General features: G+C 40.2%; 3 protein-coding genes across 16 annotated transcripts; 1 reads left to right on the top strand and 2 right to left on the bottom strand.

The window, feature by feature from the left end:
• Nucleotides 1-40,738: 40,738 nt before the first annotated feature.
• C4H4orf33 (chromosome 4 C4orf33 homolog) lies at nt 40,739-49,195 on the bottom strand. Of its 3 annotated transcripts, none has more exons than XM_058838613.1 (6): nt 48,909-49,195; nt 47,903-48,092; nt 46,516-46,576; nt 46,275-46,326; nt 45,946-46,145; nt 40,739-44,927 (listed from the first exon to the last, which is right to left on the bottom strand). In XM_058838613.1, the coding sequence occupies exons 2-6, from the start codon at nt 48,081-48,083 to the stop codon at nt 44,828-44,830; spliced, it is 594 nt and encodes a 197-aa protein (XP_058694596.1). In that variant the 5' UTR covers nt 48,084-48,092; nt 48,909-49,195; the 3' UTR covers nt 40,739-44,827. The 3 variants fall into 3 exon arrangements, with proteins under 3 accessions (XP_058694596.1, XP_058694594.1, XP_058694595.1); XM_058838611.1 differs by having other exon boundaries at nt 48,666-48,989; XM_058838612.1 differs by having other exon boundaries at nt 48,705-48,989.
• SCLT1 (sodium channel and clathrin linker 1) lies at nt 49,179-78,968 on the top strand. Of its 2 annotated transcripts, XM_058838609.1 has the most exons (21): nt 49,179-49,320; nt 51,079-51,146; nt 51,798-51,850; nt 52,708-52,777; nt 53,632-53,687; nt 54,061-54,193; nt 54,904-55,026; nt 56,802-56,867; nt 58,649-58,719; nt 61,204-61,294; nt 61,465-61,556; nt 62,160-62,337; nt 63,304-63,402; nt 63,937-64,008; nt 64,689-64,763; nt 65,241-65,386; nt 65,667-65,859; nt 67,231-67,427; nt 75,557-75,635; nt 76,721-76,816; nt 78,712-78,968. In XM_058838609.1, the coding sequence occupies exons 2-21, from the start codon at nt 51,093-51,095 to the stop codon at nt 78,772-78,774; spliced, it is 2,007 nt and encodes a 668-aa protein (XP_058694592.1). In that variant the 5' UTR covers nt 49,179-49,320; nt 51,079-51,092; the 3' UTR covers nt 78,775-78,968. The 2 variants fall into 2 exon arrangements, with proteins under 2 accessions (XP_058694592.1, XP_058694593.1); XM_058838610.1 differs by lacking the exons at nt 75,557-75,635; nt 76,721-76,816; nt 78,712-78,968 and adding an exon at nt 68,606-68,705.
• A 2,291-nt stretch (nt 78,969-81,259) lies between these two features.
• JADE1 (jade family PHD finger 1) lies at nt 81,260-124,411 on the bottom strand. 11 transcript variants are annotated; one of them, XM_058838606.1, is made up of 11 exons: nt 124,202-124,411; nt 114,582-114,659; nt 101,529-101,611; nt 97,950-98,107; nt 94,604-94,791; nt 91,285-91,496; nt 90,437-90,604; nt 89,791-89,907; nt 86,981-87,511; nt 85,321-85,438; nt 81,260-84,812 (listed from the first exon to the last, which is right to left on the bottom strand). In XM_058838606.1, exons 2-11 carry the CDS (start codon nt 114,631-114,633, stop codon nt 83,911-83,913), a joined length of 2,529 nt encoding a protein of 842 aa, XP_058694589.1. In that variant the 5' UTR covers nt 114,634-114,659; nt 124,202-124,411; the 3' UTR covers nt 81,260-83,910. The 11 variants fall into 11 exon arrangements, with proteins under 11 accessions (XP_058694589.1, XP_058694583.1, XP_058694579.1 ...); XM_058838600.1 differs by lacking the exon at nt 124,202-124,411 and adding an exon at nt 124,070-124,169; XM_058838596.1 differs by lacking the exon at nt 124,202-124,411 and adding an exon at nt 124,032-124,071.
• Nucleotides 124,412-144,179: the final 19,768 nt, after the last annotated feature.

Below are 144,179 nucleotides of genomic sequence, written 5' to 3'. Positions count from 1 at the left end.
ATTAAGTAGGCTTCTTATTAAATGCCATGTAAAACATGATTACATTGCTGCAATGCAATATTTTATGATTTGTATGATGTTTATTTTTGTACTGCTTTTAAATATTTTGAAGAATAGGCTGGGTCTGCTCTGTAGAAAACAAAAGCAGCAATTTGATGCTGTGAGCCTAATTTCTTCAGTGATCAATGCAAGGACTAACCACAAATCTGTATCTTACTTGAAGTTAAAAGTTGCCGTTTTCGCACAAACGTCAGGAACCTGCCGCCTTAGTACAGAGTGTCTGGAGCTTGACCTTGACAGAATATATATATATATATAAATATATAAATATATATATATATATATATATATATGTGTGTGTGTGTGTGTGTGTGTATATATATATATATATGTGCATGGATATATATATGTGCTATACAGAAGAGCCTCGTAATATGGAGGCAGGAATAAATAAACAGGGAACAGGTATGCTCTTCTGTTCTTTACAACTAAACTCTAGGGATAACCTCTCTAAATTTCTCTGCTTTTTAAAGGGCTGCCACAACCTTTTGTTCAGCCTTTTTTTGGAGACCTGACTCTAAGCAGCTTCCAACTTCTCATGATTGCTGCAAATTATTGCCCTGTATTCACTTTAATATGTGAGACAATAAGAGATGAGGTGCTTGGGAGCATAAAATCCAGCGAGCACACAAGAGCCAGAATGTATTTATTGACTACAGGCAGACCCAAGTGGAAGAAGCTGACTTGTGGAGTACTGTAATATCAGTATTGATTTTGTTTACTTTATCAGCATGAAAGGGGGAAAATGCAGCAAAGCAATGAAATGTGCTGATCACATGGAATGGGTGATTCAACAAATACACAATAGGGAAGCAATAAAATTCTCATGGATTTGGCTAAACTAAAATCATGGGCAGATAAGTGGCTTACGAAATTCAATTTGAAAAAAGGTAAGATACTGAATCTATGGATAAAATAACAGGAAAAGGGAACTCGATTTTCAATGGACAGGGAAGTGACTGCTGAAAAGCTCTGCTTTTTAACATTTCAATGGAGACAACTGTGTGCAATAAACTCAGGTTTCTCTAAAAAAAGCTGCCTTCCTGACAGCACTTCTTTTTCAGCAGTTGCTGCTGTATGGTAGGACACTAGACATAAGAAAGAACTAAAAAGAATATGCGAATTTCTTCAACTTTTGTCCAATTGGGTCTTTTTCATATTAAAAAAGAGGGGAAAAAAATATTTAAGAACATAAAAATTAAAGGAGATTATGTTAATACCACACTAGATTAGGTACTATAAAAGCGACATTCATAATACATGTATCACTGTGATTACAAAAATTAAGCAGAGTTGGGAAAGTAGGATGCAAAGAAGACAACAAGGAGATGTATATTGGTTAATACCAAATACTTACTTAGGCAGTCTGAGGAACAGGGCACACATTTGGAACACAGTGAAGAAGATTAACCACATCACTCTTACCAGCTTTACAAGAAGAACAAATCCTAAGATATTGTTGTGAATCCTGTAAACATACTGTTAAGAGGAATAGGGAAAAATAAAATCCAATCCCTGACATCTGAGACAGGATTTATTAAGGAATGCAAAATCCCAGAGCTGCCAGGATTATATCAGCAACTTTTGTACTACTGAGAGCTTCCAAGCACTGGTAATGGTACTTTGACCCCAAACTTTATGTGCCATGCCAGTAAAAGTGAGAATTTTCTGGTTTTGAATATTTTACTCATCAGTAGTACAGTTATAACTGTCACAAGATTGATTTCTGATTAACTTTCCATTGTAGCCTGTCTGCCTCCCCCCGTCTTCCCCTCCTTCATCTAATTCAGAAAGGTTAAAAAGAAAAAAGATCTTGCAGAATTCACTAAGAAAAAGAGAACAAACATTTCTCTGGCTGTCAAACCAATAGCAGTGGCCAGAGTACCCACAGAATACAGCAATACTTGAACACATTTCCTCTCTGATACACCCCTCTCCCACTGGAAGAGGCACCAGACAAGAGCACATCCTGAAATCTCAACAGTGCAACTAAACTGACTTTTAATAGTAATAAGAAAATTATTAACAAATAAAAGGCCCCAGTAAAGCACCAAACACAGAAATGTTTGGGGAAGAAAGAGCTAATGAAGGCCTTGCTCTGCTCTTATTTGGGGAAAAAACAGAGCATTTTGTTCTTCAATGATTTCTAAGTCACACACACACTTTTCATGCAAAGACAGGTTCTGTTTTTACTTCAAACAATGTAAATTTTGTTTGGACCAAAAATACTCTATGAGAACTTTCCATTTAATAGCTAAATATTACTAGTAATGGTTTGTTGTGGTTTTTTGGTTTTTTTCTTTCACAAATCAGTACAGTCAAACTGATCCTACATTCTACAGTGCCTTTGTAATGTCTTCAGCATCATCTGACAGAAAGAACCAGTGAAACTTAGCCAAAAAGGCTGCTCATTTTCTGGCAAGATCTTCTTGCCAGAAGATCTTGGCAGCACATACATATGGAATATTGCAAATTTCATTAAAATTTTGTGGATAATAAGACTATTGTTATTATATACTATTAGTATTAGTATATAATACTACATATATATATATATATACTACTAGTATTGAATATTAATTGCCTGAAATCAAAGAAAAATAAAAAGCAACCCTCATCACTGTTAATTTAACAGCTGGTCATTTCCTCAAACCTGAGGAAGAATCCTTGGGCCGAGACACCTTTTAGAAACACAAAAAAATCACATTCCTATAGAAGGCAAAAAAGCAGCAAGGCTTTGAGAATGGAACCTGGTTTTTATTTAATAGACTGGCAGCTATAGCAGAGAAATCCAGCACATGTGCAAATGTGCCTGCAGCTAATGAGTGCATGCACAGCTCAGAAGGGTTACAGATCTCCACATAAAACTGACCCAAAGCTAACACTCGATTTAGAATTTAACTGGGATGGGGGGAATTCATAAGAATCTTAATTGGTATTTCTTTTGCTTGGCAAGAGCCCATTATCATTATGGGTGGTCACCTGGTTTTTAATACATCACCCTTTGTGTTACAGTTGTGCATTTCCTCCAGTTACACCAGTAAAGGCATCTTACCAGCAAGAATACATTGCACAATGCCTTCATTTTGAGCTAAAACATTCCCGTGTTTTTGTACTCTGAAGTTCATTTGGTTTCCAAACCACTAATTATAGGGCTAGTTATGATATAATTCAGGGGCAGTTGATCTTACTGCTTTTCCAGATTAAGATGCTTTCACAGCAGCAGTGAAGGAGCAGTACAGCAGAGTACATCTATGCACATTCTCATCCACCCCAACATTAAACAGAGAATTTACTGGTGTTACAAAGCCTACTCTCTCAGCATCATTCTGCGCATGTATTATAACCTGTCAGTGTCTTTTTTAAGCCTGTATTTAGCTTTTTCTTAACCTTTCAGAAAACACAGAAGTGATAGTTTAATGCCAACTAAAGTTTCAATGTTAAAACAGCTCAGAGAGGTAAAGCCAAAAAAGCAGACAAACCTGGACCTTGATTATATCAGTCCATCAGGTCTATTCACTGGTCTCTGCTGTTGACCATCTGGTTTCAGAAGCAGCACTTCCATGTAAATAAAATTTCACTCAGAGTGAATAACTAATACACATCACCAGCTTTGCCTCCAGTCTAAAGTCACACCTAGACAGAATGGGAAGTGGTATTAGAAAAATATTTAAGATATCAATATATTCTTCCCCCAGATGCAGTCATATGTGTTAATACATTAACTCAGCGTTTCCACAGTGCGGATGTGCACATCCCAAGTGTGCTGAAGGGTTCTACAGACCAATTTACAAACAGTGCCCCAATCCTGCTCAAAGACCCGGTAAAACTACAGATTGCTTAATCCATGAGTATCTCCAACTCACTTGCCTGAAGTTGTGCGTGTGCCTAACAGCTTGTAAGAGTTGGGCCTGAACAACAAATTGCATTCCTTATGCTTCTGTGATTGAGCATGGAACTGTTTCACCCTCAGCCATCAACACAAGGCAGCCCCTCAGGCGAGAGAGTGCCTGACCTCATGATGCTACAGGGACAATTGCAGGTAGGGTGATTAAAATTACTCAGACAGAATGAGTTTTAAAATACGAAGCTTATAAATTATGAAGTATTGCCGGTGCCACGGGGACAGGCTACACGGCAACTTCCATACACCTGCTCTCAGTTGCACACAGACGTGGTTGGAAGGTAAAAGTTGGAATCTTGGCATCAGGCAGAGGAGAAAACAGAGGGGTGGAACTTCCTGCCGGCACCTTGATAATGAGGGCACAGAAGGAAACAAAACTGTGGGAATTATCAAGCTAAGAGCATTTCTTTTAGCTACAGTATTCACTGCATCAAAATTAAAAGGATAATTTTGTCATCTGACTGCGGGTGGACGAGCAGCAAAGTACCGGACTGCCATCTACTGGCACCGCTCGAATCTCAGCCGTGAGGAAGCAGCAATGAAATGTATTTCTGGTAGCTCCTGCAGGACTTGGCTCTTGGCATACCTGCCGGTGGGACCCTGCCAAAAATCCCGCACTGAGCTGCACCACCAAGGCACGTTCTGCCTACAGCAACGATATTAAAATGCATCAAGAAGTACAAAGACTCTGATCCTTCCTGACATGTACTGCAAACATAGCAGGGACGAGCTTAAGACCTGAGAGAAAACCAAAAGCAGAGGCAAACTGCAGACCAAACGTCCGCTCGCATCTGCAAAACTTGAGGCAGGTTCTACCCAGCCAGCACGCAAACCCAGCAAAACAAAAATGCATTAATCAGCCTGAAGACTGCTTTTCTCTCAGGAAAACCAGCACCTTTTAATATACACCCAAGCTGTGTGTTCTTATGGCGTGCATCGCCACATTAGTCGGTGAAGCCTTCAACTCACTGTTTTCTTCTGAAATTATGAATAAATTCTAAGGCACATTAGCTTAAGGATACTATAAATTCACTGGCTATTTCAGCCACAGAAAAAATTTAATGCCAAGAAAATCAAGTGCATATATTTTTCTTCTGGTATTCCCTAGGTCTTCCCTTAACTATAAAATCATTTATGGCTAAAATTGGGCTGTCCAACTATTCTATTAATTCCTCATCCTCATTATGTCCTAAAACATCCATTCAGCATTTTTTTTCCTCTACTAATGTAACAGAAAGTCATCTGCTCAAAGGAATTTACCACTTGTTTTTTTTTTACCCTGTGTATACAAGAAATTGTTGTGCATTTTGTATTAGGTCTTTATTATCTAGTAATGATGGCTTGCTAATTAAATTGGGGTTTAATAGCATAGTTAAATTCTAATTTATGTTTTTGGAGCTTTGTTTAATTCATTTAGTTAAAATGTAATCACTTTCTCACTATTATCTGATATTATGTAGGAATAAAAAAAGAATTTCAACTCCTCATATTCCGCTGATTTTCTTTTATTAAATCTTGTTAATTATTGCATTTCCCTGAGCAACCATTTTAACCACTCTAAGCTGATTTGAGGGGAGGAGGCAAGGGGACAAGCTGTGTAATTTCTTTGGATTCAGCTCCTTGAAGGAGTCAGAGTACATACTGCAGCTCGCTGGGATCCCACTGCACAAATTGCTTTTACACACAGCATCCTTAGAGGTGTGACTCACAACTGACTGATTTTTTTTTTCTTTTTTTTGCAACAGTTATGCATGAAAACAGACAAGTAAAGAAAACAGAACAGTTCTTTACCCTTTCCTTCTTGGGCTGTGAAAAACTGCCCCCAGGCAAGTCTGTTTCTAGCAACTTTCATAGGAGCCACTTTGGGGGACTGCAACAAGACTTTGAGAGTGATTGCACCTCCAGGCCTGCCTCAGAGTGATGCTCCTCCCTATATTCTCAGCAGAGCCAGTGTTCTGCCCTTAAATCTTTGCTTTTGTGATAACAGCTTTTTTACAGGCTATCCAGCAGGAGGTGAAAGGGAAAGTACTTATTCCATGCATTGTGTAAGATACAGTCAAACTATAAGGACTCTGGAGAAAAGCGAGTTCTACAGAAGATTTGATCCAGTAGTTCATGTAGTCCTACTGCATATTTTGAGAAAGATGTTTTATTGGGTTGGTAAGAAAAACACTGGGGCAAAAAAAAAAAAACCTTTTGAAAGCTGTGCACCAAATATCTGGTGAAAAAAAAAGATCTTACACTTCCAACATTTGAATTTTGAGTCAGTAAGGTTGTCTGTAGCCTGGTCACACCAACTTTTACTTTTCATTCTATTCAGAAAGATGTCTCTTTTTTTTTTTTTTGCAAACCAATCCCTAAATACATGTAAGTCAAATGAAAAGGCACAGATATTTAAACTACCACTACCACAAAACGAAAATAAAACAAAAACTTCTTCATTTTTAGAAGCGACCCTGGAGAGTCCATCAAAATGGATCAACCCTCTGCAATCTGCTGCTCCTCAGAAGTCAATAAAAGCTCTTTCTGGAGGCATGAGATATAAGAAAAGGCCCTGAAATTAATTACAGGCCTGTATCCAGTCTAAGGACAGCTGCAACATGTGCACTGTTTTCTGATGTTACAAGGACAGCTTCTGTGGTTTAGGACTCATAAATGTAAATTCAGTTTTGTACGACACTAAAAAAAAAGCAAAATTATAATTTTTGTTACAGACATGCAGTACAGAAGACTTAAGGTTTTTATCTTAATCTTGAGTTATTATTAAAGCTGTTAACATGGAAAGAATTTGCATTTTTTAAAACTGTATGTCATTCATCTCTAAAATTACCCAAATCCCCATCTCAGTGACTGCCTTTAACAATACTGTCAATAGATGAAAGCTTATCAATGATCCTTTGGTTTTCTATATAAAAAGTTAAAATTCTCCCAGGAGCAAGAAAATAGGATGTCATTCTGTGAATATATTTTCAATATGAGTAAAATACCTTTTCCTAATATATTTTTTATATAATTTAATTTAATTTTAAAACTTATTCAATTACATATTTTTAATTGCATATTTTTGTTATATACCAGATGCATTTTTACAATGTAGGAGACAATACTAATTTGTTTAGTTTTGACAGTTTGACTTCTAATAAGCACTGTCATTTTCTAGTTGCACACTATGTAGAGAGCATGCAACACTACAAACTTTGATTTACCTTTGTGATAAATGCCAAAATGACATGGGCCCAAATAAGCCCAAATTTCTTCTAGTGCATGGAGGAAAGTTAAACCCAGAACCACAACTGAAGTCCCTAAATGAAAGTTTTAGAAAACAAAAGGGAGAAATATTTTAAATATTTTAAATACAAGGATTTGTCTTAGATTTTCTAATAACAATCTCTTCCCTCCAAAATTCTCATGGTCTAATTATGTTACTGGAAGCAGCACAGTGTTAAGGTCTTGTGCTGCTGCATCCAAACAGAAATGCTATTAATTTATTCTTATTCACATCTACTCTGTAGCTGAAGTGGTCTTCATAGTCTGGACTTCAACCTATGCCTTTTAAACATTAAATATTTTACTCAAAAATGTAGAAACTAAACCTAAAAATGTCGATTTTCTAAATGAAGTCTCCCAGGCTTCTACACTGATGTGGGCTGAAATTATCATACCATTGATATCTGAATACCTTCACTTTCTCAGCTCTTCCTGTAAATCATTCCTTTTGAGAGAAGAGATTTATTGTCACGCAATAAATGCGCACTACACACAATAAATGTGTACTACACGCAGTAAATGTGTACTACTTTTCAACTACAAAGGCTGGATTTGTGGAGAAAAGTGGATAAAAAGGAACAAATAACTTTTCTAAATGTCAGAAAAACATGTTTAATATAACATATTATGGCTGGTATCCTGGATTCTATACTTTTGTACTTCAGAACAGAAGTTTACAGGGAGATTTCTCCACTGAGCACTGTTGAAATTCAGCCATTACACATTCCACATTCCCTAATCTAATGTAGGTATTCAATGCACTGCAGCACAGACCGCTTCAGCCATGGAGTTTGTCTGGAAAATAAGAAGCTCTCTGTCAGGGCTGAAGTGGAGCTCCACACATGGAAAAATGAGGACCATAAAAGAGAGTTTCTTCTGAGCTCTTTTTTTTTTTTTTTTTTAATGGCAGTTATTCACAATGCTTCATGAAACTGATTTATATGCCACTGTAAATCCTGGAGAGAGATTAAAGGGCAAGTGAAGCAGTCATGGCCAAAAGATAAAGATACCAAATCCATTTCAGCTCCACATGCATGGCATGGAAACAGATATGGGCTTGTATGGCATGTACGTTTACACAACAGCACTGAAAATTTAGGGGTTTATAAATTAACTGTGATTTGAAGCCAGAACAATCAGACACAACAAGGCAATGAAATCCATCAAACTGAACCCAAGTAAGCATACAAAAATAATAAAAAGTAATAACATTAGATTAAGAAGAATTAAACAGGAAAGTAACTCTTAAACGTAATTCAGAGCCATTACAAGGTAGTTCTTCTCTACAGTCACCTGTTCCTTTGAGCGATGAGGGAAAGCAAAATGCTGCATCTTCCAAATGTCTAATCGCAACTGTTCACAAAGCTGATTACAAATTACTGTCAGAAGCTCCAGTTTCCTGAAAAATAGAAAATTCATGGACTAGAATGTGATTATTACAATTTGTGGGGTTCATGGGTTATTGGCTGCACCACCAACATATCACGTCTTGCAGAAATCCTACAGAATCAGATCTGAACCAAGATAATTCCCACTACAAGCTGAGTCTTCAAGGGAAAAAAAAATACATGCTAGAGGAAACACAATATGTGAACATACAATCAGAAGCAGAAAAAAGAATAATTTGTATTGAAATCAGTCCCAGGTTCTACTTGCAATTTTTTTTTCAACTGAAAAAGGGCACATACCTTGGCTTCCATCAAAGAGCTGTAAACAGCATATGTGTTATCTCAAGCAAAAAATCACACAAACGGGACAACAGCAAATGACATAATAAAATCCAATGCAAGGTTGGTCACCTCATCATTTTCAGGTTGGCCTAGAAGAAGAATCAGAATTTTAAGATGCAAATCTTACTGAAGTTCCTCTCTCTCCATTTTCCCCTGCAAATAAAACCCAGGGGAAATCTGCTCCTGTACTAAGTTCTTTGATAGGCCCAAGCATTACAATGACATCATTATATGGTTTTAAATAATGCTGAGGATAGTTTCTAAGCCTCTGCATATAATATAATAATACATAACAAGTCACCGTCCTTTTTATTCATCCCATTCTCTGCTACAGAAACTAAAACTCTTTCCATACACAAAAAGAGCTCAAAACATATGCAATCAGACACTTAAGGATTTTTCAAAAACTGAATTGCAATAGTAAAAAAAATTTTAAAATAAGGAATGATTTTGAAAATGGATGGTACTACTCTTCTAAATCACATTAACAACTAATAAGTGTCAAGGGCCTGCTATAACTTGGTACCAAAAGATCATTATATACAATTGCCTTTGACTAATGGATATTTTATGCTAAAGGGTAACTTCTAATTCTGCTGCAAGAAGTACATACTTGCCAGACACTGCAGACATTAGGAATTTTGGTTAAGATGTATGAATGGAAACCATCCAGGGGAGAAAAAAAATCATATAAACTTAAGTGAATCCAGACTGGACACTGGAAGTAAAACTCTGAAGTTTCAGGAATAACCAGTAGAACTCAGAGATAAAGGAAAATAAATTTTGAGTATTACCAGGGTTATTTTGTGTCTCAGTAAGAGATAGTATTTATAGGGATGTATCAATTCAATCTATCACTACATAAAACGAATCCTAGGAGGGAGTCAGGAAAAATTTTCTTGAAATAGCATCCTAGTTTGTTAAACACAGTATGGCATGACCCCATTCTCATGTAGCCCAGTAAAAAACAGATTATAAGTAGCAGTGGGAGGTATATGGAGTATGAGAATCCCAGTTTTTCTATGAGACTCAATATAAAAAAAAAAATTGGCATTGGATACACTTTATAAGGGCAAAGCCCATCTTCTTTATTTCCATGCTCCCCCAGCCTTTGCAGTTTTTCAAGTCTTACAAACAATATCTAAAAAGACAGTACTTCCCTTGTGAAATATGGGAAACACAGAAGCTTTTTTCTTTACCTCAAGCACAGTCACTGGGATCCAACAGGACAAGTCTTGAAAACATGGTTTTGAATAAAACATTACAAGTAAATAAGAGTGCAGTCAGAGGCTGTGTCTATTAAAACTATATACTTAATCTCCATCCCAGCAGCACCCCAGGATAAAATGTGTCTCTTCACCACCCCTTTTGCATTCCCTATTCCTCACATTTCCATTCCCTATTCCCCCTTAAGAATTTCCTTAGGAATTTCCTCCCTTGTTGTTTGGAATTTAAACATTATTCCTTAGCATGCCTGCTTTTACCTGCTGCTTGTTGTGGCACTGTGCTTGCAGGGCTCCGAGTTCTGCAGAAGGGAATATTGAGGACTTTGCCATTGAAAGGAGGCAGCAGGATGCCCTGCACAGTGCCAAGAGGCAGATAGGGTCAGGGAGCTGGGGTAAGTGTGGGTTTCTCTTCCTGAGACTAGAAGTACGAGGAGCTCTGAAAGAGGAGCACAAATTCTATATTTAAAACAAAAAACAAACAAAAAACAAACAAACAAAAAAAAAAAACAAAAAACCAAAAAAAAACAAAAAACACCCAGGCCTTCAAAATTGCAAAAGGCTACCCCTGCATTAGGATTATCAGGCACAGGGTGGACTGGTAAATCCTTTCCCATCCTTAGCTCTGCCTTCAGCCCCATGGTCAGGCCAAAAATTGCAAGAAATCTCTGGGCGACTCTGATCCCTCTGAGCACTTAGGGAAAACATATTTCTTTCTGTCTCTTCATGCCAGGCTGCCCACCAGCCTCTGCACATAAATCCTCAATATTTTATCCACTTTCAGTAACTTGTATTCTGCTTCATATCTATCAATAATCAATCCCTCAAGGAAGGAACATTATCATTTTTCCCCATTTGTGGAACAATGGACAATAAAATTCCTGGTGTTAAAAAACAACAGTAATATCCTGATTGCATTAGTTTGCCACTGTTTGCCTGGAATAGAATCAGCCCCTCGAAAAAATGTTATTTTTTGAGGATGGAAGGAACAGAGTGAGTTTTAACTGTATTTGATATTGGCCTGCACCGCCCATAACATCATTTCAGAAAACTCTGGATTCAATCTGGGCTAAGGCAATGCTCCCACAGTTGAAGTTTCTCTTGCATAATTCAGAATTTCCTTGGTATAAGATTTACAGATAAAAAGTTTCTTCCATGCATAAATACTACAGCAATCACTGCTCCCTCAATGTCTATTTCTCCAATTTGCTTTTTTATTTCTCACTCAGGCCGTATCTTGCCTTGCTGCATCTCCAAAAATATGCTACAAAGCTAAAATACCTTTCCTCTCCTGTCTGCTGAGTTTCACATTTGCTAATGACTGATGCAGAAGCAGGCGCTGTTCCAAAGCCATGGGAAAGAACCGAGTTTGCCATATGACAATAATGCAAAGGCCATAATGCAAAGCTGTTTATGAGAGGGGAAGATGGGAAATTAAACACCTGTAATTAATTTCCTTCACAGAACATCCTCTGGCGACATCTGCACAAACCTCCCTGAGTCAGAAATCCATTTGTGATGTTTTGCAATTGGTTCAAAAGCCAGTTTTGCTCTGCAGAATGACACCAGCAACAGCGATTAAATGAAGATGGAATGCAAGCTCTCGCTGAGCATCCTCTGCTGGAGGTCAGCCCAGCCACTTTATTTGGGAACTTCAGGAAGCTTTTTTATTTTTTGTTTATTTGTTTTCCTTGCCAATTTGTAAATTGTTCTGTTTAACTTGCTTCCCCTTTCCTTAAAAGACTGATGCTATCTGTATCAAAATAATATATTCATTTATTCATTTCTGAATGCTTCTAGAGCCATATCCCAGAATGTCAAATGATGTTGTAATAGAGATGAGGACAAAACAGGGGGTGCTTGACATCTAGTACAGTAAGAGCTGCCAGCCTGAAATAAATGAAGAAATGTATCATGCATGTATTTTTCAAATATCTAATGTAACTACATAACAGAGAATTAGAATTAGGTGTTTTTCTGTATCTCTTACCTACTACACATTTACAGAGGAAGAATGCAGTTTGGAACATTCATCTCCTCTGCAGCTATTATCCTGCAGGAATTTTCCAGTAGTGGAACTAAGCACAAGTGACCAGGTAGGATCAATTAACCAAACCCATTCATGGTAAAACACTGAAATTACATTTTCAGGGTACACCTAATTAGACATCTGTTGTAATGCAGTTAGGAAAAATGGTATGACCCAAAAAATGTACCCCCGAAAATGTAGACTTGTAAGTTCTTTCCCTTATCTTGTTCTCCCCAGTTCCCCTTATTGGTTGTATAAATTCCCCCACACCCCTTTCCCCTGCCTTGAAAAAGGGCTGCATATCGATACCTCTTCCTCTTTCCCTCCTGCATCTCACCCCGAAGGATCCCAAGACATAAAGCTGTGACTGCCATCTCAGCAAAGGGAAAGAGCCTCATTTTTAGGGTCTTCTTGGCAAGCTAATCTACCTCCCCTGCCTCCCTAGCTGCTGCAGGGCAGACAGTGGTAACAGAGGGGCAGGGGACATAGTAATTATAGCAGACATCCAGATTAAAATGTAGAATAATTCAATAACTAAAAATCAAAATCAACAACATCACTGAAATCCTTATTCATACAGCTATGGCTGGAAAATAGCAACAAGCCTAATGTACTTTCCTGAAGCACAAAATCACTGGAAGAATGTTGTAGTATGTTTGTTCCGTTCTGTTAAAATTGTGTTTCATCTGTTTGGTATGTTCCTGGTTCTCCCCCATTTACTGCTTTGGTTGGTTCCATTTGTCTGTTATATAAACCCCTCCCAGTTTTCCTGAATGTTCCCTGTCAATCAGCTTTACCCTGCCCCATCTCCCCATCCATCATTGTAAACCCCACCTCTCCTTCCAGCTCCTTCCATGTATATCATCCCTTCCTTGACACGTTATTGGTTGTTATGTTGTGTTCCCGCCTTCTTTGTATTCCCATTGGTCCCTGACATTGTAACCTCCTCCCCTTACCCCTCCCTCCATGAGCTCCCACTGGACCCTGGACTGTGCCCGCCCCTGAGATAAAACCCCGTGCACAGAGGTGCTCTGGGCTCTCTTCGGTCCTGAATTCTCCCAGCCCAAACCCTTGTGCTCTTCCCCTCTCCCAAATAAACCTGTTCCTGGGAAGTACAGCCGAGTGAGTCTCCTCCTTCCTTTTGCCATCACCCACGATACCTGATTTGGCAGAGCCCAGCAGGATTCGGTGCTCTGAAGGTTCTGCAGTGGGATCGCCTTTCCCCTGCAGTTCCCCACTCCTGGCGACTGCCCGTGCCAGAGTGGCACCGTAGAGCTGGCCCGGAGCTCCGGTGTGGCCAAGAGCAGCGTCAGAAGAACAAATTTCCATTTTGGATGACAAAACAAATCAGACTGACTGACTAACCAAAGTTTTAACAGCCTGCTTGGCTACCTTATCAAATATATTTCACTGTCTCAAGGAGGTTTTATAATAAAAGTGTTCAGCAACATTGGTAGCTTATATTAAGTGGTTACAGTAACCTTCCTTGATCTTCTGCCTTCTCATTTTACTAATACAACCTAATATACAATTTCCCCATTTTACTGAAACTCAGTTCGATAAGATCATGTTTTCAACATTTTTTTTCCACAATAATCCCTAAGCCGTTTTCTTGATCAATGTGCTGGATGATTGTTCCACTTAGCAGGTATTCCCAAGATTATTTAGTTTCTTCTACTTTTAATAAGCTTACATTTCTGTACATTGAACTCTATCTCTCTGCTGTTGGCCTAGTCTCAAGAGAAACACTTCCTTCTAATATTGATTGCACCATGCATTATTTGTTTTGCCTTTAATCCTGGCACATGGAATCCTGGAGGTTTTATTTTCAATATTCTATTTCAAGTCAGCTTGACTGATGTCAAGAGAACTGGCTCATCCAGTTCAGCAAAGAAATAAATGCTTTTTGAAAAAAAAAAAAAAAAATCTTTGCTTCCATATGAATTCAAGTGTTCTTCAGCAACCAAAAAAACTGAAGTTCATGTTCATAAGAACCGTAAGTTATGTATTGCCATAAATAACCTGCATAATTATAACAGCAGCAGTCGGATAAATATTACCTTGAATCCAGCTCTCACTTAGGAGGGGAGGAACATGCTTTAGACAGACCTGCTTTGAGGTCCTTTCCTATCTGAGTTCTGAGAGGCTAAAGCCTTGGAAACACACGCACTTACACATGCCAGTAGCCCTCCTAAAAACAAGCACAAAAGAATCCTGAGGTGACTGGCACATAAGATATTTTTATGTCTGAAACATACAAGATTTATTTTCCATTAACGTAACTTCCTAAAGACACTTCAAGGACTCTAAACCACTATGAAATCCAAAGGTTTGTAAAACACATATATTACTGTGGTGGCGCATCACAGGCACCGCAGTGACTCTTTGTGTCTCTGTGCACACACGTGTGCATTTGCCACAGCAAACATGAGGGAAATGCTGCTCTCTCAGATGTTTAAGTTATTTAGATATCTAAGGAAGCTGGGCCTCTAAGTAAGTTATAAGCTGAGCTAAATGCTATTAAGTGTTGTTCCTTTATTAAATTAAGTTACAACTTAAGTACTGTTGAGTCCTGTTAAGCCTGCTGTCAGGCCATATTCTTTTTTATCCTTGCCCTTTCTCTTTCTTTGTCACATGTACCTAAACACACACACACACATACACACAGATTGTTTTCTGTTTATTTCTGCTTGGATTGACTGACTGGATTTTATTTCTTGCTTTTTCCCTCGGTGTGCCTTAACCCTCTAGTAATTAGCGGACTGAGCATTGCCAATGAGCTTTTTCGTGCTGTCACTTAATATTAAATCCCTTTTTTTGTTGAGACCCTTGCCAGTCATCCTCTAAGCGATCTGAAGCACTCCTTCTCACCAATTATATTTAAAGAAAGATTGTTAATTTAAACAGAGGAGTTTGCTTTCAAAAATCAAGTTTTTTAACAGACTCACAATTGTGAGTGACACAGCTCCATCTGGATGGTTAGGTTTTGAATGCAGCTACATATGCGGCCTAATAGAACGCTCTCTTTAAAATCACAGCCTCCTTTACCACTCATATTTCAGCAGTATTTCCTGATATGATGAAGCAGTTGCTCATCTAATTTCTGAAGGGCTTTGTTTAGCTCGGTGACAGCGATGATTATGTGCAAAATTATCAGTTATCTGGTATTATTATCAAACGGCACCATCTTCATACATATTTACAGAAAACTCTCTCCCTGGCTGTTCTACTTGTTTCCACAGAATGAGTATGTTTACTTGAACACTGCCTTTTGAAAAACATCAGAGAAATCACTTATATGCAAAATCTTTGTGATTAGGCTCTGTGAAAGCTACAGAAGGGTTTATGCTCCAGCAGCCACCTTAGCAGGGCTTGAATTTTGAACAGGAACTCTGCCCTAGTGGCACAAAGGAGCTGGCACAGAAGCATGTCAGTCTCCCACTGCTCTCCCTCATCCCGCAGCCCCCACTGGCACACTTTTCCAGGAAAGGAGAGCAAGTGAGGGCAGTCAGTGCTATTCCAAAAGCAGCTTTAGTTCTCCATTAGCTTCCTGCCAAGAAATCTGCAGGGTCAACAGGGAATGTTGTTAGGAAGGCACAATGTTGGTGCTTGGGGTTAAAGCGTTACTGCAGTGTAAACTTTGTTAAACACTTAGGATATCTGAAAAAATACACTGTAAGCTCAGAAAAGGGATGTCTGCACTGAATATTCCTCTCACTCCTTTAATAATGGACCAAATCTGTGTCTGTGTAACTTTACTTTCCTCCACAAAAAATTCCCTATCTTCTATTTCCATATTATTATCTGCTTCAATTGTGAAATTTTATTTCTTCATTGCTCTGATTCTGGTAGCAGTTCTCTACAAGCTGAGTCCTATTAGAAAAATTAGGGGGTTCTTTCCTTTTCAGTGACCTGTATGTCAGTTTATATTCATAAATGTATAAATGAAAGAAGCCTTTTTTACATTCTGAGACTGTAGGAAGCCAATTCCTTCAATAGCTTCTTCAAGGAATGTTCACTGTCTCAACTGCAAGATCCATAATGGCTTCCTGGAAATGCTTTAGGGTATAGAGTCTTTACTAGAATGGTAGGGAGCCTTTACTAGATTAACCACAAAATTAAGTCTCAAATTAAAGCTACTTTGCAAATTCTGCTAGCATCTTCATCAAGCTCCGGGAAATACTATGCATTTCCAGGGATTTTCATGTTACATTTAGAGAGAAGACTAACATTCTGTGCAAATCTTACAGTGTTTAGATTAATCACACACAACCAAGGTAGCAAAAGTAACCATAAGTTCCCTCCATAATCCTTAGGGATCAGTGACAGGAAGCAATTCAGGTCTTCAAAGGAATGGATGACTTCTGGAGTGTGCTCACCTCCCCTGAGTGACTACAGAGAGATGCTGACAAAACAACATTCTCATGTTGGGCGTATCAGCGTAGCACTGAAACTCGAGTAGCAGGAAGGCCCAGGCTCTTCCTGACTATCAAATACTGCTCCACTAGATAAAAATAACATGGGTACACACATTTCTCTCTCAGCATCAAACATACCAGGGGATCAAACAGAAGAACCTTACACAGCTAATTGAGACCATTTGCATGTAAAAGAGCTATGAACTGTAGAGCAGCCACCAACTGTTTATCCTAACTTCATTTTGAGCTCCCATTCCCTTTGCAGAGCTCATCATAACAGTTACACAATTAATATATTATACAGTTGTTCCTAACTTCATTTAAATACCTGCATATGGAGACAAAGGCCCAGCAGTAAAAAGGCCCCCTAGGTTTCCCTTAAAACGTTTGCCCATAGCACTTGCATGTAAAAGGAGGAATGACTGCCCAAGTGTTTTTCAGGAACATGCTGAACAAGATCAATTGTCATTAATTGTAATAAAATCATTACAATCATTAATGCCACTTGATGTTCATAGCGAAGTGGACTCATTAAGGAGAAAAAGCGGTGGTATGTCCACAGCCTTGTAAGGAAACAGAAGGATTATTGTAAATCAACCAAGCTTCACTAGCAAAAGAGCAGCATTAGTGGCTCAGAGCAGCACCACCAGACAACAGGCTAGCTTATTTGATCCTGTTTTAAAATCCCTTTCTTTAAAGCTTCAACTACTATTTCCAACAGTACAAGGTTTAAGCTGCTTACTGTAACAGAAAACCACCTTCCTCCATGTATAATTGAAGCAGTCAATAAATGAGGCAAGTAATGGAAAACTGGGCACTATATACAACAGTAAATATTTGACTGGGTCTTCAAAAGCAAATTGCAGCATTTCAATATTTACTTGCACTCAGAATTGCTGATGGTTTCCCTGCTGTGCAGTAAAAGAGAAAAATTATAAGTGCATTCATAATCACTTGACCTTCCTTCTAAAAAACTACATTTGCCAAAATATTCTCTGTATTCCCATTGTTTGTGAAATAGAAAATGTAAATAGCAAACACATTTGGAAGTGCTACTGGTTTGAAACAGCGTCTCAAACTTTGATTTTCCTATCTGCCTTCTGCCCTAGAGCCAACAGCAATTTCTCACTTTGACAAGACAGATCTGGTGCCCTCAAACTGTACCAGCATGAACTATCATCAGCACTCGCTGAGCATCCATCTCATGTTAGACACAGTTTGTGCTACAATGGCAATCGTAAGAGTAACACGGGCTGCCTGCAGATGGCTCTTTGATTCCTAGCAAAAATGAGTCCTCTTGTTTCTTACTTTCACTGGTGTAAAATCCATGGAAGATAGATGACAGGTATCTTATCTCTTTAACTATGTGGTCTCTTGATAGCAAACCATCACCAAACGCAGTGATAAGGACACAGCAAAATATCACTCCGTTTTTATCATTCAAAATATTGGGAAGAAATCTCATCTAAAATAGTAACAATGGCCTGCCTGCCCAAACCTTTCTTCAGAATTAAATGTCTATTTAATTCAACCAGGTGACACAAAAATTCACCTCGCTCTCTGCCCCCCACCTGTCAGGTACGCAAGTGGTACCAAATTACGAATCTCATCTTCATCTCCACCAAGGAAATAATTAAACTAGGCAATGCACTCTTCCTAGGATTGGTAGTATGATGTAGTTTATTTTCTTTTAAAGGTTCAATCTGACTCTTATTGTGAAATACTTACTGTATAAATGAGGGGCAAATCCTTGGTTATGGCTGAAAGCATCTCTTCAGCATTATCTGTATTTTTCCACATCAAACCTTGAGTTTTTCATGGTGAAAAGTGAAAGGAGAGGGCTGATTTTTCTCACTTTGACTGACAGAAGTTAGACCAAGAGACTAAGCAAGACTTCTAGGCTGTCCTTGGAGCCAGTATGGAGGAATCTCCATCTCCAGAGGCCACTCCATCCCATTCCACAACAAATGTCACGCTACACAATTGCAGCCACCTATTTGTTCACCAGTAAATAAAGGAAATAGATGCTTTTTGTCAGGAAAGTAAAGATGAGGAAATCATCTCAGAGAGTCTCTGTCCAGAGCAAACCATGTAATACATCAATAAAAGCAAACCTCAACCTGCATTTGTGGAATGGTTGCTACAGCAGAGCAGTAATTCCTGGCCCAACTGTACATCAACAGCTATAGTGTTTTAGAGAAAAATGAAGAATATGTTACGATTAAGTATAACTATGCTACATATATTTACAGTCTGCTAAAGATAAAATGCTACACAAATGTAACAGAGTATTTTTTTCTCTACAATCAAAACACTCTTTTAAAAGCTTTATGAAGGGAAATGTGTTCTTTTTCAAAAACTTGGCTGAAACCCTTGGCTGAAAAGCATTAGCCCATCACTTACCTGAGAGACTAGGTTTTATGGATGACTGTGAAAGGAAAAAAAATTTGCCAAGCCTAATTTTATATTTTCCTACCTTTGTCAGCTTGCATGAGTAACTTCTATCCTGTTTTGCACGGCTTTTAATATATTAAAAATAATGAATAAAGGAGGCTCTAATGGGACAAGTCAAATATGACAAAATAATTAAATTACTAAGCATCCAGAAATCTCTTGCTTTTCAGATCTATGAGTTAAATATATGGCAATTCAATTTCCTTAAACACTTGACAGGACCTATTTTTTATGAGATTTCTTTGCTAACAGGCTTTCAGTCACATTAAGTGTTCACAAAGTGCACAGAAGCTGTATTTTACTGCACAGCCCTAATTGAGCTGTCTGGGCTAAAGTAGCTGAATGTTACAGAAATGTTTATTATACAAATCCATTTACTCTCAAACTAGAAAAGGACATTCCTGTACATCTGAGTGTAATTTATCCTAGAAAAAAGAAAGCAAAAGGTCTTTTATCACCCTCTCAGATCACTGAATTATGCTTATGGACTTCTTTTACAACCCAAAATCTGATTTTGCTCCAAACTGCAAAAGAGCAAAGTCTCAAATGCCTCAGTTATTTTTCAATTACATTTAATATCTCTTTCTCAACAAGAAGTATAACTTATTGCAGCATTCCATAGCTACCTCAGCAGCGCTCTGTGAATGGGGAAACGATATATTTTTGTGTTCAAAAAAATCTTGCTGTCCATTTCTGCTGTTTTCCTATAACTTCATTTAATATTTGTTTATCCAATTCTTTTGAGCATCTAACCACCTAATTTAAGTTAAATGTTTAGACACAGAGAAGTTACACAGAAAACAAGTAAAAAATCCTAAAACCTGCATGTGAAACACAACTGTGGCTGAAATGTCACACATCCCCAGAATCCCCATCTATCTATCCCACAGGTTTTCCTCATGGCAGCAAAGGAGGCAGATGATGGAAATCAACTTCTCTCAAACAGGATAATAAAACTCAACTCTGTTACAGAGCAGGGACATGTTGCGGGACCCAATTCAAGCGGTAGAAGTTGGAGCAAAGGTATTCTAGACGTAAGAACCTTTAATACAAACCTGACCTGATTTCCTCATTTCCAAATACCCCTGTAATTTGTTATTAAATATATAAAGGTGCTGGGGGAGGGGGGGAGGGGGGGGGGGCGGGGGGAAGGCACAAAACAAAGCGAAACAAAACTGCAACACACAAAAATTACATTTTGGTTTAAACCCAGCTTTTGCCTCAATCTGGTCCTACTTAGGCAACCCAAGGTACTTCAAGCTGAAAAGACAAAAGGACAAAGAACACTAATGAAAAGCAGAGTTTGACAACTGTGTTCATTGTTATCCATAAGGCTTCAAAATAAAGTAATCTAAGAAATATTTTTGGCAGGCCTCCTTCCCAACACACCAACAGTGTAATTACAGGCATGGATATTAGACCAGAAGATGGAAAGGAACTTGGACACAGGACCATAAAGTAGTCTCTGCTCCCCTCTCAAATACTCTTTCCTACCTCTGCTTTTCTAACTAATTTTATTTATTTTTCTCAAGTGTCCTCTGATTACAGTTCAGTGTCCACCAGAACTGCACCTTGACTGACCAATTTTTCCCCCTATGTCCACGCTTGGCACGCATTTAATAGTAATTAAAAATGTCTCTATTTTTGGAGAGTGCGCAGATAATCAAGAGGCAGTGACTTTGATTGATAGTCACTGTCTTGGAAACTGGAGGATGAAATTTTTTGTGAGAATTTAATTTCCTTGAAGGCAGTCTGGGTAGATAATATGTTCCAAAAGATCACTGAGACATATTTTTGCCACATGCCACGTTGCTTAGAAAGATGGTACAAATACCAGTGATTGGCACAATGAAAGAGATTTGCTGCAGCCATCTGAATTAAGCATCTCATTTGCTCTGGAACATATCATCTTCTCAATATTCCTCGACCCTCTTTAGTAGCATGACACATCAACAGAATGAGCAATAAAACTGCAGTGAAGCAACTTTCATTGCCGAGAAATTAAGAGAGGAACTGAATCTGGTGGATTTCAAAATAATGATGAGCTATATCAGCAAGGAACAGTGTCACAGGATCTTCACAGTATGCAGATGCACGTGAAACAGAGCTACGTCATGGGCTGCATATCAAATTCCAGCATGGAAATTGTTAAGGTAATTCTGACACATCCTGATGCCAGAAAAAGTTTCAGAAGGGAGAAAACACAAAAGCCATCTTCCTCAAATATTAGGAGGTGTGAGTTAACTCAGTGGATCTGAAAGCATTTGAAGCTGAAATCTACCATTAAGGTCACCTTTAAACAAAAGGAAAAAAAGCCCTGAATACAAGTATAGCCTCTAGTAACAAAGAAATCCTGCACAAAAATTTCTAGTTTGTTGAACACATTTCGCAGTTCTGTTCATTAATAATGTTAAATAGCATGACTTTATATCTGAGAAAAATTTGCTAATTTTCTCCTTCCCTCTTTTCAAGTCTGGACAGGAAATATCTCTTAATCCTCAGTAAAATATTGCCTGGGATTAATTTGAATCTTACTTCCACGTGGATTTAGCAAAAGTGATTTGAACCACCTATTATAAAAGCTCTAGGTGATCTTAAACATCACATAAGCTAAACTAAATGGTAATTATAAATAAACACTTCTAAGGACTTCAGGACAGGTCTCCCTCGATGAACAATTTAGTTGAAATACATATTTCGGGAAAAATGGTAGTGTTGGTTTGGTTCTTTTAAACACAGATTAACAGTTTATTATGAAGAAAATAGCATAATCAAGATGTATTCCATGAAACAGAGTGGGGTGAGACACATCAAAACCTCTACTCAAGTGTTTCTTTTGCTGACTTTAATATATTCTTGCTTTAAGGTTATTGCTTTTATAAAGTGCCCTCTGCCATTTTATGTTATAGTGGCTTTAGTTTTTATACTGTGTAGTAAGTATGATTAAGATCTTCTGCCTGTTCACTTCTGCCATAATAAAGAATTCATCTTTTATAAGTATATCTTTATATATATATATATATATATATACTTGCTGCCACTAAAACTTGAGGAACAAAGCTGAAAACTTAAACCTCAGGCAACCTTAAACCCCTCAAGTGAAGAGGACTTCTCAGTGCCTCATGACTCAGCAGCAGGGCTTAATGAACATCCCACCTGTGACATCACCTACACAATAAAAATTCAAACCTTCTATGGAGATCTGAAGTACTTTTACCAAGGCTTTACCTTGGTATTTCAAAATACAGGGATTTCTTGCTGCTCATGCACACTAGCTACAACATTTTTACATGTTATATCATGGTAGTTATTCTACCACACCATTATATATGTAAAAACAGCATTAATAATGTTTTTGAATCCTTTATTTCACCAAGAAGCCATTTCTGGATGAAACAGCAGGTGGATAAAATAGGAAGTCATGCAAGAAGCTGTATATGGGGAAAGAGTGGCAGAGAGATGCTGCTTCAGTCACACCTGCCACAAAAGGGACAGTTTAGAACCACACTGTCACTGCTGCTGCCACACACACTGGGCAGGAAGACAAGAGAGTAGAGATACAAATCAGCTTTGCTGCACGTTCTTTAGCTCAGTAGGAAAGAAACGCTGCCTGGCAAAATCTTCCCCAACTTCTCAGCCTTTCCATTACACATTCCTAGTAACCCCAGAAAGCTGCCAGGCTTCCTGCTTCCTTCCTCTTCAAACAAGTGTTAGGAATACCTTTGGATGTGTACAGATGGACACTGGAAAAGGACACTGAATCCCTCCATTGTAGGGAACAGGCTCTGCTTTCAGGATTCCTTGCAGATTTTCAGGGCAGCTCCAGCAGAGATGTCACAGTTGTAGGGCACACCCCCTTTCCCTGTCACACACACCTGTGCTGGCTCCACTCTCACTGCTTCCATGAAGTTATTATTCCAGCATTCTGAAAAGAAAGGAGGGAAGCAAGACCTCAGAGCTTGTTTTTTCATGTTAGGCAGATGCATCCCTCTTTCCCTCTCCCAGGAAGCACTCAATAAAGTGTTTTAGTGTGCTTATTGTTTCAGAGACCAAACAGCAAATTTCTCCTCAACATGACATCTTCTGATCCCCTGAAGCCTTTCACACAAGCTAGAATTTAGACACAGAGGAGAAGTGGGAACTGAGAAGTTGCTCCATCTGTGCCTGTGTTGTCCATGCTGCCATGGCTCCATGCTGCCAGGCCTCTTTGTTAAACCAAAAATAAAAACATTAAAAAAATAAAATAAAATAAAAAAGCCAGCTGTGCACTTGCAAAAACTTACACTATATTCTTTACCAAAAAAAAACCCCTAAACATTTAGACATAACTAAAATGAATTTTCCTGCTTTGGGCTGCCACCCTGTAGAAAATTCTGGCTGCAGCTTTTATCAATTCCACAAAACAGTATTTTGACAAACAAGTTTAACATTGAAACCAACAGCTGCAATTTGGCAGCCACGGGTTTTCTGCCTTTCATTTTAATAATGTTTCTGCCCAGCACTCACAGTTCTTGTTATTCCAGCTGCAGCAGCCATAACTCATGTCTCTGGGGCGTTATTGTGTGTATGCTTTGGAGTAAAGAGGCCTCATAGGACGTCTAATATGATGTCCTTTGCAATCCATTATTAGAGTATGAATCACCTTGCCAGTTAATCACACCATTATGAATGCTGAAGGCATAAAAAACCAAGAGGGATTGAAATACCTATATTTCCAGATTAAGGAAAGCTCTTTAAAAAAAAAAAACGCAGGCAGACTAATGAATATAGGTTTTGAACTGTGCCAGATTGGCACACAAAACTGAAAAATTTTAATCAAAAGGGCTTTTTTGTCTTAGTTGCTTGTAATGATACTGGAAAAGAAAGGGAAATATATGCAAACTTCCATATCTTCTGCTAAAAATGGATATGCTGAAGTGGGAATTCAGTGAACTTGGAGTAAACCCAAAATAATTTAAAAAATAATAGATAAATACATCAACCCTCTATTTCAAACCTCTATTTACCTGCACTGTCATTTGAAGCTAGAAGAGGCTGATGCAGTTAGTCAAAGTCATCAGCAGCACTGCAGAGCAACATTAATCTCTCACTTGTTTATGCATTGAATGCATTTATGCTCCTTACTTCCCTTGCGTGTACTTTGCTGCCACCTCCAGGATACACTGGATTTCAGTCTAGATGTTTAAAAACCCTGTCACCAACCAAAACTTATTTTGCTCTGAGCTGCAATATTTCAAACTGTAAGCATGGGCTTGGTTTCAATTTAAAAGGAAACCCCCCAAAATTCTCTTTGCAGACACCATTCACAATCACAAGTGTCAGAATAGCTTACAGATGCTCCTTCCTTAGAAAAGTAACATGGTGCTTTAAAATAACAGCCTGTTTAGCATCATGCTAAATTACAGAGGAAATCCTATAAAAAATAAATTTATGGCAGACCCTCATTCCAGAGTCTTTTGTGATTATTATTGCCCCTAATTCCAGGACAAGAAAAACTAAAAAGATAGTTTTTAGCTGGAAGTATTTTATAAAGTTAGGATTCTTTTTCTTTTTTAAAGCTGTGTTAGGTGATTCAAGGCACACTCCTACACCCTCAGTAGCAGGCAATAATTGCAATTTTAAAAAGGTTCAAAATTCTCTACAATGAGAAGGTAGCAGCCCTATCTTTCTCCTCTTTTATTAATGAGAGGATCAGGTTCAAGTGGATGGAGTATCAGGCATCCTTACGAAATTCATTCTTTGAAAAGCCATAATGAGGTGTCACAGTGCAGAGCTGTACACCATGGACTATGGAAAATTCATCCTAAAATTAAGATTAACATTAGACTAGGAGAAATTCTTTTAAGACGCTATAAAATTAGTAATATCCACTTAATACAAGCAAAGTAAAAGGATTCAGAAGTTGCTAAGGCTAACAGTACAGACTGGTTCCAGAAATAATATCTGCTTTATATTTTGGTGTCATCAAAAAACATAGGATTTTGAAGTAATCATTTACAGTCCTGAAGGAAAGCTCACCAAAGTGATTAATTAATTTTTATTTAAAAATAAGATTCAGTGAAAGCTAGGTCATACCCTATTAGGACTTTCATTATTATTAAGAACCTTTCTATCTCAAAAGTACAGGATGAATTCCACTGTCTAACATCTATATTCCAGGTTTTTCTGTGCCTGATTAAAGGTAGCCAGGGGAAAATTAACATACCACACACCCTGGCAGAAATGGGCTGTGCCACTCACTGGATTATGCAGTGCCACATTCTTTCTCTTCAGAGATCAGCGCAGGTACTTTACACCACACAAGTTACAAAAACAAGTTTAGTGACATTTAAGCAGGGTCTGTAATTCATTAGACTTCTGCAGAATTTACCTTACTAGCACAAACCACATTTTGCCTGGTTCTTGCCAAAGCATCTGGAGATGGCAAGCTGCAATGCAAACACAAACATCTTTCCATGCTCAAAGCTCAAGCGCTTTGCCAAGCATCATTAAAAATTATGTATTTAGGGTAAGCTGTCTCCATTTTTATTATATTCTTACATTTATTAAATAAAGACTTCTGTTGCTTAAGGTGAGGCATGTGTTCACTGGGTTCTTCTAAAATTGCTTTGCAATAATCCTGCCAGAAAAAGTATTTAATATGACTTCCATCGATTTCCTGTACCAATCAATCATTACAAATTTATCAGAGCCATAAAAATGCATAGAAAAGTTTCTCACTGGGTTTACAACAATGCTGAACTACACTTACCTTTTGGAAGTCAAAAGGCTCAATTACTTTTCCTCTATTTTAGATAGAATTCACTAGCTTTCCAGTGTGACAAGAATTTGAAGTAGCTATTAATTTGTACACAGTAAATGTAATATTCCTTTATGGTTGAGGAGAGCAGGGTGAGAGGAAGATAAAAAATTCAGTGGAATATTTGTATATAACCTGATGAAATTTGACCCTCAATGCAGAAAACAGTCCATTCTATGTCAATATTTCAGCATATTTCAGAAAGACTACAGAAATTATAACAAAATAAAAGAACTGCACTCAGAGTAAGGACTCAGCTGCCCAGAAAATCAATCCACAGTAGCCTATATTGAAATACTGCTCAGGGACCTAGGACTGACATAATCATTTCCTGAAAAATCCCTTTAAAAAGACTGACACTTTGAAGATACTAAAATTTAACATTTATCTATTTTACTCAAAAGGAAAACCTATGATAAGTCACAGCATATCAGCTGTGATATGCGCCATCAACATGGCACATTGGGAAAAGGGTGTGTCTGCTAAATGAAATTCAAACCATGAAGTAAGAAGGATTTTTGGGATCATTTTCCTCTGGCTTTTATTTTTTTTTTATTTTTTTTTATTTTTTTCCCTTTTTCATGCTTTGTAAATGTTAGAATTTACACTGAAAAAAAAACTGTAAATCAAGAAAAGGTAGAATTTGAAACAAAAATAGTAAATAAAATGAGACTTCACAAGAAAATACAATTTTCTGTTCCTCACACCAACTTCTTTTTCCTGTATATAACAGAAATAAAAGGTTCATATAGCCTGTTGAGTTTTAAAACAGATTTCTAGAACACATTATTAACTCCATTTCTGTTACAATACTTTATCTTTTTTTTATTTAACAGCAGCAAGCTAGATCACTCTTTTCTCACTCCTGTAAACTTGCTGTAAATTTCCCATGTAAACATAATCCCAATTAGACGTTCATCACAGGCAGACTGCTGCTGTCAATATCCTCCACCAGAAACCATCAATATGACCTGCACACTCTGACTGGCAGGTCATGCATCAGCCACATGCTGTTTATTTGTTACCTTCATTGATTCCTTGTGCTTTCACTGGCACCTCTAGGAGGGAGATGATATTGTCAGAGCCCTCACAGCACAGATGCACTGAACTGCTCAAAACGGGCACACCACGAGATGAGTGTCCATGGCTGGAAGAGCAAAAGGCAATTACATTCTCTAAGGACATCAAGATGCTTCTGCCATCCTGATTAAAGGGTAACAGGCTTTCTGGAATATATATGGCCCTAACAGAGTTGATACACTCCAGTACCATGTAGTATCATCAATGTCCTCTTTTTCAGGTAAGTTGTCTCATCTGGTAAAACACAAAATGCAAACCTTTTCTTTTTATGGTTTACACTGCTGTTGTGAGGGGACTGCTAATTACACTGCTAATGTAGATAAGAGAAAGAGTTCCAGTCTCCTGTGTGGAGAATTAATCCCAGTTTCTGACACATTTAAATGTTGTCCTCATCACATGAGGTTGAGTGGAAACAGTATTGCTTTGTGCTAAAAGGACTTAATCCTTCCTTAGCCTTGCTTTATAAATAATGTTCGTAAGAGTACAGCAACTTCAAAAATCCCAAGGGGGTATAATTTATAATTTCATACCACTGCAGCAAAAGGTGGTCAGAGTCTCTGAATTCTCTGAACACAGGCATAAATTTCATGATGTCAAAGAACATGGGAAAAAAATCCAAATCAAGATAAGCCACAAAGGAAAAAATTAAATTAGTGGCCACTGTGGGCATAGTGCGACTCCTATTTCAGGCTAAATCTCTTTGAGATGAGGGTCCCAAGACAGTCCTATTTAAACCAATTTAGCATAAAACAGCGCTCAATAAATACAATGGTGGCAATATCTAGTCTCAACTGTCTCCTGCAATTTACTTTTAATCTGTAACGTTCCCCACCTTCTGTGCAATTTCACGGCAGAAAAAATAATAGTTATAAAGGCTACTTTAAAATAGCATTTCCAGTTACAGACAATTAGTTGTAAAGACATTGAGGTACCCTAGTGCTTCTATTGAAATGTAAATATTTGTGATTTTTACAGCTTACTATTCAAAGCAAGACAAGTTATTCATTTACCACACTTCCTTTATTCAGAACACTTTGAATAATACTTGCAGTAGAACACTTTGAATAATATTTATAGTCAACATTTTATTTTTTTCAAGGAAAGTAATTTTTTTTCCATTAGTTTAAAATTCATTGTCTTTCAAGTGTTCTTATCATTATTGCTACTAAATAATACAGCATCTTTTTCAGAAATTATAACTGCAAGAAAAGGAAAAATATTTCAATCTGAAAAGCACACTGTAAGCAATAAATTGGCCAATTCGTAACTGCTGTGCCTGAAATAATTGTAATAATTTCCTTGCTCTATTTTTGTCTCAAGACCTTTATCAGTAACAGGTTCTTCCTATTTGCCTCCCCTTACTCATGCCCACCCTATTCAGGATGAGTCAGAAAGGCCAGTATAGCAAAAGCTAAAATTTAAGTGCCATTACCCACTTCTCACAACTCACCTCACCCAGCAGGAGCCATAGACACAAGAGACAGCAGGAACAGGCAGCTGAGAAAAAGAGTCACACAGGAGAGTGCACTGAAGATCCCTTACTCCCTGGAATTCTGTCCCTCAGCAACTATGGAAGTCAATGCTGAATATTCCAGTAAGATCACACTGTTTGAGAAAGAGTTTTTGTAGAACCTGTACTTTAGCTGAAAGAAATTGATGCAGTATTCTATTATTTACAATGACAAGTGATTTATTGGTATGCTTTTTATTCCCCAGAACTTGTTTAGGTGTTACACTACTCCACAGCTGTACTGAGTTTCTAATTCTGTGCAATTCTGTTTGAACAGTAGTGCTAGATATCCTATTTTGTTAGTGTTATATTAGAACAGTCCATTTTCTCCCCAATATGTGCTTCTTAGGAATATTTTTACAGCTGCTCTCCAAGTCTTCACTCTCATTTTTCATAGAGGATGTTCTACTTGTCTTGTTCCCCCTTCAAGATTGCACACAATCAAATGAGACTGGAATACTTCTCTATCAATATTTTGCAGTTAGCATATAAAACAGGCCAAAACATTTCAAATGGCCTCTAGGACACTATCTAGATGAATATAAGTAAACAAGTTTAGAGATTCAAGATTATTCCAACCTATTTCCCAGTGATTTTTGAAACTACAAATCAACATTTTTTTCAAAAGTTCTTACCAATTATCCTCCCATGGTAGTCCAGAAATTCTAATGATTTGCACAGAAATAACTGGTAATAGGGCAAATGCTTGACAACCAAGTATTGTTAATGCACTGGGCAGGTTACACTGTCTGCAATAGCTCTGTTCTCACAGATATTGGAAAGGCATTTTTAGTACCTTAAGAACAAATAAATAATAATCTGATGTATAATTAAAAAAAAAATAAGCTAAATTTATTACAAAACAGAATTCAAGAACTGAACTGCTTTAATGGAGAGAAGAAAGAGGATCTAAAAATGTTCCTCAAAAGTCCCAGGTTTCATAGTTACTCCTTATGCCTCCACATTCTTTTCTGCTCTTTTTCCTTTTACTTAGAGGAAAACTACAGACTTTGGACAACCCCTTTTTCAGTCCTGCCTGCTACATGCCAGCCATTCAAGCCAGGTTGCTCCCAGAAATGGGAATGCACAGTAAACAGCATTCTGGTTTCAAACTCATTAATTATTATTTGAAGCTAAGAAGATGCTAGATAACACCAAAAAAGTTAAATAACCATCAAGTGTAAGTCCCTTTTCACTGCAAAAACCAAGGTAATCTCTGGAAAGCTTTTAAATGCAAATTGTGGGATTTCAGAGTATTTCAGCTCTTAAGGGTTGTTAATAAAGGAAATTGATGTTTCATGTTATTTAAGTTTTCAAATTTCTGAAAAATGCATCAACCTATAAAAAAGTGAAAGTTTCAAAACTCCAGTTCACCCCAAATACCAAAACACTGTGCAATTGTGAGAAGCAAGTTCTCTATGAACTAAAAATCCCATTTTGTTTTTTTATTTGTTTGGTGATTCCATATGAATTCTGTGTTACTGCACTGCAGGAAGGAGTTGATGTCACAAGCCCTGAGCCTTAGCTGACTGCAGCTGCAGGTCTCTATTTCTCCTTAAAAAACCCAAATAAAACCTGTGGAACATTTCAACACAGCTTCTGAATTTCTGAAAAAAACAGATTTTTCCTTGGCCTGGATAATTCACACAACTGCATCACGTGTAACTTTTGTGAAGAACAAGTTCTAGGTCATAAGTATGGAGTTCATAACATCATATTCTCCATTCACTCAGCTTAATTTAAGACTGCTAAACCTGTGGGAATACGTACATCCACAAACATATAACCTAACCAGAGAGCGTAAACACCTCAGAAAAGCTTTGTTTCCATTTTCTAATGCATTCTACCTTATAATACTAAAGGGACATTCATAGAATGACAAATTTTCAAAGAAGCAGCAAGATCAAAATTTGTTGCTGGTATGGTTGTGGTTATGAACCAGTTTTCGGCCCAGAAATGAGTCATGGGTGCATTCATACTTTAAAACAATGCAGCACATGAATTTTGGGTAATCATTCTCACAAGTTTCACAAAACCACATTGTCTCAAACTTAGTGGGAAGGTAATAAGGCCTCCCTTCTGTTCTAATTTAACAGAAGGGAAAGAGGTGAAATTAAGAGATGCATGATGATACCCAAAGTCTCCCTAAGGAAAAGCAAGTTATTTTGTTGCTGGAGCCACTGCAGCATGCTAAACAGCGCTTACGAACGTGGATACCCTTCCTAAAATTGCAGCAGTGCACTTAATGAGCCATACTTCGGAGGTGCATAAAATTAGGACTGAGGTAGACTGCAGACCTAATAAATCTTTCATTAGAACTTGCTCAGGTATCACTTTTCCCAATGTCACAACGAAACTAAGACTGAGGAAGAGTCACACTCCAGTCCATAGTGCCCCTACTGCTTGAGAGATGCTACCAAAGGCTTAGTCAAAGCTCTGCTTTTGACAACAGCCTGTTTAAGCACTGATATAGAATCTTTGGTTCCCCCTCCACAGCCAGGGATACAGGATGTTCCTCAGGAACCCACAGGAATTAGCAACAGACATGCTTGCCAGGTATTTTCAAGGGTATCATGTTAGCATTTTTTGCGAGCACTAAATTCAGTGAAATGGAATGGGGTTTAGTAAATGGATTGGCAATTAGGAAATTAGCAGTGTAATGTTGAAAGTACCTGAGAGTCTTGCCTTCAAGACTCTATTCAAGCAGCAACAAGGGGTTTAACTAGAATCTAGTTTAGTGTGAACTTGCAAACAAAATAAATTTATTGGTAATAGAGTAAGCCCCAAGACCACTCAAGACTCCTTCCACCTGCTGTCCTGTTGACCTTTTTCACCAGTATAGGAACAATTGGCAGAAACCTGCCAAGGAACTGTGGAGCTGGTCTAAGAGTTTAAGACATACCACCATATTTTCTCACTTGAGAATGACCATCCATGAATCAAAGTCCAATAACTTTGAGTCATTAGAAAGATATTTCATTCCATCATGATTTACTGTGACTTGACAAATATGGTGAACTGCTAAGAATAATGGCATCTATTTTCTTCTAATCTTTCTGGGAAAGAAGGAAAAAATGCACATCCCTACTAAAGAGCATGTGTCGTATCAAGGTATATGCTACACATGAAAACTCAGAAGAAGACAAATAATTTCAAAGTGAGAGTTTTGAAAGACTTTAAAGGCCTTATTTTAGTATCTTCTATGCTACTCAGGTCCAAGTCATTTAATAAATTCAACAGCTTAAAGCTTAAACGATTTAAGTAAGGACATGTAGTAGGAAAAGACACATTAAAAGTAAAAGCCATAGTCAGATATAACCATGTTAAAAAACAGAGAAATTGCAATGAGCCCTATGCTTAGGAGAGAGTATTGTGCAGTTAATGTAAGTAATGAACCTTTCATGTGAAATGATGTAGTGTCACAACTCATTTGCATCCCACTTAAAGTGTAATTAAGTTTCCCTGACAGCATGGCTTATGGCTGAGAGAACAGACCTGGCTGCTAAATTAATCCAGAATCCCTCTAGTTAAATAACACTCTGCAAAGAAAACTTAACACACTTTCATTTAAAGTTCCTGAACTTGCATTTAAAGTGGCACTATACAGAATTCAGAGAATGTTCTCAAAGACTTCAAGATACCCTCAGTGACACAGCTGACTTGAAAACCAGTGTCCTGAGCCCACGCCAAGGTTTGGCCCAAACCACAGTGTACAAGACAATCCAGTAACATGTCTAAATATGTTACCATTTGGGGGTTTTCTTGTTAGTGACCTACAACATTACCAAGACAGGGTCCTCAAATGCAGAGAAAGATCAAAAACACAGTGAAAAGGTGCTACTAAACTAACTACAGCAAAAGAACACGACCATCACTTGAGTTATTACCTGTAATGTAATACCAATGTCTGATTTTTTGACAGAGTAACATCCAGCAATAATAACCTCAGAATTAAACAAATTTTTTGGTTCTACCTGAAAGAAGCCTGACTATTAACCACTCTTTTCAGCCACCTACAGAAATCATTCCCTAAAACCAAGTTAGTAAAAATATGATAGGAGTGAGGAGTGAGTGGCTTGTGGTCTAGAGAGTCTCAGAGGGAGCATTAAATTGCAGAGTAGTATTCCTAAACCACAACAGGGATTAATATTTTATGGTTTATGAATCAGTTTGTTCTTTACTGATTTTCATCCTGAAGGTTCTATTTAGCGCAAAAGAAGTTGAAACATTCCAGAACATATAATTCTGTAAAATCCATATGGATCTATGAAAAGTTAACTTATTACCATGAACCATAAGTATACATGGTCCAGAATAAGCAGTGTCATCCTGTTTTCCATTATATTCCTACCTGCACGTTACAAAGAGTGAGGAATCTGTGCAGTCTCTCCATGGTTTGGAAAATCTCATTAGAGAGAATTCCCTTTTGGCCACTGGAAATAATCTAATTTTAGAAGCATCACAAGATCACTCCCAAGAGTCACCCTGAACCACACTGCATGAAAATCTGCAAAGTCAAAATCTGTATGGAAAGGGAACAGGTACACCGTGGCTATAATTAAGCTGTAGCTGTTACAAAGGTCTGAGTCCTTTCCTACAAGGGGAGGATTTGTAGCAGCTTTTTTGACTACTGAAAAACAAAAATCATGTTTGGTAAAATGATCTGATGTCCTGGAAAATTATTTTACTCCATAGTTAAAGAAAAGGTAAGCTGTTAGCAGTTACTTTATAAGAAATTCTCAAAATAGACACAAAAATCGTTGTTTTGGAGACCGTATTAACAGAACATGAACAACCATGTCCCTGAATTTGAGAGATTAAGCTACAGCTTTTTAATACTAATGGCATCACTACTTAGAAGATTGGGAAAAATAATTTCAAATAATTTCCATTAAGGGAACGTTTCTGGAAAGCTCTTTGTGCCCAAGAAGAGAAGTTTAGAACCCCGCTTATCCCTCTGCAGTCAGAATTTATAACAATCAATGAAAAACACAAGAAGTATTGAAGTGTAGCCCCTTAGAACTTGAACATTTGCCTGACTGTAATTTTCAGCGTGAGACAACACAACTTAAACTCGACCAGACGTTTATTTTCACATAGTTTTAGTCATTCCTTGACAGTAGGAACTGATTTATCTACATCCACAATAGTAAGGCAGTTGGGTCCTAGATCTCTCCCAGATTCCTTTTTTGACTTAACATTTTCAAATACACCAAATGGCAATTAGTGATGAAAACAAGGAACAGGAAAACACTCTGCAAGCAAACGCTATGAGTTTCACTAACAATTTCAACTTAAAAATTTAATTCTCTTAGATGGGATGAAACCAGAATTCAGTCTCTGGCTTTCATATGAAACCACTTGGAAGTCTACCACAGTACTCCAGGCCTCATATGTATCTTACCAAATACTGCTGTGTATTGTGTATATGTGCCCTGACCCATATTTCAGGGCAGCAAAATTCAATTTTGCTTTAAATGCAATGAGGTCATAAGTTAATGTAGCAAATAATTATAAGGAGTTTATTGGCTTTAACCAAACCAGTATTGAAGAATAACAATTGTATAGTAATATGGTATAACATTATAAATGTAAATTCTATTATAGAATCACCAATCAGGAAGCTACACATCAAAATACTAATTTTTTTAAGCAGCATAAATATGGTTTTTTGATCAGGACTGAGTAGGAAATGGTGCTCCGACAGAGTAAACCAGAGACCACCTCGGGTCCTTCAGACAGCCAGAAAATTCTGAGGTACTATGGAAACACCAAGCCTAAAATGAAGGAAAAGCTCCCACAATAGTTTTTTACTCTAACAACATTGCTCAAGTTCTGAAATCAGGGCCACTGCACACTGTGAATCAGCCCTGGACCTTCGAAGTCAATAGGTTTTCCCCATGTAAGGAATACAGCTAAATATATATTCTCTGCCAGTTGTTTGTATATATTTTCTGCATTTCATCTAAAACATTAATTCCTTGTAATTGTATGCAAATAATCAACTTACAAAAGATGCTCTGTATTCTCATTAGATGAAAGGTCCTAGTGCAGATGACATTCAGTTCTCAATTTAACCCAAAACACATTAAAGTCAAAAGAAAATAAATCTACCTTAAAGAATAAAACCTTACCTTTAAGACTGGCCTTAAAGCCCAACCTTGGTTTATTGACAAAAAAAAAAAATAAAAAAAAAAATTAAAAAAAAAAAAAATAAACTTTGTTCCTCCTCACAAATCATGTCCCTGAATCAGTTTAGTCTCTTCCTTAAGTATTGGATAAAATGATTCTATATTCTTTCACTCACATTAAATAGTGTAGAATTCATTCTTCTTAGGTGGGAAATGCTTTTAATGAACAAATGAAAATAGAATCACAGAATAATCTGGGTTGTGAGGGATCTCAAAGACCATCTCGTTCCAACAACTCTGTCACAGACAGGTTGCTCACAGCCCAATCCCACAAGGCCTTGAACATTTCCAGGGCTGGGGCACCCAGAACTTCTGTGGGCAACTTATTCCAGTGCCTTATCACTTCTCAGTGAAGAATTTCTTCCTCCCATTTCACCTGTATTTACCCTGTCTATATAAAGTGAGAAGTGCAGGCTTTCTCTCAAAGCACTAAGTGGTACCATCAGTTTTTCCATTTTTAATTTCCATTTGAACTTTTCAAAGTGAAAACCACTGATTTTTCAATCAAACACTGGTGCAAGGGTATAAATTATTTCCTATGTGTTAAACTTACAAAATAGTGTGTGAGACATTTTGGGTCAAGACAACCATGTCTAAACCACTACCATCCTGAAAGATAACTGCTTTTAAATGTTTAATTCACTCTTACTGTGGACAGTGCTGATAAAGGTAATACCCTTTTTCTTCTACAGCTCTCTCAAAGTCCCATTAAAAACAAAGGACAATCATGAAGTTGTCCAACCATGTTCTCTAACCACAGACAAATATAAAACATTAAGATAAATCAGGAAAACTACTCTCTTCTTTAGCCTTGGTTACTGCATGGTTAGGTGTTACAATACCTGCAGCAACCTAAGTGCTACCCATTAGGACAGAAAGTGGTGGATGACAAAGAATATTTATGTGCTCCTAAGAGCAGTGGGCTTCACTTTTGTTCACTTCATGTGTTTGCACACACACGAGATACTGCAGATATGCATAAAAATACCTCCAGATAAATCTAGGGTTAAAGGATACAAAAAAAAAAAAACTTTAGATGAGATCAAGTACTTTGTTGGAAAAGACATTCTATTACTTTAAAAACATTAATTAAGTGTGCAGTTAACTGAAAGGCTGAGCTACTGAAAAAACACGTTTGTGTTCTGCACAGTGTGCCACAGTGAGGTTGGACTTTCTGACGATCATTAGGGGAAAATCAGCTCCATATTTCACAGAGTTTATGTGTAAACTTGAATAGAAAGAGATATTCACAGAACAGTTTACTGGATAACCCAAGCCAATTTACAAGGGGTACAGAGGTATCCTGTTATTATTCAAAGGGCATCATTTCAGTGCTTAATTTTAGCACAGTAAAACAAATTAAATGCAATTTACAGGTTTTAGAAACCAGAAGGAAATAAAGATCACAGAGGGGAAGATGGTGAAAAGAACAGCAATAGTCAATTGGAAAACCTCACTGTACATGAAAAATCAGGAAAAACATTAAAAGAAGAGATATTACAGAAATTAATTTTACCATCATGGTTCTCATCTATTTTTACATAATTAAAAAATAAAAAAATCCTCAATTACTAGAATACTGATTGCATTTCTTACTAATCACAAGACGATACAGATGATGCTCAGGAAGTCTCAGAATTTGGCCCAAACTTTGTTAAGTCTAAATGCTTATAGACTTTAAGTCCAATCAATATGCAAATCATTGTAGCAAGGTAATTCTAACAGAGTTTTCTGGGAACAACAGAGCTGATTTAACAAAGCTGGAATGGACATTTGAAATGACAATCTCATCATCTACCACAGATTCCCTCCCATGCCTCTTGCAAAATTCAGTGTGACTTTTCTGGTTTCAGTTTTCAAATTCAACTTGATTCCAAAGGGCCATGCTATACAGAGGGGCTCGCTGCAGCTTAGGGCCTGACACACCCAACAAGTATTGGCATTCCAGATTGGGTAACAGGTGGCATCATTTGTTCTCTCAAAATTGGAGCTCTTCCAGTGTGCAGTGGCTTTTAACACCCAGCCTTTCAGATCCACACATCACCTGAGACTCTGCCAACCTTTCACCAGGAGATACGAAATAGCCTTCACCACCAGTGCTAATGGAACTTAAGCAAATGCAAAAAGCTTCAGCCCACCTCCTGCAGCAGAAAAGCTGCTAGGATATCAAAAGCAAGCACACAGAGCGTACTGAAAGGTGACAATAGGCACACAAGCAAAGAAAGTTATTCTTAAAAAAAAAATCTAAATGTACTCCTGTTGTCTCCACTTGGGTGAAACTGCTGATGGATACTCAGCAAAATCAGAGTCTGACAGCAATTACAAACTCCTCTAACAAGACCTGAGGTTCTTAGGTGATTTCTAATGTAGTGGGAGGGCTCAGGGAACACGGAACACAAATCCAATGGAAACCAGGCTTCACAAAACAGCTTTTAATTAGGATGTTCTAATTAGATGCTGAAGAGACACACAATCATCCACAATTAGTTCTACTCTTGATATGGCTTAGGGAACAGCACAGCTAAGTCAGAAAAGACAGAGGCAGTTTAACACTTTAACTTTCAAACCTTAATCTTCAAAGAGGCAATGGAAAAACATTCCTTACTTTATACTTGTTCACTAAAGTGTCTCCCACTACTGAAAACCAAAAAACTCATCTTGCATAATACCTGCATTTTAAACAATCCAGTCTTTATGACCATAATTAGATTCATTACATCTGCTGCAAAACTAGGCAATTAGTAGCTCTAATAAACTAGCCATTAACTTGTACTTAGAAACAACTGACTTTAATAGCAGCATATTTAAGAGTTTAAAGGAATCATCACATTTGTCAATTAGCACTATCAATTTTTAATTAAATGATCTTTCCACAAGAGAAAAAAAAAAAAAAAACCCAGATGTTTCATTAAGTTTATATGGAGCAGAGAATTCTTCTGACTGAAATGCAATTTTAAAGGCTAAACCAACATTTTGAGGTGTAAATGTTGATACACAAGCTAAAGACAGAAAGGAGAGAAGTTGCACAGATCTTCAGACAAAGGCCTTCCCTAAGGAGGTTTTTGTGGTCTTACTAATCAGGAAAAATAGATTTCATGAGAAAAAAAAGCAGACATTGTTGAAAAACTACTGAGGACTTTCAGAATACATCTGTGAATCACAGAGAGAGAGAAGGTGTCAATAACCCAAGAGGTTACTTACTCAGCAGATCGCATTGCAGTGAACACAAAGCAGTCAGTCAGTGCATGTGACACAGAATCTGTGCAATAGTCATCATTTTAACAGATAAATTGCACATCTTATAAGCAAGGCCATCAGGATTTGAGACACTTCAGGCATTGTAGACTCAGGAGGATGAAAGTAAAGACTTGGCACTCTGAAGCTAACACATGCAGAATGTGATTAGTCTTTCCTGTATCATTTACTAAACCTTCTAATTAATCTGGAGGGCCTCACACAAGCATCAAATACACAGACTAATATGGAAAGCAGCCCATTTACTTCTCTATTATACCTCAACAGGTGCAGAAATAGAAAGAAAAATAAAATCCACTTCTCATTAGCTCAGACATTCTTTTCCAATACTAAATGTTAAATCTCAGTAAGTCTTGACACTTCAGAGGTGCAGCATATGGAAACAAACTCAGGTCTGAAGGATATTCCAGTATATAAAAAAAATTGCCCTTGTCTATGTAACGACTCACTTTGTGACTTGAAAAATTCCACTGTGAGCTCAGAAAAGACATGTCAAACCAAAAGCATTGGCAAGATAAAGATGTTTCCTTTTAGGCAGCAGCCTGCACTTAAAATCCAAAACCATCCTTCATGCCCAAGACTTCATCTTTCATGCCAATGACCATCTCATCAATAATATCTGAACAGATAAAATATAGTCTCCACTTCCTTCTCAAAGAACAATATTACTACAATAATCTGACAGAGCTTGATTTATGAGATCACCTCAAGGAAGACTTGACTTTCTTCATCTGTACACAGATTTTATCAACAATTTAAAAGAACAAATAAGATAGTCAGACCCATTTACGGATATAAGGAAATATGATTGACATTAGTGTGAACAGTGATTTGAGATATACAGGTTGGTAGCACTTCACCTATTGTCCTCAGGACAAAAGAACCTGTAGAGGTGATTGAAGGGATCCATCCAAGAATATAAAGGAGCACAGAAAGGCACTGCTGCATCGACTACTCTAGAGTTCAGAGGTAACCAAGTATTCTGCAGCCTTACGCATTTTATACTTAATTTCTAGCCTATGGCTATATGATCCTACACACCACTGAATGACACATATATGAACTTCAAAATTCACTGAAAGGGTGATCAGACAGGAACCAGAACTGTCTGCCCAGTTCAAGAAACTGGAACAGCCTGTCCAGGAAAGTGGTGGAATCAGCACCATCCCTAGAAGTGTTCGAAAAATGTGTGAACGTGGCACCTGGGGACGTGGGTTAGTGCTGAACAGGGCAGTGTTAGATTAACAGCTGGACTCAGTCTCAGAGGTCTTTTCCAACCTTAACAGTTCTATGATTCATGCTGTACTCTTCACCTTACAGAGAGCATGAAGAGAATGAATCTGCTACCAGCAAGGCTTGTGGAGATTTCCCATTCCCGCTTCATTTATGGTTTGCACTTAGCCCACAACAGCAAAGTCTGAGCTTCCCAATTTCCTGAATTCTGGCAGCTTTCTTCTTCCACTTCTCACTACCTTTGCTCAGCAAGAGATTTTTTGAGAACATCAGCAAGGAACTCTGCTTTGCCCCTAGCTGTTAACACACAGTTCTAGTATAGCTTGTAAGTAATGAGAAACCACTGCAGGGAATTAAAAAAAAAATGCCTTCAGTTGGGTTTCCAGCTACAAGAATAGCTGCAGTGTTTCCAGCCAACAATCCATCCACCACAGTGACCTTTTTACATAGCTAGATACCTAAAAAAGAGTAAGAAACAGAGCATATGCTTATCCTATCACACTCCCAAACTCAAATTATTTTATGCTGAAAGGATTTCTTTAATCTGATTTTATGTGCTTTAAACCCATCACTTCATCTTTCTTCCATGTACGTTTTCCAGTCAGTCTCCCACTGAGTCCACAGAACCTTCTCGAGCACGCAGTGGCAGCACAGTGTTAAGGGAAATATCACCTTCCTCTGCTCCGAGCAGGGCTGAAGACAGCCCCAGCCTTAACAGCAGGTGCACACAATCAAAGGGCATTCCTCATCACATAACCTGTCCCTGCCAGGCAGAAAGAACACTTCCCACTAAAAAAGTCAAACCCTGGCAATTGTACCTGCCAGGAGTGGATTCCCACTCCCAGCAGAATCTGCAGAGAATTCACCTCTCAAGCTGTGCTCTTCTGAAGTTTCCGAAAAGCTGTTTCACAGAAATAACAAAAGACTCCTGACAATAGGGACCTCTCACCAAGTCTCAACATTTCCTTGTAGAAGTCACAAGAATTTAAAGAGGTACAAGACCACAGGTTTTGTCTTCTGACATCGTGAACTACCCTTCCCCTGAAACCACTCAGTATTTTGCTGAAATTAAAAAGATTTCAAGCAGATACTTGGCATAAGAGGTTACAGCCCACCCTGTTAACATTTAGGAAAGTAATATGCAATTTTAAAACAAGAACCAGTTCTTTAAAGTGCCAGATGCGATTAAATATAAATGCCATGGCTTGTATAAGCTATAAAGCACTGAGAAAGTACCACTTTCCAAACTGTTTCATTTGCTGAAGGAAGCAAACTCAGCAGTAAGAAGTGAACCAATTACATTGCCTAGAATTAGAGATGAATAATTTTATGACAGCTACTACCAGCACCAAGATATAAATTTCACTGCCTGCAGAGACTGAGTTCAAGAGAACTAACTCATGAAATGAAAGACAAGATTAAATTGGGCAACAAATCTGCTCTACAGAGGGAAGTTCTGTATTTTAAAAAGGTAATGTCTGAAAACTCCTTTTTCTTCCCCCACAAGAATCTGTTCCATATTCCAAGAAATCCACTGGACTAGTCTGGCTGCATTGGTTTTAAAACAGCAGTGAGGACATGGTAATTTAATTTTACTTCAGTAATGTTTACTTCAGCTATTTTAACACTATTTAGTCAGTTCTGGTCTATCACATTTAAAAATACATTTGTATTTGCAAATACACTACATAACTGGCAGAGAGTATTTACACACATACTTTGTGATAGTGTACAGCATAACTCCTGAAAATGAAACAGGAACATATTTTGGTATGTTCATAGCCAGTGCAGATACAAACAGTGCTTCCTGATCCATCACTGGGAACCCTCCCACAGACCCCCTGCAGCCAAAGCTTTTACTTGTTTAGAAACAGAATAATGAAAACAAGCAGGCTGAGCTTGGATAGAACTGAATTCTCCTGACAACACTAACTTTGACAGACAAGTAGACAGAAAAGGACGTAACTGCAACACAGTTTATGGTAAGTGTTGTATTGATCTCAGTGAGGCTGTTTGTATGAGCACGTGCACAGCTGTTTACACAAACCTGTGCAAATAAATCAGGCTTAAAGCACTTCCCTGTACTTTTGCTGAAGCACTGCTCACAGACACTGCAGCAAACCAAAGCAGCCACCAAAAGCAAAAAGAAAGGAATCACCAACTAAATAAATACAGGTTAACTATCAAATTTCCACAGCATTATTCTAAACATACCATAATTAAATGCAATGAATTCTACTTGAGAGATTGCCCCGGTACTGGGAAAGAATACTTTTAAATTTTATGTGCAGCAAATTATGCACTGTGCCATTCACATTTCAGAAGGATTTTTACATGGTCAGAATATAAAACACAACAAAACATTCTGTGATGTGCCTTTCAGAGCCACGAAACAGCCTGGAAAAAAGGAACTGCATGCATCCTTTAGTACTTCAACATCACATTCAGCAGTAACTTATAATCATGGTGCTGGCCAGTACAAATATTAACTCACTCATGTATCTAATAACTAGAACAGATAATGCAATAGCTATATCAGCCATAACAGTCAAAATGCATACAGTCCTGAATGAAATTAGAGCTTCCTAGCTCTAATATCTGACCTGGCATATCAGAAAAAAATATTTTAAAGTATACAAAAAAATGAGCAAAATTTTACTCCTGTTAAGAGCTTCTGCGTACAAAAGAAAACCTCACTGTGCAGGATCATTACACAAAATATTAGATGTTACCTGGTAGCCTAAGTTGCTCCAGCATTGTATTTAAGGTACAAATAACTTCTACCTGTAGCACACATTGCCATTCAAGTTTTCTTTACCTAAAAAATTTTTTTTTGCATTTTTGTACTGAAGAAAAAGAATTTTCTGTCCTTCTTAAGCCACAGTTTTCACGTTGTTTCACCAAGCTTCACTGCAGGTTGCTCGAGCCACTGAAGCCTCACCCTTGAGGTGGCACACCACCTCTTACAGATCAGGCTGTATTGAAAGAAATAAATTCCTTAAGAAATCAAACCAGCTCTCTTGGAAAGTTTGCCAGAGACTATCCAAGACATTTGCAAAAAAATAAAATCCAGAATAACATTTAAATCATTTGAACATCTCGAAACTACTTTTACACTACAGATTGACTGACACCTCATGGAATTTATCTTCTGTTGATTTTGTCTCAAAAATTATTTTTGAAAATAGCCCTGCAAGAAAGCAAGAATAAGAACTGTAACTACACAGCATGACAAGTGTTTCTTACAACAAAGATGTCTCAAATAAACCAAAATAAGCCACCATCAGCTTGACTGAAATATCCTTTTTCTAAAATCTAGTATACAGCAAGAAGGAATAGATCTGGTTAAGAATAAATAGGCTGGCAGCACCAAGGCAGTTTAGACAACCTTCTTCTCCCACCTAGCGGCAAGAAGCATAAAGAACAAGGTCTTTGGGAATGCAAAATAAGATGTTTTCAAACACCAGCCCTAAAGAGACTGACTGACATTATAAGGAGGATTGAGCCACATACAATTCTGGTTCTCATGTTTAAGGTCACAAGTAATGAACACACTATCACCATCATGCAGAACAGAGCTTGTTTTGTCATTTTCCTCCTGTCATCAAAAAAACGGAGGCACAGTTCAGGAAAGACAGACTACAAGTGGCGCCCAGTACTTACGGTTCAAAGACACTTAAAGCTCAGAAACACACAAGTGAACCAAAAAATGGCTGCATGCTGTAACACGGGCCCTGAATAAAGTCTGTATGAGAATTTCCATTTTCTGGGGCACCTAGCATTTTGTACCGCAAAGACAATGGTTTTACTTTAAATTACTTATTTAGGGAAACTAATCTATTTCCCCCCAAGTTCATAATTTACATCCAAAATCAAATCTGAAGCAGTCAGTTTGAAGTAAGAATAAGCATGAGATGAATAAAAATTTTTATTTACTGTCCTTTACGTAAAAAGTATCATTCCTCATATGAAAACAACCTTTGTGAGAAAAGTAGTACACCCATTTTGAATCTTTGCACACACTTTTTTGACAAATTTTTTTAAATAAAGTCTAAAAGTTTTGCAAAATGACATTTTGGTTTTGACTAAAATTTTCAAAGCAGCTTTGAGACATCAATATCTAGATGATACTTTAATCAACATTTATTCAGTTACTCAGTATTTCAGACTGATGCCATTCCATAGAAAACTGTACATGGATAGAAGGTAGAAAAGAAGCCAAACAACTGAATGTACAATACTTACAGTTTTCAACAGATGGCACTTTACAGCAAGGAACCTACATTGTCTAATTGGAAACAGAGCAACAGCAACTGGATGGCTGAGTGCACTGACACGCCAAAGCCTGCCACAGAAAAAGTGTAATATCTTCAAATCTGAAAGCACAGTTCTATAAAACTGGAACTACAAAGAGGGAATCTAAAGCTACACAAAAAGTGCAAAGTAACATTCTATCTCAGGTATTAACCACACTCAGATATTCTCCACAAAGGTGGGACATTCCCACCTTCTTTGCTTCTCAGGCAGAACTTACAGCTAAAATTAAGCTGAAAGATAGCAAAGAAAATAGGACCATCAGAATGTGTTTATTACTGCATACTAGCAAGGATCTGGTTAGTGGGCAAGCTTCACATTTTCTAAGTTAATTTATATAAGATTAAATCAGCAGCCACAATCAAGCAGCAACTGGTATCTATGCTAGATAACAAAAAGGAATGTATAATTTGTAAATGTTTTGAGGGTTTACGGATAAGATGTTGCCAGCTAAGAATATTCACTATTTTTAAAATGACTCATGCCTACACATAGAAAATATACACATAGAGTATCTCCAGCCCTCAGTGGCATGCAAAAAAAAATAATTCTCAGACATCTGAGACTAATTCTTAAAGTGATGTGACAAGTCTTAGAAAAAACCCACTTCTGCATGCACACAACTATACCACAGGATTTTACTAAGCATGATTTGTCCCAGAAACTTCACCTGAAAAATACATAAAACCTTTTGTAAATCTATCCTCTGCACCTAAACACCATTAGAAACCCCACACAGACGTCTGTGAGACAAAATAATTTCCCCCTTTGGCATTAAGCAAGAGAAAACTTCAGGCACAGGAACAGACAGGAAAGGGCAGTGTTACAACTCTTGCAGGGCAAGCACTGAGCTTCCAAAATCCTTGATACCTACTTTCTTCTCTGTTCCTGAACAAGGCATTCTTCCTCCTGATTGTAAGCAAAAAAATCTAGGCACATAAGGATCTCATTCAGCAGTCAACAAACAAACAAGCAGCAGTGAAAATACAGCAGCAATGCAGCAACTCTCGGAAATCAGAAGACTTCAATCCAGGTATTGGCCTTGTCAGACTTCTGAGGTCTCATGAAAACACAGCTGCAATTTTAGCACATTTTTCCTCCTTCACTGGCAGCAACAGATTCATCCTTTGCACACATGAAAAACTCCATACCAAGATGGATTTAAACACAAGCCATTCATCCATTTAGAATCAACAGATCCACATGCTTTGCAGCGGATTTCCAGACTGATCCATGATTTCAGCGCGAAGGAAAGCCTTGCTAATCTGGTATCTACAACCTCTGCTCAGAATTAAGAAGCTGTTGTTTCCATACAGCTTCAGCCAACTTCAACTTCACAAAAATTTATGCCTCAGTCCATTCACTTAGTGAGAGATTTCCATATATCTGATTCAGGCTGCTTCCAGTCTTCTCCTGTCAGTTCTTTCAGGTTCAAGTCTTTGAAAAATTCCAAACGATGACTGCGAACAAAAGAGAAATAAACCAAGTCCTAGTATTTTACTACTTTTGTAGTAATCTGTAAGAGCAAAGACAAACTGAGAGTAATGAAAGCAGCACGGAACAGTGTCTTTACACAATTTCATCTGCTACCAACATCTGGAAAAGACAAGGGGGAGATTTTTTTTTGAAAGGGGTACTATAAAAGAATTCCTTCTTGAGAAGTATTACATCTATTCTCCAGTTTAATACAGAGAAATAAAAATATCTGTTTGTCACAGAACACTGATAATGTGTTTTATCAGCAATTGCTCAGATTTTTTTTAAATAGACAGTTGAAGAAGCTAAATTTTTCTTAAATAAAGGCAATAAATGGTAATTTGTTTAAAATTTACCCTACCTCACCATAACTGTATGTTGTGTGACAAGTTTTGTAAGAACTAGCGTGTCCTCTAGAGCTGGTTCATTTATACAAAATGCCCAGGAGTAACAGGTTTTATCAGATCATCTCAGCCTCACATCCAAAGGAAAAAAAAAAACAGGCTCAAAGCACAATTTAAAAATCCAAATTCTCTGTTTTTTTCTATTTATACTGGGTATCCTTTAATTATATTTTTTTAGTTTAGTCTGTCTTTTCAGTTTTTTCCATAGCATGCAACCATCTGTAGAGGTGAAAGCTTTTAGAACAGGAGGGAAGGAGCGGAAGAGATTTACTGGAAATGCAGCTGCTGAAATTATCACTAAATGGCACTTCAGGAGGAGCTGAAGTCAAGAAGGAAAAGCAGAACAACCTACCCATGATTTAGATGAGGAGGGTGATAAAAGCAGATACCAATGGTACTGAATGCATCATTTTTTATACATCTAATGTGGAAATCAAGCACTAATTGCAGTGCCACACTGCTTTCTACCAAGTACAGCACCACAGCTAAGTACTATAATAAAAATACTAGGGGCACTCAATCCAAAAACCAGATTAGCTTTTTTAAGTATTCCAACAACAGTGCAACCATATTATGGAAGAACTCATTTTACACTTACAAATCTGGTTCCTGTCCTTCCTGCAGTTCGTATGGAGGCACAGGATAAAGTGCTTCATATTTTCTCTCTTCTCCCGAGCCATGAATTGCAAAGGCATTGAACTTGTCAGTGCATGGTGGAAAATAACTCCAGGGAAGAAGAGCTTTACCCTCCCATGTGGTTTTCATTCTGGTCACCTCAAACTCCAAAGGAAGTTCTTCCTGTTAAAGGAGGGAAAAGAAAAAGGAAAAAAAAAAAGAAGAAAAAAATAAAAAGGTATTAACAATCTTCTGATCAGAAAGTCAGTAAATAAAAAATAAAAGTAATTATGAATGTACTTGACCACTTACTTTCCATGCTTTTCTTCTGCCAGAAAGCAGCAGCAGTAAGTACTGCCCATGGCTGTCAAAGAATCAGAGCACAAATTTCCTAAAATTATGTCAAGTTATTACTGCATAACACCTCCACAAATACATACGTTCCCCATACTGAAATAATTTCTATGTCTAGTCTCCCTCATACATGTAACTCACAAGCATTAGAACTGCAAGTGTAAATTAACTTTAGGGACTTTTTCAGTGCTGTACTTACGGACAAAGCTCAACTTCTAAATACTGCTCAGTTCTGTCACTCAGAAAGAATGCTTCCACAACTGAAAAAAAAAAATGGAAAAAAACCCAAGCTGTCAGTATTTTGCACTAACTATTTTGTAATATCCTGAGATCTTAATTTCCCATTAATACAACCCAATTTTCATGGGTTTTGGCCTGTGCCATGCCAGAGCCTGACCCGCTATTGACATGTACACAGTAACTATAACCCAAATACTCAAAATGTTGTACATTTCCAACTTCAGGAGGTCTTAATTGCTGTGATCACAAAAAGCTTTATAAAGTACTGTACTAACTTTATTAGCTTTTACCAGATTTGAAAACAGTTACCTTGATGCAGCTGGAAAATAAGGGAAAGAAGATCACATATTCAGAGCAGGGCACACACCCCATAACTAAAACTGTTAAATCTCAGAAGTAAAAAGAAAGAATTTAGCTAGTAAATGGTTTTTCCCTGTAGATGGATATTTTGGATAGGGGATTACTGTTCCAGGTGTACTTGAAAGCCACATATTACATTTGAATCACATTTCAGGAAAACAAAGTAGAACTACAGTGGTGTTTCTCATGTAAAATTACAACGGTGCTTCTCACAGCAAATGGAATTACTAGAAAACTTTAATCAGAATTATGATTTATTTTTACTTAAGCATATTTGCTATAGTAACACCAAAGAGGTGCTAATACCATTTCAGTAGAGCTTGAATCAGAATAGCTCAATAATCAGGAAGTGAAGAACTGCTGGAAATATTCAATTCTTGCATTACTCAAAGCAATGAGTAAACATGACAGTATGGACAGGAAAGGAGAAAATACCCAGCACTACTAAGAGAACTTTGCCCATTCCATTTGGGTACAATTATTTTGAACTGCATTTCATGAGGTGTAATTTCTGTGTTTCACACCTTCCTATTCCTCAAAGGAATTTTGGAAAAACAATTAAAACCCTGTACTTCTTGAAAGCAAAACAGAATCTGTCCTTAGGATTTCACTTCTCATTTCACAAGGGCATTTAAAAAAAATAAAATTATATATATATATATATATATATATATATATGCCACAAAATTATTTTGATATTCAAATATGTCAAGCCTCTGATAGTGCATGAGTTATATCAGTAACCCAAACAGTAAGTTTGAGTTATATACTATTGACAGGATCAGGAAGTCAACTTCAAAATTACTGAAATCAACCCAGATCACTGAACTACAGTTTTGGGGGTTTTTTTGAAAAAAAAAAAAAAAAAAACAAAAAAAAACCAAAAAACCAACCATCAGAGACTCTTTAAAAAAGACCAGGCATATCAAATACAGAACATCAGTGTCTACAGAAGCCAGATACGTTTGCAGAAGAGTCACACTTACCCTCATAGTCCCACAGTCCACCAAAAGGTTTCCCTGGCTCTCCAGGTGGTGCTGGAGGGTCATCAAAGAAAGGAGCATGAACTTCCATCAGTAATCCTTCATTATCCGGCCTCAGCCCAATTGTAACCGGCTCATGGCCCACAGGCAAACCATCCCACGTGTGTTTAATTCTAAATTCCATCTTGAGATACTACAAAAAATGAAAAAGGAAAGTTCTGACTAAGATCTCAGATTCCAACTCCGCACGAACTGCCATTTGGTTGCCCAGGAAAAAAAAAACCCACACACATTGGTATAAATTCAATTATCAAATCGTGTTTTTAGACACCAGAACTGAAACACATTAGCTTTGTAAAAAAACTAAATTAACAGTTACATAAATGCTGTTTCTCACAGTTTTTATACCCGCAGGGTTACGAATGATTCTCAAGTCTCATTAAGCTTAAGGCTTTTCAAACATACATCTAAAGAAATACCTTCCAAAACCACCAGAAGTATTTATCAAGAGAACAGATAAACAAAACAGTCTCCACTACATGAACTGAAGAGGATTTAGTAACATCAGAAAAACAGACTGAGGGGAAAACCTTTAATGTCTGAGACACAAGAAAACGAAGCAACTAGCTGAAGCTTTCATTTGCAGTCACTGCAAATAAGCCTTTCCTTAAACACTTCCAGGGACGGCGACTCCACCAACTCCCTGAGCAGCTCGTTCCAAAGTCCAACCACCCTTTCTATAAAGGAATTATTCATTAAATCCAACCTGACCCTCCCCAGATGCAGCCTCGGGCTGTGTCCTCGCCTCTTATCGCTGGCTCCCTGGCAGAAGCGGCCGATCCCCGCCTGGCTGCAGCCTCCGACGGGCAGCGGCTCCCAGAGGGCTCCGCACCGCTCCCGCTTCCCCGCTCTGCCTCTCCGGCCACACACTGATTTTTTTCCTGAAGGGAAGTTTAAACGCCTCAGCGCCCATCTTTAACCCACAACCCCGTGAAGGAAAGTTTATAACCGGGCATTTCTTTCTCTTTCGCCTCCGCCTCAGCGCCGCTCCACATCCGCTCCCCACGTGACGGGGCGGTGCTGGCGGCCGGGCCCGGCGCTGAGGGCGGGCGGCAGCGGCCAGGCCCGCCCCGGCCCTCGGCGCTTGTGGGGCTCCGCCTCGGGGCCCTGGAGCGGGTCGTGGCTCCGCTGGTAGGGGGGCTGCGTCCTTCCCAAGCGGCGGTGCTGGCACCGGGGCTGCGGGGAGGCGGCGGAGGGGCGGCTCTCCCCGCCGCCCCCGCCCCGGGGCACCGGCGGGTGAGGGGAGCTCCTGCCGCCGCCTTCCGCTTCCCTCCCCTCCCCGCCCGCGGCCGGACGAGCGGCTTTTCCCCCGGGGCTTCGTGGAGTTTGTTTGGGGAAAGCTCGGAACAAGGCACGGCCGGGTGAGTGTTGATAGTGAAGGTTTGTATTCCGTAGCTTTCCCGGCGTTCGCTGCAGCGAGGAACAGCATGGGTGATGCTTTTAGTTAGCTAAACACCGGTAATTAAAAGCTGCTAATGAGGGTAATGGCCAGAAGCACATGCGGTTTTGTGTGACTGCCTCTCTAGTTATGAAACCACGGCGTTTCCAATGCTTTGCTCACACTTAAAAGCTCTTTTGCCAGTTTTTCGTGAAATTCACGGACTAAAACCGATATTTTAAATTATGTGTTTCTTGATGGGTTTAATATAGCTTAATATGCCATAATCAGAGCACATCTCAGTTACTCACCAAGAAAATAACTGGCCAAAACAATTTGCTTCTGCTGGGTTTGTATTCCGTAAGTTGGAGATGGGGTGGGTGCGTGTCCCGAGGATTGTCACTGCCCCCATTAGTGCTGCAGGAAAACTTGGCAGCACAGCAGCGAGACCAGGTCACGGTGCATGCAGTGTTTGCAGCTGTGCATCGCTCAAACCGCAGGATTTCACTGGTACCAAGTTTCATGCGGTGGCTTTGGGTGGCCAAAGGTGAAAGATTTCCAACTCTTGATTCCGAGGATTTCAGTAGCTGAAATGCTTCTGTCTGAGATAACTCTGTCATTATGGTTCAAAAATCTGTGTCTTTCTGGAGCTTTGCAAGAGTATTTATTACTCTGTGACGTGAACAAATTATGTTTTTGCAGATATTGGAATGTTGCCTTTTCATATGTATTTATTTTGGCTGCAGCTTATTTTATAAATTATAATCTAAGTAGAACTCAGACGAAAACTTATACATTTTCACAGGTGCTAAAAGACAGATTTGAAGTTGGCTTCTATGCCAGCTGAGCCCTAAGTTGTTTAAGGCCTACTCTGAGCCTGATACATGGTTTGATGTTTCTCTTGCTTCACAAATGTGAAATCAAAGTTCTAAAACACTGAATATTTGTAATATATATGAAAAAATATTATCTAAGCAGTATTATATTTAATGTTGTAGAGTGTTTGTTTTGTTAAATATGTAGCTGTAAAGAGGGTTGAGTTTTACCTGGATGCTTTTTGAAGTCTTAGTAACCAGACCTACAAATAATAATCCTCCATTCCATTACATACTTTTGTGATACATGCCGAACTTTTTTCAGAATGTTTTTAATGATTTAGTGTCTAAAGGGAGCTTCTGTGAGTGATGCTTAAAATCTGTCCCTTTTTGCACCTATGGCATCTCACATTTACATCCTTTGTCTTGTAAGGGCAGCAGCTTTCCCATTCCTGTTTCCTGACATTCCATTCACCTCCTTTCTATCCCCACTGTCTTTTCCCTGTATCCTCCTTAAGAAGTTTAAAAAAGAGTCATGGGATGTGTATCAAGGAAAATAGACAAAAAGTTGTTTAAAACAAAATATAGTCACTGCATTCCCAAATTCTTTTCTCTTCTTTGTTACCTATTCCAGTTACAAAAGTGTTACTCAGATTCTTACAAAACAGAACAAAAACATTTCTTAAAGGAAACAAAATATAAAAGGAATGGAATTCATTATTACTGTTACTATTACAGTTCCTGTAGGTTTTTTCAAGTCCTGGGATTTTTTTTAAACAGTTGTGCTAAATAGAATAATTTTAGAAGCTAATTTTTTTCCCCCTCAAAGCACTATATTGTTAGAAGTGTTTCTGACTGCCAGTCCCATTTGTGTAGTCAGAGGCCTGTAGATGATAGCCATGATTCTCAAACGTGGTGTTTTTCAGATCAGAGGCTAAAAATGGCACTTGGACACTATGAAACCAATGAGGTTCTGAGAGCTACTGCTGAGCAGGTATGTGACGCAGGGGTGGAAGTAGTAAAAATTTTTCTGATGATGTTTTGTGATAAACCAATTTCCAAATATGGAGCACAGCTCACTTCAGTGTTGTCTGGCCCTGTTTTGAGTCCATCATACGACATAACAACAGCAGAAAAAAACTGCCCTGGTAGTGAATTGTGGTATTTTTGGTGCATTTCTAAATGTTTTGTCCTTGAAAGAACCCTTGATTTGTAATTTTGTAATTTTTAATATACTTTTTCAACTTTTATGGACTTCCCTAATCTAAGAGATTGGTCTCATGTAACTTTTCGTGCTGGGTGTACCATAAACCTGTCTGAAAGCTTGTGCAGAAGCTAGGGCTTCAGCACCTTCCTGATGCTGAGATGCATGGAAATGGACCAAGTACTTACAAAAACCTATGGTTATTCTTTTAAGATTGATTTTCCCTCAGATGTAATTATACTTTAGATAAGAGCATGTCCAGGAAAAAAAAAATCCTTATTTTTTCATATTGGACCAGCACTCGAGGGTTTTTGATCATAAACCTGAAAGTGATTCTGAAGTGGCATATTTTGTACGGACAGTTTTGGGTTTCATATAAAAATTTAAAACTAACTACATGTATGTGCAATTACTGAAGAGTAGATTATTATTCCATTACAGGAGCATGCCTATGTTGGTGATGGAGCATCAGGATCCGGGATGATGGACCAAAGGTAACTGATTCCCAATGCTAAGTGGGAATACTGCAGTGTATTTGAAGGAAATTGTCATGTGCTCATAGGAATGTAAATATCCAGGTGAACTGGCTCTTGTGGACACATGTCTGTAGAGGTGTTACTGTAAAAGTTGTTTTTAGGTGGTATTGTGTTTATTCAGAAATTAAATTACTTTGCTTCCACAAGCTGTAAACTAAAGGATGAGAGATGAATGAAGGAATTCTCCTGTCTAAATTTTGTGAGAATAAACAAAAGTTCTGGTGAGATTGCACTGATCTGGATACCATGGGTAACTGCTGTCTGTTGAGATCAGGGGATGTCTTTAAAAATGCTTTTCTGACACTCTTAAACTAACAGTTGTCTATCAGTAAATGGTTTCATGGTCATGATCATCTTACAAAAACAACCCAGCTTTTCTTCTTAGATTTTAATATAGAATTTTCAGAGAATTGCTATCAATTATGAAAAGATTAGGAGGGAAAAAAAGCATAGAATTAGACCTACACTGTTCTGCATTGTCTTGTAGGCCACTCTGCTATTGTATGTGAAAGCAGCAATGAAATCTATTTTAATATTTGGGATTCTGTGTGAATCTGTGAAATATTAATGTTGTATTAATGGTCATTTATACTGTCCCATTATGTGACCCACTTCTGTTATGTAGGACCCTTGCTATTAATGATCATTATTTAAAAGATCAAATTTGTTTATTTGATTCTGGGGAATGTTGAGCTTGGAACTCAAGAAAAGTGACTGTTCTGGCCTCTAGATTAAGGACTCTTTAAAACTAGTTAATTATCAGAGCATTTCAGCATTTACAAAACTGATTCTGAGCATGTTTTTCAACTTCTTAGCTTGTCAGCTCTAGTCACAGAGTATGGTAAACGCGTGGCTGAAATGAAAGAGCAGCTGCAGCTTTATCAGGTATGGGCATTGCTAACATTTCAGAGTGGATCTTCGTTTAGTGGTGTCAATACGTAAGGCACTAGTTTTTGTCAAGCTTCACAAAGCTGGTGGACTGCAGGCTGCCTCAAGGGGATGAATGGAGAGCTTTCTGTGAAAACCTTGGGAGATTGTCCATATTGCAACAGTGTAATCCTGGGGGTTGAGGTGGAGTGGAATCATCCTCCTTTCAGACACATGAAATGAAAATTTTTAATGCTTCATGGCACGACTGAAAATGAAGTGATATTAAAACTTGTGGCACAGAAAGCAATTTTTGTTTGTGATCTTCATGCAGAAGTTACACATTGGTTTTGGTTTAATGCACTTAATTTGTTTGATCTGTCCGTCATACAGATTTTGCAAATACTCTTCAAGCTTGATCAGTTTCAGAAGGCAGCAGAACCAGTATGGCTTCCTTGCACTAGTCAACAAAACAGCCAGTTTGATTCATATAACTGGAGTTTCTCCTCAGTTAAAACTAAGTTTGACTAAACTTTCATCAAATGCTTGCAGCATGAAAGATGACTTATCTACTCTATCCCTAAAAACTTGAGTTAATTAAAAATCAATCTGTAAGAGCCATAAGAATTTCAAAAGGTTAAGTTTAACGTCTGTAATAACTTCCAAATGCTGAGGTGTAACAGGACTTGGCAGCTGTTAAATTGAGGAGGCATCCTGTGACTTGCCTTAGAAAAGAAATTACTTTCATTTGCTGTATTATGCTGAATTAAATTGTCCATCATTTACAGTGTCAGTCAGAAATACAGGATGGCAGTGCTACCAGAGTTTGTGTAACTTAAATGAGTGCTTACTCTTGCATGTCTTTGTGTCAGGCACAAATGGGTGAGATGACGCTAAAATTGGAAGAAGTCACCAAGGAAAATGAAAGGTAAATAATTGCCCTGTCATGTTGCTACTACTGTTTCTCATGATTTCTAGACATTAAAAAGCCTTTTTTTCTAGGACCTTGAAATCTTTCGAATCTTCTACTAAGTAGATTCAGGATTGTAATGTTAGAGTCTTTATGCGCTTAATACAGATTACAGCACCAGGTATAGGAGATTTTACAATGTCCTGAAAAGAACTGGATGTGAAACTTATTTCAAACTGTCCATTTTGTTTATAGAACATAGATTTAAATTTGAGTTGGAAGGAAGTAGTATGTGCAGTGTATGAAATACACTGTGGTACAGTGTATTTCAGTTGTCAAAACAATCCCTTTTAAAGAAATACCTTGCTGAACTTAGTTCACTGAATTTCAGGCTGCATGCAGAGTTGAAAGAGCCTCTTGAGAAGCAACTGGAGGCTCTTCCTTTCGTGCATCTGGAAACTGATATTCCTGCAGATGAAGGCACAGTGAGAGCCCTTCAAGAGCAACTACAGCTGGAAAAGCAAGTGTGTGAGATTAAATATTTATATTGCTTTGTTTCTCTTGTTGTGCCTTGGCAGATATGGGGAGATATTTCTTGATTCAGAAATCATTTGGTCAGAGTTCCTTGAGGCTGTTTTGACCTCCTCTGTTACTTAGACTTGAGAAAACTCCTTTCCCAGATTCATAAAATATTCTTTAATAATAATTTGCATCAATAATTTTACCTAGTTGACTTGATCCGTGTGTTGAACTCATGATCAGCAACTCCATTAAATATTTTGTTGAATTCAAGCCTTTTGTAGTCACTTGTTGTTTTGATCAAAACCATTGTAATGTGATATGAGGAGGGAGTATGGAGTATAGAAAATAGTATCTAAACCTGAAAATCAAGCGAATTTTGTTCAGTTTATTTAAATATATCAATTGTTGTGTATGATTAAGTTGGATTTGACAGATGAATTTTGTTAATTGAATAGTATCTATATTGTAGGCCTACGTTAAAGAACTGTCAAAGTTTTCTTAGAGCTCTTAAAAAAAAAAAAGGCAAAAAACTGGAAGTGGAGTTTTAACTTCCAAGCATCTATTTTTCTGCATTTGAATTTAAATTTTAAAAAAAGTGCAAAGAGAAGTATAGGTAATGGCATTTCTTCAAAATAGAAGTTAAGACCTGTCTTTTTAGACAATGATAGATGAAGAAAAATGTGTTATAATAGAATATTGTTCTGTAAATTAGGAAAAAGACCAAGCAGTTGAGCGCTGGCAGATGTTGTCACTGGAGCACGATCGACTTCAGCAGCAGTACCAGGAGTGCCTGACTAAAACACAGATTCTCATGAGTGAGAGGAAAAAGCAGAATGTAATTTTCATTTATTTTTGTTCTCTTTTTTTTTTTATATACACACATATATATGTGTACACAAAATGTGCATGTAACTAATTCTGTGTTTGAATTGCATGGCTGGAAATTTTCAGGACAGTAAAACATCTGAAAAAGTTGCTTAAGATTTCTGAATTCTGAGGTGAAAGTCTTTCTTTATCTGTTCTCCTGCGTTTGAATACTTGGAGAAGTAGTCACCATTTCCTGTTGTTATTTAGTAAAGAAGTAAACAGGTGAAAAATCAAGTTCACTAGTCTTTGTCTAATGCTAGCTTCCGTTTAACAGCCTGTTTCTCTTCTGCTGAGTCTGGGGAAGGCCTTTCAGGAAATTCTTAGAAAAGCAGTTCTGCTCTGATGAGCTATGTAAAAGATGCTCAGTGTGTGAAGAACTAATAGAAACTTGATGTATTTATGTACTTTTCTACAAGTATTTCTAGGAGAGAACCTAGAAATTCTTTTAATATTTCCCTTCTATTTTCAAACACACTTGACTTACGGGCACAGCTTCAGCTCACCTCAGAAACATTTTTTTACTGATTTTGGTTTTTTGTGGTATTAAATTCACCTTGGCAATGTGATCTTCTCTGAGAAACAGGATAAGTTTCTGTGCAGCTGTTATACTCTGTCAAGTTCCATAATTATTTCAATGAATAGTTAAAAGTACTCTTATCTTTATGTAGTTCCAGCTTTCTGCTCCTGTTTCTTCTGTTAGATTTCTTGTCTGTATTGTCAGTTACTAATCACATACATACTAGAGTACAGAAAGTCATTGGTAGCTGATGGAGGGTTTAGGGCTTCCAGATTCCATTTCTTAGTAGTAACTAAATTTTTGGTGCATTTTAATGCCACCATGACAGGAATAAGGCTAAGCAGCCTTTAATTCTTTAAGGTTACTGGTCTTCCAGGGAAAACAGCTCTCCAGTTAAATAAACTTTTATTTTAAATTTAGCTTTCAGTGAAGCAAACAGCTGTCAGAGGTAAATGGAAATAGGTAAGATCAGGTAGAATTAGAATTGGCAGAAGGCATGGAGGAGAAGGAGGTATCATAAGGACTGCAGTCCTTATGTATAATAGTCCTTAGTATCCTACTAAGGATGTAGTAGATAAGGGAGTGGCAGGAATAGGTTTCTAGCATATCCTTGGCCTTGAGATGATAGCACAATTAGAAGATATTTCAGCTCAGGGACTTAAGTCCTGTCTCTGCTCTGAAGAGAGAGAAACATCTGCATGCTGCAGATGGTTTTTCTGAGTTACGCTAGTTCTCCTAGAATGATATAGTTCACATTCAGAGACTCAAGAACTTAACTGAGCATTTTTTATTTTTTTTTACTCACACAATACATCCAGTATGGCAAAGAGCAAATTAAAATGTCCATAACAGGCATTTTTTAATTAACAGGTACATGTCTGTTACTTTGCTTAGCAAAAATGCTTGCAGTAGCATCACAGTCTGTGTGTCTCTTTAAAAGCACTGCTCATGTGTACTCCCATGTTTTGAAAACAAGCGCATGTGAGTTTTGGAAGGAGGCAGTTTGTGACCCAGTGAAAATTAGATAGGTCAATAGTTAATCTAATTTTATGGGGTATGAGGTCAACAGCCAAAAACAACCTAGCTGAAATCTATGAAGACACACTGAATTTCCTGCTACATGTATAGTTGGTGGTTTTTTTAATGTTTTCAGTTGACTATGAAGCTTTCTAATTATTCACTCTTTCTGACTATAATGATTATAAGAAACTGAATTCTCTTTTTAGGATCAACTGACTAGCTTTCAGCAGCTGACTCACCAGCTGCACATGGCCAAGGAGAAAATAGAATTGGTGAGTAAAACCTTCTGAACAGTGAACCAATAATTTATTTATTTTCCTACTAGACCCTCAAACTACAAAACCAAAGCAAAAAGGCCTTCACACATACCTGGTGTCACTCAAATTTGCAAAATTCTCCAGCAACCAGGGAGCAGTGATGGCTTTATTCCTGAACTCCAAACACCAAGTCAAGGTGGTTGAGAGGGCTGCTTTTAGTTTTCTGTGAGCTCTTTCTTTTACAGTTTCAGCTGAATTACAGTGTGTGGCTAGTGTACTTCACACATTCAAAAACTTCTTTCACAAAGGAAACATTTTTTGAAATTATGCCCTCTTGCATGTGATAGCTCTGGCACATTTTTATCCATTCCTGTTTTGGTACTGCTGTCTTGAGTGTCTTTGTCACCTTTATGCACATTTTTCTGAGCTCTAATAACCTTTGAGAGCTTTATCCACATCACTGTGAGACTTTTTAGTTAATAAGCTTTAGCCTAGGCCTTCCAAACTTGACAGGCAGTTTTAGTAGAAACTGTCAAGTAGCTTTTTGCTGAAAAATTGAGGTGAAAGAGGGGGTGAAATTCTTGACTGAGCAGCTTTGGTTTTGATTCCTGTATGATTATTTTTTTTGTGAGTGTTTGTTTTGAATACTGGAGTGCAAAAACACTCCTAACCTGCTCTAACAGTCCACTCTTGTTTTTTTTATCACCGAAGTCTCTTTTCCTCACATCAGAGAAAAGAACTAAGACAATATTTAAGATAATCCATTTGTTTGCATTATCCAAAAAACATTTGGCACCATCTGTTACCGAAAGGATGAAGATGTCATAGGATAAAGCAGCAAGCCCTTTTTTGAACTAACAAACTGAAAAATAGGAAGGGAGGAGGCACATTAATTAGTCACGTTTTTTATTGTGATAGAACAGCTGTGTTTCCTAGATGTGCTCAGGTTGGAATTGTTCAGCATGTTTATGCATGCTCTGGAAATGAGATTCAGTATTGAGGCAAGAGTGTTCACTGCTGATGTTAAAATATTTAGGGTAGTAAAAACTGAAGTAAACTGCAGGAATTTGCAGAAAGATCTCTTTCATTATCTGAGTTTATTTCATCTGACATTTTATTGATATTAGTGAAACCAAAATAATAAATATGGGCAAGATGGGGTTTTTACTTTGGGTACTCCGTGAGGGTCCTGAAATGAGCTGTTAGCACTCAGAATAGATATTTTAGAAGCAGGAAGTTGTGGACATGATTTTCTGAACCTGAGAGAGTTTCAGGCTCTCAGTGGCTGATCTGTTTCCCAAGGCAAAGTCTTTTGGGAAACTTTTCTCTCCCAAGGACGGTTGTGTAAATAAGGTTTTGGTTCTCAAAACAATGACACTGATGTTCTGAGAGTGTTTTTCTCTTGTCCCACGAATGGGATGAGAGAGGTGTAGTTCCTTGTACCAATCAGGTTCACCTGTATCAGAACACCTCATAAAAATGGTTGAAAACCCCAAAATAAAGGTTTTTTTGCCTCCTGAAAAAAAACCTCGGCTGCTCGAGATAAAGAACCCTCGCTTCATACTCGTGTCCACCAGCAACAGGAAGTGTCTGAAAACAATTCTTAGCAACAGTCAAAAAAAGCAAGAAGAGCATTAGCAATTAATAGGAGAGGGAGAGCAAAGGAGAATATTGTGCATTTTGAGTGCTGGCTGCCATTGTGGTCATCTTTATTATCTCAGTGTAAGGCACATGTAAAATGTACAACATTTTCAATACTGTAACAAACATGTTACAAATATCTTTTTATTTCACAGACCAATCAGCAGTTTCTGAAGACTGTGACAGAACAAGATGTGGATCTAGAAAAGCTACGAAAGCAACTGAGGTATAAACCAGGCAGATTAAAAAAATAATTAATATCTTTTCTATAGCTTTTCCTAATCTGCTGCTGTGTGTGCCTTGTTGTACTACAAGCTAATTTGTAATAGTTACAATGGTTTCAGTGACTATCTCTGAAGTTTGTTAGATATTATTAGTGTCTAACAAATAGACACTAACCTATTTCCAGTTAGTTTTGTTTTATTCAGCTTTTCCCTGAAACAGTCAACATTTGACCTTTGATTTAGAAGAAGAAAAAAATGTCAGTATCACATCACAATTGATTCTGAAGATAGGCTTAGAATACAGTGTCCTCAAAACCCAATTAGTTACATGGTTACTCATTACAGTTCTGAAATTCAAATGTTCAAATAAGCTTCCAAGTTTTAATTTTTTTAACAAAATTTTTTTTCACCCCATATCAATCAAGAGCTCTAAACCATAGGCTCTCTGGAACTTAAAGGTAAAAGAAGTGTCAATTGCATTCCTAAAGTATATCAAGGAAAAGGAGAAATAATATATGAAATAGTTATATGAAATAATATATGAAATAATTATATGAAATAATGAAAGTTATTTCATGATTATTTGTGTTTACAGCTGAAGTCTATTCAATGCCAGTTTACTGTGTCTGTTTACTCTTAACTAGTGATGGTTGATGTCAAATTAAAATTCTATTTCATTCAACAGTGGGTTTATGAACTGAAAGTAAAATAAGAAATTCAGTCATTATCCATCTCTAATTACAGACACTGATTATGCTCACCTTCCCCTCAGATCAGCCTAAAGTCCTTGCACCCCTGAAAACAGTGGTTTACTCCCAAAGTTAATGGCAGCAGCTCTATCTAGCCCTAAAAAGTGCTGCAGTGTTTCTCCAAGAAGTCTGGAATATTTTCACTAGTTGCTTCAATAACATGAAGATGTAGTCTGCATGGATTATACAGCATATGGTGCAGACACTTCTAATCCTTTGGGATGTTTTTAATAGTTCTGTATGATTTATGGTAATAGAGTACTAAGTCAGGAATGCAAAAGCAGATTTTTTAAAAGAACCAACTTGTGTGTTAGAGAATTGAGGTTTAAATTAGGTTTGTATGGCCTGGATACAACACACAAATTAAGAAACTTGGCATAGCTAGGGCATGGATCTGCATTTCAGAATCTTGAAGCTCTTAAACAGAGATAACTTGCCAAGATTAGTTTAAAGATATATTGTACAGTAAAGAATAAAAGCTGCATCTTTAGAATCAATTTGCTGCCTGTAAAATGCAGACCTCTGAATTTGATCTGAATCTCAACTTGGTTGTTAAAATGCATTTTTAATACTTAAGGTGTTCTGATTTTTATGACCTTTTTGTGTTTTTTCTTATTTTTCCCTTCTTATGCTGCCTTTTGAGTTTTTATTTTGTTCTACAACACTTCTAAAATATTTTTCAGGAGGCAATTTTATGTCCCCCTGAATTTACTTATTGTAGGAGAAAGACGAAACGTTTCAGATTGACTAAAGTCAAAGTTTTGGACCCACACTGAAGAACATGTGTTTAGGAATAATGTTTTTATTGTAGTTTTTGCTTCTTAAAGAAGTTGTATCCAAATTAACTTATCCAGTTAATTGGGCTGAAATAAAGTATTTCCTTAAAATCGCTTGGATTATGTATATTTTACTTAAGATTTTTATGTAGGTACGGTATGCTTGACTTTTATGCCCTTAATTCAAAATCAATATTTCTAGAAGAAATATTTTCTTGAAGTTGATTGTTAGAAATATGAAATATTTTCCAGGTTCTTTCATGACTATGTGTGCTGCAGTTTGCATGAGCTAATCTAATACGTGTTTGCTGTCTTTTAACTGTGTGAATAGTCAGTCACTGGTTTTTAAATTTAGCCTCATGCAGCCTGAATAATTGGGTTACACCCCAGGTGAAGGTTCTCTGTGTCTTTCTGTTCCCAAGTCAGAAGAGTGGGAGGGTTGCTTTTTTCAACAGACTTTTCTACTGAGGATGAAGAGCCACTAGTCATTAACATGATTCACTAACTATTCCTTTCTTTTCCCTCTTCTCCTTCAGCCCACAAAAACTGTTCAGAGTACAAAGCACATCAGAAGTGTATAGTGATTGTTTAAATTCCTAGTCCTGTTGCTTTAAAAAGTGAAATTTAATTCTGCAGAAGACTTCTCTATTTTGTATCTATGACTAATTATACCTAAGAATTATACCTAAATTATTGAATCACTTGAAGTTTTTGATCGCCTAGTCCTCCTCCTTTAACCAATGCATGCACCTTCCTCATAATGTGTGAAGTAATTTCCACAGGACTTTCAGAATTTGGTATTCCTCTCTCTGTGCCACATAGTGAGAAGGAGAAGGGGGAAACATCTGCTGACCTGTAAGAACAGTATTGTGGAATTTTTCTGCTCTTCGCAGCTATTGTGACAAAGTTTTGATGGAGCCATTATTTTCCCCTCTATAATAACTGTTTTTTTTATATACAGGCAAGCCAAAAGAGATGCGCAGGTAGCAAATGCTAAGCTTGAAGAAATAATGGCATTGAAAGAGAAGCTTCACAGCCAATTGGAGAGAAAGGTATTCTGGAGAAAGGAATCATTTCTGTTGCAACTCAATGGACAGTCATTTTCTGAATACTGACATTAAATTAACTGCAAGCTGTTACCTAGCTTGTTCTATGTGAGTATATCTTTATTTTGTTCAGGGAAGCTCAGATCAGGTCTGGATAATACTTTCATTTTTTTCAGGAAGAAGACAGGATATCTGCCCAGGAGAGAGAAACAGCATCTGACAAACGCTTGCAGCAAATGCAGTCTAGTATAAAACAGTTGGAAATAAGGTAAAGAGAGCTCACTGTGTGTTACTAACAGGACACATGCAAAAATTATACTCTACAAAAATAGTCTGTCATTTGTATGTTTTATGGCAAACATGTTAGGAAATAACAAAGGGATGTTTTTGATGATCCCTCTGAGGCTCTCTTGTCCTTTCTCATGCCTGCCAGTACTGACAATCGTATAAGAATAAGAATTCCTGAGGTGTTGTGAAATTACCACTGCTTTTCTTTCTCTAAAACTGTGACTGCAACTTCCTTACTTCCTTGCCCCCGTCCAATTACTCTGTTTCCTCCACAGAGGAAAAATTTATTTCTTCTGGGGCTGTTCTGTTCTGGTTTAATAGAGAACATTTTCAGAGATGTATCCCACGATATCTCTGGGATTCTTCCAAGGATCTTCTGAGATTAGAGATTTGAGTTAACTCCTATAATTCTTTTTCTTTCCAGGACTTGATTTATCATTAAACTCAAAATACTCTGTCCAAAAACAAGCAGAAAACAATGCAATTTTGAGCAATTTAGGAATAGATACTTACTAATAGCTCAGTTTGAATGGATTAGTGTCCTAATTAACCATCACATTGTTAAATTTCTGCTGTCTTGTAGATTGTGTGTGACTGTTAAAGATGCTGAACAACTGAGAACAGAAAAAGTAGCCCTGGAGGAACAGATTAGAGAGCTTCAGGCCAAGTCTGCCAGTCTAGAAAGTGAGACATACGATGCTGTTGCAAAAGTCCAAGATTGCATACAGCTCTTGGAAGAAGCTAACCTAGAAAAAAGTCAGGTAAGTCGTTGGATGAAGGTATTTCCTAGAAATCAGGATATTTAGGATACACAAGGTAGCTTCTTTCGTGTCTGTTGTGCTAAAACTGGTCATGCATAGAGAGCAAACTGGGATGTGACCACACATCACTCAGACTTGTCCTACAGTATAAACTTCAAAGCATATATTGAATGCCTGGATGAAGGTCATCTAAATGATTACACTGTACCTAAAAATAAATCTTCCAAAGTTTTTGACAAGAGTTCAGAGTTTCTTACCAAATACTAATGTCAGAAAAAAAAAGGAAGGTTCTATTATGAATTTGTAACTGTTAAAGGCAAGACATAGGAGACAGAGAAAATAGAGAGTCATCAAGAAAGAAATCTAGACAAGTGAAGAGGCCTTAGAAGAAACTTTTTACATACAATGTGGTATTAAACTATCATAGAATAACATTTATGCCAAAAATATTGATATAAAAATATGTCTCAAGGAGCCAAAACAAAGCAGACAATTCTTAATTTACTGCTCTGGCTTAAACATCCTGAATTTTTAGAACTGGGAAGAAAATGTAATGAACAGAAGAAAAAAATAAAAAGTGTTCCATTAATGAACAGAATAAAAAAATGCATGTTACTATACATATCTGTTAACGCTTTGTTTTAAATTGTTTTCTCCCTGTAGGAGATTGAGGTAGAAATCTTCCTCTGGATTCCTGTGCTTTCTTCTGTAAAATTCCATGCTCAGCCAAAATCTCCAAGTCCCAATAGAAAAAGGCATCTACTGGCACTAATTCTTTGTGTGGTTCTGATTTATGAGAATGTGCATTTAGTGCAACAAGTTTTCAGTGTCAGTGTTACCGAGTCTTGGTGTCAGCTACTCCAGAGTGAAATGGAAAAGAAGGTGTCTTTTGAGCAGTGTGGGTTTTTCTCTTGGTGCTCTTAGTATCACACTGAAATATCAGTCATATTTCTTTTGTTCTTCTAGGCTCTCTTTGGGGAGAAGCAAAAGGAAGAAGAGATCAAAAAACTGCAGGATGAAATGTCTCAACTTGCAGAAAATACTGCTGCAAGAATTAGAAAGGAAGTAAGTTGTGATGTTTATAAGGAATGGGAAGATTGTTTGGTTTTCCTCAGAGTGAAAAGGTACTGCTGGTGCATGGTCATCACGAGCAGTTTTCTCACAAGAGTTTGGATAATATAAGTGGCAAGACAGCAGGCTGATAGCACCATCCTCTTCAGCATTTATAGTCTAGATATGTATTCTAAACAAGAACCCCAACTGCTGGTGTCTCTGCAGGTACTGGCATGGGGAAGGCTGCACTGTGAAGATGTGAATGACACTCATGGTGTCTTCATTTGTGCTTTTTTTCTCCTAAACCCCCTCAGTTAAAGCAGTATGGATTGATAATAATAATTCTTCTAACATTTATGTCCATAAGAGTTGTCAGTTATTGTGGTCCCGGGTATTTTCATGCTTTATATACGTTCACCACCTATACACTGCATACATAAATAGATGTATAAGAAAAAAGGGGGAAAAAAAAAATATATATATATATAAAAGCAAGGTGGAAAAATAGTTTGTGGAACTAATTTTGTAGTTTTGTTTTGGTCACAGGTAGAAACTGCAAAGAAACAATGTAACATGCAGGTTTCTCGGCTAACAGAGGAAGTTTCAGCTCTTCAGATGGTACGGAGTTGATTGATAAAAATTTTCTCAGTAACAGAACATTCAAGACTTCTAGGCTTTGCTGATCAACTACTTCCACTAGAATTTAGTATTTTAGGTCAATCAACACGTGAATAATGAGTAATTGTGTAGGACAGTCCTCTATTACTGTATAGCACATTACATCCTGCATGTCTCCAGAGATGAGTTCACAGGCATTTCGACAGTGAGATCTGTGCTCTAGAAAATATTTCCCATGTGATGGCACTTCTTAATTACCCCTGTTTATTTCAGAGATGCATTCTGAAACTCAGCCTTCCATGCTTATCTGGAGTTGTGTGTGTAGAAAAGAAAGCTGATATGAAAGCTGATGAAGTATCCCAAGAGAAAGTTTGTGAATCATAGACATCATATTTCTGAATGAACCAGGAACTTGCAATAAATGATGCAGGTGACCAAAAGAATTTGGTGCTTATGCACCTTTTTATGCATTAATTTTTTTAAAAAGTTTCATTTTACATGTCTTGATCTGTATATTGAATGATCCGATAGGGAAAATAATGAGCAGGTAAATGCATTCAAATGCACCCATGGCAGCAGCAAGAACTACATTTACTCTGGGCAGGGTTTGGCTTCAGCACTTCTTGAATTTTTATTTTGTTCTATTAAATCTTATTTTAAAAATATTTTTTTATAAAAAGGAATGTGGAGAAAAACAGAGTCAAATTGAACGAGCCATTAGAGAAAAGAGAGCAGTGGAAGAAGAACTTGAAAAGGTAAGGCAATTGTATGTATTTTTACATCATATTTAAGATCTCTTTACAGAAGGAAAAATAAATTTTTCATGTATTTCTCCCTTAATTGCTTATTTTATTTTTTGAGTAGATTTTCTTGATTGTAATTTTCATATCTTTACTTTAAGGTTGTTTACATTCTATTTTTAATTTATTGTTTATTTAATCTATTTTAAAAGACCAGAAGGTCTTTTAAAGCAGCAGCACCAAACTGAAAAAGAAAGTTCTTTAAAACATGTAAAAAGTAAAAGAGAGACGTTTAACATAATCCAAAAGAATGCTGGCACATATTCCAGTTAAGATGAATAGACAGAAAACAAAATAAATGTCTGATCATATCTTTGGAAACTTTTCTCTTTTTCAAGTGGCAGCAACAACATTAGAAATTCAATTTTGTTTTAAGTCATGGGAAAATAGGATGCAATAAAGAGTAAACTCACATGTAAATTTACTCTTCAGATTTACAGGGAACAAAGAGAGCATGAATCTGACAGTAGAAAGCTTGAGCAACTGCATCAGAAGTATTTACTTGCAGAAGCTGCCAAAGATGACCTTCAGCGGAGTCTACAGATGACACAGAATAAACTGAAACAACTGGAAATGAAGTAAGTGATGTTACAGCTGTTTACGGAAGAAGAGAAAGCAGTGGAAATTACTTCAGACTATTTAAACTGTTCAGTGTGTATTAGGGCTTTGTCAAACCTTTTTATTCAGTAGCAGACATCAAGGTACCATAATTGTGAAAGTGAGGTTGATTTTATCAACTCCATCATCATGACAAAGGTCTTTGCCGATTTGTGCATAGCTCCCAGTCTATATCTTTTGTTCTCTGGTTCAGGAGTTGTTCAGTTCTTCAGCTGAAGCCAGACTTTCCTTCTCTTTTAGCTCTGAGGAAGAGAAATCTCGTTACCAGGAAGTTATCTGTAAATTGCAAAGTACTCTGGATTCAGAAAGAGAAAAGAGTGCCTTTGTCAGTGAACAAAGACTAAAACTTCAGCAAGAGAATGAACAATTGCAAAATGAAATGGACGGTTTGAGAAAACTGGCAGTAGAGGCTCAACAAAAAGCTAAAATAAGGGTATGTTTTGGTTTACTTTTTGTAATGTAAGACTAATATTTGCTTAGTAAGGCAGCAATTCTATGAAAAAAAGCATTAAATGTTTAAACTAAGATTGAGTTTCAGTGATGCTTCCTGGTTGCTGATGAAAAGTAATTTTATTGTCGCGTTGTGTGTCCTCAGAATCCGTGCAGTAACTCAATCTCTGCTAATTAAATTGTATTTTAATGTGCATTAAATTCTCCTTGATAAGAGAAATTAAGAGAAGAAGACCCCAAATGTTCTTTGCATTAAATAAGATGAATAGATTAAATAATATTGCAGTTCCCAATCTTCATTTATTTATTGTCTCTGATGTGTCAGAAATCTTTGTCTGTCTGACTTTCTGCCCAGAGTGTTCTTCTACTTGTGTGTCCACCATGTTGTCAGGGCAGTGTATAACTAATAAATAATTTAATAGTGTGGCTGTCAAGCATTGGCTCTTATTTTCTGGACAGAGGAAATCCTTCTCTAAGCTTAGCTGCAAACAAGATTATTAACTGAAAGCTGGTTTGTTCTTTTTGAACACGTTCCATTAAATGCCTCTGAGCAGACTTCAGGTCGGATAAGGAACCAGTAGTAACCTCAGCAAATTCATGGTACCACTGACTTCTGGAGGGAGGAACAGCTTTCATCCTTGATGTGGTTTCTGAACGTAGAAAGTTGGTGCTTTGCCCTCTGCAATGTGAAGGTACCGAAGAAAGGGTATCTAAGGATCTGGAGCAATGAGGACAACCTCAGTAAGCAGTTTTACACGGTGTGAATGAGGACCAGCTCAAATCTGGCTTCCACTTTGCACTGCAAGATAAAGAAAGCTGTCAAATTGAACAGGGACTCGTCCAAGTCCAGAACCTTTTGCTAAAACAAAGGATCAGAATCTTGTAACAGAGAGGTAGTGGATATGAAGCATAGAAAGCATTTACTAAATCTTTGCCTGTCTCATTTTTAATCAGACAGGCTTCCATTATAGTCACAGATAAGATTCACTGCTTGATTTCATTTCCCTCTGATGTACAAAGGATTGCAGATGCAGTTAAGAAACTCCTAACACATTTAGCTAGATGAAAAAGAACAAACTTGTTTCTGTGGAGGAAACACAAGGGAGAAGAATAAAGATTACTTGCAAAAATAAGCATACACAGCTCATTATCCCTTATTGTCAGTTGTCCTATTTGCTTAAATTGGCTTTGGGAACACGTATCTCTGAGTATATAATTAGAGGTTTAATTATTGTATGTTACACACTTTCAACAAATGTTTATAAATTTAACTCAGGCATTGTAAAACAAATTTTAAAAAAAAGGTAAAGCGTGAGAGATTTGATTGTACCGGATTTGGTTTTTTTTTTTTTAGATAAGTACAATGGAGCATGAGCATGCAGTGAAAGAGCATGGCTATGAAGCTCGACTCAAGGAGATGGAGGACACCAGTCACAAGTCCACTGCTGAGCTCAGACGTCTCTTAGTAGCTCAGCAAAGAGCAACAAACCGGTGGAAAGAAGAAACAAAGAACCTCACTGAAACTGCAGAAGCCAGGATCAGCAAGCTGAAGTAAGTGCAGTTTTGTTCCCCTTCTGCAAAGTGTGGTTCAGGTACTGTTTGGTGTATCACAGTAGATGTGGTGAAAAACCATAAAGAGCAAACCATCCAGACTCAAAGATGTGCTTGCAACAAAACAAAGAATCATCTAAAAAGAACCTGTGATGTTCTCTATGAAGTTAGCACTGAATTAAAGCTTTCACTGTTTCATTACCTTGTTGATAATGTATGAGGTTTTGTAATGACAGAAAGTAAGTGGAATATATTACTTTGGATTTTCTCTTTCAAGATACAGCACACTCAATTTAGACAGTTTTAACTTTGGATTATAAGAACTTCTGTACTCTTCAGAAAAGCCATAACATCAGTTGTGGAGTGAGTCTCCAAATGTCTAATATAAACTGGACTAAAACCTCTTGGAATGTACATCTAATGTTTTTCTGAGCAGCTGCTATTATAAATGAAGGTAAAAATGGGTTGTGTGGTGCTCCTAAGAAAAAATAACATTAATTCATCTCTAGGCTGATACTTGTATTTTGCAGTGCAGAATAGAAGAATATTTTCAGTTTTGCAAGCTTCCCCTATGCTTTATTTCATTTCTAGGCTCAGGAAACACTGTCAGTTATCTCAAGTATACTATTAATTTGAGATTAAATTAGCCTGGTATTTTATAGAACTGCAGAGAAGTTTGTCCTCAAGATCTCCTCTTCAAAACTGGGTGAAAATTGGAGGAGATTGACACACTGGTCAACAATAACTGCTAAAACAGGAAGCCTGATTTCATAAGTCTGATTTATTTAAAATTAAAGTAGTTAGAAAGGAATGTAACACTGCATTGTCTTTCAGTGGGTTTGAGAACAAAAATTCAGGTTATACAGCGCTGTTAACTCGATAAATTTGAAGCAACCTTTAATCACCTAAAGTGATGCAGTCAAGTGGCTCTTTGCTCAGGCTGATTTTATAAGTTGTTTTACTATCATGTTAACATGGAAGCAAAGCTTTTCCCTCTTAAAACTGGGAACCAGTGAATCCTACCTTTCATTTCCTTTGGGGTAGTCTTGGGGTTTTTTCATGTTTTATTATTAATGTTATGCTTTACATATTCTCAGCTTCAATCATATTTCCAGTATCCCATGCAATTTCTGTAGTTCCAGTTTCTGAAGCATAACTTGGCATTTCTTGGCTGTCAGAATTCCAGTGGTGTGAATGGAGTTAGAAGCCAGCTCTCTAAAGAGAAGGCAGGAAAGTCTACCGTGCCACTACTCTTAACCTGGATGTCCATCTTTGCAGTGAACTATGTGCTCATCTTTACCTTCCCTAAGTAAACAGTTACAGTTTTTTGGTTTTTTTACCTTATCTCTTCAGATACAGGCTGGCTCTATTCTCCCTTAAAACATACTGCATTTTGCAAAGATTATTATTAAACAGTTATTTATAATAAGGGAAAAGTCTCTTTCAGAAAACATCAATACTGAGGATCTTTGTGAGACACTGGAAGCTGTGCTGATTTACAGACAGTTTCAGCGATGCAGCTTCACTCTGTGTAATTAGCTGGCTCTTACTGATAATTTTTTAGCTTCTTCTGTAAATGCTGTAACTGGAGAAGAAAATTATTTTGCAATCTTTCATGCTAAGGTAAATTCTAGCTCTAAAACTCGTAGTTTGTTTTATGTAAATCAAAATGCAAAACCTCACAGCTGAGCATCTAGGTTCATCGCTAGATCCTGGATGTGGTTCAGCAAGTTCCAATTAAAAGGGGAAAATTGCAGACTTCCAAAATAATTAAAGCTGTCTGTGAAACAGCTGTTTTCCCTCTAAAACCTTTACTGTTCAGTGTTAAAATGTTGTTACAGAAGACCAAAAGATTTGGACCTTATTTATCCGCAGCAAAATGCTGACAGAAAATAGAAGGAAATCTGCTTTGTGAACCTGGATGAAAAATGGGTAGTAAATTTTGAAAATGTCCCTATTTATGTGACTTCAGTAGATATTTTGGTGCAAGTCTAAAAGCTAAGTCAGCTACTTTATGGTATGGTTTTGTGTGTATTTATGCTTTTTCATACTGTATAAGCTAGAAATAGAAGTCTTTACAAGGCATTTGCTCTACCTGGCAAGGAAGCTGGCAATAGAAACAGGAAGGCTGTCATTTAGACTGACATCAGGAATTTGTTATTAAATCTGTGCAGTGATGCTCTGATATCATGGTGACAGGTATTCTAACTGATCCTTATCAGTATTATCTGGAAATTTTAAAGCCAGCTTATTTTTCACCTTATATGCATTGCCACTCAGTAATGTAGTGCAGAATGCAGTTGGTATGAAAATTAGCTCCAGAATTTACATTGTAATAGTAGTTATTCAGCACAAAAGTCCTTGCTTATACTATAAATGAATAATTATCATATTTCTTTTCATCTCTCACAATAACATTTTGAGTGCAAGTACAGAGCAGCAAATAGCTTCTTACTGTGTTGGGAACTAAAATCAAGTTGCTGATTATTGAAAAAGCAGAAAAATTTTGCAGCAAATGCATTTATCAGGGAAAACTCAGTAAGAACACAAAATAACAGACTGATACTGGTATCAGATTAATTAATCTATTGTTAATTAAAAGCTCTGTCTGGAAGGTCTCTTGAGGCTAATGCAGGAAATAGTCTCACCAAGCCTTCTGGTAGGGTCCAAGAGAAAGGAGGATCCATGTAAATACGTCAGCAAATGCGTAGTATGTGTTGGTGACAATTAGCAGAATTTAATTTTTAACAAAAATACAGTTTGTAACAAGAATCCTTACTCTTGCAGCATGCTAATGTGTTTTATAGCTGAGTGTTTTTTTAGGAAGTTACAAACTTCCTGACCAAGTCCTATCCATGTGTACGGGGGAAGGGTTTCAGATTGCATTTCACCAGGAGGTTGCTGTTAGTGCAGCCCCTGTAAACACTGACTCAGTGTCCCATTTGTTAGTGTAGGTGTTTCCCATTCCTTTGTCTGAAAGTCATGATGGTTTTTAAGTTCTGTCCTCATTGCTTTCATTTTCCATGTGAAGGTGCCTAAAACATTTTGGCTTCTTTGTTAAACTTACCAGCAGCAGCTGCTAACTTTTCCACATTCTGTGCTGCTCATTTGTCATGTTCTAAGTCTTTTTTTAAGTCAGTGTTTTGTTGGTGAGGTGATATCCATCCATATGCATGAAGGAAGCATTAAATAATCCTGAGGAATGAAGGAACAACAGTGAATGTCAGGGGATTTTTGATCTGAAAAAAATGAAGAAGTAAATTTTGCAACCTGTAATGGTAAAGCATGTAATGGAAATAACATAAGAGTCTAGTAGATCCGTGTAGATAGAAGTGTTGATAACTAAATTGATACTTCCAGGCTTCATTGAAAATTGTTCTGTGCTTTTCAGGACCTTTGGATCGTATTCAAGTTAAACCTGTTACTGTTGCTGATAAAACTGAACTTGGAATTCAGAAGTAGTGCCTACTTGTAGACTAAATTACACCATTTTCTTCATAAAAATCTATTACAGTCTTCATTTATGAGAAAAGCTTTCCTCCCTCTGAGCATCTTAAGATGCTGCATGCATCCTAAGGAGAATTTACTGGTAACAGACCTCATCTTTGCCTTGCAGAAGGGCAAGGAGCCAGTTTCGCTTCACTGTCCTTGTGCCAGTCAACCCTGAAGGTAACTGAGGAGGTCAGTGCTCCTTGTGACACAGGTCATCGTACCAAACACAAACCTTGCCCTTGGCAGCGTGGCTAACAACTCACTGCCAAGTTTATTCCCTTTATTCCCACAGTTTCTACTCTGGCAGAGTCAGAAACCAAACCGCTCTGAGCCCTGATTGAATCCATTTTAAGTTTAAAGAACTTTGAATTCTAATGATAAGTACTGAAGTGAACTTAAACAGCAAATGTTTACAATTATAAAATAGTAGTGAAATGGCATAAAGTGAGTGATCACTATAAAAAGTTGTAAAAAAAAAAAAATCATCTTTCACATTCTTTACGGGGTTTAATTGGAACACAGAAGTGTAGAAATTTTATAAAACTGTCAAACTTATTTCAAAATGTAACCTTCCATGATATGAAAAGAGCTTTTAAGTCTTGGTGAATAATTTAAGTATTTTATGTTCATTAGTTTAACTGACACTGAGTTACTAATTGATTTTTCCCCCTTTTCCTGTATATGGGGAGTGTTGTCCAATAACAAATAACCAAATCAAGACTTAATGTTGAAAAAGCTGTTTTAATCTTCCGTGTCACTTCTCCACAAATGGGTGTAGAAGTTGGTAAGAACTAGAAGCAATCCATGTTGCTGTTGTTGCTGACCTACGGGGCGTAGAACTTGCAGTTGTAAAGCTTTTGGCTCTCAGTGTGAATGTCCCAAAAACTTAAGGGACATTCAATTTTAAGCTGTCTTTGACAGCTGTGGTAAGAAAAATCAATATCAAGGGCTTCCAGCTTTTTACTTTTCTTGTCTTCATTTGAAGGAATTTACTTTTGAAAGAAGTGAGGAAAGAATGGACAAGTTTGTAAAGGCTCTTGCTTTCACTGAAGCGCTGTAATCCAGAAGAATGGTTCCTCTGGCCACATCTGGGGGAAGAGACTGGCTGAGACTGCTGTTGCTACCTTACAGCATCAGTGTAAAGCTCTGTAGTTCTTCAGACTTCAGCTGAGAAGAATAAATGACAGCTCATAGAAAGTGGAATCAGCAATACCAAAGGAATGTTTAGGAAATTTGTAAATTGGAAGGAAACAAACTTCAGTAAAAACAGAACAGAGGGTAGAATAGGAAGGGTTGAGAGAGACAGTTCTGACAGCAGAATCCAGGCAAAACCAGGGTAACTCAATCTGCCAGCATCTGCTCAGATAAAATGGAAGTGACAGACTGTATGCAGGTTTTAAAAATAAGGGCAGATGATTCATTTGTTCTGTAAAGCTGACCTTTACAGGTCTGTAGATGAATGCACGAGCACAAAAGATGGTTACTCCCATCTCATTAGCATATCAGTATTTTCTGTAGATTTTTATGTCCTTATCCTGAAATGAAGAGTTGGGGTAAACAGAGAATTTTGCAGGTAAGCAGATGAACCCTTGCCAGACTCTGCACCAGTGGCCAACACCAAGAGCTTATTTTTTGTTGAACACAATTCATTTATCAGGGAGTGATAAAATAAATAAATGGAGCAGAGAACAGAGTAAGATTGAAACGGATAATCCAAGTTTTATGTTGAATCAAATGACTGAATGCCCTTCAGTGGAGTAGATCTGGAGAACTGCAGACAGGGAAAAAGGTTGATCCTCTGACTTGAAAGCCTGACAGGAAATGGACGGTTCGCTCAGCTTTGCCATGGATATTGCTTTGGCCTGTCAGACACGTGGATGATTGCTCAGTTTAGGTACAGTTTAGCTTGAATAGGGGTAGAAATAGGTATACACAGGCTTGTTCTTCTGCTAAACAATGAAAGCATGAAACAATTTGTAAACATCAGCTTAAATGATAAAGGAGGGTAAGTTTGCTTCCATGAAACATTGCATTTGAGGAGCTTTAAAATCTGAACTCTTTAATTACTGAAGTAATAAAGCGCAGTAATGATACACAATATGAACAAACTAATAAATTAATAATCCTATTCATCTGTCATTGTCTAGTAGCAAGATAAAACTTTTGGGGGGAATAAAAAACACTTGTAGCATAAACCCATTTATTTGAGTAACTATACAGAATGGCTTCATTTCCTTAATAGTCATTTGCATTATAATTGTCAGTACTTAACAAAAGGGAATCCTTGATATATTGTTTTTATATTTAAAGACTTTGCTTAGCTTAAGCCATCTGCAGCTATTTTGGGTGTCTTTGTTCCAGTTTTTCCCTCTGACACACTTCTTTGTCATAGTTAGAGTCCCTGACTCATCAGTAGGCATGTGTGGGGTTTGGAGTTCTCAGTTTTTATCTTTCCTGTGGTTGGAAAGAGTCTGCCTCTGAGGAATGGCCTTTTCTGGCAGCAATATATATGAAGTGTTGGCCATGAATGCTTTCTCCTTTTCCCTACATCCTGTACAGTACATGCAGTGAATTGTGTGGCATCTTGAGATTAAGAAGTTGCCTCTTTTTCTGAAACATTATTCTTGGCTGCACTTGTGTAATGTTTGGCAGCCAAAGCTGCTTATTTTAAGATGTTCATTAAAAAAAAAAAAAAATTAACAGGATGAGAGACAGCTGCAGGTACTGGCAGTATACAAAATTCATAATTACTAAGAGTAACTGAAGCATATTATAGTATAATTCAACCAAAAAAACAGCTGGCACATGCTATATTTGTCATGAGAGCTTTGCAGAAAGTACTTGCTGCAGCTGGTGGATTTATCACCCGTCTGCTGAAATGCTAGGAGCTCACCTTTTGTTTCCTACTCACTTAGCAAAGACAATGTGCAGTGGGGGCTGATTTAATTGTCCAGCAGTTTGGGGTTATTGCTCAGTTCTAATACTGAGATCTCATAAGTTGTGTTTGGGGGAGGGTTAACACTCAGAATGAATCAACTGTCTAGCTCAATAGCCATCACATTTCCTTATGCTTACAAGGTTAAACTGTTTCCTTTTAAATATGTGTTCAGTGTGATCTCATTATAAAAATAACTTCTTGATCACAGCTGTGTATGAGCCCGTAAACTCTGTTTATGGTCTGTGCTGCAAAGCATGCTAATTCCACACCTCAGCACAAGCACAGCAGACAGGCTTCTTTCAGCAACTGAGGATTTTTAGGGCACCTAAAAATTGGTCTCCTATATTGAAAATGCCACATTTGGTGCTTAATACTAATTACAGAGGATAAATTACAAACACAGTGTTAGATACTAACATACTGTCTTGATCCTGCAATCTTAATCCATCTTTAATTCTTACTTTATGTAAAAGTGTTCACATGTGATAACAGGTATGATCTATTTAAAATCTATGATTTGAACTGTTTAACATGATTGAAATATCTGCCTATGTACTTTCATTTCTATGAAAGTTCAAAGTTGTTGAACTGTTTTTATAATATCTGCATGGGACTGGTGAAAGAGGTTAAGAAGGTGGGTTGAGAACAGGTGAGTGGAAACTCCTCGCCAGAGGTAGTGGTGACCTGATGTTACAGATGCATTGCAACCTTGTATTTCAAGTGCCATAGATCAGTTTTCAAACTTCTATGAGGTACTAAGTTTAAAAATTTATAAAAGCAATTTACTGAGTTTACAACAGTGAATTATTGTTGAGAACTAAATGTCATCATTAAAATGGCAGAGTTTAAGATCTGAGGTTAATCTCCTCCCTTATCTCCATTCCCTCTAAAAGAATAAAGGCTTTATAGCTTCCCTTGCAGTGCATGTAGTTTCAGCAACAGGTAGAGTATTTAAGGTGAGGTGGTAGAGACTGATCAGAGGTTAGAGCAGCTCACTTAGGTTTGCACCTTTCTCTGGCCAAAATTACTGGAGTTGTGTCTTTAGTCATCGCTCTTCTTGTGGTGACAGGAGGCAAGGACTGTTTCCTTTGGGCACTAGCTCAGAGATTGTCTGTCATAACCCAGATGTTTTTTGTCTTCAATACTGTGTAAATTGAGGATCACTAAAACTCATTCAGTGTTAAAGTAAAGACTGCTTTGAAGTAGGTGGTGTTTTCCTTTTCCTTATAAAGTGTCACATTGTTGTCTGTCTCACAAGTATAGAATGATTTATTTTTAGGGACTTCAAAGCACCTTTAAAAACGCCTACAGTGAGGTCTGGTTATAGAACACTAATTAGAATTTTAATCTCAATATTGAACTTACTGTGCAAAATGCAGCTTATATTTGTTGTATACTAGATAGCGTGCCTTCAAAATAAGATTCAATAAACAGGAAAAAAAACCCTGTAAAATGTCAAGTGCTCTTGACAAAGTCTTGCTGATTCCAACAAATACATCTTGTTCCTCTGCCATCACAATTTTGAATGCACAGCATGAAGAAGTGCTGTGTGGTGCTTTTGAAATGGGTGTTTTAAGAGTAACCCTGTAATTAAAACCCACCATAAGCCTCCACAATTCACAGAACTATCTATGAAATTACATTCCAATAACTGAAATACTACTGTTTGCTAATCAGCATCTTTTCTTCTGATTCCCAGAAGTGAGCTGCATCAACAAAAACTCCGTAGCCAGGAGCTCATTTCCCAGCTGGAAATAGCAAATGAGAAGGTAACTGAGGTAAGATAATGACTGATGTGACAGCTACTTTCAGTTACAACCTGATGTGCATACACTAAGATCTTAGCAGAAAACTATTTAGGTGAGTTATGTCACTGGTTTATAGAAAATTAAGGATTTTTGACAGGGATAGTCAGTAGCAATTGGGAAACCTCGCTGTTCCCTCTGACTGACATGTTCCAATGGCAATGAGACAAATGGACTTTACTCTCACATGACAAAAGTGAAAGGAGGAATCATCTTTCTGTCTTTCTAAGTGACTAATCTAGCAATTCTGGACAAATTTCAGGAAATCTTTCTGAACTTCCTTCTGCCTGTGAATCCCTGCAAGCCTCTAAACAGGAGCAGGCACAGTGGGATTACGGATAATGTGGCATACACAGGGACACCAAGTTCTCCATATGCTTTGTGCATGCAGAATTTACATTCTGTATCCACATATGCATCTGGCTAAAAGCTTTATCCATTGAAGATTAAAGGCAGGACTGTTTTGGAATGTGCATTGTTCAATAATTAATGGCCACTTTAGAAAAGGCTTTCCTGTCAGCCTTATAAATCTGGGATAACATCCAGTTCTATCCAGGATAAGTCCTTCTGTCTTGTGTTTTTTGTGGTGTTATTTAGAGGAGAAAAATGACGCAGTAACAGATTTCTGTGAGTAAAGGCTGGTTAAGAAAAGCTTTTTACAGACCCTTTGAAGGGAACAGAGGCGCTCTCTGGCAGGTTTATCATCCCATTTGTATTATCCACTGTATTCCTCTTCCTTCTGAGCATAGTTAAAACATTTACATTGTCAGGTTGTGTGGACTAAATAACCTGAATTAAAATGTCAGCCTTTATGCATCTTGTTTCAAGATGGTGAAATGAGTAAAACTTCCCCTGTGGATTGATTGGGAAAGTCAGATGATGTCACATTTGAGCTGGAAATTCTCTGAGGTGTCAGCAGTTTGTCCTCAGGCTTTTATTGTAAGGGGAAAACGGTTCCGCTTCTGGTGTTGCTCTTGTGTTAAGCTCTTCCTTGCTACAGAATGAGTAGATTCAGAAAAAAGAATTTGGCATTGTGATGAGAGATTCTGTTTCCACAGGATGAGACACTGATGATGGAATATCGGGAATACATTGACAGGCTTCAGAGGCGGCTGAGCCAGGCAGAACAGAGAGCAGCCACAGCATCCCAACAGGTACTCACCTCACAAAAAGTGTTATCCAAGCACATGGAATATGCAGAAGTACTCACTTTACATCATTCCTGAGGCAGAAGTGATCATTCTATGAGCATTATTACCAACAGAATTTTAACAACATTGGATTTTGGACACGTCACCTTCCGACAGGATGTTTATATTTGACAGCTGAGGTTTGTGGAAACCAGTTTGATATGAATTAAAACCTGCATGGTTCAAAATGTGTGAATGAAGGTGTACAGGCATTTCCAGCTTTAGAAATGATAAGTTAGCAAAGACAAAAAACAAAACCCTTAAATTTAACTGCAGCTCCTGTTTGCACAGAGCAGGTCTGTTGGAGTGCACTTGCTGCAGTTACCAGTGGCTGTGTGAAACAGCTGCAGCAGCTCCTGCAATGGTAAAAGTTCTGCAGACAGGGTAGGAAATGCTTATTTCTTTCCTTCCAGGCCATTGGACAGCTAAAGGAGAGTGAGTGTATCCCTCTCAGTATTCAGTTTTTCCATAGTGTTTAAGCTGTACAACTTCAAGGAAATCCCATGGGGGTTTATACACTGAGTTCATTTTTTTGCCAAGAAGTTCATTACTCAGGTTGACCTCCTATTAATTAAAGATGGTATTTCTGCCTCCTGTTTTTACAGTGATTTAGGAAAATCATTTGCAAATTACAGCTTGTAAGTGTGGGTGACCCCAGTGAGCTGCAGAGGGGAAATGTTTGGCTGACCTAAATTGCTCAGTCAGGACAAATGGCATTTTTTTCCCAACAGCAGTGAATAAATGGGCATAGCTGCCAAGCTGTCATAACATAAGCTGTGGTTCCTGGCTCTAAATGATCTCTGTCATGACAAGGTCTATTCAGCTGCTGAAGATTTGTTCTGAAAGAGGAATTTATTTTTTTTAACCTCCTGTTTGTTATGTGGACCTGTTTAGCTTTAATGCTTCTGAGATGCTGTCTTCCCATAAAAACCCAGACATGCTTATGTCACATTTCAAGGGAATTAACTCGTGGCTTCAGTGCCTATAGAGGAAGAGGTCTTGCTGTTCCTGAAAACACTGGTAATTGGCTGTTTCTCACCAGGAACATCTTTCTCTCTCTGAAAGATAACAGAGATGTTGTTGATGTTGTGCAGCCCAAATGCTGCCCAGATCTTGTTGCCAGTCTTCAGAACTGCCTTGCCCTCGTGTCAGAGGTTACTGCAGAGGCCTGGCTGCTCTGTAGTGACTTCAGAAGTGCTGTGCCAAGCCCCTTCCTTTTTCTCTCCACCCCAAATAAAACACACACAGGCAGTGTCCCTGCTAAAGGTCTCCAGTGCTGCCAGAATGTCCCCTCTTCTGACGCTGGGTATTTATTCTCTCCTAGGCCCCAGAAGGTTCATGTGTGAATTCCATCAGATTCAGAGTGACAATTCTCTCTATTCCTAATCTGCAGGCTGAGGGCTGCTTTCTGACTTGTGTGTTCTCACTGCATATTCCACCTTCACTGTAAAATTTTATCAAATATAGACTAGAGCTGGACTAGTAGGGAGCCTCGAAATTACACTTTTGTTGCGGTCACTTCAATGACTAAATCTTAGCTTATTCTGATATAATAGTGATTCAGTAAGAAACCTAAAAACTACAGGATAATGTTTGCACAAGTTTAAAACATCTATCCTGTAGGTGTCTTTTAAAGTGTATTCCTGCTACCTCTCATCTTGTATTCTCTGGGATCTGAAATAAGACAAAAGCAGTAGTCATCCACAGAGTACATTGTAAATTCTGCTGTTCATCCCAAATTCACACTGCCTCTGCTTGTTCCCTCTCCTCCATGACACATTCAGTATGAAAGTTGTACTGTTACTTTGATCCTACAAAGAATTATTAAGAAGCTATCATCTGTTTGTGTTTCATTACAGCTCAGCCTGATATCTACACAGAATAAAAAAGCTGTTTCCCTGAAGGATCTGGAAAATATTTAAACACGTGTTTTTATCATTCACCACGTTGGGAGTTAGGAGGGTTGCTGGAGAAACTTCGTATTGGAGCACTACAGTCAAAAGCACAGAAAAGCTTGTAAAACTTAAAACAAATTCTGGTTTATTCCAGTAAGAAATGGAGGGGATGAAGATCCTGTCTCTGTATGCACAATAAAGATTGGAAGAAGACTGCAAAATATTGTCATTCAAGTCCTTTAATGTAGCAAATGAAAAAATCTGACACAGTGCTGTGGCACATTCAGGGTTTTTTGGTTTAAAATCCACCAGCTCCAACTGTGACAAGATTGTGTACAGGGAAGGGAGTAGGTAGCACTTGAATTGAAATTTCTCTCTGCTTTGTTCACATGTAGTCAGGATCTTTAATTTTTCTTTATGGTGCAGGTAACTTGGGAACAATTTGAAGATTCTTTATGAATTGTAATTAAACTCATTATATCATGAATGTCAAAGAGTTGCTCTTTTGATGGTCAGTGTATGAGCTGCATGATGCCTCCGTTGCCTTCCAGTGTAAAGAATTAGGTTCAGTTTGGTTTGATGCCCCTAAGGTACAGGTAATAATGGAAATGCTGCTATGGCTACTCAGCTCATTTCTAAGCTCTGTAATCTTCCTGCAGTTGTGCTTCTTCTTCCTAATATACTATTAATATTATAATTATTTTATACTTCCTTGCTGTTCTGTTGATCTGTTCCCTTGGTTTGGACATATCTGGGAACTTCATTCTCTTACTTCAGCTTGTACAAATGTGAAGTCATCCAGCCCCTTATGCCTTCTGAAATAGTGGGTTTCAATTCTACAGCTGCCAGCATGTGGGAATCCTCACACACGGGGCTTTTTTGATAGTTGAGACATGTCATAGCTATCATTCTACTATTAGAGCCAAAAGCCATTTTTTCTTTTAGCATGTATTACAAGCATTTGATAGGTCTTTAACTGATTCTGAAGTGCTCACATCTTGGCCTTAACTGACATAATTGCTTGTCCTTCCGCTTAAATGTGAAGAGTGTAATTCTGGTTTCTAACCTCTCATTCAGCTGCTGGGTAGTGCTTGCCCAATGCTTGATGGAAATGTCTCATTTGGATTAATAAACCTGTGTGTCCATGGCAGTGGATCTTCACCATATTTGCATTTTAGAGGACAGAGCAGGGCTAGGGCTGATCCCCCTGTGGAAGCAAGACTTTGTGCTGCCTGCTGAAATCTTGGCTGTTCAGGTAGAGCCTGCAAGATGGATACACCCTCACAAACAATTCCTGCTTGCTGCAGGGACAGCCACTCGTTCCTACAAAGGTTGCTTTTTCTTAGTGATAGATGCCTGTATCCACTGCTCTCTGTAAATCTCAGTTTTAGTTAAAAGATGTCGAAGATTCTCCAAAACAACGTGGATACATTTTTCAGAAGCTCCCAGTGTCTGTTTAGGTGAGATTTTCATCAGTCATCAGTGTGACACAGAGGCAGGCAAGTACCAGGCACCTTGTTGCCATTTGCATAATGCACAGCTGAGATGATGACAGGCCACCTGGAAGATTTTGTGTGAGCCATTAATCCCCATCACTCCTCAAAGGCAGGCTCTGGCTGTGAAGTGAAACCTGGCTGGAAGGGGCAGGCAGCTCCCAGTATTTGAGTATTTGATCCTGGAGGCACAGAAGGGCACCTGCATGCTTCCCTGTTAATTATGGGTATATTCATTTCACCTTGGGGTGCAGCTCCTACCCAGTGGCTGTTCGCCAGAACAGGAACTGCAGGCATGACACAAGCAACTCATGGTGAAGGGAAGGGGCAGGAGAGCAATCTGAGATGAAACAGGAAAGGAAAAGGTTTCTGTCCTGGTCTGTCTCATGGCACCACGAACAGGAGCTGGGTCACATGGAGCTCATCATACACCCACCAGCTCCTTTGATTTCCCTGGGGCATCCAGAGGAGGCTGCTCCCATGTTGCTCCCAAATTTGGAGATCTGGTTTTTTCAAGATGGATTGCTCAGTGTGTCCTTTCACAGCCTTGCCTTGCCTTTTCTTGCTCAGCACCTAGTCCATTCTGTTCTGTATTTCTGCATCTGGAGTTCAGAGGAATCCTCATCTGGAAATCCTGCTATAGAAGCAAATTTTCTCCCAGTACTGCTTGACCGCGTGTGAACAAACTTTCAGGCTAATTATCCCAAAGATCCAGGCATTCAAACCTCATGCTCCTTTTCCAGTGGAATGTACAGAGATCATAGACTTTGCAAGGACATCTTCTGACTACAAATGGAAATGTTTTGAGGATGCCAAGGGGAAAACCACACAGTGTGCTGTTGATGGGATGGGCACAGCTGTCAGTAACAAGCAGTTTAAAAAACCTTAAAAATGTACAAAACCTTGGAGCTGTAGTGTGCATGGTGATGCCTGTACTAATCCATGGAAGCTGTTCAGATCATTGCAGTGAAGTTCTTGTAGGAACCCAAACACAAATACGGGGACATCTAAACCACTGCTGGCAAGGATACTGCAAAAATGTACAGCATTTATTCACATACAGACAAAAGGCACAATTCTACGGAATATTTTAACAAAAAATACAGCTGTTTCAACTAGGTCTTTAGAAATACTTCAAAAAAGGGAGAAAATAAATACAGGATTGGGCCATGTAATATAAAATAGTCATCTCTACATATACTTTTTTATTTCTGTTTCTCTTCATGCACCTTTTTTTTTTTAATTTCAGCTGAATGGACACCAAAGCTAGGCACATAGTGAAAAATCTGTACAAGTTTTACAAATGTCATCACAATTGTCTCGAACTTCTGAAATCAAGATTTGTACACAACATGAACCCTTCATTTAGATCTGTGTGAGTTTATAACCTAACAAATGGCATTCCAGGCAACTCTACAGACGTTCAACTAGCCTACGGTTGGACAGAACACACGGATCATATCAAAGATCTCTTGGTCAGTCAGCACAAGGAAAGGTCACGCTCGGAAACAGAAATCCAGCAAATCCCAGTAAAAGAGGGGGGTGGGTTTGTCACTGCAGTACCTACAACACCTCCTGCTGAGGGCTAAGCACAAGGACAAAACTAACCTATAGAGCTGGTCGTACCGCAGCCTTTTTGGTTTGGGGTCAGCTCCACTGGAAAGCTCACAAAGCTTTTCGCCCTCAGTGCCAGGGGACAAAGCAGCTAAGGCATTCACTCTGCACAACGTTAGTGTTCATAATAGTGCAAATTAACAAGGTACCTCTGTCCAGGGGGTGTGAGGTTAAAGGTTTACTCAGAATCCAAATTTAGGGTATTCCAACTATGGCTTGACAATTCCTGTGTGGTCATGAGCTTCTTTCTTAAGGAAAATACCAGTGCCTGTCTGGAGAATGTTGCTGGATGTTGAGTAGAACTTGCTGGCTTTTACCTTTTGTCTGTCTGCTGTTTATACTTTGAACACACTCCAAGAGTGACTATGTAACCTCAGTCACCAGTGCCCTGCCTTTCACCTCTGTAAGTCATGCCAATTACTCTGACTTTTTGGGACCAGCAAGAGGATTTTGAAAGTGTATTATCGTACATAAAATTCCCCTTCCTCAAAAGGTTAAGACTTCTGAGTTTTAAAACAGGGATGCATTCTGGTGAAATATTTAATTGATAATGTTAACTTGCATAGCAAGATAGGGTGTTAAGCCTTTTTTTTATTTTCTGATTGAATCCTCAGTCCTACTGCAGGGGAATTCTGTGTTGTCAAGTGTTCCCACCTCGGGGAATAAGGGTCAGACATTCCAAGGTGAGTGGATGCCCTAACAGCAGGCTATGAGTGGGAAAGGGAAGGAGAAGGAGATTCTTTATGCCTGTCTCTCTATTAACACATTGCTGCCAAAACTTTTTCACCAGTACATACCTCTCCTACATTTATGAAAAATTCCAAAATGTACAGGCTCCTAACGCTCCACGGTGATGCGTGCGCTCCACTCGGTACAAAACGGTATCTCACAACCTGTTCATATTATTGCTTACATCTTACTCATTATTGCCACTTGCAATTATTAAAAAAGTACACAATCAGAATATGAGTTCCCTTTTCCATCAAATCTAGTCCATAATAGAATGAAATAGTTTTTTCTTTGCTTGACTGTAAAGAGCTAATCACAATGTATTGCCTTTGCATTTTATCATATTTAAAAATATATATTCATTCCATTTAAAGCAACCTTTCAGTGTCATAAGCCTGACTCTCAGTACATATCATTAGTGCATCTGTGGTGGCCTTTGGGAATTCCTCCTGCCTAGTGCCATAGAAAACTTCTGTCTGGCATTGTCATCACACTCCCCAAGGCAGGTGCCTGACTACGGGTGACAGGTTATTCCATGGAGTGCTGGAACCCCCACACCTGCCCCTTGCTCAGAACTGAGCCATTTGGGAACATCCTTTGTGGCAGTCCCAATCTTTCAAGCCCTGCCCTATCCCTTCCTCCTCCTCCTCCATTGCAACATCGTGCCTGTGCCTGGTCACCATTCACATGTAAACTCTGGAGCACAGGGAGGGTTTGAGCTGCCACCTGCACTCAAACTGAACACAAGAGAACACATTCTGCAAAGAGAGGAGAAAGAGCTGCCCCTGCCCAGGGACGGGGAGCATTTGTAATGGGATTTAGCAGTGCAGTGCATTGCAGTATGGTCTAACAACCATCCTCCATTCAATGAGTTAAATTAAGAGCTTGTGCTTTTCCAGAAGTCAGGGGAAGGGAGTAAAACTTTCAGTGCCTTTTAGCTAGAAAGGATGAACGCAGCCTGATTCCTCCTACCCACCACCCTAGCCCCTTTTAAAAGATTTTTGTGAGTTGTGTGCATCCCAACTCCTGTTTTACTAATGATGTCACTTCTCTGCTTACTCAGGAAAGTTGCAAATAAGGGAGACTCAAACTTCTCACAGAAATGGGATGGGTAAGGGGGTGTGGATGGGGCAGAGGAAAAAAACCAAAACCAAAGAGCTTAAAACAGCTTTAAGTGCGTGTAAACATATTTATACAACTCAGAAAAAAATGGGCTTTCAGTTTGTCAGTCTGTAGCTCGGTCTAAGAATGCTCCTCTCTCACACCGATGAGTAAGGTGGAGTTGGCTTGTAGGCAGTGACTCTACTGACCCCGTCCCTGTGTCCAGTCAGGTCGCCAGGATGCTCCTCCGGATAATGTCCGTCCTCCTGCCGATGCTGCTGTTGGGACTGAGCCTCTGCTGCCTGCACTTCTTTTCAGCCACTTCCGTCTCCGAGTCGCTCATTTCTGCGTCGGGGACATAGCCATCGTTCTCGCTGTCAGGCTTTAACTTGCTTTTTGTCCGCTCCTTCGCTGAAACTCTGCCCACACCCAGGTAGGGGTAGCCGGAGTTCTGGCGGCAGGCCTCCTCCAGGCTCTCCCCCTGCTGCTGCCTCTCCCCCTTCTTTGGAATTCGGAATCCGCCCCAGTTTTTCCCTGGGCTCGTGGGCGTGGTAGGCACTTTAACTACTGTCTGATTAGAGTTTACTTTGACCAGACCCCCATTACATTTAGGCACTATATCCCTCCGAGTGCCAGGCGCTGACCTACCACCGGAGTGGTGCACAGCCCTTTTGTTTTCCAATTGCCTCTGAGAGAGTTCTGTGGGTCTCAGCAGTTTGTGGTTGTGTTTAGAAGTCTTTTCCTTCAGCTCTGCCTTCGCCACCTCGCACTGCGGGCGATTGTCTCTTCTCTTCCTGTGCTCTGGTATGACGACGCCGTTCTTCTGCTGTGCCGATACAATCCGTGTCTCAGCAAAGGTCTTGTCAAAATTTAAAAAGCTGCCTGGATCCGCGCCTCCTTCCCTCGGGCTGGGCTGCCTCAGCAGGGATTTGCTGTCATTCCCAGACCTGTCTCTTACCCTGTCTCTCTTGTGCGGTTTTTTCAAGGAGCGGGCCAGAGATGTGCCCATCTGCTTCCTGAAGAACGCAGAGTGCCACTTGAGGTCCTCGATCTTGGGGGCGTTGGGGCCCAGCGACGGGCTGTTGAACAACACCGTGTTCTCCATGGAGGCAAAGGAGGAAGGCACACCTGCATGGAAGCATAGCTCAAGTCAAGCAATTCCGTAGCTGTGTAAATACCAGTTTGCAATGCACCTCTTTTAACTCTCCTCCTCGTGCCTGACATGTTCACATCAGAAATGGGCATTTGGCTGCTTGTCCTGCAACTTTTAGGTCACAGCTCTGTGGCTGTCATGGTTTCACAACATCCTGCTTGTGTGGTTTTATTTTCCTCTACCTTCGCCTAATCATACTTGTAGCAAACACAAGTCCTAGCACTACTCTGTCCACTAAGACAGACACTCCTCAGAGACAGAGGCAAAAAGCAACCAGCAAGTGGATCTCACCGATGCCATCTAAAACATTATTTTTTAGTTACTCAACAGTTAAAGGATAATCTGGCCACTGCAGTAATTTTGAAGATATTCATCTTCCTGAGGAATGAAATGAGAACAAATGAGGCCCTGTTTGTCCTTCACAGCCTGTAAGCAAACCTTGTTCCTGTGGTCTAACATGAGGAAGGAAACACTGAGGCATACCTGAAACTCTTTCTTGTTCCAACTGCTTTGTGTAGCTGTTAAATATCTGCTCCTGAACTTTGCAAACAGATCTCTTGATTTTCTCTCTCCGCGTCACCATGTAAGTGAGGTTTCGCACCTGGAAGACAGCAAGGGGATATGTTTTACAGGAATTGTATTCCCAGGATATTTCCCTATATGTGCTTTGAATTAATTCAGCTGCAGAACTATACACCATTTAAACAAGTTAGAAGCGTATTTAAATTTAACCACCTTCAACACCATTCTCAGAGAACAGTCTATTTAACTGACAAATCATCTGCTGAATTGACAGGCACAATTTAATTGACAGATTATTCCTTCTGATTTGGAGAACCACAGCTCAGAAGTAACTTCTACAAACACCTCAGTCACACACAAAAACTAGGGAAATGTTGGAAATCCTTGAATGTATTTAGTATTAAATAATTCCCAGATGAGGGAATCACTGAGAAGTGCAGGTGGATGCACTCCTCTCTCTCAGTACAAGGTGGTGCCCTTGTGGCCTGATCTGGAGAAACCTAACAAGTGTGTTTGCTTTTGCAAAGGCCCTTTTTTAAAAATCCAAATTATCTTGAATGTACAATCAGTGGGAACAGAGTAGTAAAACATTAGAAATATTACAAAAATCCTGTTTCGACATCACATTTAGAAATGGAAAGGACACGCACAGAATAATTTAAGATCTAGGGAACATAGTTACAAACTCTAATGATTTAGCTGATCAAAGTGGAGATGACAAGAATGCTTGAGCACATGGAGCAGGAACAAAAGATCCCAGGTAACAGCTAAGATCTGGGCCATCTGAACAGCTACAAAAGGGCCATGGGCTGGAGTTGAAACTAGGAGAAAACTCAAAAGAAAAACTACAGCAATTAATTATAAGAGTAATTAGGCATCAGGATCCTTAACAAGAGATGCAGTACATCCATGAGAACCTGCTGTCCTGATTTAAAGATTAGATAATATTATGAAAGAAAGGCTCTGGTTCACCTACAGGTTACTGAGGTAGGACCTCCTGAGCCAGCTTTCGTCCATGGCCTACATGAGCCACATGCTGTAGGGACGTGAAAAACTAATTTCAGCCTTCTTTCTGGCTCTAAGAGCTCTTAAATTATCCCCAAAAGAAAAGGAATTCAGGATCAGATGTACTTACTGAAACATCAAACTGATCCTACTGAACTATTCTCCAAACATTCAAAACCTAAATGAATCTAACATCATTTACCTCCCAAACCTACACAGATAGTCCAGGGAAACACCCTACACTGGTATGCCAATGAAAAACAGATCTGCTGCAAATCAAGCTAAGTTTCATCATCTTTTTCACCGGAAGAAAGGACCATGGAAAGCCCTTAAAGGCTGAAAAGGCTTCAGCTGGGGCCTGCAGTACAGCAATCAGAGTTAATCAGTAAAAAAGCACAAGTGAAAACACGACAGTCCAGTCGCAGGTGATTGAATGCCACACACCAAGACCTGCTGGCCCTGTGACTGACCTCTGTGTACAAAGGGCAACTGCTGTGCTCTGGAGAAATTTAGTGTTCATGGTCTTGCCTGACAGCACAGCTCAGAGCTGAGCTTGGGGTCAGCACAGCTTGGGAACTCAGCTAACTGTGGCCAGCACAGGCAGTGCCGGGCTTACCCGCTCCAGGTCCTGCCGGAGGTGCGTGAAGAGCTGCAGCCTCCTGAACAGAACATCCTGCTCCCGTTTAGCCAGATTGTCTTCCTCATCCTTCTTTGGGGTAATCAAAGGCTTATTGAAATTGGATTTCCTCTTCAGTTTCCAGTACTGGTAAAGGAATTCCACCGGCTCCTCAGGCAGCCGCAGCACTTTGGCCACTTCCAAAGACTCGACAAACGTGTAGAACTCGTCCTCCAGCTGCTGGAGCTTCTGCTTGCGGAGGCTGACCCTGTGGGCCTCCTCCTGGTTTTGATCCATGCTGTGGAAAGGGTCCATGTGGGCAGGAAGAGAGGTGTCCTGAATCCCATTCCTATTCTCCTGCCCTGGGCTTTCACTCGAAGTCTCAGCATCCGCTTTCTTGGTGGAGCTGTGCTTGGGACAGTAGGACTTGAACTTCACCTCGTCATTCTCTGCCAAGATGGTCTTCATCTCCAAGCCGCGGTCAAACGCGCAGGTGACGTGAAAGGCTGTTCTGCAGTTTTTCACTGAACACTAGAGAAAACAAACTACGATTAACCAAATAAATGGAAAGTTACAAAGCCACACTGCCTAAAATTATTGGAGAAGTCAGGGCTGCTTTGGAAGAAGAAGCCGGTCACCGCGCTCCAATTCTAAGCTGCACGCGCTTCCTTGCTCTCTTTAATTAGGGTTATGACTTAGCGCTTTCAGGCCAGGCAAGGATCAAGTGGCCCAGAGGGATTGGAGTGTTTCACCTCCCCCTCCAGCCCCACCATGCTATTCCATGCACAGAAAGCCACAAGAGGAACACTCCTACTGACACCAGAGCCATTTGTGTACAGCACCGTTACCCGAAGTAAAGCATTCCCCTTCGGACTGTGCCGGCATGAGGGGGGGGAAGAAAAAAACATTGTGGTGGCTCCAGGCCAGTCTGAGGCTTTAATTAATCTTTCCCAGCACCTGGACCTATGCTATCCAAAAGGCCTCAACCAAAGGGAATTTTTCCCCTGTTATTCTAATTTTATAATGTCAAATATTAAATCACTGTCAACCATTACTTCACTGAGTACAGCCGTCACTTCACCTTGGAGAGGAGGAGAACAGGAAATTCAAATGTTGTCATTTTTCTTCCTACTCAGTGAACCCAGCCATCACAGAGTGATGGGCACTAGTTCAGCTGATTTAGCACTTCATTTCCATGATATTTAATTTCCTTTTGCAAAATGCTATCATACACACCACCAGCCACCAGCTGAAAGATTTAAATACATATAAATATGTCTATATACACAAACACACATATATATGTGTTTAGACCCACTCACACCTCTGGGGAACAGGATTTTAAATGGAAAGGAGCATTGGTGCTCCTAACTAGGAAACAAAACTATGCTTAAGCCAAGCCACCGACCCTGAAAGAGCAACACAGTGCACTGGGATGTTTATACAGTGCTTTGTAAAGAAGCCAAATCTCCTCTGGGTTTTCCTGCTCAGGTTGACTCAGCAGCCAGATGGCTTATAAAGGTATGGCAGGGTTTAAACTGCAAAGGTTTCAAATGAGCAGTCTTTAATAAAAGCAACATATAAAAAGAATTAAAAAATACCAAAGCATCTTTTGCCCTTTCCTCTCCTACTAACACAAACAGGCCAGGAGCATCCCAACTGGAACACAGGGTAGTACAGAGAAGTGCTTTAGCCATAATTAGCTCCTACTGCAGCTCATGTTTTATTGGGAGAAGAGGGGAAAGCCTGTCTCACTGGGAGGAAATCTGCTGAACCTGGGGGAATACACAGTCTTTTTTTTCCCAGTGTAGTGCAGCTGCTCCCTGACCAGCCTGACACACACTTCCAGCTGCCACTTTTCCTAATTGTTGTGCACATATCAGAAGGTGGCCCGGAGAACAGACAAAAACAGCTTCAGCTACGTAACAGCAGCCAAGAGGAAGGGGATGGCTCTGCAAGGAGGGATTATGCCTGCAAATTTATAGGCTGTGGACAGATTTATTTTCTCTAGTTAACACTTAACTATTTCATGCATTCCTCACATGGAATTGGACTGTGACAGGTTTCACTGGAACTACTGCTGAGTTTCTGGTTTACAGCTCTTCCTGGCAGCCTCAATCAAATAACTTGGGGCAGAGGAGAAAAGGGAAATGGATATAAACTTATTTCAAAGTAGTGCAGGACCTAAGCAATTTTTGTGTCTTAATGCTGGTCTGACCACCGTGGAGCCTGCAACGCCAGGCCAGCCCCAGAAGAGCTCTGCTTCAACCTCCTTAGGAGACTGTAGTACCATCCCTCTCTGTCTCAGGGAGCTTCCTGAGGATTGTTTTGCTGCTGGAAGTGCTCTGAGGATGAGGAACATCACCACAATGTTAAGCTATGTCTTACTGTCTTTTTCTACACAAGCACAACCCTGCCCCAAATGGGTCACTTGTCCTTACACTCCCTCATCATTTATTCTCAAGTAAAGGAGATCAAAGTGTGGACTGATGTCCCAGTGTCTCCTCTTTCAAAATTCTGAGGTTTGGTAATATGTTTTCTCAGTCTTTCTAGAGTTTAAAATTATTCTGAAAAGGATTATTTAATATTTCTGAGTGGTTTTCCACTGCAAAGGATCTGCAGGTGCCTTACAGCTAACAATGCAATATAAATTCTGGTTGAATGCATGTAAAACAACATTGCCCAGTCTAAAATGCTCTGCTGCAGATCAGGTCATTTAAGTCCATAGTAACAACCAGTAACACATTTTCCTATCTACTATAAACAGACAAAAACGTGAAAGCACGTGGATATTTGTGTGGTTAAATTACCTGTATAGAAGCTCCAACCTTTTCATTACAAAGGCTGCACACCAGTGCCCACCTACTGCTGGGAATGTGGGAAACTTTTGTGATGGGCTCCATCTTTTCAGGGCTTCCGATGCTCACCTAAGAGAAAAATTGTCAAAGCATTGGAGTGACTATGACAGCGTTAACTGAAAAGAGAAACAATTTTATTAAAGAAGACAAATTCCTCGTGTGTGTATGCAACTTAGTATGTCCCAAAATTCCTCAGTTTACATAAGGATCTAAAGTTCTCTTTTAAAAAAACAATCAGTTTCTCCTTTTGTGAACAGACAAACCAGTTTCAAGGTGAAGGCCACCGATTTAAGATTATCATGCAGGATGAACACTTTGACTATGAGAACCCAAAGGAATTCTGTCAGACTGAAACATTCCGTTTACAAAGTGAAATGGTATCTGGTGTCCTTGTTAAATGAGCTTTGCCAGCAGCAAAGGCCTCATTTTCCAAGGCTTAATTCTGATTGACAAAGGGGATTTAATTACTTTCCTTACAGGTGAAGCATCATCCCTGCCAGACTTTTTTCACCTAACCAAGAAGCTTTTATGCTCCATTTCTAAGTTGAACAATGCGTTAAGGAGGTTTTTTTCCCAGAATCCCAGGACCAGCACCCACCTCCGGAATCCAGAGAGCACAGCTGACGTGCACCCACTTGGTGCCGCTCCGGGTGGGTTTCATGGCGCCGCCCTTTTTGGGGCACAGCAGGCACTTGGGCTGGACGCCCAGCGCGCAGGTCCGGCACAGCCAGCTGCCCTCGGGCACCTTCAGGATCCCGTAGCACGCCTGCGTCCCCACGGGCAGCAGGGGAAAAGAGAACAAAGCAAACACCATGTTGTTTCTTGGCAGATTACACACACAGCCTCTCACAAACCTCAAAGGGCTGTGAGGGAAAAGTGCAGGATGGCAACTAATGAGGAGCACGTTTTTCAGAAGATTGCGTCTTGACGGAGCCCTCTGTCCCAATCACCATCAGCTTTAACGCACTTAGGTTGAGGGTTTGATGTGATCAGAGAAACCCTACAGGTCCGGAAATACCGACTTTACTCTGTGTATTTTGTGGGATAGTCACCTGTATTTACAGCTGTCACAGGCCTAGTCCTTTATCATTAGTACAAAAGCAGCTAAGTAACACATGCCAGAAAATATGTTTCCTGCTCAGCAGAGAAGTTTTTCCAAACACTGAGTGACAACAGAAACTTGTTAGAGCTGGGAAGGAAGGACAGGCTGGTGGGAAGGCACCTGCCAGAGTAAGAACCATCCATGGAAACAGGCTAAAATTGTATCTCCTCTTATGTTAGGAAAACTTCTGAACTAGCACAGAAAGGTGACACACAGTAGTGCTTCCTCAGCATGGCTCAGCAGGTTCTCTGTTATATTACCTGGAATGAACCCCACCTGTGTCCCTACTGATTGCCCTTTTGGAAAAGTTTCTGTTAACACCCAAGATGCTGCTGCTGCCATACCTGGTGCACACAAATATTGCATTTGTCACAGAACACCATTTCATTGCCGTCCTCTCCATCTGGAGACTGACAGACGTCACAGACGACATCCTCATCGTATTCAATCCCCAGCCCTTCTTCCGTCTCGATGGCGTGGTTCATGTTATCGTAGCAGCGCTGCTCAAACTCTTCCATCACCCTTTCCATGGTGTACTCATCCAGCTCCAGCATCCCTGGAAAACAGGAGTTGTTCATGTAGTTAAAGAAAAGAGTGACAACCATCACCACAAACAGCTCCACCTTCTTTCTTAACAGCTGAGGAGACACAGCCAATCCCCACACAGACATGTTTCATTCCTAGACAATCATGCCTGTTCCAGCATGGAAACTAAAAAAATGGCAAAGTTGTTTTATAACTGTATTAAACTAACAGAAGTGGAGTGTTCAAATCTTTCAAATTCTAAGAAAAATTTTCCAAGACTGATTCTGGCTTCCTGGTCTTGTTCTCATTTCTCCTTCAGGGACAGCACCAGCTATGGCTTTTGCTCCAATTTTGCCACCCAGATATTAACTCTTTGATGAAAGATTTGAAAGTATTTTGAACCAAAAGTGATGAGGCACAGAGAGAAAATCAATGACAAAATCTGCTGTGATACTTGGAGCAAATCTGCAGTTTCTAACAACAGTTGTTGATTTAACACAATTTCCAACCCAAAAGGATGCAATCCCAACTGAGGTCTCCATCAGACCCTGCTACAGCAATCAATTAATTCATTTTAAAAAGTGAAAAACATAGCTGTAATAAATGCAACATCAAAGCTGGGACAATAACTAAATGCAGTATCTAATCTGAAATTTTCTCATTTCCAGTAGCATCCATCAGAAAATTATTCATGACACACAGCTACAGACCCATTATGTTGTAGTATTTTATAGTTCAGATTTGTTTTGAAATAGAAAGGCCTCCCTTTTCAGGTAACTCCCCCAGTTTATATCCTGGGTATGACCTTCCATCATGTAGAACATCACTTTGGTCAGTTTGGGTCACCTCTCCTGCCTATGCCCCCTCCCTTTTGCTCACCTCCTCACTGACAGAGCATGACACAAGGGGAAAAAAAAGCCCTTGACTTAGGATAACCACAGACCCCAAAATACCAGTGTGTTATCAACACCATTCTCATTACAAATCCAGAAAACAGCACTTGTAACCACTACTGAGAAGAAATTAGCTCTATCCTTGCTGAAACCAGGAGAGACAGAGAGGAGATGGCAACCTCAGGATGGGTGTTTTAACAAGTAAACTCTCCTTTCAGCTCTCCCTGTGAAAAACTGAGCCAAAAATTCCACAAAACAAAGAATAAAAAACCTTTTTAGCTCCTCCAGATCAGAAGATAAACACTCCACAAAAGTACTTCCAGCTTCCCTTACTGACAGGTAAATCCCTGCAGCAGGGATCAATGCATCCTATGCTACCCAAACTGAGCAGCTGAAAAGTAGCAAGAGGGAACATCCAAAATCCTGCTGATGAAAGGATTTTACCCTGCAACCCAGAATTGCTCCAACAGCAAAGCAGATGATGACAGGTTTTACACCAGCTTGAAACTGAATTCTATCTGCTCTCACTTTGTAAGTGGCCCTTAGAGATGTGACTGCCTGTGCCTTTGCAAGGGTTACAGAAAGGGAAGCAGGGGGCTGCAGCTCCTGTTCAGTCATTCTTTTACAGAACCACTGTATGTTCTCAGTACCTGAAGCAGTCCTACAGGGATCAAAGAAAACACAGGGAATTCATGGCTGCAGGGATGCCATAAGGAAGTGCCCCAGGTACAGATCAGGAAGTAGATCACTTTTCAAATGCCCATTTGTAATATCTGTAGTGTGCAGTGTCTGACCAAGCACCCATGTGCATGTTTCAAGACCCCAAATACGCTGCCTTGTACTAACAGGAGCATTTCCTTCCCTCTACATAAAGCACAACTGAGTGGGTAACAATTTAGAGCAAACAACCTGCAAGAAACTACACCAAAACGTAAGAGCCAACAAATTCTAGCTGTTCACTGTGCCATGTGCAGCATGTACTTTTAAAGGTTATGCTGGTGTAGCAGAATGGGGCTCCCTGCAGAGGTACAAATCTGCCCCTCTTGTGCGGCTCACACCCCACTGTAGGAGCCCTCGTCTGGTTTTGGAAAAAGACAGACTGGATAGAAGGATACCAAAAAATAAAAAAGTATATTTTCCCCCTTGAGGAAATCCAAGGGAACTTCCTGCTGCTGTTCTCCTGAAGATAACTGAACAGGTAACCTAAACTCTGGAGTCATAAACTGAAATCCTCTAAGCCCAACACTAAACCTGAGCAGAGCTAATGTGAGATCTGGAAAAAAGGCCTGGATAAGAGACCAGGCCAAGATATCATCTGTTTCTTTCATGTGCTGGTTTAGAAAGGAGAAATAGAGTTAAGTGGTAATTTTGAGGTTTACCAGTTCTTCAGCCGTGCCACCTATGGGCTACAGCCAGGTAAAACATGTTTGACTGAACTGCAACCCCAAGCAGGGAACTGCCACAGCACCAAAACAAAAACCAAAAGTGTTCACCAACCTGTCCACACCTCTTCCATCTGGCACAGCATTTTCCCTCAGCCAAACAAAGTGGTAGAAGTTCTGTGCTGACTTACATCCTATTCAGTTCCACTGAAATCCTCTCCTGAAGCACTCATTTTACATAGAAAATATTCCAGTTCACCCCTCTCCCCATCCTTTCCCACACACAACCCACCCTGCAGAAAAGCTCCCCTTGTGACAGCTCTTCCTCCTGCTTTGGAACTACAGCACACGGTCACAGTGAGACTTGGGAGCTCCCTCCAATAAATCATTGCAGGAATTCCCTACTGTCCCATTCACTGCGCCACTCAGCTGGCACAGATTCTCTAAACCTGTCAAACAACTGTCTTGCCTTCTCTGCACTGAACACCACGAGCTGATGACAGAGATTTGTGATTAATCAAAAAATAAATAAATAGGACTGCCCGGAAAAACGACTCTCTGATGTTCCCTTTAAGAACCAAGATGGCAAACTGAGAACTTTGTGAGATGGAAAGCAGAGGAAAAAACAAAACAAAACCAGATTCTGTCCAAGTCTAAGCAGATACAACACAGGAGTTATGAAGGTATTTATCATAGGGCTTAATCACACCAGGTCTGCCTTCTCACGGCTATCCCAACACATATGATTACTTATCTCCTCATACCGCTACTATTTCTTGTCACTGCTGCTCTCCCTGAAATTATTCATAAGATTGCCAGCTTTAAAAAAAGTAAAAAAAAGGCAACAAATAACTCATGCTCACCCATTTCTTTGAATTCTTCATTGGCAAGTTGCAGCCATGCTACATCCACATCATTGAGGTCATAGCGGCACATGCTGTCTGCCAGGGTTCGAATGTCCACGTAGCCCAGCTCCGGAGGCTCCGCGCCCGAGGAAACGATGTATTTCCTGGGACGCGTGAAGGTGACAGCTTTTGTCTCGGACACAACTCTGAAACAGACAGGCAGGCAGGCATGAGGAGTGCCAGACTGCCGAGAGGCTCAGCTCTTGAGAATTCAAAACACTTTACTCACTTTTAAAAGTGACTAACAACCACCAGCAGCAGCCACCTAACCATCCCAGCAATCACCTGGCACCACTGAGATGGGAAAACAGTTCCATGCACTGCCATAACTGATTGGTGGTATTGTAAGAACTTAACTGGAGTTGTCTAGAAATCCAATTCATTGCCAGAATTCTAAATAAAATTAAATATTAGAGGACAGAGCTGTGCTTACTCTTACCTGAAACTCACCCTTGTTTAAAGCCGAAGCAGGGACGCTGTATTTACATAGCAGCTGCCATATATACACATGTTATACTCTGGTTTAAGACTTTTATAAAATCAATCTGCTTAACTAAAATACTGACCACAAGGACATTCAAGGAGAAAAGAAGTATTTCCGGCTGTCTCAGTAGAGGACATTGCCCTTTCTCTTAGTTAACAGCAAACACTGAAATTGAGCTTGGATGAAACTCACTTCGCAACACAAACCTGGTACCTCCACAAGCAACAGGCCATGCTGCCAAATGCCTGCCTCCTGCACTACCACTGGAGATGATTTTTTGGGGTGCTAGTGGTACAAGGGAGGAGACTGCAACACTCTGTGTTGCCACAAGTCTCTGCTGGGAACAGCCTAAGCTCCACAAGGAGCAGGACAACCTCCATACCCCACTCTATTCTTCCCCATCTGAGGTCCAACATGTTAATTCCTAGCAGGAACCCTGATCTGCCACTGCTGTATTTGCACAAAGAGATCTCTGTAAATCCTCCACCTATTTCAGTCTTGTACATCCCTAAAGCTTCCCCTCTTCTAGCTTATTTCAGACAATGAGAAAAAGTGAGCAAGAGCCAAATGCTGAATTTGGAGCTTCTGAGGTGCTGTGAAAAATACGAATGTGAATGACCTTGCCAGCCTAACTGTTCTGCCTAAACTGATTCTGGTCATACTGCACAGTGTTCAAATGTTACAGACTACTGCATCTTCACAGAGAATGTATTTTAAACTGGGCACTGCTCTCCAAATCTTCTTTATCATAAATTCCTTCCAGAGTACCTCCCCGTGGAAATCATAACCTCTGGGCAGCACCTTGCCACAGTAGTGGCACAGAAGAAACAAGCACAGTGACTCTGTCCTCAAACAACTCCCTTTCCTGGCTTTATTTCTGTGCTAGAAAGAAGTAAAAAAAAGGCAACCCTTACTACACACTGAAAGCAATTAAGCTGAATTGTCCATCTGACCTGTGTTTACAGTGAATTTCCACACAGCCTCGCTCCTTTCTCCTGCTCTTCTGCACTCACCAGTCACCACCAGGCAACACCTTTTATTCACTCTTATGTTCTTTGCTATGTTCCATACTATGTTCCAGCTCCCTGCTTACGTCCCTGCTCCCTGGCTTCTATCCCACACCAGCTATGATCTGTCTATTGCTTATTCCATGTACAGAACACGCCCCCCTTCCCTCCCGAAGTGAGGCACAGAGCAGTTCCTGCACTCCAGGGCACCAGGGCAGGGCTCTCCGAGTGCTTTGTGAGGGAGCAAAGAGGACAATAATCGGCATCAATAGGCCACTCTGACCAGCAGGAGCTCAGCAGCAGGACAATACAAGATAATTCAGGGGAAAACAAGGAGTGGTGCCTGCTGTGCCAATACCTACAACTGTGATGCCTTCCTTCCCTGTCTTTTACCACCTTAAATTTGGAGCAACATCTCTACTGGCCTTTGGCAGAGAACAGCTCTTTCCTAAGTGAGTACCTGGACCTCCTACAGCCACCAAAGCACCTCCGTGACAGACACAGGGCGGTGATCCTCTGGGAGGTTTTCCCTCTGCTCAATTCCACAGGTGTCCTGGCCCTCCCACAGCCTTGGGAGATGCTGAACAGAGGAATCAGTGCGGAGCAGGCAGTGTGAGTGCACACGTACTGTGCGTGTGTGTGCCTCTGCAGGGACTGGGAGAGGTCAGTGTGGAACAGGGACAGGCTGTGTTCCCATGTCCTAAACTGCAGAGCAGAGAGCAAAACTCAGGTTGTCCTTGGAGCTCCAGGTCCAATGCTTTAGAAGGAAGGACAGGGTTTACCTGATGTACAAGTTAGCTCCTCCTTGCACAGACCTAGCGGGGCACTCTGCAGGTTGCTGCACAGAACAAAAACAACACTAACACACTTTCCTGTGGCCCCCTTAATCCAAGGCTAAAGCTGACAGATACAGACCTAATAAGAAGCAGTCAGTGTTCCAACATGACGAATTTTTTGCTATGTAATCAAGGATTGAGCTGCTGTGGTCCTGCCAGCACTGGTGGGTCATTTGGTAATGCTTTATGGGCCAGCCTGGACTGACTCCAAGAGATCTAGAATGATTAAATGGCAAAAATCCTTGCTCTTACTTTCTCCAATAGTAAGTAATAAAATAGTAAAAAAATAGTTAAAAAATCTAGTAAGCATAAAATGGGCTGCAGCACACTCCTGCCCTCAGAATTGCAGAGTTTAATTTGAAACAGGAAATAGTATCCAAGTGTAACAAACATGGCAAGGAAAATAAGGGCATTTTGGATAAGAGCTAGAAAATCTCACATTATTTAGTTACATGAACATCTGGACAGTTCTTAAAACAGTTGAAACGTTGTACAATCAATTTCTTAGGTTAATAAAAGAAATCACAAAAAAAAAAAGTATGAAAACAAAATAAATGTTGTGTTTTCTCTAGCCCTTAAGCCTGGTTTGTCCAACTGTTCCTTGAAAAAAAAAACAACCTATGGCTTGGAAATAAGCAGAGGGAACACCAGATAAGGGCTCTTCCAGCAATGATAAGTGAATTCAAGTCTGGCTTAAATAGAAAATAGAAGCTATTTTTAAGGTTTTGTCATCACAATCCATGCTAGTGTATTGCCAAAAACAGTTCTCTGACATTTTTATTTCACATGTGCAGAACAGGCCTGACTCTTGACCTCTCTGACCATTCCAAAAGGTGAAGCAGAGTGTTCTTCACCTCTGAGAATCAAGACCTTCCTAGCTGGGCACTGTACAATAAAGCTCAGGAAGCCAAGGCAATGTAGACATAAGTTGCTAGCACAAACGTGTGTGTATTTGTTCACATTCCTCCAAATTATACCTGGCTACTGGTTCTGGGATGGTCCCTGGGCTAACTGGCACCTGAACTCCCTTTTCCCACTCCTGCCTCCAGGGATCTGCCAGCACATAGTATTCATCAGGGTTCAGCTGGAAGGAGTCATGTAACTTCATGGCAGTGATCAGGTCCGTTCTGAACACCTGCAAAGAGAGTGACCAAGAGAGAAAAATAGAGACACTGACATTTGATATTGACACTCTACGATTCACAGCTTCAGGGTAACCATGGAGCACAGTGTGGAACAAGGTCACTGTACCATCAGTGCACTAGCCCAGCCCACTGCAGAACAGGGTTTAGCTTCACGGCAGGGAAAGGGGGGGCTGAAGGCAGGAATTCTGAGAGGATGACTTCCACCTAACTGCACTACAGGTCCTGGTCCTCCTCCTGGCACTGGAGACTTGTTCTAAAAGGTGTTACCCACTTTCACCTCCATATCAGCTGCAATAAAAGCTGTGGGAGCTCTGGGTTGTAAAACAGCAGCACAAGGAAGATTCACTTTTGCTCCCACGCTTTTTGCAGGTTTTTTTGCATTTTTTTTTAAATTATTGGAGCTCTGACTCATACCAAGACATTCTAGAAATTCCCTGTGGTAGAAATCAAGGCCTGACTCCACCATGAGCAGCCGCAAGAGGAAATTCTAAGGAGATGACTCTTTGTGCAAGTACTTTAAAAAATAACCCAAAAGATTAAAAAAAAATAAGACCCAAACTGGAATTCTGGTGGCAGCTCCCCGTTCAGCACAGGTATTTATTCCATCAGCTACAGACACCTCTGTGTCACAGCTGTAATTTTCCTTTGCCTTTGCAAAGGCATCCAGCTCTAAAGCCAGCAGGATGTTTGGCAACCTGTGGGCTAGCAGCCATGAACAAGCAGCCATGCTGTCTTCAACAAGACACAGAATGAAATAAAAAGGGATTCACTCCTGTGGCAGGCCTGCTGTGCCAGTGCTGTGGCAGCTTCAGCCTGTTGGCTTTGCAGAAAGCAGAGTGCTGCTACCACAGGCATCCCAGCTACAAGCCTGCACTTGCTGACCCGAGTTCCAGCCCTTCCCACCCTGCTCCCTGCAAAAGGCAAGGCCCTCCTCACCTCCACAACACTAATTTTTAACTACTCCATGCCCCACTCAAAGGGAAGGGTTATAAAGCAACCAGGTGACAGAAAATAAGCACCACCAGGACAAGAAGACGACGGGTAGAGCTCCCTGCAGTCTTCTCAGTCCATGGTGGTCCGAACCAACATCCACAGAGCCCCACGCTGCAGCTACAGAAGAAAAGACTCTGGATTTTCAGGGCAGTGCTCCTAGAGTCCCTTATGAGGCTGCTAAGGGGGCAAAGTGACCCATCCTCCCAGCCCCAAAAGCAAGGGTCATGCTGTTAGCTCAGCCCCTGCCCGGTGCTGCTTGTGGCTGAGGCAGAACCAGATGTCCACAGAGAGCTACCCAGGCAGCCACTTCTGTCATCCACTACTCACACACCTGGAAACCCCAGGGAAGGATTTCAGTGTATCTGATGGCTAATTACACTTCTGAGAATATTTTCAAGTGTTATTTGCCTTGCCACACTGTGCATCTTGAAACCTCTCCTCCCTCCCAACACACACATACTGTCCCACTTCTGTCTAAGTATGTTTCTGTTTCTACTCTGGTTTTGTCATTAAAATAAAATCATGACATTTTTCTTAACACTTGTCTTGACATGTTCAGAAAAACTGCCAACATTAAAAAGTAAAGAAAAAGATTGTCTTATGAAGAATGGGGTGAATGCTGGTAATGAAATATAATGAAATGTTTAAAACAATTCAATTACAAGTCCTGTGAGGCTTCAATCAAGAAATGAAAAGTAAGCCACAAAGTAAATGGGCTCACAAAACAAACAAGCACAGCTGGCCAGGGTATTCTGCACTTTTAAGAGACTTGACTTAAAGCAATCTAAAGTCAAATTAAAAGAAGACTAGAAATATAAAATGGGACACAAACCTTGTTCAATCTCAGAGCCAAAATAACTCAGGCTCTTAGATAAATTTGTCACAAAACTCCCTCAGAAGCAAAGCTAATGCAGCACCTGACAGGCAAGAAACTCTTTCCCAGGCCAGTGGCCCCATGACACCATTCTTTCTGCTCTAGCTGCTGATGCAACCAGAGTGCCTGGAGGAAAGTAGAGCTTACAGAAGTGCTGGCTCTCAGAAGCACTGAACACTTCAAAGCTAAAGGGTGAAACCCTGGCCACGCTGAAGTCAGTGGGAATTCTGCCACTGACTTCAGCGAGCCCAGGATTTCACCCGGGGAGTTTCTGAGTGTCACTTTCCTGCCAGCGCACTTCTGCTGCTGTGGCGAGCTGGGGCAACGCAATGGGAGAAAGGCTATGGAGCAGAGCTAAAGGGAAGCACAAGTTCATCCAGACTGAGGAAACATGAGAGAACAGCACAAGACTGCAAAGATTCTGACAGCAAAAGCAAGATAAGGGAGAGAAGAAAACAGAAGCACACAAAAAAAACAACAGCAAGACTCGTAATTATCTCAGATAATTTCTTGATAGCCTTTCATGAGGTAGTTCTCAAACGATATAAGGGGCTACTTCTAAGGGATGCAGAAAAGGTAACTAAGGAAAACAAGCCCATTGCTAACAAGAATAAATTTACCAGGGATCTCCACATTCACAAAAAAAAAAATGTCTTCAATAACCAACAGTCAAAGGAGTTTGTATACCACCAGTACTAGCTATAGTTCACACTGAACAATGAATGGGATTCTCCTTGTGAAAACTCTTCTCTGAGGCTTAGGAACACTGTCATTAGGGGGATTAACAAAGCAGTTTTTCCTCAACACCACTCACTAATGTGTAAGGAATACTTGTACTGGGCAAGTACAAGAAATGAGAAATACCATCTCCCAGAGCTAATCCTTTCTTTGCAGCTTCTACAAAGCCTGCAGTGTAGTATTTTGCCTGAAGACAGGAAGATTCAGCAAGAACATTTCCAAAGAAATGGATCACATTTTGTGTGTTACTAACAGCTGATCCAACCTGGAAAGTTCAAAGATTTTTATCTCCCCTGATATTATCTCTTCAAAGCAGTAGACGAGACAGAACTGTCAGGAAGCAGATTTCTAGTTTGACAAGCACTTTAGCAAAGATCACACACACCAAGCCCCAGTACAAACTATGAAATAAATGCACCTAATGTAAATTTCCACTGTTCACAAATCAAGCTGCAAATAAACTCTGATGCCTAAAATAGCACAAGAAAGACTCTGCAGCTATGCTGAATGGGTGTCAGACTACAACAAAATTCACAGATAGAAACTGGTGGTGGCAGTAGCTGTGCCAACAGCTGAACTCTCTAATCTTTAGAGCAGGGGGGAGGGGAAGAAGGGGTGAGGGAGGGGAGGTATGTGCCAGCCAAAATGTAGCACAAAAAAACAAAATAAAAGACCAAACCAAACAAACAAACAAACAAAAAAAAAAGTAAAAAATTGATCCATTACCAGAAAACATGTATGTATATATTGTGTGTACAGGTACTTTGAAAGATGTGACAAAATACAAAGTCAAATTCCAGAAATACCTCAGAAGGTTTCCGATCTTCATCTCTGGAACATGAAGTCCTACGACGTTGAGATCTGGAATGCTGAGACCAGGTAGACAGACCTAGGATACAGAAATGATAATTTGCAGGCTTCTGTGATAAACCTCCAGAAAGCTCTTCCAGAATGAACCAGAAAATAAAAGCCACTTAATTCTAAATTTCTGTGATCACTCTCCTGGGTCTGTTTTGTTTCTCGTTTCCTAACTGAGGAAGTGTGCACTGCACTTACCTGCCTTCCACCCAGCATTTGCAAAAAGCCACTTCATAACATCCCTCCCCCTGAGCATCAATAAATGACTTCCTGCAGATTAATAACTGACCAGGAGCTCTGCCAATAGCCTGGGATGTACCCTTTGAAGTTAATGTCCTAGATAACTACACTGGTTACCTGATTTCTGCTGGCGTAAGCCTCTGCAAAATGAAGCACGCTGCCACATACACACAGCAGAGCCCACAGAACAAGCTGTTGTTTCTTCTCCCAAGCAAATCTCCCAGTGTGGTTGTACGATTTTTGTCTGTATAATTATTCACTACATTCCAAACAAATTGTATCTTTTTGCCTTGAAACCGTTTGACAGACTCTCTGTCAGCTTTCAGAAATATTGTAACAGGAGGAAAGGAAAAAGAGAAAGAATCTGCACGCCTTTGACAAGATAGTGCTTTGACACCAGAATATATTATACCTGTGCAAATCAACTAATTTCAACACAGTAAGATTTACAGGTACAGCAGGTATTTTCCACTGCCAACTACACAGCACTAATGAAAAAAAAAAAGCCAATAAATCTTTCTGGATTGCAGAGATGAAAGAGTTGTATTAGGTCTATCTGATAGGGAAGCTCAGAACTATGTCATTAACTCAGAATTTGCAAATATGGACATTAATTGTAGACAAATTGAAGCAGACTGATGCTAAGGCCTTCCCACACTGCTCATTCTTTCACTGTGCACAAACATGGTAGGAGTAAAAAGAATAAGGCTACAGTCTATAAGAGCAGCACTGCCTCACACCAGAAACCTCTCAAGGATCAGAAAGCCCTGCTCAAAAGCACAGGATGCGATAACTTCTCTATTAAAAATAAAAAAAATAATTTTAGAAGTGAAGTAATTGTGCAAGGCTTTCATTGGAAAGATATGACAGAACTCATTATGTTTTAGTTATGTTTGTCTTCTCTTTTCAGCTAGTGATACATTAAGGAATCTGCCCCAATAAAACCTCTCTGGAACACAGCAATGAATAACAGACATTACATAGAATATGCATAATGGTCAAAACTGAAGCAGCGTTCCCAGCAAATAGCTAAAAATCTTATGTCTGTAAGAATAAAAACCTTATTCTCTGTAAGAATAGAGAGAGGATCATTTTAAGCAAATGTTCGTGTTCTAATATAAAAGATGGTGAAGTTATCAGCACTCTTCCTTTTTTCTATGAAGGGAAAAAAAAAGAAAAAGAAAAATAGTGACTGATTGCCATTTATTAATCTGTGAGAAAAGTAGACTCTCAAGATCATTTAACTACCATCCCATTTAAATGTTACCTTAAAAACTGAAGAAGAAACACAAGCAGGAGTATGAACTTCTTGTGAGGATCCTATCAGAACATCCCAAACCCTACTTAAAGTCAGAAGGGAATAAGTAAAATCCCTCACAAAAACTGTGAGATATAGAGCTAAAATGCATGACAAAAAATCCAGATTTATTTCCTGTAATGCAACAATGTAAATATTAACATTTTAACACTCAGACAGATGTGATTTCTTTAATCAACAGCCTCCCTAGAAGATACAGACCACATACATACCCAGACAGATTAGTATTCAGTTCTCATGGGTTCTGATATTTTCCATTGGCAAGACATTAATATCTGACCAACTAGCTGCCACTGAGGTGTTCAGCGAGTTAAACCGCTGCACCAGCCAGTCAGCACCTGGAAATTTCCAATTCATTTGTGGATCGGAGCGGTTTTGTACACTGTTGGACCCGGGAGAGAGAGTCTGCATGCAAGAGAAAGAATTAAGAGCAACAAGCTGTGTGTGATTCAAGTTTCTGTGAGAGATGAGCTCGTGAGTCTGGAGGCTTTAACACAGTTGTTCCCAAGTAAGGCAAGCATCTGGCAAAATTAGTGTAGTGGCTAATGTAGTGTGATGTACTTCTGGGTCTTTACCAGTGTTCTTTAATTCAGCCCTGATGACAACTTATCATAAATTGAATTTAAAAAGAGTATGAGCAGCTTTTTCCAGGTCCCTCCCACGCCACAAAGAAGCTATAAAGGTGAGGAGTAAGACAATCCTTGCCATATCACCCATCTCCATTTCCTCACCGTGTCATCTTACACATCAGGACAAGTGTCTTAAATGCACACTTCTATGTCCATGTACACAAGGGTTTGGTCACTGGATTAATTAACTGCTCCACGTTTCACGAAAGGCTAACTCTTATCATCAAAACTACAGGAGCTTCACTTTAAATAGTTTTTAAAGTGCTATATGAAAGCACACTACGTAAAATTTCCATGCGTAAGAGACAAATCAAACACAGCCAGCCTCCCTCAGGATCTGTTACAATGAGTGTTTTTTCCAGGCCAACTACCTTGCTACACTGACTAAGGAAAGAAAGTTTCTCAGGTAGTTCTGCAGCTTCCCTGCACACAAAACTGGTGCAGGCACAGTGGAAACACTGTTGCTGAAAAGGCTGTTGGATTTTTCTGAGCAGTGTAAACTACACGATACTAGGAGAAAACGGTGGAAGAATTCCTCATGGGACTGAGGTTTTACTACACACTGCAGCTAACAGATGACCTTTGGCAAGGGCTTCACGTCAATAGGGAAAACATTTACTCACTGAATAAACAAAGCCAGACTATAAGCCTTGAATTCATAGATTAAAACCAGCACCACTGCTTAGACAAGAACATAAGAAACTGAAGGAGCCAGCCAAATGACAGCAAAATATCCAGCCCATAACAGGACTGAATCCAGCTACCTTTGAAATCCCAAATGAAAGTTTCAACTCTGCTTCCATCAAAGCCAATGGCAAAATGTCACTGTCCTCACCAGTGCCAAGCCCAAGTCACGGAATTTCCCAAAGCTGCTCTCATTAATAAGCCATCCACCCACTCTGCCTACACCAATAAAAGTGCAAGAAGAAAATTAGAGACGTTATTTGTCTATTAAGCGTCCTTTCCATATTTTCATACCTAAGCCAGAAAAGGAACCTCCCTGAAAGCAGAAATTCACAGCCCATTACACCTACTTCAGTGGTTAATGATGTGATTTGTACATCCGAATGCATGAAGAACCATCCCTGGATTATACAGAAGGCAGAATCTACTCTGGTCAAAACAAAACACAGGATTCAAAACAGCCCTTCTGCAGCATAATAAGCACATGAACCTAGTTCAGCTATTTCAGAAAGATTCCAGACACTTCGCCAAAATCTTTCATTAAATATCCAAAATCACTGTGTTCAACAAGTTTTCTGAGTACTAGCCCTAGTCCCAAACTGGATTAGGAATCACCAAGACTAGAAAAACAACTAAAGATTGAGACAAGAGTTAAATTTAGTTATGGTAAAATAAAATTAAAGTTTTAAAAAATCATCAGGCAAGTCTGAATCACTGGGATTTGGAAGATATAAAAGTTCTGTAAGATACCTTTGTATACCTCATGGGAAGAATGAGTTTCACAGCAGATGGAAAAACAGTGAGATGTTAAGAGAGCCCATGCTACCATAAGCCATGTGAGAAACAGCAAATATGAAAAATATACAACTCCAAGGCATGAAGCCAAATAAACACATCTAAAACACGCACTCCCACCATCATTAGACATCAGAGATAAAAGGTATCTTATTAAGTGCTACATGATTATGGCAAGTCTAGGATCAACACAGTAGCCTACTGAGCATCATCACTCTGGGAGAGAGACCAAAATAATTTGGATTCTTTTACAGTACAAGTTCTTTCAAATGACCAAGGTGTTTGTGTGTTTTAAAAGGATTTCATCACTGCGAACAACAAGAGAGGGATCATACTCCTATCACATGCTCTTAGATTTCCTTTTGCATTTATCCACTTACAGACAAAAAGCAAAAAGAAATCCCAAACCACGAAAAAAGTGAAATCCTCAGCAAGGGAGGCAGAGCTCTAACGCACCACTGGTGCTGCAAAGGACTTCTCAGATTCAAATAGGATTTTTTTCTGTTCCCCAAGGCTGCTATGAACACTTCACACTGTAAATACAGTGTTCTTATAATACCACCACAGGGTGTATGTAGCACACACGCCTCCTGATAATAAAAGAAAGCAATCAAGGAGTGTGCATTCTTTTTCCCCACTTGTGAGGAACACACACTTCCCAAAAGGAAAAACTTAATCAATTTTAACTGCATCATTTTATTAAATGATCTGTCAAGAATACGTTTTCATTCCAAAAAAAAAAATCCAATCAAAACAGAAAATTGCTTGGAACCAATAAAACAATTCAAACCCTAAGGGAATTCTACCCCACAACTAATACACTGCTCAGCATGAGCAGAGAAGTCTCAGCTATTAGGTATCATGCACAAGGCTGCTGTAAAGCCACCTGAAGGCACCCAGCTGTGTCCCCGGAGAACTACCTGCTGCTACAGCCTCTGAACAGTTCAAAGCCTCAGATCACTGCAAGCACTTCTCCCGCCGTAAATACACTCCTGCTACCCCGCTACAGCAGGCAGCACAACAGAGCAAAGCAGCCCTGACACAGATCCATGTCTGGCTGTCACTTCTGCTTAACACCAGCCTTTCCAGAAGCCCGTGCTGCTCATTCTGAGACCAGCCAGGTGCCGCTGCCAGTGCTGTCAGAATGGTCTGCGGCCCGAGGAGAACACAGAGGAGCTCAGTCTCCCCATTTAAGGCCTGGCCCACAACTCCTTAAAGCAGGGGCTCCATGCCACTTAGAAACATCTCCATGCTTGGCTCAAATTCCAGCACAAAGGAAGCAGAAGCAAACTATTCTGTGGGCAGTTTCCATTATGTCAGGTTCAGAAAGAGCTGGCTGGGCAGAAGTCTTCAGACCTTATCACAGAGAAAGCAGCGTGCAAGCAAACACAAAGTAAGACACCATTTCACTTAGCCAAATCTCCTTTCTCGCTTTTCTGTTGCTGGAGGGTTTGCCCATCTATCTTCCTTATCTTTATAGCATATTAGTACACAATAATCTCATTCAAGATCAAAACAGAAGAAGGAATAGCCTTTTATCTCTTGTCAACAGCAATGCTACTTGAAATTTACTATCAGTTGACGACTCCCTAGTTGCAGCTGCTGAACAAAGCCTCAATCCATACGATCTCTGCAGTGCTTTACAACACCACAGCACAATTGCTCAGTCTCTGACACATAATGAACCATCCCTGCAGCTCCCTGCCACAGCACTTTAACACAAGTTCCCACCTGTCATCGCTGTCCTCAGCAGCACGTATTTGAGTTTTATCATCTCACAGAACACACACATAACCACACACAGGTACATGTCACTCTTACAATAGTCAGGAATTCCTAGACCTCATCTTTTTCAGCACAAGATCCAAGTGCTACTTGAGCTCCCCAAACCAATTCCCATGGTAGCCATGTTTTACCATAACAGTAAACTGTTCCAACTCAAGTTTACCACAGGTTATCAAAGTCAGTTTGAGCACTTCCCACTCACAGGCTGATAACATGATATTGTCAAGGCCTTGAAAGTCCAGTGGTGTCCAGGTGTACTCAATCTAGCAGTCTTGTAAAGAAAAATTAATATGCCTCTCCAAAAATTAATCAGGGTATCACAGAATGTACTGAGTTGGAAGAGACCCATCAGGATCATGGAGTCCAACTCCTGGCCCTGCACAGGACTAGCCCCAGAAGTCACACCATGTGCCTGAAAGCATTGTTCAAATGCTTCCTGAACTGTCAGGTAGGTGCCGTGACCCTGCGGAGCCTGTTCCAGTGCCCAGCCACCCTCTGGGTGAAGAACCCTTTCCTGATATCCAACCTAAACTGTTTATGTCACGCCATTTCCTTGAGTCCTGTCCCTGGTCATGAGGGTGAAGGGATCAGTGCCTGCCCCTCTCCTTCTCCTCAAAAGCATGCTGAAGACCACAATGTCTCCTCCCTCAGTCTCCTCTTCTCCCGGCTGAACAGACCAAGTGCCCTCAGCCACTCCTGATATGGCTTCCCCTCAAGGCCCTTCGCCATTCTTGTGGCCCTCCTTTGCATGGCTTCTAATGGTTTCATGTCTTTTTTACGTTGTGGCACCCCAAACTGCCCCAGCACTTGAGGTGAGGCTGCTCCAGTGCAGAGCAGAGCGGGACAATCCCCTCCCTTGCCCACCTGGCAATGCTGTCCCTGATGCTCCCCAGGACATGCTTGGCTCTCCTGGCTCCAGGGCACTGCTGACTCACATTCAACGTTCCCTCAACCAGGACCCCAGGGCACTTTGCACAGCGTTGCTCTCCAGCCACTCACTCCCCAGTCTGTATGCACAGCCAGGGCTGCCCTGACCCAGCTGCAAAATCTTGCACTAGTCCTTTTTGATCTTCATATGGTTGGTGATTGCCCATCTCTCTTATTTTCTGGGCCTCTTTGCCCTGAGGAGTTGACAGCACTTCCCAATTAACTGTCCTCAGCAAGTTTACTGAGTATTCCTTCTAGTTCTGTGTCCAGGTCATTTAGGAAGACATTGAAGAGCACGGGGCAAGGATGGAGCCCTGCAGAACCTGGGCACCAGTTGATATTACACCATTCCCTAAAATCCTTTGTGCCCAACCCATGAGCCAGTTGCTGACCCATCATGTAACACAACTGTCCAGCTGTGTGCTGACACCTTGTCCAGAAGGATCTTACGAGAGACAGTATCCAAAGCTTTGCTCAAGTCCAAAAAGATTGCATCTACTGGCTTTCCTAGATCCACTAGGTAGGTCATCCTGTTGTAGAAGGATTCAACAAGCAGGACTTCCCCCTCACAAGGCTCTGCTGGCTGTGACCAACACCGGTTGCATTATCCCACAGCTTTTTTTCAATACCTCCCCAAATAATCTTTTCCATGATTTTACCAGGCACTAAAGTGACATTGACAGACCTGTAGTTTCTGGCGTCCTCCTTCTCGCACTTCTTGAAAATCGTGAGAACATTTGCCAGCTTCCAGTCAGCTGGGATGTCTCAGGATTCCTGAAACTGTTAAAAAATCATCAAGAGACGTTTTGCAATATCAGCTAGTTCCTTGAGGATTCTGTGACGAATCCCTATAGACTTGTAGGGATCCAGCTGCAGCAACAGATCCTGCACAAGTTCAGGGTCAGCTGGGAGTTGATGATTCTCACCATCATGATCCTCTAAGCTCAGGGCATTGAGACCCCCTTGGTCTACCATCAGTGTTGAAGACAGGGCAAAGGACACATTAAACACCTCTGCCTTGTCCCTGTCCCTGCTTGCGAGGTGACCATCCTCATCCTGTAACAGGCTGATGCTATTTCAATACTGCCTTTTGCCATTCAATACTTTAATGAAAGTCTTTTTATCATCCCTCACATTTCTAGCCACCTTCAAACTCCCAAGTGAGCATTGGCCACATGAATATCTCCCTACAGTGGCAAGCAGCATCTCTGTGCTCTTCCCATATCACCTGACTTTGCGTGTACTAGGCATGCACCTTCCTTTTTTGCCTAACATCCAAGAGGACACCCCTGTTCAACCCAGCCAGCCTTCTGCCTCACCTGCTTGACTTGCAACATTCAGGAATTGCCTGCTCCTGTGCCTTTAGGAGGTGGTGTTTAAAAACTGACAAGCATTGATGAACCTCAGCACCTGCAAAAACATTCTCCCAGGGGACTTCCCTGAGCAGCTTTGTGGTCTGCTCTCCTCATGTCCAGAGCTGCAGTTTTCCTGGCACTTTTCCTCCTGCCAAATCCTTTTTCCTGTCAAATGACAGTGATCATTATAGGAAGTCCCTTCCTCAGATGCAATAGCCCATCAGCCTTTCAAATCACTCTTCCAGATTGCTCCAGCAACTTCACCACAAGCCACTCTGCCCCACTTGGGATTAACCTTCAGGTAAGATGCTCATTCTTACCATCTGTCATCACTCAACAACCCTTTTTCCAAGGCACACTGTGACCACTACACTTGCTGCTTTGCCCAAATTCTGAGCACTGTAACTACGTTACATTTGTTGTTTAGTCACCATTCCTTACCTCCCAGCCAGTTCAACTGAAAAGACAAAAAAAAACGTTCCTCACTTCCTTTTCACAAAGCTCTGCACACGCAATCACCGCATTTCAGGCCAGCAGCGGCTGCAATTCTACAGTAAATGACACACACCCCCAAGGTTATGTACTTGGTAACCTTTGTGAAGGCACCCTGGGATCCATCTCAAACACTACAGGAATCCACTGGGATTCAAAGCCCTTTCTAAATCTAAGATCCCCATCATTCAGTCAGTGCAATGGATATTGGCAAAATTCGTTTAACTTTAAAATAACATTTGTTTAGCAATGATAGAATAAGGGTCTGCCTAAATTACAGAACTCTGTTCCATAATCCATAGGTATTAAATCTTTCATTTCTCAGAACTCACGTGAAACTCTGTAAATCTTGGAAGTATTTTTCATCTGCATGTGTCTTTGGTTCTTCTCTTGGATGCTATGCATGTAGGAGTATGATAAACTGATAACCAAGAATAAATGAAAAAGCATTGTGGCAGCAAGCAAAGTCAGAATAAAACCATGCCTTGAATTCCTTGCTCATGGAAAACAGCGCACAAACTCTCTTTGACACCAAGGAGTGCCTGGATTTCACACTACTTCCTTAAATAAATGTCCACGAGTTTCAGACCTTTCTCAAAAACAAGCTGTCCACCAATTTATGCTAAAAGGAACGCCTTGAAGGTCTAAATAGGAACTACTCCATTGTACAACTTGATCTCGCCAGGAAATAGCACATGGAATAGTCAGCACAAACCACCTTTGCAGATTTACCAACCAATGAGGCTAAAAAGCCAGGTGTTAAACACTGAGCAGGAAAACTAAAACAGCTTCAGTATCTCACATTTAATTAGAGTGAGACCCCGAACCATAAAGAGAAGGTTTAGCAACACAGGAGCAAGCTGAAATGCAGTGTAACAAAATTGGCTTAAAAACTATCAAAACCCTAGTCAGCCACCAGAAAACAGGAGAGTAATGGATGTGAGGTAAACATTACTGATTTCCTCTCTACAGGCTTTGAAGAATGCAGCATGTACATCACAAGGCTTTTATGATGGGCCTAGCTAATATGAATGCCCATTATAGTTGCTGTACTACACTATCTTGAAGGCCACAGAAACAAACAAGCTCTGCCAAGTGACCAAAGAAGAAAAGCTTTCAGGAGAAAACACTCACAAGCACTTCTCCAAGCCTCTCTCAATACCATTCCTCTGTATTTAGACAAAAGTTCAGAATCCAGAGCAATGCCTGCAGTCATTTTTCATTCAATTATATTTCACAGATAAGATGTTCAAAAGTGACCTCTAATTTCAGAAAATGAAATCCCTCAGAACATGTTTGGATATCCAGGGACTAATTGCAGAACTGCCAGACAAAACTGGCACTAACACCTCTTGCCCAGTGCTTCAAATATGCTATTTTAGCTTTGTGTTGAAATGAGGATTTAGAATTTTGATTCTAAGGGGACATAGCTTAACAATTTCCAGTACTTAGGTTGAAGTACATGAAATAAATACTTCTAGGAGCTCAGCTTTAGGAAAAGAATCAAGTCTCAGGGCAAAGAAGAAGTGATGAAGAAAGCAAGGGTGCTGACTTTAAGCTGCAAGGCTTTAAAATGCTGCAATAAACACATAACCACCCACACTAAAATATCTTACATGAGTCAGTAAATACATGTATATACTCTAGGACTGCAGCTATGTTGTTAAGCTTTCTTTTCCGCTGTATTTCACCCTTAAATGAAAGCCATTCTCCCTTCTTGCATCTCACAAAATGAGAGCACCTTTTTCTCCCTCTGAAGAACTACTGTATCTCCAGAATAATGTATTTTTAGCACTTTGGCATAAGCTTTGTTTCCTTGTGACTACCAAGGAAACTGATTCAGTTCAGTGATCCAATGGAAAACAACTTTTTTTTTTTTTTTTTTAATAAATTCCATTATTAGTGGCATCGTTGCTACTACATCCCAAATATTCAGGTTCCTGAGCTCAAGAGAATACAGTGTAGGGGTTTTTTCATGCCAAAATATTTCCCAGGTTGCAAAAGCCTACATGCTGGAGCTTACCCCAAAATAACAGCATCATTCAGGTTACCCCAAAGACATTTACTCAGTGACCCTCATGGTGAACCTGAGATGCCTGGTCACAGTCTAGTAAAGCACAGTGTGCAAACTCAGCAGCAGCTCGAGGCACAATCCTCATTTGTAGGGTGAGAGAGAAGAAGGCTGAGCCCTAAGCTCAAAGACCATAGAGCTCATAATGGTGCAAGAAGTCCACTGGAGGACCAAGAGGCTGAAAGGGAAGGAGGTGTTTGCAACAGGATTCCAACTAGGCGTTGATTAAAATTTTAACTTTTCAATTAGAAGATGTCAGTTTGAAACGCCCAGAATAGTCAAATGTAATTGTTGTCAGCCTCTGGAAACTCTGAGAAGGAAAAACAGCTAGTGAAAAACTTGAAGCCTTCAATACATACCACAAAAACTTCATAGAAATTTTTATATGTTTTGGGGGGAAACTTGCTTACCCTTCTAAGACTACTTCAGTACAGTGGATCAGAGATGCTACTGGCAAAATAAGAATAGAGGAACAAATATAGTGAAGAGTAATCAGCAATTCTACTAAAGGCAAGAGAGGTCCTGTGAAGGTGAAACCTGTAAGGGGACACCCTTGACATTCAAACATAGTTGCAAGAAACCACTGGTATCTCCTGTAACAGGAAAAGTGGAAAGAACCTAAGCTAAGTCAGTCATTCTTTTCAGGGAAGTCTGAATGACAAAAAGCCTTGGAAGTGCTGATCCCACAATCAGTGTTACCTGGGCTTCTGATTAATAACCCTTGATCCTTCTGAACATGCATATAGTTACAGAATGAATATGCAGGAACCTGTACATTAATTCACCCAGTAACAAGAGGCAAAAAAAAAACCAAAAAAAAAAAAAACAAAACACAAACCATAATCAAGAAAAAAACAAGTGTAATGCAAAGAAAGTCATATATATTTGAAATAATACTTGAAAACACTTTTTAAATTTCACTATCTTTGCCGTGCAATTTATTCAGAAAAGTTATTTGCAATAACCAGGCTTTAAAACAGACAGATCATAAAAGGGCAAGAGGTTTCCTTTTCTTTTCCAAACTCATTTTCTTATATCATGATCTATGGAACAGATTTTGTGGAAAATATAATTTACTAAGTTGATAACTCTGTTCCAAATAGTCATACATCAAATAGCATTACAAACAAGCGCTGTAATCAGCAACAGGTCAGGCAATTGTATCTATTTCAGAACTTCAATTCCAAGATTAACTGCTTCATATTTTATTTGGTAAAAGCTGTTACAGAAGGCACATGAAGAGATCAAAGGCTTAAAAAAAACAGCTAAGAGAGTGAAAATAGAGACTATTATTAATATGAAACACTATTTTATAAAGTTGCTAGGAAATGAAAAAAGGGTGAAGCTAAATTCTAATGGAAGACATGTTTGCTACTACTTGTTTATCTTACAAATAAAAGCACACCTTTGTTTCTGGGAAGTACATCTCACCTTTAAGGAAATACACTGACTTCAATTTTAATAACCTCAACTTAACTTCCAACCAATAAAAACATGTCCGATTTGTTTGGGGCTTTTTCTTCCAAAACCCCCCAGCTGCAGATAGCTCTCCAAAGCCAAGCCAAATTCCTCACCTCTAACAGATTTTGCTCAATTCTTATTTGGATTAACTTCTAATCAGCCTGCTAGTTCTTACCTTCTCTAATCCTTTCACCTTTACTACTTCATTTCAGCAACAGTTTGCCTAGGGTTGTTTAAAGAGGCAGCTTTGGCCATACCTGAGCAGATTCCCAGGCAGCACAGACACACCTAAGAAATGCATGCAGGTGAAGCAGTCACCTACGTGGAGCCAGAGTGTACCACAGAGATAAGTTCTCAGAGTGAAGCTCTCAAAAGCACCTAGGAAACCACCCCAACCATTTTCAGACTGAAATTTTACAGAAAGACCTCAGATTTGAAGATGTGCATCCAGATAGATCAAATCAAAACCACAAAAACCTCTCTGAAAACTGGCTAAGCTGCAGTATTGTCAAATGCAATCTACTTGCTCTTTTGGGCAAAGAGGACACCTTGGCACATTCCCCAAAGTGGTATTTTATCTCTCCCCCCAATCCCCTCTTATTTCTGCTTAAATGAAAGATTACCAGTCACTAGAATCCAAACACAAGACATAGAGAGATACCAACCACAGTGTATGCTAGTTACATCACTACAGAAACAGTTAAAAGCCATAAATAGCTTCTGTACCCAAATTAGTGATTTGCTGAATTCAAATTCTTATAAGCAGTTCCTCAAAGAAAATCTTCAAATGCAGTGAGGAACAACTTTTATGCTCTGTTAATCTTTTCTGCTTAAGCTTGAAGCACTATACTTCCCCACTTTAAGAGGGTATGAGAAGACTGAAGCAAATTTAAAATCCTTATGCAAACTTCTATGGGCAATGTCAGCAGATGTTTCCATGCTCACTCTGTCATTATAATGATAAATTATGCTGCTAGCCAAGATTTCAAAGATGACCACTGACTTTTTGCTCCTGTTTTATCTTATTCACTAAAACTACATGTCAGTTTAAGGGTGGGGGGATCCTGGATCTACTCTCCACCTGTGCTCAGAATGACTGAGTTCAAAACTAGATCCTTTCAACACACATTTCATTCATTACCAGTTCAACCAATATGCAAGATGCCTGTGGCACATGAAACACTGCATTAGAACACGTTTTCCAACTCATAACCTCCTGCACTCTACAACAAAGGAGCACTTACTGCCATTGTCGTCAGAGTCCTCACTGCTGCTAGGAAGCCGATGTCGTTTCATGATCTCCCCGGGAAACAGCAGGCAGCCTGGGAAGCAATGAGACAGCACTTAACCCCAGGTAATAACACACAGTCATCAACTTGTGCTTCTGATGGCATGCAAGCATTTACAGCACACAAAGGAAAACAAACAACTCCAGCTGCAGCTGAAATATGAACAGTGAACCTCTCAAGGATGCTTAATTAGGCTGTTATCATATGAGCAGGTGAACAACACTGGAGAGTGGCAATGACAATCCCACCAATGCTCTCCCCACACCAAAACCACCGTGTTTTGTCCTGAGAGGTGTAAAAATCACTAAATATCCACAGCCAATGTGCTTAACTTCCCCTGCCTATTCTGACACTAGATTTGCAATACAATAACGTTTTTACTGCTTGTGTAAATATTTACTTTGGCTAATATATTTTTGGAGCAATTTTATTCCTGTTTAAAGTGCCAGATTTACGAAATCGGAGATTAAAGTCATCCACTTACACATAAAAAATGAAACATCAGCAGTAGCAAGCCCAGTTTTCCCAGATTAACTAAACATGCATCATCTATGCCCTGGAAAGCACCACCCTCTAAGATGAGAGTTACTTCCTCCTGAAGGCACATTTCTAGCGCCATGCCTACAACACTAACTGTTCTTTGGGAGTAAGATTATTCAGATGATTATTCAGAGGTTCCTCCAAATTGCCAGATTTCTACCAATACCAAATTCATGGACACATGGGCCTGTGATAAAAAGGCCAAAAATTCCAAGTGCTTTTAACTGCTATTCTCAGGGTACTGACATTTTCATGTGTATTCCCTGTGGAATGAAACAAAATTCAGAAAAAAAAAAAAAAAAAGAAACTGTAAATAGCTAGTCAGTACTTACATGTAAAAAGCTATTAAAAAGTGCAAGTTGAAGAGCAGAAAAAAACATGACAAGTCCAGAAAGGCATTTCCACCATAAGATAAACTGACAAGGACTCTAGATGCACATCAAAACCCCCGAGTCTTCGCTTACCACATATCAATTGTGATATCAACAAAGTCTGGGCACTCTGCTGGCACCAAATCCCTCACACCTACCTTCTGCACACAGATTTGGAGATCAGATGCCAAAATATTCTTTTGCTTCTAGCTAAGTGCAGAAAATCTAACCTTATTTCCGTGTGAGTTCGGACTTCCTCAAAACCTCTCAACAAAACTCTTTCCATTGCTCCTTTGTGTCAGAATTAACTGCTTCAACTTTGTTCACTGAGAACAGGGCTCATTGTAAGAAATTCAGTAAAGCCTTCAACTTTTATAAGACTGATTCCCAAAATAAGAAAACCCAAAAAAACTAACAAAGCCTGGCATTATTTACAATAGAGCACAAAAATATCTGCTCTTCCAGAAGTGATTCATATCACAAAAAGAAATTAGCATTTTTGAGAGAATTCATTTTGTCACCGCTAGCAAGTTATAAGCAACTGAACCTGTGATCTATTTTACACTTCCAGAGAACTTAATGCAGTTCTAAGAGCATGAGCATTGCAGTCTTGCCTCCTTTTCCATATTATATGTGCAAACAGAGTTGGGGGGAAGCCTCCCTCCCACACAGACTGGCTTTTCAGAGCAGGATTTAATACACCCGTCACTGAAACATGTAACAGTTTTGAACTGCAAATTTTGCTCACTAAAGAGAAGCTGAATGGTTCACCTCACCAAGACCTTTTGTCACCATTCCATAGAGTGAGAGTTCATATACAGTGTCTGATACCAGAGAATAAAGAATCATCAATGGCAGCCTCTCACAGAGCCAGAAGAATTCTCTCCAAAAATTGCTTTGAAGCAGGCCAGAACTTTGTGTGTACGGGAGACAGAAATGCTGCCAGTGGATAAATACACAGACCAGCCAGGACCATCAAAACCCACTGAATACAGATCTGGTAGAAATGCAGGAGATCCAGAGCCAAGTTCCTATACAGTCACTTAGAAAGACAGAAAGCAAACATTCAGATTCAAAACAAGCTAAGACAAAACTGAAAAATCAATTTGTTCTTACAAGGCCAAACTAGGGGGATGAGTATATATCTGTAAGAGACTTCCTCTATTAGTTCACATATTAATAATAGCAACGTAAAAGAAGATACCAATTTAGCAAAAATCTCCCATAAACAAAGTAAACAAAATTTGGAAGGAAATACAGGAAAATTGCCCTATCTCAGAAGTGTAATTTGTATATTCCTGGTCAAAATTCTCACTTCCTGGTTTATTTCCTACATGGTCTGAAAAGCATAATACACTGTTAAGCAAAATAACAGAATGTAAGTACACTAAGACACACCTGTGAACTTGTAACAAACAAGAGAATTTGGAATTCTGCTCCTTCACATCTTTCCGGAAAAGCATATTTTGAGCTGACTTTCTTCTAACATACTTTCTGCAAATTCAAAAAAATAAGGAAAGAGATGGAACCTTCTTCCTCCCACCACATGTCTTTAAAAACACAAACTGAACATCTCCTTTTTGGTTGCTGTTCAAAGGAAAGAGTGGTAATCACATGTCCCAGTTTAAGCACTCTCCAGAGGTTTTTCAGGAAATAAGCCAGAGCAGAAGCCACTTTCCTGAGTACAGGGTATAGATAAGGCACCTAATTTCCTTGTCCACTCTAGTCAGGCATCTGAAATTGGCCACTCTGAAAAACCCGTGTTCTCAATAGTAACATTAAAAGAAATATCCCATTTGATGAAGCTCCTGTGAGATTGTTTGATAGATCCATGCAGAAAAAAAAAATGAAAGAGTTAAAACTCAGAGATCTCATTTTCCCATCTTTGAACATAATCTGAGTTTACAGGGAGCTAAATACCAGATGAAAAAACAGCATTTGGCTTCTTAGAGCAAGACTCAAACCCCTTAAGATTAACCCCCTGGAACTTTTGTCATTAGAAGAACAGCTTTTTTCAACCTCTGAAATAATTTTAAACTGCTCCCAACAGATGTTCATATCCACAGCCCAGAACACATGTTCTAGAGATAACATTGGAACAGCTAATAAGACTTACAACCACACACATTGAAATGTTTTTGGTTTAAGGGTTTCACAGTGCCTCTGCCTCAAAGGCTACTGGTTTCTGTCAGGTGGTGGGTGACTCAAAGTCACACAAGAAACACGTTAAGAAGTGCACATTAAAAATAAACTTGGGTTATGGATAGTGATAGTTTTATGCAGACTGATACTGCACGTTTTTCCCCGTTCCAGCAGGCGTACACTGTGATCGCTGTAAGCAAAGAGACTTCACATGTAAGCATAAAAATGGTAAAACATTTGAGGACAGCTTTAATACCAGGAGTAAAAGCTATGCACCCCAGCCTGCAACACTTGCAGGGCAGGAAGAGACACCCAGATGACTGAGCTCAATTCCCAAGTGCGTGCAAACACGTAATTGCTGCCCAGCCCCAAAGTTTCCACAAAACATCCACTGCACCCACACACGCCACAGAATGACCTCCCAAACCCCTTCGCAGAACCAGCGGTGCTCTGAAGCAAGGACACAGGCAGCCAAGCAGTGCTCCTGAGTGAACCCTGGATCTCCCATCAAACATTTCTACAACTGTTTTTCCCAAATTCTTACACCAGCCCCAAAATGGTGTTTGCCCAACACCCTGTTTGTTCACCTGAAGAGAAAGGCCAGCGCTTCAAAAGCTGCTGCAGAGTCCAACAACCCTAAGCTGACAAAGGCTGCATCACCAAGCCACACTCTCTATCAGTTTTCACTGAGTCGTGTGAATTCTTAATAACTCAGCAACCTTTGTACACAGACTTTCATTTCTTTTCCTCCAAAGAGGAAAGACCATTGTTTTTTTTGTGTTAAAACCATCCTTTCAGAAATCAGTCAGACCAACACACAGCATGCTGATCCTGTTTTCTCCTGAGCATGCCAATATAACATTTAGCCATTTATTGGGAAGGAACCAAACTGGGCTGAGAATAATGCCAGCCTTCAGCCAAGCACAGCTTTCGAGAAACAGCCACAACTCCGCTGGCAATGTTACTCCAATTTCACGGGCAGCAAAGCATCCAAGAGCACTTCATGCATTCACATCACCATGATAAATGGCACAAATGGGACAGAGACCATGCCTTTTTAGTCCCCAATCACCCTCAGATGAGCTAGCCACACCAGGGCAGCACTAGTGAGGCCAGGCACACCTTGCAACACGTGCCACTGTGCTGCTCCAGAGGCTGAAGGTGCTGTTCTGTTTTACAGCAACACGTCACCAAGTCATTTTTCCATCCTTTTTAATTGTGCTTGCTCTGAAAGTTAAGGTCTGGGTTTTACTCACTGGTTAGATACAAACTTTAAACATAAGAATGCAACTCTGAACTTCAATGGTGGATTTGATGAAATTGTTTTTGAAGGCAAAATTACACCACCTGAAACTGGCTTCTGTATTTTAGAGAGCGTGGGAAGTCTTTTTCAAAATCCTTGCAAATGCTGTGCAAATGAAATGACTAGACAAGAATCCAATATAATCAATGTCAGGCCACACAATCGCATTTGAATTTACATATCCTTGTGGAGCTGAGCAACAAACACCTAAATCTATACAAATAACTAGATACAGGTAGGCACTGTCCACATCCCAGTATTTGATGACAGATGCAGTGCAATGGGTTACACTCAGCAACCTGACACAGTACAGCAAATTCACTATTTTTAGCAGCATGCATTACCATGCTACTCCATCCTTACCTCTCCAAGAAATAAATTACCAAAAAAATCCAAAGACCCCACAGGACAGTGATGTCAAGACCCTTTTTTCTCCCACACTGGAGTCCCAGAAGTTGCACTGGTATGAGCATAAAAAATGCAAAGAGCAGAAATCTAGACAGTACCCCGTGAAACTGGGACAACAGCATGCACACACATACATCCATGTGCCACACACCACGTGCAGAGTTAAGGACCCCACATAGTTCTTCATGCAGTTTGACCTCAAGTAGAGAGGCAATCAAAGAGAAAGATGTAAAGTGTGTCAGTCCTTGTTATGCAAATAGCTAAACAGAACCAGATTGTAAAAAAAAAAAATTATACATGGAAAAATTTACATCCTCGGGTCAAAGGTTTTCCACAGCACAATTCTTACTGAAGTATTTTCAAGGGCTGCATAAACCCCTGGGTAAAAGAGTGTATAATTCAAACTCTGACAGACAATTAACTGTAACCATGTTAACGGGTGTCACTATAACAAACTGCACTGAACAGCTGCAGAGACAGAATGGGAAGAAAGCAGAGTTATGACAGATGTACACCCTGAAGACAAACTGAAAAACTGGCTTTTCCTGAAAGTAACCCACTAACTGCGATGAAACGAAGACCTAATTATCTCTAGTACACAAGAAATTGCTTCAGAACACCTATTGTACAAATGGAAGTGAAGTGTGACACAGCTTAATAAAATGGATAGAAGATGGAGACATTTGGCTTCTACTACTTGGCTCTTTTTAAATAGCTTATTTATAACACCACCCCTCCTTCACTGACACCTGACATCTCAAGAAGCTTTTTTGCTACTACTGTAGCCCTAAACAAAAAAAGAAAAACAAAAAAAAAAAAACCACATCAGAAATAAGCTGTATTACTAAAATCCACCTAAAACTTTAAAATTCCATAAAAGCTTTCACAGCAACATTTTATAGTCACAAGGATACAAGGAGAGTTCTGAAATGAAATATTCACAAAGGGAAATACAGGTTGGGTATTGGGAAGAAGTTTTTTACAGAAAGGGCGATAAAGTATTGGAATGGTCTGTCCAGGGAGGTGGTGGAGTCACCATCCCTGGATGTGTTTCAAAAAAGACTGGATGTGGCACTCGGTGCCATGGTTTAGTTCAGGTGTTAGGGCTGGGTTGGACTCGATGATGTTGGAGGTCTCTTCCAACCTAGTCATTCTGTGATTACAGTATTATGTAGCATTGTCCACAGTGCAAAGAGTCACAGACCTTAAATATGGAGGAAAAAAAAAATCCTCCAAGTCTCACAAAACAAATAAGTACTTGGCCAAACAATTTGATATTTCTATCAAATTCAGCACACCTATTCAAAATTTCACTAGACAAGAGAGAAGCACAATTTGGCTGTATCAACCCAGCACTTCCAAGGTATCCACGTGCTCATTTATGCACTTGTGAAAGCCAGCTCATAATGTTAACTTACTACCTGAGCAGTGGCAGCAAATGACTCCCAAACTGTGGGAGTAAATGGAACTGACCATCCAAAACCTTGGAACAATGGGCTCCATGAATTAATGCAACCCAAGCTGCACCCACTGCAGTTCATCTCTTCTACCTAGGAAATGGTACCAGCCTGGTCATCTCCAGTTGAAAACAGGAGCATGAAGCAGCAGTACTAACCACATGGAGAAAACATTTGGTGAAACACTGGAAGTTTCTTTTTTTACTAGGTTCTGTGAATTGGGAATGAAACCAGAGAAGCTGGAAGGGAAATCTGCAGCTGTGAGAGGAAAGAGGAGTTTATTATTATTATTTTATTTTAAACATATGTATTAAACATAGCTCAAAAGCAGGGAGCAAGTGGTATCTGAAGCCAGAGGGAAAATCCTGCCACTAAAACATACAATCCTTGCTGTTTCAACAATATCCCACTGAGTGTGAGAAACCTCTAGAAATAGAAGCATAACAAGCATATTTTGGCATAACTTTTATGAAGGCTTTAGGTTTGCAAGTGTGGGCAGCTCATGACTTAGTTCAAAGACAGCACCTGTTTAAAAAGGAAATTATTCCAAATAACAGCTAAATCTTTCTCTAAAAAAATGGGGCTGGCATAAAAGCATCTTCAGCCTTTGACATTAAAACGTCAACTAAAATACGTTGCTAAATCCTACTGGAATTTGTAATACTCCCTCACAGCTACGTGCGCCCACTCAGACCATGTCACCCACGGCCTGTTTTACTTGGGGTGGGGGGGCTGACAGATCTCAGGATGCCCCGTCTCTCACCTGCGGGTGAGCCTAATCAACTTCCTCAGAACAAGGCGATCAGCTGAGGAGCTGGAGAGAGCCGGGAGGAGAAGTTGGCCGGCGGCGGGCGCTGCTCGCAGGTGCGCTGAGCCTCGGCCGCCCCGCCGCGCCCACGGCTGCGGGATCGGAGCCACCTCCCCGCAGGGCGAGAGCCGAGGCTGCGGGTGTCGCTTCCAGAGCGGCACTCCCGCCGACCGCCGGCTCCAGCCCGGCCGGGTGCCGCTCAGGGAACCTCTCCCCCTCCTCCTCCTCCCGCAGCGATCCCATCTCGGCTCCGGTCCCGCACCGCGCCCGCCCAGGGTTCGCGGCAGCGGCGCCGACCCCGGAGCCGCCAGGGCACGGCCAGCTGAGGTCACGGAGCAGCCTCCCGGCCCGGGCGCCGCCGGGCTACACCGCCCCCGCGGGGGTGGCACCTTCCCGGCCAGCAGCACGGCCGCCGGCTTCCACGAGAAGCAGCCCGGCTCGCCCCCTCCTTCCCCTCCCTCCCGGCTCCCGCTCCTCCCCGCCGCCGGCCGCACCAATCCGCTCGGCCACGGCTGCAAATCAAACTTGGTGCCCCCGGCTCCGCCGCCTCTCCCTCCAAGCCCTGTCACTGCCGAAAACGGCCACGGCACCTTCCCTGCCCGCCCCCGCGGCCACGCTGCCACGGAGGGGGTGGACGGGACGGCGGATCGAGCGGCAGCTCGGAGACGAGCTCATTTTCTGTGTCCGTCTCTCCTCCCACTCCCAGACAGTTCTGGAAACTGTGTTATCACCTCTTGTCACAGGAAACCAACCAGCAGGCGGTGCAAACAAACAAACACCCTTTGCCTCCACCCTTCCCAAAATCATCCTATCGGGAACGAACGGGCGGGCGCGAACGGGAAAGGAAAAGCAAATAAATAAAAAAAAAAAAAATCCACAAATAAAACCAAAACAACAAAACATTACCCCCCCCCAAAAAAAAAATTAAAAAAAAAAAAAAACAAAAAAAAAAAACCCACAACACCCAAACAACCACCAAAATTCTCCTGGGAGCAGGCGACTACGCGAGCCCAGGGCCGGGCAGGGTGGCTTTGTCTAGCAGGAACAAGTGGAATGATGGCTGGAGCCGCACTCACCTCCCCAGGGAGAGCGGCCCGTTACACAGAAATGCCGCAGCCCCGCTCCGTCCCGCTCGCCAGGCGCCGGGGCAAGAGCCAAATCGCGGAGCTGCCCCGACCGCCGCCCGAGCAAGTTGGGGCGTCCGCCGCCGCTCCCCCTGTGATGTTCCGTTCGCGCCCCAACACCGCCGGCCGCCTTTCCGCTCCCTCGCCCGCAAACTCCGGCCCGGCCACGCGGATTCGCCCCTCGGCCTGCGCCGGGCACGGGCGGCGGGAGGGGGCCCGGCCCCCGCCGCGTCCTGCCCAAGTTCGCTGCGCGCCCCCCGCTCCGCTCCCGCTTCACCTCCCGCAGCCGGGGCGGGGGCCGGGCGCGGCGGGGTCGCCGTGCACCTGCCGGCCGCTGCCCCGAGGCCGCCCCGCGCCCCGGAGGGGCCGGGCAGCGCCGCACACATTTCCCCGCCTTTTCCCACTCTCAAACACGTGCACTTCGGGGCTCGGGCAAGTTGTTCTCCGGCAGGAGACACCGCGCGCCCGCCTGGGGGGACAGGGCCAGCTCTGACAGCCCGGCGCTCGGCGCCTCCAGCGGAGCACCCACCGGCGCCCATCAAGCGGGCGGCGGACCGGCTGCGGCTCTCCCGCTCCGAAAGGCAACTTCTGTTTCATTTCACCGATGAGCAGCTTGTATGCTTTCCGAGCAATTTTTCCCCCCCCCCCCCAAGCCAAATCCAAGTGCGACTGGGGGGGGTTGGGAGTTAAAGGTGGGGGGGAACAAAGCTGCTCCTGCACACCGAACCTCCTCTCCCACGCACACCGCTTCTCGCCCGCGGCGAGAGGCGACGGGTCTCGTGGGCATCTGGGTAACACGGTGACACACAGTGGCCATGACTCTCCCCCACCCCCTTCCTACACATCAGTATCCGAGCAGGACTTGCGCTCTGCCATTGCCATCTGGCTACCAAGTTGCTCCAACGCTTCCTACTTTCCGCGGCGGGCGATACCCGGCGCTGCCCCCGCGGCGCAGCCTGCAGCTCCGCCTGGGGCGCAGGGCCGGCGGCACGGCAAGGCACGGCACGGTGCAGAACGGTGCAGAACGGTGCAGAACGGAACGGCACCGACACCGGCGGCTCACTTGGCCGCTGCACCTGGGGAGCTGCGCGGTCCCCGCTTGCCCGCAGCGGAACAAAAAAGGGAGCCGGCACCGGCCGGTGTGGCCGGGCGGCAGCGCTGCCTCCCCTCCCGCCTCCGCCCGCCACAGCCCCGCACAAGTTGCTTGTGGGATAGCGGAGCCGCAACTCGGCCGCCTCCCCTCGCCCCGTACCGAGCGGCGCGGCTCTTGGCGCCATGTTAATGACGTACTATCTTATTTCCACTAGGCAGCGACCTTCGGCACGAAACTGCTCTCCCGCCGCCTCCGGAGCGACAAAAAAACCCCATCAAATATGGCTGTGCTGGCGGCTCCGCGGCTGGCGCTGCGGCGGGCACGGTTACCTGCTGGCGGCGGCGCGGCGGCGGCGAGGGCGGGCGGCGCGGCCGGGCTCCCCCTGCGCGGAGGGCTCGGGGCCGCCGCATGAGTTCGGCGCGGCGCCGGGCAGCGGGCACGGAGAGAGGCTCGCTGCGCCACACACACACACACACACACACACACACACACGCACTCACTCTCTCTCTCACACACACACACACACACAGATTCCCTCTGACTGACGTTTGTACTTGTTATGGAGGAAGGACTCCGTGAATCAAACTCGTTTCTGGGTCACTGCTGCCACAGGGGGGAGCTGCTTTAATCCCCTGCCAAAACTGGAAGGCGAGGGAAGGGGGGAGAAATAATAATAATAATAATGCAGCGGCGGGGTGGGGAGGCGGCGGCGCGGCCCCCGGGGTGCCGCCGTTAACTCTTGGCGGGCCCGGCCGCACCGCGCGGGGCTCCCGCCGCCCCTCGCCGCCGGAGCCCCCGGGGGAGCGCGGCCGCCCGGCTCCCGCCGCCTCCCGCTCGTCTTCCAGCGGGCTGGAAAATGCAGATGGGAGGCAACGCCGTGCGGCTGGCAGCTGGGAAATGATACGTGTCTGCACCCGCATCCCGCCCGCGGCACTGCTGGCCTTACCCTGCAACCATTAACGCTTCTCTCCAAAAGATTTAAGGCGATTTCGCAAGCAGGAATTCTAGCGCTGCACTGGCTCCCCGTGCAGAACGCATGAGTCACTATTTGTCAAGCAGAGAAACTGAGGGTACCAAGAGTTAAACGCTGTGGCCACATGCGTAGCGCATAATTGCCGGGGCAAGAATAAAACTGCACGCTCCCTATTCTCAGCCCCCAGCGTTATCCCTCTGGCTCGTTAACTTTGATACTTCTCAAAAACTAGAAAGAGCCAACACGATCTGCGGTTCAGTTCACATCTCTCTAGCAGGAGAGGAAATTATCTTAAATTGGCACCAAATGACATACTAAACTTCCCATTACCTAAAAAGCGTGTTTGAATGCAGATTTCCTTATTTTTCCACATAAATCGCTTTACCTCACGCCATACACCTGTGCTCCCTGAGTGAAAAAAACTCGCCCTTTTGAGCAGAATTCCTGAGCAGATATAGTCTGAGGTAATAAACACCACAGAGAAGATTCAACATAAGCTCAGACACCGAATTAAGGCGATCTGTGCAAAGTAATCCCCATAGTATGCAAATACAAATTAATGCAGCCTCCACAGCAATATCAGTCTGCCAAAGAATCGCACCTTAATTCTTAGTTCAGCAGAGGAATTGGGTCGTTTACTCATCTGTGCAAACCGAGTCATTCATTCTGCCGTCTCCCCCACCCACCTACCCAAAAATGAAGCGCTATGTACATTGAATCCGTGCATCCTAAAAAGTTTCCTTTACTACAAAAACATCCTTCCCCCCGCGCCCCCCCCCCCCACCCCCCGGAAATATTATTTCACTTTGAAAATCAGGCAGTCGTGCTTTTATTCACAGAACACCCTGAAGCACCTTCAGGTTTTTAGAGCCTAAGACTTTGATTCCCTTGTTTTCTGCTACATGAAAATACAAAAAGGCAGACATTCCTCACTTTTTTCCCACACTTGCCTCGGCATCCAGACCTGTAAAGATACCTGTTAGCATAGCTTTCTGTACATCAGCAGCCTAATTAGGAACATCCACGATGATCCATACAACACACCCCATCATAGTACCTGATAATTATAATAAACTTACTGACACACCCCTGTCACCTTACCCCTGAACTTCCAGGGGTGTTAATTTTCAATACTGACTGGAAACTTAGTTGTTCTGTATTTCCTAAATAGCATATACCTGTTGCTGTGCCATGCTATAAACCCCAGAACAGAATAGGTCAGAGTTTTTCTCCTCAGTGGTCTGCAGGAGCTCAGGGATTACTTCTCACAAGTCGATAAAAAGTAATCACAATTAGCAAAGCTACTGTCAATTGGCATTTACTACACAGAGGTATGCACTTCTACTGGGTCAATATGATGATTTTTCTTCTAAATCATTTTAAATAATATTCTCCATTGTAAAATATGGAAGGATCACAAGAAATGCTGTTTGTTCCACTTTCCTGAATTCTTTCCAAGAACTTCAGAACAAGCTTCTGAGAAGAGCTTAAATGTGAATGGGCTCTAATTTCTCAAGAGGAATGACAGAAACTTTCCTATCTCAAGCTCCTTGGATTTGAGGCAGTGTTTTTGTTTTCATGTGATTAGTTTTCCTTTGCATACATAGCCAAGTTTATATTACACCTTGTATTTTAGGAAACATTTCTCTTGGAAGCCATGTGAGGCCGTACATTTAAGATAACATGATTGTTTTCACATTTAAGATAACATTAATGTTTGCATGGTACCATGAATGATGGGCTGTGTTTTTAAAAAGTACCCACTATCTCCATTACTGTAAAAAACACCCCAAATGTGAGTCCTCTGCTTGCTTCCACAAGCAGTTGGCCCAGTCTTTACAAGAAGGCAACACAACTGGAACAAAGATGCTGTTTTGTCTCTGAGTGTAGTGTATTCACAGAGACTCATCTGGAGTAATACACTTCTATGTTTTAAAAGGAAATATTAACAAAAAACCAAAAAAACAAAAAACAAAGGTCTAGGAGATGGAAGAATAATTTTGGAAGTGATTGGAAAACAAAAAGGAAAGGTTACTGCTTCAGCACTACAGGTATGAAATTGCATACTAGTATAGCTATGGTCAAACAAGAGAGTAGTCTTCTGCTACCTGCACTAAATGTCAAGGTGATGAGTAAAATTCTGCTGTAAGTAGAGTCAGTAGAAGTTTTGACATCAGCCTTTGTCTCTAATAGGTATTTACCCTCTCAGCAAAGCAGGCACTTTGTTATAATAAATAACGTCATAAGTCTCTGTGCCTCTTTCACTTCTCTTTCTATGAGTGTTATCATTTATTCCAGGAACACTCAGAGAATATGTATCAGGCTTAGAGTTAGGCTTTGTGCTGGCACACGTAACTTCTTGTCCCCTCTCCAAGTTTCATCAGATATACTCACTCATATATTAAACTTCATTTTCATTTTTTTATTGTTTGATTAGTTTCTTAATGTCTCTCTCTCGGATTGGTAATATTTTAGCACATGCACAAATTCAAGGAAAGACTATGTGGCTTTTCAGCACTCTTTTCCACCCTTTTGTGGAACTCTGTTGCTGTAGCAGCGGCTAATAAAATTCCTTCCTTCCTTCCTTCCTTCCTTCCTTCCTTCCTTCCTTCCTTCCTTCCTTCCTTCCTTCCTTCCTTCCTTCCTTCCTTCCTTCCTTCCTTCCTTCCTTCCTTCCTTCCTTCCTTCCTTCCTTCCTTCCCTCCTTCCCTCCTTCCCTCCTTCCCTCCTTCCCTCCTTCCCTCCTTCCCTCCTTCCCTCCTTCCCTCCTTCCCTCCTTCCCTCCCTCCCTCCCTCCCTCCCTCCCTCCCTCCCTCCCTCCCTCCCTCCCTCCCTCCCTCCCTCCCTCCCTCCCTCCCTCCCTCCCTCCCTCCCTCCTTCCCTCCTTCCTTCCTTCCTTCCTTCCTTCCTTCCTTCCTTCCTTCCTTCCTTCCTTCCTTCCTTCCTTCCTTCCTTCCTTCCTTCCTTCCTTCCTTCCTTCCTTCCTTCCTTCCTTCCTTCCTTCCTTCCTTCCTTCCTTCCTTCCTTCCTTCCTTCCTTCCTTCCTTCCTTCCTTCCTTCCTTCCTTCCTTCCTTCCTTCCTTCCTTCCTTCCTTCCTTCCTTCCTTCCTTCCTTCCTTCCCTCCTTCCTTCCTTCCCTCCTTCCCTCCTTCCCTCCTTCCCTCCTTCCCTCCTTCCCTCCCTCCCTCCCTCCCTCCCTCCCTCCCTCCCTCCCTCCCTCCCTCCTTCCCTCCTTCCTTCCCTCCCTCCCTCCCTCCCTCCCTTTTTTATTTTGATAATACTCCTTTTACTGTTGAAATCTTTTCCACTAATTCATGAAGTCCTCACACATGAAGGTGGAGCTAACAAAGCTGAATTTCTCTTCACTGTTAAATTTAGTCCAAGAGTATCACTTAAAACTCAAAACTGCTCTTTTGCTCTTTTGGCTCCAGCTCTCAGGAGCTTCCATATTCTCTTTTTTATTTTGAAGATTAGAAACTTGAGGAGAAGAACAGGACAGATCCAAATCAGCACTGTCAACACTAGATTGTACTTAAAGAGTGTTATTTTCCAGAGACCTTTCATATCTCCAGTGTGAAGTATTTTATAGAGCAGAGCCATAACATGGATGCACAGTTGGGCTAATTCCTTTTGAGGTCCACTTTGTCTCTAGCTGGCCTAATCACACAAGGGGAAAAAAATTGACTCATGCATATGTAAATCTATACCACTGACAAGTTGCATAAGTGCAATATTTTTAACTCCTGCAGAAATAAAACTTACTCAGCACAGCTCCTGTATGGGCCATAGAGGAACACAGTTGTCACAGTTTTGTCCTACCCAAATGTATCATTTATGGCCACATGGGACCTGACCACTTCACAAAATTATGCACAGGACCCCCCTCTAATTGTCACTCTGGCTTTTTTGTCCTTCTCATTATCTACCACTACCAAAATTTGGTGTGTCTGGATTAGGCAGGTCAGAAAGACTGAGTTCAGGTAGTAAATGATTGCCTTTGACTCTGAAGCTGAGGTTTACAGCTACCAGGATTGCTTGTGAGAGTGATTTGTTTATTCATAGGCCGTACACCAGAGATGTGATTTCTCCTGTGCTCACAACCCTCATTCTTCTGGTTTATAGTTCCTTTGTCTTATTGAGATGAAGTCATGAGAGATCACTAACTGGGTGTACGGGCCAGTACCCCAAGAAGGAGAAGCTATGCCAGCGAAGGATGAAGATGGAAAGGGATGAAAATGAATCCTCAGAGATTAATTTTTTATTTAGCAGGCTTTCAGACTGGGCTTGCACACACAGTCCGGTGTACTCTTTTTAATGACAAAACTTGAGAAGTAGAGATTATAACACTAATTTTATCTATGGGTAGACAGGGGCATGCAAAGGTTATATCACTCACACAAGTCACATGTTAAGTCAGCATTAAAACCAAGAATAGAAACCTGAAGTAATGCCTCTCAGTCCAAGGTTTCTAATGATTAAACCATATCCTCTCCTTTGGCCTGGTCCACAGCACAGAACACAGTACAAAGTATACCTCCATGACATTTTGCACATAGCTATCTTAAAATGTTTTTGCAAGTCAGGCACAATCATCACATGGATATGCAATGCTAATACTGTGCATTCATCTGAAAAGGAAGCAGGGACAGGTATGCCCAATAGGTAAAATTAACTACATTCAAAAATCTAAAAGTATAGGTACTGGAATCACATGTTTCCAAATTATTGTAATTGAAAAGCGGAAGCTGACAGGAACCAGTAGAACAAGAAACTCAATGGAACAACTGGAAAAAGAATTGCAGGTCTGCAAGTTAAGCTGGATGAAGATGATGCATCACCTTTAAGGGAAATAACACAATTTTGTACATGATGAGAGAAGTAATTAGCAGCCCTAAGAGGTAATGCCCTAAGGATTATGAAAACCTCAGGCAAGTGAGAGTTTAGCAGCAACAGATCAAATCTCAGCTGAAGTATCTACACGTGCCTATCTGGCAGCTCATCAAGCAACATTACAACAGCTAATCTAAATAAACTTCAACATTAAATTGTGTTTGTGCAGGCAGAAATCATGTAGTGAAAGAAAGGTGCTGTGACAAGACTTGTGGAAGAGTTCTAAAGAAACTGATTACAGATTTTCTGATTGCAGAGTGCAACCTGATAACAGGTTGCTAGAAGTGGAGTAGTGGTAGCAATTTATCACAGAAGTACAAAAAAAAAAAATCAAATTTTTTTTCAGTAACAACTTAGTGCCAAAATGACTTTGAAAAAAATTTGCAACTCTGAATCTTTAGGAATCAGAAAAATATTAACTCAAAAAAGAAAGATTAGCTGTTCCAATTGCTCAAAGCAGTTTGTGGTAACATGTCTACAAAGAGCAGAAATCCTGGAAATAACTTCCCATGTGGACCTTTTGGGTTCCCTTTGGTACTTGATGGAGTTGCCACAGAGTCACTTCTGTTTGTGGTGTCTCCTAGGACAACTTCTTCCAAATGCAATAACTCTTAGTTCATTGAATTTAAAGCTGTTTGCAGTCCATGAAACTGAGGTCTGCCATAAGGGCCAAGACATCCTACACCCTCCATGGCAAAAAGCAAACCTAGGACAATTAGCCATAAGTTACAGTGCATAGGAGTTATTCTGTTTGTCCTCAATAGGTATAAGTAATCCCCTCTCCTCAGTTTCCATGCTTGAAATCCCCCTTAGGGTATGTGGCAATCATGATTTCAACAAAGACTAAATTCTCTCCTTAAACAGTCAGAGGGCCACTGATTTCAGATGCAGTTGTCCTGAAACCTACTTCAACTATTAGTAATTTAACTCAGCACTAGACAAAATAAAAGGGTGTAAAGAAGTGATCACTAGTAGATAAAGGAAATCTTAGTCAAAAAGGCAACTGTTGTTTATTTCAGCTGTTTTACTTTATCAATTGTATGTTTTAGAAATTAAGTTATTCAGTGTTTAACAAGTAGGAAAAATTATTGAGAAACTAAACTAAATATGTTTTTCTTGTGGCAATATTGGTTGCTGAGCTTTTCTACAAGTTCCACTGTGTAAATAAGCACAAAAACCACTTTGGGATGTTTTAATCAACATCAGTGTCATAAAAGCTATCTCATGGACTTAGATGTCACTACTATTTATGTACAGAGCTTTGACAGTATCAAATAGGACTTGGAACAAGAGGTTTGTAATATTCAGCACTAAAGAATGTTTACAGAATAGGGGAAAGCTGAGCCCTTATCTAACCCCCCTCCATCTCTCACTCCCCCCCAAAGAGGTGGGGAGTTATTGGGATAAAGAGGGGAGTGTATGCCATGTATCCATCGGCCACAGAACCTTGCAGAAGCTGGCCTGAGCTGACTGTGTCATTAACACATACCCAAAACAGCTCAGTTCCCACTGCTACACTTCCACTTTGTGAAGAGCTTATCAGAAATACACACCCAGTAAAAAAATCCCCCAACATAACAAAAGCCACAGTACCTTATCAGGGAGAGAATTATTATCTCTTTTGCAAATAAGATACTGAAACATAATTGTAAAGAGATACAAATAAAAACTGCCCCTGGCAAAGCAAAGATAGTCAAATTCATGATTCAGCCCTAACACGTTACAGCAGACTAATCCTTCAGTGTTGTTTGAAACACACACAGTATGAGAGGGAAGCTACCCCTAACACTGCATTTGCACACTGAATGTGTCTAACCCCAAACTTCTGCTCCAGGCTCCACAAGAGCAGTGAGGGTTACAGGAGGTGGAACAGTTTTTGAGCATGAGGATGTCCAGAGGCAGAACTCAAAACACTTGCACAGAAAATTTTCAGGGGTCAGGATGCAAACAGCCCTCGAGTCATTTCGTACCATTTATACCAGTATTTCTGAGGTTACTTTTTTTTTTTTTTTAATGGACAAAGGAATTTCTTGCTTATTTAGAAATTACAGCATCTTTGCTCAAAGGTGAGGCTGCCACAGTTATATTTAACCAAGCACACCGGGAGGAATGAAGAAAAATTGTAAATCAGATCATTACTCTGGTTTTTGTGAACTTTGCTTTACTAAGCAAAAAAAAAAAAAAACAAAAAAAACAACCCAGCAAAAAATAGTCTCTGACCTTCTAGAACAACATTTAGGAAAAAAAAAAAAAAAGTCTGATCTGCTTATGTGGGCAGATTTTGGCACAGGGTAAACACCCGTGTTTGCTCCTCAAATTGCACAAGTCAGAAAAGATTTTTTCTGTCTTTTATCCAGGAAATGCTTTTAAACCATTGCACATTTATGTCACTGACAATCTGAGGCAGGTTACTTTCTTCACATGGAAGAGTAAGAACTGGGGCAAAGTAAATGTGCCAACTGCCTGTAATCTGGTGGCCATAAAGGGACATCCTATAGTGGGCACACAAATCCTTATGTAACTTCCAAAACCCCAGCTCCGGCCTACTCAGCTCCTCAAGCATTCATCCAGCCATAGCAGCATCTCTGCCCTCATCCAAAGCTTAAGGTGAGCCCACTGCTTCAAACTCTTCTGGGAAAGGGCTCAACTACTTAAGATAGAGTCTCAGGCCCCAGCACATAGAGTTTACAGAAGATAAGTTCAGGAAAGCCTCAAAGAGTGCCAGCCCCAGAGCAGGCAGTCCCATGCCAGAGTACAAAGTGTACTGGCACTCTGGTGTGTTGTTTTGGATCGATAATGTGTGTAACAAAGCACATATTGACTGACAGGCTGGACAGGCCCACTGAGAGAGCAAAGGGATTTTTCCTCTCCCAGCGTGTTGACAGTGGAGCCTAGAGCCTTAGTTTGTCTCTACTTTTCTTTACATGTTTATCTTCTGCAAGAGCTGCTCCTGTGGGTTCTTTGGGGTCTCTCTCTTTTTAAAGAAATTAAGCATTCTTCACGCCTTCCTTCATAAAATGTTTTGAGTATGGTGCACTCAGTAGTGCCTGACACAAGGTTTAGAGATCCTAGATCGCTTGTTGGCAGGAGTTTGACTTCAGTGAAGGAAATCAGGGATAGCAAAATGTCCCTTGGACACCTTGGACAAAGCAAAGGGAGCCCAATGTCACTGGTTGTGTGAGCCCCAGCAGTTCGGTTGAAGGGGATGAGTAAGTATTGAAAATATTGGCCCCAGTGAGGGAGCCTCGTTGACCAACCAAGCTGGTTGTCCTTCAGAATGCAAGTATCACCTGGCTAAATGTTTTAAATCCCCTTAAAGTTGCCAAAGATCTTCTAATATCCCTAATCATATATTTTTTGCCATGAAAAATATATCAGTCCAGAAAATCAAGCTACAGCATACACGCAAAATCCTTTGCTACTCCATACACACATGCTTTGTTTTCACAAGTATCTCAAAGACAGGATCCCACCTAAGGAAGGAAGACACTGATACTTGATTTACTTTAAAAATTATTTCCATGTACTTAGAGTTTGTAAACAACCACTGAAACCAAAAGCATGAGTTGAAAATCTCTTTTCTTTTATGCCCCTAACTTTTGTGGAGCTAGGCTTTTCCCCAAGCCTATGTTTTATAATTACAAATAATTCTATATAGCCATTGCTATTCAAACTGTATGATACTTCTTAATAAACTGATGTATCACACACAACACATGCTCTGATTGAAAACCACCATCTCAACCTGAAAATCCAGAGAGGAATTGGTGATAAAGGATTTTAAAGCTGCATGTCATTTCCAACATAAGCACCAAATGAAATCCCACTTAAAAAGGTGTTTGCTGATCCGAACCCTGTTCACACTTCACAGCAGAAAAATAGATACTTTCAACCCTGTGAAAAATAACACTTTTGTTCACATACTACATACATAGGACAACAGTTAAAATATCTTTTTTGTACTCTAATCTCTCTTCATAATTCCACTATGTTCATCTTACAGCTCCCAACTGAGAAATCATTTCATTTCATATACAGGAAAATCTCCTGTATATTTAGGGCAGGGCTCACAAAAATAAACAAATAATCCATTTTCTAATAGATTTGGCAGGTGGAGCAAGTTAAAGCAATGGACAAAGACACTCAAGACTCTAGGCTCCAAAAGGTTCATCCAGCAGAGTCCCATCTAATTACTATCCTGATTTGACTCAGTGATCTTAAAGGTCTTTTCCAGCCCTACTGATTCTGTGACTATGTTCCTAAGTTTCTTATGCTGCTTGACAGTGCCAAAAAACCACAAGAATTTCCTCAAGGAAAAAAACCACCTTTGCAAACAAGTGAGGTTGCAATTTTTTTTTTCTTTGCACTACATCACTTATCTCTTGGGTACAGATGACATTCATAACCATGTGCCAGGACCACAGCTAAATTATCGCTTTCCCCTAAATAGTCTGAGGGAAGAAAAACAAGAGTGCTGTACAAGGAAAAACAAGGGAAGAAAAACAAGAATGCTAAATAGGAAATTAGGAGGGGTTGGTCTTGAGCTTGATTTTGAAAATTCTTTCAGTTGAGCTTCCAAATTTTTTTTCCTATGGCTTTTCATGGACAAAAGATCTATCATTTGTGCAGGCATGCTCAGGAGCTGCATGTGTAACTGCCCAGCTGTACACATTGTGGGCACAGCACCTGCTGCACTAAAAGCTCTTTGCAGACAAGCAGACATGTTCCAGCTATGCGGTCCAAGCATTTAAAATTATCTCCACCCTTCAGGAGACCCCCTTTTTGCCTTTGTGGAAAATAATTATTTTATTGGACACAATTTTCCTGCCCACCTAGATTCAGGTGCTATTCACGATGAGAAATTCACAGCCAAATTCACAGCAGGTAGTACCAAAAGCATTCTAAGATTTCTGCAGCAAAATATAATGACTTCATTTTAATAGGTAAACATGATGAGCTCTACAAATGACTGCTGAGGCATTAGACATCATTAGTCCCACAGAGAAAGCACTAACGTCCTGCAGTATCAAATTGTTTATCACTAATTTACAGAGGCTGAATCCACAAATACATTTCTATCATCTTGCAGTTGCCTAATTAATTACATATATTAAGCAAATTAAACTGAAGGATGCAGCAAGTACTCCCAGGGCAGCCAATGGCTGTGTCACCAGCAATTTGCTGCTTTTGCCTTCAGAAGCACTCACAATTTTCTTTTAGTGGCAAAGACAATCATGAAAGGATGAAAGCAGGAATCTCACTAGTACAGCAGAAATCAAAAGAGACTTCTATTGCATTGAAATTAGTGAAATAACGCTGAGAAGAACTTTATAAACAAGGAATGAACACATGTTCAGTCCTTGAACTATGTTGTGCCTATTGTGTGCACATATTGTGTGTATCACATGGACAACAGAAACAATGAGTGAAATGTCACCACAGTCATTTATTTAAAATGCACGCACTTTTTTGTTAATTTTAAAAGATACTGATTTTTCATGGTGATTCAAAATTAGCTTCCAAAAATAATTTCTGATACTTGTGGAGCTCTATTTAGATTTTGAAAAAAAGTATTATTGGCATTCTTTTTTCCTGTACTACCAGAGCACAGGACATTTGAGGAGTACAGGACATATTTTCTATCTTCACATGCAGGAAAAAAACAACCAACAAGTCAACCCAAAATGTACCCAAATCAGAAGGAAACATACACAAGGGCAATTCCACAGCTATTTGGTGATAAATGATAAACCACAATGTGTTCCTTAGTGGCTGTGCAGAATATGTTTGACCCAGTGTTTAGAATGTCCTCATTTCCTAACATCTTTTTTCCTTTTTTTATCTGTGAAGGAACTGCTGACTGCCACATTTGACAGAGAGAAGCAACCTTATTATTTGATATTTTAAATGTGAGACTTTGGAACAACTAATTCTTCTGTTCTAGTATTACAGTAGCTGTTCTGAAAGAAAGCTGACATAAAATGCCTCTACCCATCTTTCTTTTTTTTTTTAACCCCAATTTTGAGACACAATTTTTAGAATATTCTCTGTGAAATCTTAAATGTGCCCCGTGATACAAGGTCAAAGCCCTTTGACACTTATTGATACCAGAATTTGAACTTCGAATTAAAGGCCAAATCAACCTTCAAATCAACAATTATTTCAATCAACAATAAATCAAACAACTTACATCCTATACAACTAAAATAACTCTTTCACTCCATATCTTCCAGACCCTTATAGTGGTTTTACTTCAAGGTCCAAATCTGTGTCATAATTACAGTAAACCTTTCTTGAATGAGCAGAAAGTCCTCTAATAAACAGCAAAGGCAGTAAACTAAAGAATTCCATTGATACAGAGCATAGCAATAACATTTTCAGGAGAAAATTGCTTGTAAGAGATACGACGCTCCAACAAACATCTAAGAAAACAATCTGCAATGTGGTTTCTTACTTCAAAGCAGGAGATGCCTATAAAGTTTATCTGGAAAGTGCATGAGCTTAAACACAAAATCTGATGAGCCATCCCCTCCTAGGAATAGGTAATTAAAGCATAACAGCATTTCACCAAAGGGTTTATAATCTACATGGTCAAAGCACTACTTTTCAAAGTATCTTTTCACCAGAAATCACAGGCTAGCTCTGTCTGCCAAAACAGCATGTATATTCCCTTAAAGGTTATTCTGCTGCAGTCAGTACAAAGTTTCCCCTTCAAAATTCTTCTATGAATTGAGGAGAACCTGTCTTGAGCCTTTTTTCCCATTTTAATACATATCTCTTCTTCTCCTGTTCATATTGGATATCCTTTATTTTGTTTCCATTCCTAGCAGCTGTTCTTCCCAGCAACTGCCCTGGAACTTGGACTCTTTTGGCCACTCAAAAGCATCACAATCTAGGTAGTCTAGGCTTGCTTGGATGGAACAGGCTCAAGTATTCTCTCTCTTTGGCATCTTTGGTACATGCCCAGAGCACTCACTAGCTCTCTATCAGTCACTTTTTCATGCAATTTACCATAGCCCAATTGCTGCTCCAAATCAACCAACACTAACTTTCCCCAAAACAGGCTGTTTTCTACATCTGTGCCTCAGGACACTCCAATTTCCAGCTCATTTTTTTCAGGGAGTACATGGTTACTGAAGCAAAATGATCCTTAACTCTGTGCAACATATCACTTGTAAATCTCAATATTAGCGACCACAAGCAGTTTGCAGATTTAGCTTTTAAAAGTCTCTTAAATTCTAAATACATTAATGTGTGCACCAACCTGATTCTCTAAAGAGTCTAAAAGACTAAGATTAAAGTCCTCTGAGTGCACAATTATCCCTATGCTATGCAGAGCTGCTTTCTGAAACAGAAGGCACACCAAGCATTAGCTTTTCCTCACTTCTCAGTTCGTTTGCTTTCGCCATCCCAAATGGGGCTGGCGAAAGACCTGTAAATCCAGATTGCTTTTCATGGTATTACTCATAAAAGCCTTTAAGTTCCTTTGCCTGCCAGCTGAGCCATTACCTGTTTACCTGGCAGAATGATTAGGGTTTTGGTTTGACTCCTACTTCTGCCATAAATCACATTAGACTTGTGGAACCCTTCATAGAAGTAATGCTGAAGTGACCTTGTCCTTTGCATCATAAAGATGCCATTCCTCAGAGTGCATTTTCTCAAGTATTGTACACTTGGTGACAATTACAGAGAATTCACAATGTAAATCAAGTTTGCTAATTTATCAGTAAATACTGATGTTTGTTTATACTTTAGTACTACCTCCTTCTAAAAGCCAAAAAAGAAGCAGACAGAAAGCAGCAGGAATCAATTTTGGGTTTTTGGTTAGTAACAAACATTCAGAGGAAAACCACAATGGTATGTTTTTTGAAAGCATCCCTGCCATGGTTTGAGCTCTGGCAGTGTCATGCTATCCATATTCTTGTTGTTTAGAAGAAAAAAAAACACCATGCATAAATAAACAGGCCAAATAAACAGGAAGGATTTTCTCTGGAAAAACTCTCTGGAGTTCTATGATGCCAGTGAGCGAAATTCAGGTCTGCAAATACAGTTTCATTGAAGTCATCAGCATTAGGAGATAGTTCTCCTGCACTTCATAAATGTGTTCCTTCTATGCAGATAAGAGTCCCTTGAGGTTATTTTAGTGGTGAAAATAAGATCTACTACTCTTTTAATTCACCAAAGAATATCTGTGAAAGAACTGAATTCTATTTCACTCTGGTAACCATCAACAAAATTTCCTACTGAAATTCTGTCACATACATCTGAAAACACCAGGATTAAACGGATGCTTTAAAGACTAAGACACCAAACTACTGTACTAATGACCTTTATTTTTCAGTAGGAAATTTTAATCTGTTGAAAACAGCATCAAAATCCAAATATTTAAGCCTATTTTTAGGACTCACACCACACTTTTAATATTTTTCGTTTAGGTGGATGAGAATACAGAATAATTTAGGCTATATTTTCATTAGCAAGTTGTGCAGCACACTCAGAGCAAGCCTGAATAGCCAAACAGGTGTAGCTGTAAATTAAAACCTCATCCTTACAGGTGTTACTGGAGGGAAGGAGAAATGCTTTTTACTGGCTCTGCCCTGCACTGAATGACCATTAGCAGTTAAAGCATTATGAATATATGGTACTGTAGCCTGCCTTTTGTTTTAGTTTAATCTAAGAGGAACTCAGTTTGTGCTTTCCAAGACAGTTTCACAGCATAAACCAACAAAAGGCAGGGAAGGACGATGAAGAGATTCCTGTCACAGAACATCCCCTCTCAGAACTAGTACATTAACATATATGCACCCTGTGATGATCAGCAGAAGTACTTGAGGGAGAAGCCATTTAAGAAAACCATGGAAAAGCACTAGGCAAAAAAGGGATAAAGAAACAGCATGTTTTCCATGAGGGTTCTAGCCTTAAGAGCTTTCCTTGATTTAATAACCTACTAGCTTTTCAGGAATATTACAAAGCCTAGTAATTGTGGAGTAACCATTTAGAAAGAGAAAAAAAGCTAAAATGTCCATTTAAAATTAAAGCACTTTAAAGAAATTCAAATAGAACAGTGTTAGAAAAAGTAAAGTTGGAATAAAAAGTTGCATTTCTCAGACATTTTTTTCCTTGAAAGAAAAGATGTTCTCTGTAGCAGTAGGACACAGATATTTTTAAATACAAAAGAAAAGACACTGAGGACTAAGTGACCTTCATATCTGTATATAGGTCTAGATTGTCTCAAGAAGAATGAGAAACAGATTCTGCTTTTCATTTCAGGAGTGCACCATCACTGAAGCATCAAGGAGTTCTCCAAGTTGCATCATTACATCTACATATTCATATATGTAGATATATACATACATATTCATATATATTATTCATATATATACATTACATCTACATATTCAACATTACATCCTCCAGTAAGACCACTCAACACTTATCTTCACTAAACTTAAGGGATATAACGAATCAGTGTAATTAAACAGGAATTCTGACATACTGAGCCACTGCCATCTCATCTGTCTAAACTGATCCCAGGCTTATGGACCTAGGCATAGTAAAGATATTAGTACTGTAAATTTTGATACTCATTTTGATACCAATAGGCATTGCTACCTTTTGATGTCAATATCCAATGGCATCACTACCCATTAATGCCTATTAATTTAAAAATTGTGATATTGACAGGTGTTGATATTTATACACATCATTACCTTTTGATATCAATAGACACCAATACTTTTATTTTTAATGCCAATTTCTACATCTATCTTAATGCATTGATAAGTAAAGTTATCAGTACTTCCTAATTTTGAAACCAAATTTCAATTTTAGAATGCATCAAAACCTATTTCAATATGAATTTTGATACCAATAGGCATTAAAAGATTAAGGTGCCTATTTAAAGGAATCAATACCTCTAATATCAATGTCTGCCAAAACTAATCTCAATATTGGTAGGTACCCATAGCTATCAATTTCAATATTGATTTTTATATTAGGCATCAATACGTACTGATATCAATGGGTATCAAAAGATAGGATTTAATACCTAGCAATTTCTATAGTGATTTTGAAACCAATAGGCATCAACAGACATTGACAGGCATGAAAATCTATCAATTTCAAGAGCTACTCATTTCAATACTCATCTATACCTATTGATTTTGATGCTGATTTTGATATCAGTAGGCATCTATACCTATTGATATTGATACCTTTCAAAAGCAAGAGTAGTCAATATTTATAATTTTTTATACCTTCTGATAGGTATTGATACAGTGATTTAGGTAAGTATTGATACCCATCAATACCTATGATAGAGACCTACCTTTTGTTAGAGATACTCATTGTTATGGAAGTCATCAGTATTCATTAATACCAACTGATAAGTATCAATACCTATGAATCTGATACCAATTTACTTTATACCAATCAATATCAATCAATTTAAATAACTGGGTGTATTAAGGGGCATCAATTACTATGGATGTTTACATACTGGCCAAAGAGCCATGTGAAGCTTTGGTATGGAGCTTAGAGGTTGTATTACTTGGTATGGAGCTTTTCCACATCTGCTGTGCTTCCTGGAGCTTAAAAAAAGGCATATTAGGTGGGCAAAATCCTGCATGTCAAGGTTCAGCGAGTGTGTGCAAAAATCAAAGTCACAGATACAGGGGTCATTTGTAAATAACTGATCCTAGATATTTAGACACAAGAGGAATACGAAACAGTCTTGCTGTTCCATTATATCCAGGAATTCTGATGACTTCCATGTGGCACAAATTAATTTGGTTTTCTTGGAAGTCAGTTCTCTTTAAAACAGGTTTAGTTTCTGTTAAGCATCTCTCCATATAGCTCAGTTTCAGCCCATGAAGATGTCCTTCCTTCCTTCAGGTTTTGGAGAGTTACTAGTTCTACCTCGATTTCTCTGCACAGTGCTGGATCCTCTGCCATGCCAGCAGTTTTTTCTGAAGGCTGAAAACAGAGACAGTCCTACCCCTTTTTTCCCTTTCAGCTGCAAACATCCTCTCTCTGTCCCACACACACCTCCAAACTCAGCAGGGCGAGACAGACACACTCCCACAGAGCTGTCTAAGAAGCTGCAGTGCCACATGGGAAGACAGTTGGATTTACTGGCATTGTTTCTATCTTTAAATATTTTGTCAGCTCTGGATTTGTGGTTTAAATTTTCTTATGTGACTACAGAACAAACGATAGCTATAAAAGCTACTGCTTGCTTGTGTTATCCTAACACAGATCAGTGCTGCAACGGGAGTATCAGCATGTGTGCTGTCACTGGCACCTCCTGAAGAGGCAAGTTTTCAAAGTTCACCTCTTGCCTGCTGGAGAAGGCTAGAATGCCCAGACTAACACTCCTTGCTGGTGGTAAATGTCACCATGGTATCGCATTACCACGTCTAGTTTTAAAAAGTCTGACATTTAAAAGATACGAGCTTGGAAATCTCCTCCCAGCTATGCCATGGATGCAGTACTGAATGGCAAGGAGAAACCACTGTCTAGCAATTCAGACCACCTTCCTTCAGCACTTTCTGGTTTTCCAAGGGCATTTTCCATGCAAATAGTGACCCTGGTCAAATCCTGTTACCTTAAAAACATTGACGTGATCACAACCTTGAGAAGCACAGCTGATGGCCGAATCAGGGAATTCAGGATGAATGTAATACACTACAGCAACATTTGCCACACCAAACCTGAGAATGGAAACTGAGTGCCCCCCACCCTTCAGTAAAGTCTGTCAGGATAAATGGGATCCCAACATCTGTGCAGCTGCTTCATTAAGAGAACAGTCATGATGCAGGACGGAGATTTTCAATTAAAACTGGAGCAATTTTCACAAGTCATAAGAGATCTATTTCTGAGTATTTAGCTACAGAAACAGGGTGATGCTCTTTGAAAAAAAAAACAAAACAAAACAGAGGAAAAAGATTAAATGGCTCAAAAGACTGAGGGCCAGCACCTTGGCTTTTAAGTTATTTCTCATCATTTCTCAGCCTAAAGTGAGCTGTTCAGCAGCTCTACAAGGTTGGTGCTGAAACACGTCACATCTCCTTCAAACTTGGTTTAGGAAGGTCACACTGGATCACAGCCTGGCCTGAGGCCAAAGCATCTTCACAAAACTGCTCAAAACTTTCTGAAGGGAAGCTGTCCTTCAGGGCTTCACAACCTAAACTAAGGGTCTCTCCAAGTATCCTCTGTCTTCTCACTTCTTACTTCAGCACCAAATTAACCTCACTTATGAATGCAGTGAGACACAAGGAAGACAGAGGATCATTTGCAGCATATGGGTGTCCACAGGTACCACAGCATGTCCCCCTCAAACTGGACTCTTGTACTGAGTCTGTCTGGGATGGAGTTAACTTACGAAACTGTCTTTATCTTGTTCCATGATTTATTTTTTTTTTTTTTTGCTTTTGGTCTTCCTAATCTCTCCCTCATCCTACTGAGGGAGGAACCAAGTGCGCTGCTATGTGGGTGCTCAGCTGCTGGCTGAAGTCAACTCCCAAGAGCCATAAAGCCATAACCTTTTCTCATCAAGCTACAAGAAAGGAGAGGTAAAGGAAAGCTTGACAAGAGCTGTTTAAGCAGCAGCCTTAGCACAGCGGAGGGAAAATCAGTAACACAGAATCATGCAGCAGCCGTCTTGGGTAGGAAGAATAATACTCTTCCAGCAAAAATCCCTTCTCTTTACCCCTTTTACTGAGACATGAACTTCTGTTTAACACCAGCCCCTAAACACACACACACCGACACACACATACACAGACTTTGTAGCCTGTGCCATAAAGGAAGGAGGTAGAAGATCTCCTATTTCCCAAGAATAATTTATGTGATCTCAGCACAGCAGCAGCCTCTTTGCTGGGAACCTGCTCAATCCCTGAAGACAAGGGAGATCCAAAGAACAATGTGGGCTGCCAACTCTGGCACTCCTTCCCATGCACAAGTCTGCCTACATCTGCATCCCAAACTGGTAATGCTGTGCAACTGCATGAACCTAAAACCTTGTTTGGAGTAATGCCTGACAGCACACAGCAGCCAAAAGCCCTTTCTCTCTCTCCCACCCCAGGAGACTTAAAATTTATACTGTCGGCCAGCTCTTTGCTGAAATTAGGAACCAACTGAGCTCCCAGCCTCCTAAAAAAAGTGGGATGACTCTGTCCTGCACAACATTTCTGCAGGACTGTCATAATTACAGATGTGCCACATCCTTGTGGCTCCCCCCCAGGGGCTGACACAGGATAGGTGACACAGCAACTCCTGATGTTGAGACATGCAGAGGAGAGAAGGGTTACTGCAATCCACCAGCACCTTAGGCAATAACTACTTTGTATGTCAAAAAACTGGTGCATAATCTTGAGTTTGTGGGCCAAGGACAAGCTCCACAAAGTTCCTGCCCTGTGAGCAGGCTAATCCCTGGCAGTGGGTGTGAGAAAGGGGCTGCATCAGGAGCTCTCAGCACAAGAACCTCCTAGAGCTGTGCTTTTGCAGTGTGCATTAAGCACAGCTCCCCAACACTGGGGCTGAACTGGGTACTCACTCAGAGTAAGGACAGGAGAGGGAATTTCTGAGATAGCTGTTGCTGAGATAGCTGGAATTTTTCCACAGCTCCAGAGCTGATGGCTCTGAAGGTGTTTTAAATGTATCAGACCAGCAGTGCACAGCTATTTCATGGCTCTGAGCCTGAAGCTGTAAGCCTACCAGAAAGGTCAGGCACTGACTTCCTGCTGTTCTTAGAGCAACATAAAGCAGCTCACTTTGTGGGGCTGGGATTCAGGGCACTGGCACAAAGGGTCACTCACTCCAGGACTGGCTGGAAACATGGAAGGAGGTATTTCTTGGCCTGTCATTGCAGGAGCCTTCTATGTGGAACTGGGATCCTGGAGCAAACTCCAGAATAGCCACTCTCTGGACTCTTCTACATGGTGCCTCTGTCAGATGTTGTTCTTGAGCCCTTCGACGGCTCTACCTTCATTTTTCAGATGGTTGAATTCCTCATTGCCTGCCAGCGTCCTCTTTCAGCAGCCATCATGAGATTAATGACTTCCAGGTTAACAGCAGATATATCTGATGGCACTAAAATCCCAATTCTTTCACAGTGCAGACTGTCAGATCTTTGGGGGCCCCAAAGCTGCAGGTTTCTGAATTTCATGAGGTAAAACAGGCATCTATAGGCTAGGCAGAATGAACAAAGTAGAGAAGGCATTATACAAAGTGGAAAAAAAGAGAAGTAGGAATTCATCAAGGGAAGGCAGAAAGAGAAAGATGAGCAGTTACAGAAAGATTGAAAGAGATTTCAATTCCAAATAGGTACAGATGAATGAAGAGGGTTTCTTCAGGATGCTGTGAGAGCCACCAGCATTTGAGACCCTCATCTTGACCCTTCTGTATTCAATCTTCCAAGATAACCTCACAGTGGAAAACCTCAA

This window comes from Poecile atricapillus, chromosome 4 (genome assembly GCF_030490865.1).
Source record: "Poecile atricapillus isolate bPoeAtr1 chromosome 4, bPoeAtr1.hap1, whole genome shotgun sequence".
In the NCBI taxonomy this organism is placed as follows: Eukaryota; Metazoa; Chordata; class Aves; order Passeriformes; family Paridae; genus Poecile; species Poecile atricapillus.
Note: the sequence above shows the minus strand (reverse complement) of the source record. Positions and strands in the feature narration are given on the sequence as shown.

Coding starts and splice junctions, on each gene's coding strand:
- JADE1 (XM_058838596.1), bottom strand. CDS start 124,056: ATGGCGCCAAGAGCCGCGCCGCTCG. Junction 114,660..124,031: donor GCCAAGAGCCGCGCCGCTCG/GTACGGGGCGAG, acceptor ATTGCTTCCCAG/GCTGCCTGCTGTTTCCCGGG. Junction 84,813..85,320: donor GGAACAAGAAAGAGTTTCAG/GTATGCCTCAGT, acceptor GCTTCCATGCAG/GTGTGCCTTCCTCCTTTGCC.
- SCLT1 (XM_058838609.1), top strand. CDS start 51,093: ATGGCACTTGGACACTATGAAACCAATGAGGTTCTGAGAGCTACTGCT. Junction 52,778..53,631: donor AGCAGCTGCAGCTTTATCAG/GTATGGGCATTG, acceptor TCTTTGTGTCAG/GCACAAATGGGTGAGATGAC. Junction 75,636..76,720: donor CAAATGAGAAGGTAACTGAG/GTAAGATAATGA, acceptor CTGTTTCCACAG/GATGAGACACTGATGATGGA.
- C4H4orf33 (XM_058838613.1), bottom strand. CDS start 48,083: ATGGAATTTAGAATTAAACACACGTGGGATGGTTTGCCTGTGGGCCAT. Junction 46,577..47,902: donor TGGACTGTGGGACTATGAGG/GTAAGTGTGACT, acceptor TTTTTTTTTCAG/TTGTGGAAGCATTCTTTCTG. Junction 46,146..46,274: donor GCAGAAGAAAAGCATGGAAA/GTAAGTGGTCAA, acceptor CTCCTTTAACAG/GAAGAACTTCCTTTGGAGTT.